The 129,886-nt window shown below is 42.3% G+C and overlaps 4 protein-coding genes and 1 pseudogene across 10 annotated transcripts in view; 2 read left to right on the top strand and 3 right to left on the bottom strand.

Moving 5' to 3' along the window:
• Nucleotides 1-11,919: 11,919 nt before the first annotated feature.
• LOC120247753 lies at nucleotides 11,920-12,046 on the bottom strand (annotated as a pseudogene).
• Nucleotides 12,047-37,484: 25,438 nt separating this feature from the next.
• On the top strand, nucleotides 37,485-43,697 carry SAP18 (Sin3A associated protein 18). 3 transcript variants are annotated; one of them, XM_039255739.1, is made up of 4 exons: nucleotides 37,485-37,735; nucleotides 37,910-38,019; nucleotides 42,919-43,041; nucleotides 43,306-43,697. In XM_039255739.1, exons 1-4 carry the CDS (start codon nucleotides 37,508-37,510, stop codon nucleotides 43,460-43,462), a joined length of 618 nt encoding a protein of 205 aa, XP_039111670.1. In that variant the 5' UTR covers nucleotides 37,485-37,507; the 3' UTR covers nucleotides 43,463-43,697. The 3 variants fall into 3 exon arrangements, with proteins under 3 accessions (XP_039111670.1, XP_039111661.1, XP_039111679.1); XM_039255730.1 differs by having other exon boundaries at nucleotides 37,485-37,753; XM_039255748.1 differs by having other exon boundaries at nucleotides 37,572-37,728.
• A 5,681-nt stretch (nucleotides 43,698-49,378) lies between these two features.
• Nucleotides 49,379-66,930, bottom strand: SKA3 (spindle and kinetochore associated complex subunit 3). The gene is made up of 10 exons (XM_039255226.1): nucleotides 66,752-66,930; nucleotides 63,616-63,677; nucleotides 63,322-63,487; nucleotides 59,482-59,893; nucleotides 56,982-57,067; nucleotides 55,171-55,256; nucleotides 52,933-53,136; nucleotides 51,131-51,261; nucleotides 50,660-50,829; nucleotides 49,379-50,434 (listed from the first exon to the last, which is right to left on the bottom strand). Exons 1-8 carry the CDS (start codon nucleotides 66,852-66,854, stop codon nucleotides 51,133-51,135), a joined length of 1,248 nt encoding a protein of 415 aa, XP_039111157.1. The 5' UTR covers nucleotides 66,855-66,930; the 3' UTR covers nucleotides 49,379-50,434; nucleotides 50,660-50,829; nucleotides 51,131-51,132.
• Nucleotides 66,931-67,015: 85 nt separating this feature from the next.
• MRPL57 (mitochondrial ribosomal protein L57) lies at nucleotides 67,016-67,823 on the top strand. Of its 2 annotated transcripts, none has more exons than XM_039255241.1 (2): nucleotides 67,016-67,093; nucleotides 67,299-67,823. In XM_039255241.1, exon 2 carries the CDS (start codon nucleotides 67,303-67,305, stop codon nucleotides 67,609-67,611), a length of 309 nt encoding a protein of 102 aa, XP_039111172.1. In that variant the 5' UTR covers nucleotides 67,016-67,093; nucleotides 67,299-67,302; the 3' UTR covers nucleotides 67,612-67,823. The 2 variants fall into 2 exon arrangements, with proteins under 2 accessions (XP_039111172.1, XP_039111169.1); XM_039255238.1 differs by having other exon boundaries at nucleotides 67,296-67,823.
• Nucleotides 67,824-89,128: 21,305 nt separating this feature from the next.
• Nucleotides 89,129-129,886, bottom strand: part of ZDHHC20 (zinc finger DHHC-type palmitoyltransferase 20) — a 68,497-nt gene continuing 27,739 nt past the window's right edge. For 2 of the 4 annotated variants that reach the window (XM_039255643.1, XM_039255662.1), the window contains exons 3-13: nucleotides 126,451-126,554; nucleotides 120,392-120,512; nucleotides 112,484-112,553; nucleotides 110,907-110,939; nucleotides 109,760-109,880; nucleotides 100,235-100,367; nucleotides 96,937-97,063; nucleotides 93,981-94,070; nucleotides 92,432-92,547; nucleotides 91,238-91,315; nucleotides 89,129-89,840 (exon numbers count right to left, since the gene is read on the bottom strand). In XM_039255643.1, coding sequence (XP_039111574.1) covers nucleotides 91,278-91,315; nucleotides 92,432-92,547; nucleotides 93,981-94,070; nucleotides 96,937-97,063; nucleotides 100,235-100,367; nucleotides 109,760-109,880; nucleotides 110,907-110,939; nucleotides 112,484-112,553; nucleotides 120,392-120,512; nucleotides 126,451-126,554 — 953 coding nt within the window. In that variant the 3' untranslated portion in view covers nucleotides 89,129-89,840; nucleotides 91,238-91,277. Of the gene's footprint in view, nucleotides 89,841-91,237; nucleotides 91,316-92,431; nucleotides 92,548-92,890; nucleotides 92,936-93,980; nucleotides 94,071-96,936; nucleotides 97,064-100,234; nucleotides 100,368-109,759; nucleotides 109,881-110,906; nucleotides 110,940-112,483; nucleotides 112,554-120,391; nucleotides 120,513-126,450; nucleotides 126,555-129,886 lie in introns of those variants that run through there. The other 2 variants (XM_039255651.1, XM_039255669.1) reach the window with 2 other exon arrangements.

Genomic DNA, 129,886 nt, shown 5'->3' with positions numbered 1-129,886 from the left:
GAATGTGAGACAGGAATCCATCAAAAGCCTAGAAGACAAATCAGGAAAAAACCTTCTTGGCCTCAACCGCAGCAATTTCTTACTTGATACATCCCCAAAGGCAAGGGAATCAAGAGCAAAAACGAACTACTGGGATCTCATCAAGATAAAATGCTTCTGCACGGGAAAGGAAACAATCCATAAAACTAATAGACAACCAACTGAATGGGAAAAGATAGTTGCAAATGACATATCAGATAAAGGGCTAGTATCCAAAATCTATAAGGAATTCACCAAACCGCACACCCGAAAAACAAATAATCCAGTGAAGAAATGGGCAGAAGACATGAACAGACACTTCTCCAAAGAGGACATCCAGATGGCCAACAGACACATAAAACGATGCTCAGCATCCCTCATCATCAGAGAAATACAAATCAAAACCACACTGAGTTATCACCTCACACCAGTCAGAGTGGCTTAAATGAGCAAATCAGGAGACTCTAGATGCTGACAAGGATGTGGAAAACCGGGCACCCTCCTACACAGTTGATGGGAATGTAAGCTGGTGCAACCCCTCTGGAAAACAGTATGGAGGTTCCTAAAAAATTAGATTTTTTGTCAAGTAAGTGTCCAGAGGAACTCCCCTATGATCCAGCAATAACACTGCTAGGAATTTACCTCAGGGATACAGGAGTGCTGATGCCTAGAAGCACATGTACCCCAATGTTCATAGCAGCACTCTCAACAATAACCAAAACGTGTAAAGAGCCCAAGTGCCCATCAATGGACAAATGGATCAAGAAGATGTGGTTTATCTATAGGATGGAATATTACATGGCAATGAAAAAGAATGAAATCTGGCCATGTGTAGCAACATGGATGGACCTTGAGGGTGTTATGCTGAGCGAAATAAGTCAAGCAGAGAAGGACAGATATCATATGTTTGCACGTATAGGAGGATTAGGAGGAACTTAATGGAGGACCATGGGGGAGAAGAAGGGGGGAAATGGTGTGGGAAAGGGAGAGAGGCAAACCATGAGAGACTCTTGAATGCTGAGAAAAAACTGAGGACTGATGGGTGGGGGAGGGGAGGGGGGAGATGGGCACAGATGGGGCACTTGTGGGGATGAGCACTGGGTGTAATATGGAAACCAACTTGACAATAAACTATTTGTAAAAAAAAAAAAAAAAAGCTAAAAAAAAAAGGATGTGATGATAATAATGTCATTGAGAGTTTAAGATGACCAAGAGGCACTAAATAATTTGAAGCAGGGGAAGCCGTGATTGGCTTTATGTATTAAAGCTCCTACATTAGAGCACCCGGGCTGTTGTGTGGGGAAAAGAATGGAGGGGCCAAGCCTGGAAACAATGAGATCAGGCAAAAGAGCTGGAGACCCAAACCAGGCAAGAAACTAGGGCAGCCTTAGATCCTATTCCCCAGACCCCAGCTTGCCCAGAATGGACCAAGGTTATGCCTGTTGTCTTCTCTTGGCATCTTTTGGAGCACCGTTCACTCTCAAACACATCCCAGTTTGGAGGCTCCAGTAGTGGTAGTCGAGGTGGAGAGAGGCCGTTTGAAAGCTCTTTGGGACATAGAACTGACCGGCTCAGCAATGGGTCCGATGTGGAGGTGAAGCAGGCTGACCCCCAGGGGCGCGGCAGGAGCAGAGGGCGCTGTTTAGGATATAAGGAGCATTGATGCAGTGGGTTTGCTGCTTCAGGGGCCTTCCCACCGGGAGGGATGAGGAGGGGGGGGGCTTTGGAGGGGGTGGTGGAGTTTCCCAGCAGGGAGGGCAAGTACAATACACAGAGGCAGGAAGCAAAATGTCACCCTTAGGGACAGTTCAAATATTTTGTTTTACAGGGGAAGCAAGTGTCCTGGTGTGAAGGGGGGAGGAAGGAACGGTCAGGGGTCTGGGGTGCGGATTTTAGCAGGGCCCTACGTGAGCAGCCGGAGACTTGCCTGTGGCTCACTGAGGCTCTGTGTGTTAGGTTCTCAGCCTGGGATTCTCACAGGTAAAAAACGTTGGGTGAAGGCTTCCTCTGTCTTTTTTTTTCTCCCTTTCTTTAGCAAGAAAACATCAACAACCAGAAACTTCACCAAACATGGGATGACAGACTGTCCCACAAGCCTGGTCTACTGTATCTAGACTAGTATATGAAAAAGAAAGGAACTTCTATATGATTTAGGGCTTTGCTTTTTAAATCTTTTTGTTATAGCAATCTAACCTGTGTACTGAAAAATGGTAGGTGTTGATAAACTTATTTAGACTTTCTAAATAGAAGTCCCTGCTATTTACTGATGTGCTGCTCTTAAATAATTCTAATCTCTTTAGTTCCCAAAGATCTGGACCCTTAGCTAAAGGCCTGGAATTTTGCCAAACAGTGCAGGGGATGAATTCTTCACTGAGGGCTCAGGGAAACCAGGAAATTAAGGGAAGAATTTAATGCTGAGAATTGGCCTGCAAGCCAGAACCAATCAAATGGGGACCACAGGGTTGGAATGAGCCAGTTTCCCTTCTAGGTGTCTGTGGAGCCACACTGAGGGCCCACAGTGGAAAAGTGCTCAAGTTTGGGCCTCTCTGTTAAGCTCATGAGACAAATAATTATTAAGTAATGAATGGTGAATGGGCATTAGGGGGCTCTGGAGAAAAGCACAGATGCCCACCTATTTGTAGGGCCCGCAGGGGAATGTCTCTCCTAAGATGATGCCCTCAGGGGATTGGGAAGTTTCTTAAGGTCCCCAACTATGTACACCCTATGTATTGGACAGTAACTGGGTGCCAGACAATGGATAAGATATGAAAAAATAAATGCAAAGCCGAATAAGATGATTCCCCCACCATCAAATAGCTAACTCTGCATCAGGGAAACAGAAAGGTCAAGAACTATAATGTGATCCCAAGGAAAGTCCGCATCTGTGGACAGCCCTATCAGTCCTCCTGATGCACTGATGGGAAGCATCTTAGGAATCCCACCCTTGCCTAGAGTGCTACCTACTGGGCTGATGACTGAATGTCTGACTTGCAGTCAACCTGAATCTTGGTGCTAAGATCCTGCCCTTTGGGGTATTGACAAGTCTAGGCACATACATAACTATAGGGAGCTACTAAAAATATAATAGACTGCTTAGACAAACACAAAGGTTTGAGAGACAACCAAGAGATGGGATATGGTTGAACAACAAGGTACATCTTCTATACAAGGCCACTCCTTTAAGACTGAGAGAGAAGTCTTAACAGCATAGAAACCAAAACAGAGAGTTAAGCAAGATGAAGAAATAGAGGAATATGTGCCAAATGGAAAAACAAGATAAAATCTAAGGGAAAAAACCTTAATGAATCAGAGATAAGAAATTTACCTGATAAGACTTCAAGTTATGGTCATAAAGATGCTCACCAAACTGGGGAGAAGAATGGATGAACACATGAAAAATTCAACAAACAGATAGAAAATATAAGAAACTATGAAATAGAAGTCACAGAGTTGAAGAACACAATAACTGAAATGAAAAGTACACTAGAGGGGTTGAACAACAGACTAGATGAAACAAAGAAAGGATCAGTGAACTCACCTGATCAGAACGGCAAATAGAAAAAATGATGGGAAAAAAAATGAAGCTAGCTCAAAGGACTTATGGGGCAACATCAAACAGACTAAATTCGTATTATAGGGCTCCTAGAAGGAGAAGAGAGAAGAAAGGGGGAAGAAACCTTGTTTGAAGAAACAGTGGCTGAAAACTTCCCTGACCTGGAGGAGGAAACAGACATCCAGAATGAGGAAGCCTAAAGGGTTCTAAATCTAAAGAGACTCACATCAAGATACATTATAATGAAAATGTCAACAATTAAACAAAAACAGAGCATCCTAAAAGCGGGAAGAGAAAAAAAATTCTTACATATACAAGGGAATCCCCACAAGACACTCAGCAGATTTTTCAGCAGAAGCTGTGAGGGCACAGGTGAGTGGCATGATATATTCAAAGTGCTGAAAGAAGAAACTTCTTACTAAAGAAAAACTTCAACCTACTCTACCTGGTGAAGTTATCATTCAGAATTGAGGAAAAGATAAATAATTTTCCAGACAAGCAATAGGTAAAGGCGTTCACCACTAAATCAGCCTTACAAGAAAGGTTAAAGGGGATTCTTTATGCTGAAAATAAAGGATGATAATTAGTGGGGCTCCTGGGTGGCTCAGTCGGTTAAGCGTCCGGCTTTGGCTCAGGTCATGATCTCACAGATCGTGGGTTCGAGCCCCGCATCAGGCTCTGTGCTGACAGCTCAGAGCCTGGAACCTGCTTCGGATTCTGTGTCTCCCTCTCTCTTTGACCCTCCCCTGCCATGCTGTCTCTCTCTCAGAAATAAATAAAACATTTTTTTAAAAAAGGATGATAATTAGTAACAAAAGAACATAGAAAAGAATAAATCTCATTGAACAGGTAAACATATAGTAAAGATAGTGTACTAATCACTTATTAAGCTTATATGAAAGTCAAAAAATGAAATAGTAAAAATAACTATGATTATAATAACTAGTTAAGAGATATACAAGATAAAAAGATGTAAATCTGACATTAAATATATAAAACGTGGGTAGGGATGGAGAGTAAAAATGCTGAGCTTTAGAATTTGATCAAATTTAAGTTGTTATCAACTTAAAATAGATTATTATAGATATAAGTTCGTATATGTAAGCCTCATCGTAACCACAAGGCCAAAACATATAGTAAATATAAAAACATAAAGAGAAAGGAATCTAAATACATCACTAAAGAAAGTCATCAAATTACAAAGAAAGAGAGCAAAAAAGAGCAGAGAGGAACTACAAAAACAACCAGAAAACAATGAACAAAATGGCAATAAATACATACCTATCAAAAAATGATATGTAAGTGGACTAAAGTCTCCAATCAAAATACATACTGTGGCTGAATGGAAAAAGAAAAAAAAGACTCTATGCTATTTACAAAAGACTCACTTTATTTTTTTTTTTAAGTTTTTATTTTTAGGAAAAGAGAGAGAGAGCACACAAGCAGGGGGAAGTGTAGAGAGAAAGGGAGAAAGAATCTCCAGCACTAACAGTGTGGAGTCTGATGCAGGCGGGGCTCGATCCCATGACTATGAGACCTGAGCCATAATCAAGAGTCAGATGCTCAACTGACTGGGCCACCCAAGCTCCCCTATAAAAGACTCACTCTAGATGTAAAGACACACACAGACTGAAAGTGAAGGAATAGAGACAAATATCTCACGCAAATGGAAACCAAAGGAAAGCTGGGTAGTTACATCAGACTTCAAAGTTGACTTTAAATATTTTTAAATGTTTATTTATTTATTTATTTTTGAGAGAGCAAGAGCAAGCGAGCATGCACAAAGCTGGGGAGAGGCAGACAGAAGGAGACACAGAATCCGAAGCAGACTCTAGACTCTGAGCCATCAGCACAGAGCCCGATGTGACTCTCGAATCCATGAGTCATGGAGATTCTGACCTGAGCTGAAGTTGGACACATAACCAACTGAGCCACCCAGGTGCCTCCAGAAAAACTGACTTTAAAACAAACACTGCAGTAAGACAAAGAAGAGCATTACATAATGAAAAGGTTGTGAACACAAGAGAATATAACATTTGTAAATATTTATGCACGCAACATAGAAGAACCTAATATACAAGGCAAATATTAACAGACTTAAAGGGAGAAATTGGTAGCAATACAATAATTGAAGGGACTTTAACACTCCACTTATACTGGATAGATTCCAGACAGAAAATCAGTATGGGAATACTGGCCTTAACACATTATACCAAATGGACTTAATAGATACATATAAAACATTCTATCAAAAAGCAACAGAATACACATTCTTTTCTAGCACAGATGGAACATTCTCCAAGATAGATCATATGGTAGGCCACAAAACAAGTTTTAATTGATTTAAGAGGATTGAAATCATATCAAGCTTGTTTTCCAACCACAATGATATGAAACAAGAAAACAATTACATAAATAAAACTGGAAAATTCACAGATATGTGGAGACTTAAAAATATAGTACTGAACAACTAAGAAGACAAAAGAGAAATTAAAAAAATACTTTGAGACACACGAGAATGGAAATATAACAAAATCAAAATTTATGTTGCAAAAGCAGTTCTAAGAGGAAAGTTCATAGGAATAAATGCCTACATCAAGAAACAAGAAAAGTCTCAAGTAAACAATGTAACTTTACATTTCAAGGAACTAGTAAAGGAAGAACAAATGAAGCTCAACGTTGGTAGAAAAAAGAAAATAACAAAGGTTAGTGCAGAAATAAGTGAAATAGAGACTAAAAAGATAATAGAAAAGATCAATGAAGTTAAGAGCGAGTTCTTCAAAAAGGTAAACAAAATCGACAAACCACTAAGTAGATTCACCAAGAAATAAAGAGAGAGGACTGAAATGAAGTCAGATATTAAAATGATGTTACAACTGACATCACAGAAATACAAAAGATTATAAGAGACTACTATGAACAATTATACACCAATCCATTGGGCAGCATAGAAAAAGTGAATAAATTCCCAGAAACATATACCCTACCAAGACTGAATTAGCATGAAATAGAAAATCTGAATAGATAGATTACTAGAAAGGAGATTGAATCAGTAATCAACAAAACAAACAAACATCCAGGACCGGATGATTTCACTGGTGAATTCTATCAGACATTCAAAGAAGAATTAATTCCAATCTTTCTTAAACTCTTTCAAAAAAACAGAAGAGGAGGAAACTCTCTCAAAGTCACTTTATGATGTCAGCATTACCCGATACCAAAACTAGACAAGGATGCCACAAGAAAAGAAAATTTCAGGCCAGTATCCCTGATGACCACAGATGCAAATATCCTCAACAAAGTATTAGTAAACCAAATTTAACAATACAGGAAAAAGATCATATAACAGGATCAAGTGGGATTTATTGCAAGTTTGGGTCAACACAAATCAATCAATGTGACACACCACATCAAAACGAAAGACAAAAATCATTTGACAAAACTGAAAATATATACGTATGTATATTAAAAATTCTCAGAGCAAGTAAAGAGGAAATGTACCTCAACATAATAAAGGCCATATATGACAAGCCCACGGCTAGCATCATACTCAATGTTGTAAAGCTAAAAGCTTTTCTACTAATATCAGGAAAAAAATAAGAACACACTGTCTCTACCTTTATTCAATGTAGTATTGGAAGTCCCAGCCAGGGTAATTAGACAAGAAAGGGAAATAAAAGGCATCTAAATTGGAAAGGAAGGAATAAAACTGTCATTAATTGCAAATGACACATTACATATAGAAAACCCAAAAGACTCCATAACAAAACGTTAGAATTAATAAATTTGGTAAAGTTGCAGGATACAAAATCAATACACAAAAATGTGTTGCATTTCTATTCACAAATAATGAACTACCACAGAGAGAAATTAAGAAAGCAATCCCATGTTCAATTGCATCAGAAAGAATCAAACACTTAGGAATAAATTTAACCAAGGATGTGGAAGATCTATACACTGAAAACTATAGGACATTAAGAAAAGACATGAAGACACAAATAAATGGAAAGATATTCCATGCTCACAGATTAGAAGACTCAATACTGTTAAAATGTCCACACTACCCAAAGCAATGTACACATTCAATGCAATCCCTATCAAAATACCAATAGTATTTTTCACAGAAATAGAACAAAGAATCCTAAAATTTGTATGGGATGATAAAAGACCTTGAATCTTGAGAAAGAAAAACAAAACTGGTGTCATCATGATCCGTGATTTTAAGTTTTATTACTTAAAATAATAGAATAGAGATCCCAGAAATAAACTCATGCACGTGTGGTCAGTTAGTCTTCAACAAAGGAGGCTAGAATATATAATGGAGAAAGGATGGTCTTATCAATGCATGGTGCTGGGAAAACTGGACAGGCACGTGGACAGAATGAAACTGGACCATTTTCTTTCACCATACTCAAAAATCAACTCAAAATGGATGAAAGACTCAGGGTACCCGGGTGGCTCAGTCAGTAGAGCATGTGACTCTGGATCTTGGGGGTCATGTCTGAGCCTCACATTGGGCATCGAGATTACTTAAAAAAAAAAAAAGAAAGAAAAGTAAAGAAATGGCTTAGAGAGTGGAAGGCACCTGGGTGGGTCAGTCGGTTGAGTGTCAAACTCTTGATTTCTATTCAGGTCATGATCTCGTGGTTCATGGGATCAAGCCCTGACTCAGGCTCCAAGCTGACAGTGTGGAGTGTGACAGAGTCTCTCTCTCTTCTTCTCTATCTGCCCCTCCCCTGCTCACATGCACTCTCTCTCAAAACAAATGAAAATTAAGAAAGAGAGAGAGAATGGAAGACTTGAAACTATAAAAGACAGTATAGGCAGTAAGCTCCTTGACACAGGTCTTAACAATGGTTTTTTGAATCTGACACCCAAAGCAAAATCAATGAAAGAGGAGCTACACCAGACCAAAAATCTTCCACACAGCAAAGGAAATAATCAACAAAATGAAAAGGCAACCTATTGAATAAGGGGAAAATATTTGCAAATAATATATTTGATGAGGGGTTAATTTCCAAAATATGCAAAGAACTCATACAACTCAACACCTAGCAATCTGATTTAAAAAATAGAGAGAGGACTAAATAGGCATTTTCCCAAAGAAAACATGCAGATGGACAACAGGTACATTAAAGTATGTTCACCCCCATAAATCATCAGGGAAATGCAAATCAAAATTACAATGAGATATCACCTCACACCTGGTAGAATGGCAGTTATCAAAAAGACAAGAAAGGGGCACCTGGGTGGCTCAGTCGGTTAAGAGTCCGACTTCAGGTCAGGTCATAATCTCACGGTTTGTGGGTTCGAGCCCTGCATCGGGCTCTATGCTGACAGCTAGCTCAGAGCCTGGAGCCTGCTTCAGGTTCTGTGTCTCCCTCTCTCTCTAACCCTCCCCTGCTCATGCTCTGTCTCTCTCTCTCAAAAATAAATAAAAATTAAAAAAAAAAAAAAGACAAGAAATACCATCTTGGAGAGGATGTCAAGAAAAGGAAGCCCTTGTACACTGTTGGAGGGAATGTAAAATGGTGCCATCACTATGAAAAACATAAAGATAAAACTGTATGATTCCACTTATATGAGGTATATAAATGGTCAGATTGGTAAGAGACAGAAAGCAGAATAGTGGTTGCCAGGGGCTGGAGGGAGGGGACAGGGGACTTGTTATTTAATGGAGTTTCAGTTTTGAAAGATGAAAAAATTCTGGAGATCTGTAGTACAACAAGGTGAATGTACTTGATACTAATGAGCTGTACCCTTAAAATAAAATGGTTAAGATGATAAATTCTTTGTGTTTTTTTACCATAATGAAAAATAACCCAGATACCTCATTTTTAATTTTTGATCCCTTGTGAACTAATTAATATCATACATGAACTACAATTAGTTCCTCTAGTGTCTCACACCCTTGATTTACATGCCCAGGTTGTTTGCAGTTTCGAGAATAGATGACGAATACAATCTAGTCACCACTGCAATGTACTCAGTGAAAGAAGTTCAGACATGTGTTAGCTTCACTCATTGTTTAGGGTTGGTAACTCTCTAGTATTAATATGAAATCTCAAATTTTGTATTATTTTAAAGATTTTATTTTTTTATTTTTTAAAAAAATATTTACTTATTTTTGAGAGAGAGAAAGAGAGACAGCATGAGTGGGAGAGGGGCAGAGAGAGAGGGGGACAGAGGATCTGAACTGGGCTCTGAGCTGACAGCAGAGAGCCTAATGTGGGGCTTGAATTCACGAATCTCAAGACCATGACCCAAGTCAAAGTCAGATGCTCAACTGACTAGCAACCCAGGTGCCCCTATAGATTTTATTTTTAAGTCGTCCCCATTCCCAGTGTCTGGCTAGAACTCACAACCTTGAGAGCAAGAGTTGCGTGCTCTACCGACTGAGCCAGCCAGGCGCCCCTCAAATTATGTGTTGTGTTTAAACAATCAAATACAGTGCAGAATTTCAAAATAATGAATTTCAGCAGTTTCAATTTAAAAAATGGTAATTTTCTTTTAGTTTTAAAGACTTTCACTTTAAATTATAGCATTGTCTTCAATTAGTGTTGCTCAGATGCATGCACATCCGGGCCGGTGGAAGCAGGTGGAAGATGGGTTGCCAACGTACAGAAATATTCCAGTGATTCGTAGTGTACATGAAAAACAGTGTTGATGTCCCGGCTTAAATAGGTAGAGCTTAGGGTGCGGGGGAACAGTGTTCTGAAAGGGCAGGAAGGAGACGAGACCACTGCACCCACATGTCCCTTCTTAAGTAAGAGTCACGTTGATTTCCTACACTTTCAGAGACTGTATTGTTTTACGTTATGGTTCAATAGCTGGAAATGCTTTTCTCTGGGGAGACTGGCTATATCTGAGTTATTGTATTGCTTTGCATGCATTTCTTCCCTATTTCTTTTATTGGTTAAGTAGAATTTGGTTAAGACAAAGAAACAGATTTCCTTGACAATTTATTTAAAAGGGAGTTGTGGAGGTCAGCTTCTGGTCAGGCTAGATCAGACATGTGTGTCAGTTAAAACCCATCAGGAAGCTAAGGATAAAACTGAACATAAATCAGCAGCTTGTCTGATGGCAAAAAATTACTCGACTCACAGTGAGGAGACTAGAATTTTCATTTCAAGTCAGTTACCAACCAACAAGACATTGGGGAAATCTTTTACGTTCCTTACGGCACATTGATTCACCTATAACATGGAGGGTGGGACTATATGATCTCTTAAGATCCTCTCCTGCTCTAAAATCTTATGATTTAATTAATCAGAGACCACTGGACCCCCCCGCCGCTGGCCCAATCACGTGTGCAGACTTCTGTGTAAGTCCCTGCAGTTTGGCTGCCCCCCCCACGACTCAAGTCACTTCCAACAGGAGTCGCCAACAGCCCTGTAACAAAGGCTCCTTCCCTCTCACCCTCACCGACACCCCCAGCGTGTAGTTTTCCGGCTTGCACTGCATATAAGGACACCAGGAGGTCAGGAGTTTCAGGCCCCACTGTTTACCCGCCAGTCCTCTGAGGGCAGAGTAATGCCTGAGGTTGCGATTCCGTGTAGTAGAGGGCAAAGAGCAGGAATGAGCAGATTCAGAATGTGGCTCCATCTTTAACCCGCTCTCAGACGTGTAAGATGAACACAGAGGACTGGGTCTGACACGTAGTAGAAATATAACCAACCACTTTCAAGTACAATATGAAAAAATGTTTTAATGTTTACTTATTTTTGAGACAGAGAGAGAGAGACAGAGCATGAGCAGGGGAAGGGCAAAGAGACAGGAAGGCACAGAATACGAAGCAGCTCCAGGCTCCGAGCTGTCAGCACAGAGCCTGATGCCGGGCTTGAACTCACGAACCACAAGATCAAGACCTGAGCTAAAGTCAGACACTTAACCGACTGAGCCACCAGGCACCCCAAGAGAGAAAATCTTAAGCAGCCCCCATGCCAGCATGGAGCCCATTGCGGAGCTCCATCCCATAACCAGGAGATCATGACCTGAACTGAAATCAAGAGTTGGACATTCAACCGAGTGAGCCGCCCAGGCGCCCCAGCGGATGTTTCTATTCCACAACATGATGTCAGAGCCAATAAAAGCTCCAAACCAAGCTCTCCAAACTGTATCCCACAAAACTGCTCTCACACAAATACAAGAAGCAGTTCCCCCACTACCCTCATGCCGAACACATATCACTTACACACGCTAAGTGCCAGAAATTGTTGTATGCGCTTTACTCATATCAAGTCATTGAATGCAGTCCTCTGGGCAACCTCACATGGCTGGTATGATTGATTCCCTTTCCATTACAGATGAGGACTCCGAGGCTTGGAGGGGCTAACTGCCCCCATGGTCACCCACCTAGCAAGTGGCTGAACCATGAGCAAATCCAGGCAGTGGGCCTCAGAGTCTCTGCTCTTCCACAGAAAATCTTTAGTAAAAGGTGAAAGATTTATACGATCTGAAGAGAAACCAGAGTATCAGAGTCTCTGCTCTTAATCACTACAGGATACTTCTTTTCATTCAAAAGTAAAAGTGGGAAGAATATCGCCAGGTAGAGATGTACGTAAAACCAAACAACGCACTGCACCCCTGGGCTGCAAAGTCAGTCCTGTGCACATCCTGAGCAACTTGCCTATGCGGCACTGGAGGAGGGTGGGTCACTGCCCAGATACAATCAGAACTGTTTACATAGAGTAGTAGCCGGCAGCCCACACTAAAGTTAGAAGCAGCTGACCAAATTCTTCCGAAAATGCCCATTGCCCGCTTGTGTAGGGGTTGGGGAGGGTGGCCGAGGGTGGTGTCCCATGTGTCACGCCAAAATCATTGTTAACAAGAGCCAAGGTTGGGGCACCAGGCTGGCTCAGTCGGTTAAGCGTCTGACTCTCGATTTTGGCTCAGGTCACGGTCTCGCGGTTCATGAGTGCAGAGCCTACTTGGGATTCTCTCTCCCTCTCTTTCTCTGTTCCTACCCCGCCCTTGCTCGTTCAAAATAAATAAATAAACTGAAAAACAAAAACAAAAACAAGAGCCAAGGTTGAGACCATGGGAAAGAGGGGAAGCATCACATTCGGAAGCCGAGGCGAGATGGGACAGCTCAGGGGTCCCACACAGCAAGTGCACGTCGGATCGTCTTCTGCAATACCACGTGCAGGGCCTGAAAGCCCCACGGGAGGGGGAGACAGGCATTCAGTTCAGGGTGCACGGGGACGGAGCCTTGCCACCTACCATGGGCAGCAGCACCAGCACCAGGGCTCCGCAAGCCTGTATGCTTTGTGACGAGAGGCCACACGTCCACATTTCCAGCTGCACCTGGAGAAGACAAGCTGAGGCCCCGGGGTGGGCTGGGGGCTACTGCAGCAGCGCCAGGGAAGGAGGCAGGCTCCCTCCACTGACTGCATGACCTACGTCGCATGGTCTGTGACAGCCATTGTCAAAAATGTCACTCCCTTTCTTCTTCCCAACAACTGTGTGAGTTTTTAGCATCCCAGTTTATAGTTGGAAAAAGTATCTTTCAAAGAGGGCAGGTAATTGGCCCAAATGTACAGAAGCAGCAAGTGCTGAAGCTACGGTTGAAAGCCAGCACTGCCGAATGCCACCTGCAGATGTTCTGTCGTGCCGTCCCGCGCGGGTGAGCCAGGGTGGAGGGGACCCGAAGTCCGCAGCGGACTTGGCAATTGTGGTGTTTTCTAACCTTCGTCACCGCTTGCCTTTTCCCACCTCACTCACCGTTGAACTGCTTCCCATTTTCACATCGTGAACACAACCAAAGGTCTCAAACGATCTTTGTACAGGAATCATAAGCAGATCTATTTTTTCGAGTTTGCTTAAGTCAACGCAAATGGTGTTGGAAGAATGAAGTCTGGGAGCAAAATTAAAATGACTGGAAATCTCGTGTTTGTAACGATCTGGATTGGACAGCAAACGTGTGGGAATTCGGCTTGAGTTTTATTCAGAGACTAAGGCTCTGAAAAGTGCCACGTCAGCATTTCCTGTCACTGCCATGTCACTCAACTCAGCCCTGACCTGCTGGGACTGACCCCCCACCCCGGGAGTGGAGATCATTCCCTCAGCCTCCTGTGGGGGGGGACAGTGCCCCACACCCCGCAGCTGCTCCTTGGGGGCTGAGCCACCCCCACATTCTCAGCAAGCGAATTCCAGCTTTGCCTTCACTCCGTGGCCAGCCACCCGGAGCCTCACTGGACTAAAGTCAAGATACGGTCTAAGGATACCGAGTATCTATAATTACTGCCTGTCCCTTTTACTTCCCCTTTTAAGCACTGTCCAAGAGACTAGTATATCTTTTGTAGTGAATTCAAAACTAAAGTATAACCTCTTGGAATTTCCCATTAGAGGCCGTTCAGTTTAATTATTTTTTAAGGTTTATTTATTTTTGAGAGAGAGAGAGGGAGAGGGAGAGAGAGACAGACAAAGCATGAGTGGGGGAGGGATGGCAGAGAAAGAGGGAGACACAGAATCCGAAGCAGGTTCCAGGGTCTGGGCTGTCAGCACAGAGCCCAATGTGGGGCTCGAACTCATGAACCACGATATCTTGACCTGAGCCAAAGTCGGCAGCTTAACCAACTGAGCCACCCAGGCGCCCCAAGGCAGTTCTGTTTATAAGGTTCTGATGACATTGGGGCCTTAGCAATGACAGGTCCTGTGCACGTGAAATTTGGAATGTGGACCAAGTTTTGGGGATTTTCTACTTTGCTCCCAGTACAAGACTAACTCAAGATGCACCTAAAATAGCCACCTTGGTTTTTTATTTATTTTCCCATATGTTCTAAAATGTATTGGACAGGGCCAATTTGTCATCACTCATTCATTCATTCACACACAGTTTCAACCAACACTTGTTGAGTGTTAGACTCAGGCATAAGCTGGGGCTTGGGACACAAGGGAAAAAACACACACCCCACTGTCTTGAAGAAAGAAAGACAAGAAATAACACTGGTTAAGTGTGAGTCAACTTTATTCGCTGAGATACAAAGACAGATGAGGTAACAAATAATTGAAATAGAATTAGAATAGAATATAATTTCGGAGAATGGAAACTCAAGATCCTACGGGCGCCTGGGAAGGGGAAATGAAGTGACCTTCAGATGGAGGCCCCCAGCTGGGCTCCTGCCAGTGTAGACAATTCGCTCTCTTTTCTAACTTTGCTCTTCCTCCTTGTGCCCTGGTACTGTTCTTTCCTCTGCTACACAGATGCCTCTCAGGTGTGAGGTGACTATTAGCACAGATGATAAACAATTGAGCTAACTCCTGAGTAGAGTCGCAGTTTACTCAGTGAGCCTTGTTTGGCCTGTTTATCTAAAATTTTATTTATTTCTTGAGTGGTTAATATACTTACATGATTCATGTTAGCAGGGGTTTGGAAGAAGTCGATTCTCACCCTGCGGGATGACTTTGGGGGGTCGAGGACGTCTGTGGAGGCGGCCACTGCGGATGTGGTGGACATAACGAGAGAAGCAGAACCAAAATGCGGGCCTGACGGTGGACGGCGTGGCCGTGATCTCGTGATGGAACGTGATCGGGTGAGGACCGCATCTCACGGCTGAGCAAAGAAGGGAATCTGCTCCTGGGAAGGTGCTGGAAAATTGTTGAAATGACGATGAAGGGTTTGGAATATTACACAAACTTAGTAGTTAAAGAAGGCACAGGGGTTGAAACGATGGACTCCAAGTTTGAAAGAAGTTCTACTATGGGTGAAATGCTCTCAAACAGCATCGCGTGCACAGAGAAATCGTTCATGAAAGGAAGAGTCAGTGGATGCAGCAAACTTGATTGTTGTCTTATTTCAAGAAATTGCCACAACACCCCAGCCTTCAGCACCCACCGCCCTGACCAGTCAGCAGCCATCGACATCGAGGCAGGACTCTCTGGCAGCAAAAAGATGTCAGCCTGCTGAAAGCTCAGATGATGATTAGCATTTCCTAGTGATACAGTTTTGTTTTTTTTTTCTAGGAGAGAGAGAGAGAGAGAGACAGCGTGAGCAGCAGAGGGTCAGAGAGAGAGGGAGTCACAGACTCTGAAACAGGCTCCAGGCTCTGAGCTGGCAGTCAGCACAGAGCCCGATGCGGGGCTCGAACCCACGAACTGCGCGGGGCTCGAACCCATGAACCGCGAGATCATGACCTAAGTGAAAGTCGGACGCTCAACTGACTAGGCCACCCAGGCGCCCCGTGATATAGTATTTTTAAGTTACGGTACAGGGTGCCTGGCTGGCTCAGTGGAAAGAATATGTGTTTCTTGATCTCGGGGTCGTGAGTTCAAGCTCCATGCTGGGTGTAGAGATTACTCAAATAATAAATTTAAAAATTAAATTAAATTAGGGGTGCCTGGGTGGCTCAGTTCTTTAAGTGTCTGGCTTTGGCTCAGGTTGTGATCTCAGTTTGTGGGTTTGACCCCTGCGTCGGGCTGTGTGCTGACAGCCCGGAGCCAGGAGTCTGCTTCAGATTCTGTGTCTCCCTCTCTCTCTGCCCTTCCCCTGCTCATATTCTGTCTCTCTCTCTCTCAAAAATAAATAAACATTAAAAAATTAAATTAATTTAAGATACGTTTATGTTTTTTTAGATATGATGATACAGCAGTTAAGACTACAGTAAACATAACTTGTATATGCCCTGAGAAACCAAAAAATAAATTAACTTGCTTTTTTGTGATATTCGCTTTTTTATAGTGGTCTGGAACTGAACCTGTAATATCTCTGAGGTATGGTTCTATATTTGCTGGTTCATCACTACTTCTTCCTTCAAAAGACTATACCCTTCACTGGGTCAGATTTTTTTTCTGGTTTATTGAACAACCTCAGCTGTACAGAGCCTGAAACACAGTAAATGTTCATTAATATTTATTGAATAGACGAACTAAGTTTTTGTTTTCTTTTTCTGTAAGAATTTTCATCTTAATGAATTCTTCACATAGTTATTAACCCTTTATGAATATGCCGTAAATATTTTCTTAGATTTGTCTTCTCTTCATGAATTTTCTTACACTATTTTGCATACTATATTATCGACTTTTCCAGCTTGTGATCATGGACATTTTCCCATATCTTTAAAAAATCCTTTGAAATCAGGGTTAGCAGTTGGTAGAAGCAGAATCTGCTACGTCTGGGCAAGTCCTGTGGCCTGGCAGAATGTACTAGATTATTTGTATGAGAGAGATGGTCTCTTCTGGGAAACAGGGAACCCTGGGTGTGCCTGGCTGGCTCAATCTGTAGAGCATGCAACTCTTGATCGTGAGTTTGAGCCCTATGTTGGGCATAGAGATGACTTAAGTAAATAAGGCTTCAAAACAAAACAAAACAAAACAAAACAAAACAAGGAATTCTGAGGAAAGGAGCCAGGTCCAAGCAGCTCGGCTTACTATTTCCCACCCATTCTAAGGCATGCTTTTTTTTTTTCTTTTCACATTTAACACTCTGGATCAGGATGTATGTTATAATTGACGGCATCTTCCAATTACAGTTGGCAGTGATTTTCCTCGTTTAATGGCACATAGAATAACAACGTGTCTCACAACTGGTAAGTCTGAGGTTTGGGGAGTTACAAAAGGAAGTCTGGTCACCTCAGGAGCGTGCGATTGACACCAGAGCTGCAATCCGTCCCTCCCAGCTGTCTCTAGCTAGTCTGCCTGGACTCATTTTTCATTCAGTGGAGAGCGAGAGATGTTAAAAGGTAAAAATGAAGGAAGTATTGCAAGTACGAGGGAATGACTGGTGCACGAGAGGGACTGGATTCCCTTATCCTGTGACATGACACTCCGGGGCAGGCCGCGCCTTGGCCTGGAACCTCCCTACACGGTGGCCTACTGGTGTTCAGGGGCATAGGTAGTGCATGGCCAAGCAGACCTGGTCTTGGGAGTGCTGGAGACCTTCTCTGGAAAGACTTGGGAGATTGTAAACGGTCCCAGGTTCCCACCAACGTCTTGTGGTCCCCTCGGTGAGTAGATCTCTCTCCCTCCCTGGGTCAGGAGCGCGGGGGGCGGGGGGTGTTGCTGACTTTGATTACAGTGTGGGAAAAAATGAAGAGATGGGTTAGAGCTCGAGGAGAATCAAATTCTCTTAAAATGTCTTCATTTGCAAAGAGATTTTTCAGGGCTTGAGGCGAGGTGGGGTGAGTCTCCTCAGACATGTAAGGGAGGCTGCCTCTGCTGGGAAGAAATAATCGGCGGGGGTTAGAAGCTCAGAACATTCACAACCATCCAAATGCACCCAAATGCCCTCATTACAGTGCCTGGGGTACCTCCCTTTTCCCATCAGGTCCTTCAAATTTGCAGATCATCTGGCAAGACTATGGATGTTATGTATGTTGTAATTCTGCAATCCACAGGTTTGACCTTTGGGTCTTTTGGGGCACAGTTTACTGGCCCTGCAGCCCTAAAAAACAGGAGCTTCTTTTAAAGAGCAGTTATTGACTCTGGTTCTCTGACTATGCCTTGATTGAAAATGATAAGGGGGCACCTGGGTGGCTTAGTTGGTTAAGCGTCCGACTTTCGCTTAGGTCATGATCTCACGGTTCGTGGGTTCGAGCCCCGCGTCGGGCTCTGTGTTGACTGCCAGCTCAGAGCCTGGAGCCTGTTTCAGAGTCTGTAACTCCCTCTCTCTCTGACCTTCCCCTGCTCACGCTGTCTCTCTCTCTCTCTCTCCTAGAAATAAATAAAACATTAAAAAAAATTTAAAAAAAAAAAGAAAATGATAAGCCCTAAGCATGAGGTTGGAAATTTTCTTTTTATCAGCATTCGACGCAGCCACTATGCTGGCCTCGTGAGCATCACCTTCATCGCTGCCACCCACAGATCTGGACTCAAGTTACCCTGTGGGCCGGTGTTCTGCACGTGCATGAGCCCTTTTCCACTGCCTTCCAACCCATTCATCTTGGACAATGAATCCCAGGCCCCCACCTTTGAGGGTCATTTTCTGAAGCCACCTCTGGCACCTAGTACTTCATCAGTCAATGTTCTATCGAAAAAACAGAAACCATTCCAGATATTTTTGGCAGAAAGGGATTTAATGTGTGGAATCAGACAGTGTCTGATGAAGTTCTAAAAGAACAGAAGTCAAGGGAATCAGGCATCAGTTTCCAAATTCATCACGCGAGCCGTGGGGCAGAGACTTAGGAATCTGTTGCGATCTGTTTCCTGATCGAGAACCTCCACCAACGGTCAGACACCTGGCAGCCAGGGGGCCTCACAAAGGAGCCTGGTGACCGTGCAGAGCCGTGGCTCTTCCAACAGGCCTCTGCTTCTGTGCCTTTCGCTTTTCAAATGATGTGCGAGTGCCTGTCGTGGGCAGAAGGTAAACTCTGGAACCCCGAAGGCAAGGGTTTGGGGGAATCATGGCTCCTTCCATGGAAGGCGGTAGTGATGAAGGAGGGTTGAAGATAAAAAATGAGGGAGAGAAAGCCTCGCTATGTCTAGTACACCCCCCCCATTCCTTTTTTATAATCAGGAATTCAGCTGTCTTAATTAGACTCCCTTCCTGCGGAAAGCTCCTGCCCTGCCCACGACCAGTGTTTCTCAATGACTGGCCCATAAGCCAACTGCATCAGGCCAACCAGAGAGTTCCCTGGGCCCCACCCCAAATCTTCTCTCTGGAGGTGAACTTTCCAGAACACTAAGTACATTTATTTACTACTAACACGAGAGGTGGTCCATATTGCCCTCCGAGAGGCTTTTCTTTTCTTCCTAGCCGTGACATTAGCTAACTTGTAGAAAGCCCACAGAACGCACTGACCACGTGTGTGTCCAGGGCCCAAGAGTGGGCCCTGGCTCTGCCCAGAGGGCAGCTTGTGTTGTCAGAAGCAGGTGGGGACGTTCCACCCGCTGGAGGCAGCTGAGATCAGCCCAGCCTCCTGGTAAGCCTCAGTTCATGTGTCCAAATACAAAACAGGAAGTTCCCTTTGTCCTGAAGAATGACAAGTAGGCCACTGTAGGGTTCCATGTAGTCCCTAATCATCCGCAATCCATACTCTCAGTAGAAATTACACATTTACAGTTCCGTACCTTTATACCTTGGCAGAGAATAAAATTATGCTGAGTTACAAATAAGATGGATATTAAAATTCTAAAGATGATGGATATGAAGACAAATATTTCATTATGATTGCTCAAGACTTAACTATCTTTTCTTTTTAAGTACAGGCAATTAAAAAATTAATTTTGTAAAGAACAACAATAAAAAACAGAGGCAAGTTATCTTGCCTACCAAAATAGTTAGGGCAAAAACTAGATCAGGTACTGTCTTAAAAATTCTTTGAACTTAGGGGCACCTGGGTGGCTCAGTCAGTTAAGTGTCCGACTTCAGCTTGGGTCATGATCTCACGGTTCGTAAGTTTGAGCCCTGCATCAGGCTCTGTGCTGACAGCTCAGAGCCTGGACTTGCTTCAGATTGTGTGTTTCCCTCTCTCTCTGCCCCTCTCCCACTTGCACTCTGTCTCTCTCTCAAAAATTAATAAACATTAAAAAAATTTAAAAATCTTTGGACTTAGAACTGTATACATAATAAAGGAGGTGTCCGAGCCATTGGTAACTGTGCACAGAAATTCCGCAGCCTCTTGAATTTCAAAGCTCATGCTTTTTCTTTGTTTGTTTGTTTCCCAAGTGGCTCTAATGTGTAGCCAAGATTAGAAGCTTCCGGTTTAGAATACCACCGAAATGTAACACACCAGTCACCATTGTTGAGATGATATGGACGTCTCAATTGTTTTCACAGCACGTCTCCTCTATTACAACACTGCCAAAAACATTCCGCTATTTCCTGTCCCTCAACGGTATGGCCCTGGACGCACGCCAGGGAAAGTTGTCTTCACCTAGCCGGTAGCTGCCTCCCTGGTTGCCTCCTTACAGAAGCCTGGGATCATGGCTGATCCTTGCTCCTGAAAGGCGGTGACTCTGCCTTGGCAAAACCACGTGTGCCCACTAGCTACTGTCTTCTCTCTTGGGCAGCCATTTTGAAATTCTGACAAGCCTACCCGTTTGCTCTTTCTCTCTTTTCCTTGCTCAGAACTTAGTATTTTGATAGAAACTGATTAAAATATAGATTCTCAGGAACTCGAAATGTTTGCCAAGAATGTGAGTCACAAGCCAGAGGAGGAGGATTTTCAGCAGTAAAAAAAAATGTGCTTTCATGCGACTTCCTTTACCAGAAAGCGTTACCATTGCAGTAGGTAAGCAAATGCTTCTATTTTGAGTAAGTCACGCCTCAGTTCCGAACCACCTACTATTTGAAAACATGTCGTCACATTTAGTCTTGGAACAAGATGACGTCATAACCATCAGTGTGATATTTGTGATGCGGGAAGGAACAAGAACCCCCAAAGCTATTTTCCTTCTTGTTTAGAACAAAAAATACCGACTGGATAAATGGCTCAGGCGGCCAGTGAGCAACCGCTGGCTTAGTGCGGTTGTTGCTGCCCTTACAGTGCCCCAGGGGCGCACTGAGTGCAGACACTGCATTTTTGGCAGTCTTGTGTTTGAAGAGTCTTTTCTATATTTCTCTCCATCAAAGGCTCCCAGGATCCATTAGCGGCTCTACCCTGGACGCCGGTCTGGGCCTGCAGGTGGTGTGGACGCCGCACCAGCTCTGGGACATGGTCCTGCGTCTTCTGCCCACTGCCCGCCTCACTGGGCAGTTGCCCATTTTCCAGACCTGACTCATCAGGCTTCTTGGTGGTCCTGTGAGTTTTCCAGCTTCTTTTCGGTCAATTCCTTTTCTTAAATTGGCCGGAGTCTTTTCTGACTCGCCTAAGACTCCCAACCACTACAGTTTCCTATTCCAATTAAAATAAGATTCAAACTTCCGCCGTGGCGTCCAGCAAGCGACGTGGTTCCCTGCCCACCTCCTCAGCCTCATCTGATTCCTTTTTCTGCTCTGTCCTCCCTACCCCCGCCGCCCTGGCTTCTTTTCGGTGGCCAGTAACACCGCGTGAGGCACCTCGGCCCCGTCCCACAGCTCACCTGCCTGCAACTCTTGTTTTCCAGATCTGCTCACTTTGCCTCAAATCAGTAGCGTTTCAGAGCACATCGCCCCATGTGTTTTTCTGTGAAGGCACCATGATCTGAAGTTCCGTGTGTGTGCGCGCGTGTGCGTGTACTTGTGGTGTGTTTTTTTGGTTACTCATTTATTTTCTGTTTGCTCTACTGTAAGGTCCCTGGGGACAGGGAATTCGTCCTTCTTCACTCCTTTATGCTCAGCACCTATGACAGTAGTAGGTATGTCATGGGGGAAGTGTTTGGTAAACAGTTGTTTATATAAGTCAGTTTCTAGTGTCACAGCACTTTTCTTTCATCTTCACAATAATCTCGTCAGGTATATGTGTGCCTTAGCATCTCCATTTCTCAGGGAGGCCATGAGGCTTGCCTTCAGTCGGCAACTAAAAAGGGGAAGAACCTGGCTCATATTAGTTTTGATTTCATTACTTTTAATACCCTTATGGAAAAAATCTGATATTCTTTACACCATACCATACTTTATAAACATTTTTTAAAAAGCCTAGTAAAAAGATATTACTCTTTCCCTCAAAATAGAAACTTCTTAGCAAAATACCTAAGCACCAGATCCACTCTTCACAATGTCTATAAAAACAATGCCAATTGTTTGAGCCATATGTTTTGGGACCCGCCCATTCATTAGATTAAAATAACAGCAGCAGATATGGAAAGAAGGAAAGTGATTTGAAAATGAAGGGAAGGACCAGCATGGCTCTCTGATAGGTTGGATACAGAAAAGGAAAGACAGGCATCCAGACTATACTAACTTGGTCGCCTGTTTCTTGACAGTAATTTGGGACAGTTCTCTGGTCAGAGCCTGGCCTACTCCCGATCTTCGCTTGTTTGTTCGTGCCAGTAGATAAATTCTGAAGACCATCAAAACTCTCTGCTCTGCCTTTGTGATCCTAATATTTGTAGTGTAGGAGAGATCTTATATCAAATATTTTATTGGTAAAACAGATAAATGGAGGTTTTATATTGAAGCAAAGGAATATTTTTCCCTGACAACTTCAGATTTTAATGGCTCTGGTAGTATTGACCTAATTTTTAAACTGAGTGTCATTTAATAAAATGCAGATACTGAGGTGCCTGGGTGGCCCAGTTGGTTGAGTGGCCAGCTTCGACTCAGGTCATGATCTCGTGGTTCATGGGTTCAAGCCCCACATCGGGCTCTGTGATGACAGCTCAGAGCCTGGGGCCTGCTTCGGATTCTGTGTTTCCCTCTCTCTCTGCCCCTCCCCTGCTCATGCTCTGTCTCTCTCTGTTTCTCAAAAACGAATAGACATTTAAAAAATTTAAAAAAAATAAAATGCATATACTGGCATTATGATTATATAGGATAGAAAATAAATTCTGAGCTACTTACAAAATTTTTTAAATACAATAAAACCTTGGTTTGCCAATGAAACATGTTTGTGATCCAAAGCACTTGTATATCAAAGCGAATTTCCCCATAAGAAATAATGGAAACTCAGAGGATTCGTTCCACAACCCAAAATATTCATATAAAAATAATTATAATACTGTAATGTAATACAAAATAATAAAGTACGAAATATAAAGAAAAATAAACAAATTGACCTGCATTTACCTTTGAAAACCTTCGTGGCTGGTGTGAAGGAGACAAGAGAGAGGTGGGTTATTGTGAAGGACGACTTTCACCATCACTAACAGAATCACTGCAATCTATTGGCTCAATGGAATCTTTCTCCTTTCCTACAACCTAACAGGAAACCTATCCAATATCACTTGCTTTTCCTCCTTTGGAGGTTTTCGCGGGAATGTGACACTGCATTGTTGTGAAACAGATTTACCGCTCGCACTGCTACAGCTTTATTCAGGTGGTGCTTGTCTACAAAATTTTGCACTATTTCCCACATTTTACACATCTCCCTAATCTCATTTGAAGTGAAGGATTCCTCTGCCGCTTCCCCTTCTCCTCTGCAGATGAGATTCAGATGTAGACTTCCTGTAAAATCTTGCAATTTCATACAAATCAAAACCACACCTGTCAGAATGGCTGAAATGAACAGCTCAGGCAACAGCAGATGTTGGCGAGGATGTGGAGAAAGAGGAATCCTTTTAAACTGCCGGTGGGAATGCAAACTGACGCAGCCACTCTAGAAAACAGTGTGGAGGCTCCTCAAAAAATTAAAAATAGAACTACCCTAGGCCCAACAATTGCCCAGTATTTATCCAAAGGATACAAAAATACTGATTTGAAGTGGCACATGCCAATGTTTATAGCAGCACTATTGACAATAACCAAAGTATGGAAGGAGCCCGACATTTGGATAAATAGATAAAGAAGATGTGACATGCATATATACAATGGAATATTACTTGGCAATAAAAAATAATGAAATCTTGCTATCTGCAACAACGTGGATGGAACTAGAGTGTATTTGCTAAGCAAAATAAGTCAGAGAAAGACAAATATATATGATTTTGCTCACATGTGGAATCTAAGAAACAAAAGAGATGAACATAAGGGAAGAGAAGCAAAAATAAGAAAAAAACAGAGAGGAAGACAAACCATAAGAGACTCTTAAATGCAGAGAACAAACCGAGGGTTGCTGGCGGGTGTTGGGTGGGGGAATGGACTAAATAGGCAATAGACATCAAGGAGGGCGCTTGTTGGGATGAGCACTGGGTATTACACGTAAGTGAAGAATCACTAAATGTTATTCATGAAATCATTATTACACTATATGTTAACTAACTTGGATTTAAATTTAAAATTAATTAATTAATTAAGTTTTTAAAATTGAAATTTTAAAAAATCTTGCAATTTTAGCCACTCACGTACCTCATTTGTACTTCTTAATGATTTCCTTCTTAACTTCCGCCATCATCGTCTCCTTCTTCCTGCCTTTCTTTTCAACCTTTGTCTGCATGGGGGCCATTGTATATGCTCGCATAGATGTTGACTATAGTACAGTATTATTAATATGCTGTATTTAATGTAACTGGCAATAAGGCGGCAGAGGAAAGGGTCTGTATCTGCAGGCAGCCTGACCTAGAAGGAAGCAAAGCCTTCCTGAGCTCAGTCTTGTATGGAAAAGCAAAGGACTGTCCATAGGTGCTTTGAAGTGACAAAAATACACCAGTGCCAGTCGTGGGCACCTTCCAATGTTCTTAAAGATCACTGATTTCTGCCAAACACCGATGCCTGAGACCTAACATCCGAGCATGGGAGACGTCAGCAGGGGAGCGAGAGAGAACCAGTGGCTCAGTTGTGGTTATGTGATGTTCGGCGTCAGGTACTTCTCATATTGCAAGATATCGCTTAAGTATCAAGTTAAAGTTTATTAGATATGTTTGTTCACCTTGTGAAACACTCGCAGAGCAAGTTACTCGCAATCTAAGGTTTTACTGTACATGTAAATCATAGTAAACGTGCATAATTTTCTTACTGTACAGCTCCTGTCTGAAAACCAAAAGTGGAATTGTGATAAGTCCTAGGAGTTAAATTTCACAATTATTTAATGAAATCCATAATACAAATTATACTTCATGAAATATTTAGTAATTTGTGTCAGCCCGTGTGCTGGTGAATAACCTGAATAATGTTTATGATTTCATACCCCTTATAAGACTGAAACTGCTTGTAAAGATCTAAAACAAGGAGTTTCTATTTCATTACTTTTTATAGGCTTCATACAAAAATTTCTTAAGAGACTTTTGCCCTTGGGGCACCCGGCTGCCTCTGTCAGTAGGGCATGTGACTCCTGATCTCTGGTTGTGAGTTTGAGCCCCATGTTGGGTGTAGAGATTATGTATAACTAAAATCTTAAAAGAAAAGTAATGTTTTTTTGTCCAAAATGAAATGACTTTAAGGAATTATTCCATTGTAACTTGTAATATTTCATTTGGTAGAAGAAAATTGTATTTACTGAGGAAAATAATATAATGATCAAACCTATGTGATTTAACACTAAAAATGAGAAACACAATATCTATATATTTATTTTTTCATTCATTCCTTTTTAAATTTTAATTTCAATATAGTTAGCATACAGTGTTATATCAGTTTCAGGCATACAGTATAGTGATTAAACAATTCTACACATTTACTCAGTGCTCATCATGATAAGTGTGCTCTTAATTCCCTTCACCTATTTCATCCATCCTTACACCCACCTCCCCTCTGGTAACCATCAGTTTGTTCTTCATAGTTAAGACTCTGTTATTTTCTTTGTCTCTTTTTTTTCTTTGTTCATTTGGTTTTTTTCTTACACTCCACATATGAGTGAAATCATATGGTTCTGATCTTTCTCTGATAGACTTATCTCCATTTAGCATTATACTCATTAGATCCACCCATGTTGTTGCAAATGGCAAGATTTCACTCTTAATGGCTGAGTAATATTCCATTGTGTATATTTATCACTTCTTTACCCATTCATCTATCAATGGACACTTGGGTTGCTTCCTAAGTTGGCTATTGTAAATAATATGCTGCAGTAAACATAGAGGTGCATATATGTTTTTGAATTAGCATTTTTGTATCATTGGGGTAGATATCTAGTAGTGGAATTACTGGATCATATGGTAATTCTAGTTTTAATTCTTTGAGGAACCTCCACACTATTTTCCTCAGTGGCCACACCAGTTGGCCTTCCCATCAGCAGTACAAGAGGGACCCCTTTCTCCACATCCTCACCAATACTTGTTTTTTGTGTTTTTGAATTTAGTCATTCTGACAGCTGTGAAGTGATATTTTCATATGTGATATCACTCATATGTTGAACTTGAGAAAGTTAACAGAAGACCATGGGGGAAGGAAAGGGAGAAAATAGTTTCAAACAGAGAGGGAGGCAAACCTGTAAGAGACTCTTAAATACAGAGAACAAACTGAGGGTGGATGGGGAGTGGGGGAGAGGGGAAAGTGGGTGATGAGCAACGAGGAAGGCACTTGTTGGGATTAGGGCTGGGTGTTGTACGTAAGCGATGAATCCTGGGAATCTACTCCCAAAGTCAAGAGCACACTGTGTACACTGCATGTTAGCTAACCTGACAATAAATTATATTAAAAAAAAAAGAAACAAACAAACAAACAAACAATTAGTGACTGGGGTGCAGGGGCATCTCAGTTGGTTAAGCATCAGACCCTTGGTTTCAGCTTAGGTCATGATCTCAGTTTGTGAGTTCAGGTCCTGTGTTGTCGGCGTGGAGCCTGCTTGGGATTCTCTCTCTCCCTCTCTGCCCCTTCCCCACTCACTCTCTCTGTCTCTTTCTCAAAATAAATAAATAAACGTAAAAAAAAAGGAAACACTTCATGATCAATTATACCATTTCATACAAATAGCCCACACCAATTTGTAGGCCATTTAAAAAACTCTTTTATTTATTTTGAGATACAGAGAGAGACAGAGTGTGAACAGGGGAGGGGCAGAGAGAGGAGACACAGAATCTGAAATAGGCTCCAGGCTCTGAGCCTGATGTGGGGCTCAGACTCATGAGCCACGAGATCATGACCTGAGCCAAAGTCAGACACTTAACCGACTGAGCCACCCGGGCACCCTGACCATTTTTTATCAAACTTACTATTAGTGAAATTATCAGGGTAAGATCTAGACATCACACATTAGAATGGTGAAAATGGAAAAAAATATTATGATATGAAAATTATCAGATACACACAATGATGAAAATATAAATGAGAATAAAACTTCAAGGGAATAATGTAAATACTTTTTATCCAATGATGAGACTCATGATTTTGAAAATATTTAGTATATTTTTAATAGACTATTTTTTGGAGCAGTTCTAGGTTCACTGCAAAGTTGAGCAGAAAATACAAAGTTTCCACATATGTCCTGCTCCCACCTATGCACCAGGACCTCCACTGTCAACATCCCCACCAGACTGGTCCATTTGTTACAACTGACGAATCTACATTGACATAATATTATCACCCAAATTCTGTACTTTACGTTAAGGTTCACTCTTGGGTGTTGTACATTCTATGGGTTCAGACAAATGTGTCATGGAATGTATCTACCATTATGGCATCATACAGAACAGTTTCACTGGCCTAAATATCCCTTGTGATCTGCCTATTCCTCACTTCCTCCTCCCAATCCTTGGCAACCATTGACGTTTCTCTGTCTCCATAGTTTTGCATTTTCTAGAATTTCATATGGATGATTTAATATAATATGGAGTTTTTCAAATTGTTTCACTTTCTAATGCACATTTAAGTTTCCTCCTTAGCTTTTTCATGGCTTGATAGCTCTTTTTTTTTTTTTTTTTTTTTTTAGCAGAATTGTCTGGATTTACCCATTCTTCTACTGAAGGACACCATGAGAACCATTCCAAGCTTTGGCAATTATGAATAAAACCGCTATCAATATTCATGTGTATGTTTTTGTGTGGACATAAGTTTAAACTCCTTTGACTAAATACCTGTGAGTATGATTGCTACATCTTATGGAAAGAATATCTTTCATTTTGTAAGAAGCTTCCAAACTATGTTTCAAAGGGGCCGGACCGTTTTGCATTCCCACCAGCAGTGAATGGGAGTTCTTGTTGTTCCACATCCTCACCAGCATTTGGTGTTGTCAGTATTTTGGATTTATCTACATAGTCAATTTTGTCATCTACAAACTCAAAAAGTTCTGTTTCTTCCTTCCCAATCTGTATTTCTACAATTTCCTTTTCTTGTCTTATTACATTAGCTAGGACTTCCAGTATGAAATTGAATAAGAGTCGTGAAAGGGGACAAACTTAACTTATTTTTGATCTTAGTAAGCAAGCTTTGAGTTTTTCATCATTAAGTATGATATTAGCTGTAGGTTTTTTATAGATGTTCTTTATCAAATTTAGAATTTCCCCTTTACTGTAGTTTGCTAAGTGTTTTATCATAAATGGGTATTAGCTTTTGACAAAAGCTTTTATTGGATCTATTGATATGATCATATAATACTTCTTTAGCCTGTTGATGTGATGGCTTACATTAGTTTTCAAATGTTAAACCAGCCTTGCTTGCCTGGAATAATCCCCACTTGGTCATAGTGTATAACTCTTTTTAACATTGTTGGATTTGATTTGCTAATACTTGTTGAGGATTTTTATACCTATGTACATGAGAAATATCAGTTGGTAGTTTTCTGTTCTTGTAATGCCTTTATCTGGTTGGGGTATTAGGGTAATGCTGACCTCAGAGAGTGAGCTGAGAAATATTCTATTTTTTTTTTATGAATTATAAATGTTTTTTAAGTATAATTTATTGTCAGACTGGCTTACATACAACACTCAGTGCTCATCCCAACAAGTACCCTCCTTGGTGCCCATCACCCATTTTCCCCTCTCCCCTTATCCCGCCCCGCCCCGATCCACCATCAGTTTGCTCTTTGTATTTAATAGTCTCTTGCGATTTGCCTCCCTCCCTCTCTGTAACTATTTTTTCCCCTTCCCTTCCCCCATGGTCTTCTGTTAAGTTTCTCAAGATCCACATATGAATGAAAACATATGATATCTTCCCTTTTCTGACTGACTTATTTCACTCAGCATAATACCTTCCAGTTCCATCCATGTTGCTGCATATGGCCTGATTTCATTCTTTCTCATTGCCAAATAGTATTCCATTGTATATACAAAACCACATCGTCTTTATCCATTCATCAGTTGATGGACATTTAGGCTGTTTCCATAATTTGGCTATTGTTGAGAGTGCTGCTATAAACATTGGGGTACATGTGCCTCAATGCATCAGCACTCTTGTATCCCTTGGGTAAATTCCTAGCAGTGCTAAGAAGTATTCTTTCTGCTTCTACTTTCTGGAAGATACTGTAGAGAATTCATATAATTTCTACCTTAAACATTTGGTAGAATTCACCAGTGAACCCATGTGGGCTTGGTGCTTCTCTTTCAGGTGGTTGTTAATTATTGAGTCTACTCCTTTAATAGATATCGGTGTATTAAGAAAATCTCTCTCTTCTTGTGTGGCTTTTGCTGGAAATTTACTTTTAAAAATAGTACTTTTAACTTCTAAAAGCAAGTATATGCTGATTATGAAAAATGAGTAAAATACAAGAGAGTAGAGTGTCTTAGCTGCAACTCCGACCCAGAAGTGAAGTCTATTTCTCTATTTCCTTCATTCTTGGCCTGATCTTGTGACTCACTTTGACCAAGAGAATGTGGCAAAAGTAAAGTTGTGTAGCTAATGAGCCAAGTCTTCAAGATGCTCTACTCTATTGGAATCTTGAGACTCTGATGTGAAGAAGCCTGAATTATCCTAGTAAAGACACATGACCCAGTACTATTACCTACATGGGAGACGAAGTCCTTTAGACCATCTTAACCCCCTAGCTGAGAGATCAGATAACTACAGTTGCATGTGGGAAGCCAGATGAAACAAGAAAAACTGCCCAGCTGAGCCTGGCCCAAATCAAATGGCTGTTGTCCTAAGCTTCTATGTTTTCAGGTGGTTGTTACATAGCATTGAAAAGATCATTGATACAGTGATCAATAAATATGAACTGATATAATTATTACCATATAAATCTTAAAGATGAGGAATTGACACTGAGATAGTTACTTAAGCACTTTAAAATGTCTTTCATCATTTTTTTTTTAGTTTCTTTATTTTGAGAGAGAGAGAGAGAGAGAGAGGGAGGGAGGGAGAGAGAGCACAAGCGAGGGAGGGGTACAGAGAAGGAGAGACAGAATCCCAAGCAGGCTCTGCACCATCAGCACAGAGCCCAATATAGGACTTAAATTCACAAACAAACCTTGAGATCATGACCTGAGTCTAGATCAAGAGCCAGTAGCTCAACCAACTGTACCACCGAGGCGCCCCTGTCTTTAATCATTTAATACATATTTTAGTGTCGGGTATATATAAAGGACTGCCTTAAATTTTAATTATGGTATTATGGTATTGATACCATGAAGACGTCTATCACATGCATTTCCTAATCTCAAAGAACTGATACGTTATTGGAGATCTTTCTTCATGCGCAACCTTAGAATCAAGGCCAGAAGAGTTACCCAAGTCTCCCAAAGTACCACTCCTTTTAGATTTGATATTTAAGTACCTAAACCAAATACCTTCCATAGCTTCCCATCCCCCCCCCCCCGCAGTTGAATAATGCTGTCAGTATTTTGCACCGATTAAAGATGAGTCCATATGTGGGGCACCTGGCTGGCTCGGTCAGATAAGCATCTGACTCTTGATTTTGGCTTAGGGCATGATTTTGTGGTTCGTGAGATCAAGTACTGCCTTGGGCTTTGTGCTGACAGTGCTTGGGATTTTCTCTCCGTCTCTGTCTGCCCCTCCTCTGCTCACACTCTCAAAATAAATAAACTTAAAAAAAGATTAGCACATATCTATTTGAATGTACATGATAATGAGTTGGCAAAGACTTATGATTAAGTAATCATGACAGCAATGCTATTTTCTTCACAAGATTTTCATGGAATCAGCTACCCTTTGGCAATAGAAGGAATTGACAGGGAATTAGCCTCTTAATTTGCCCCACTTTCCTCTCTGCAGAAGAAGATGCAGTCTACATAATGATGATTATAATGGCTCACATTTGTTGAGCGTTTAGTTTATAGCAGACACTGTGCCAACTATTTTAGATGCATTTAATCCTCATTAAGGGGCTGTCTGGTATTTTATTATCCTAATTTATGGATCAGGAATCTCTGACTCAGAACAGTTAAGTGATTCGAGATTAACCAGCTAGCAAGTGACTAAGTTCAAATTTAAATTAAGATCTATCTAAATTCAAGGGCTAAGATTTTTAACCATTAATTAAGCTTTTTAAAACTATTTGAAAAAATTTTAAAATTCATTTTGAGAGAAAGGGAGCGAGCAGGGGAGGGGCAGAGAGAGAGGGAGAAAGAGAATGAATCCCAAGCACACTCTGTGCTATCAGCATAGAGCCCAATGCAGGACTTGATCCTGCGAGTCGTGAGATCATGCCCTGAACCAAGATCAAGAGTCTGACATTTAACCGACTGAACCAGCCAGGCGCCCCACCATTAATTACGTTGTTTAGTTGCTGCCTGAATTTGCTTCTGGTGATTATGTTGTTGACACTCTGCAGATGCTTGAGGAAGAGGATGTCTGTTTAAAAACTATCATCAATCTAATCACTCAAATGCTTAAAACAGGGGGTAAAGTGAGAGACATTTCAACTCTCTGAAATGCCAGTGTGCCCTCATTCTGTTGGCTTAAAATAGACTGTAAATGAGATGCTTTTCAGAACAACTCGAGAAGCTAGTTAAAAAGTGGATGCAGAGGCTCCTGGCTGGCTCTGTCAGTGTAGTGTGCACTCTTGATCTCAGGGTTGTGAGTTCAATCCCCACGTTGGGTGATTACTGAAAAATAATAGCCTTTAGGGGCGCCTGGGTGACTTAGTCAGTTAAGCGTCCGACTTTCACTTAGGTCATGATCTCGCGGTTCGTAGGATGGAGCCCCGCGTCGGGCTCTGTGCTGACTGCCAGTTCGGAGCCTGGAGCCTATTTCAGAGTCTGTGTCTCCCTCTCTCTCTGACCCTCCCCTGCTCACGCTGTCTCTGTCTCTCCTAGAAATAAATAAAAATATTAAAAAAAATAATAGCCTTTAATTAAAAAAAAAAAAGTGGATTTCCCAAACCATATCTCAGAGCACATTTTACTGGGAATAGCCTTTAGAAACACTGCTTCTCTGGCTGTAGTGTGAGGGACGGCTGCAGGGGTGACACAGAGAGACCAGTCAGGAGCATCGTGGCAGCATTGCCTTTAGGGCTAATGCCAAGCAGGCACGTATGCTTATTTGTAAAAATACAGTTTTTAGGGAAACATAAAACAATGTATCTTCTACAGAGTGATTATACTGCCTCTAGGCTTAATTTTTCTAGGAATGGTTATGGAAATTCACATATTTTTGCTACTCTTGGTAGCAAGGAGATGCTTCACTGAGAGTATTTACATACACTGCGTTTCGGAAAAAGAACCCATAAATACTGTGCTTATAAATGCCACACACCTCGTCTCCCGCAGATGCACCTGAAGAAATTTTTAAAAGGTTTTATAACTCCCTGGAAATACCCAGATTTATAATCCACAGCGTTTGCAAAAAGAGTCAGAAAATTTTATGAAAAATATATTCCATTAAATCTGTTTTCCTGCCAAGCAGACAGCTGTTCTTCTGAAACTCAATAGCAGAAAAAGCCATGGCGTTGCAGGGACTGACTGAGGCATATTCTGTAAAACTTCACATCACATATTTCTGATTTTAATTAGGGCAATCTACTTGCCCCCTGACTGAAAATGCCAAAGCACATTAAAGAAAGAAAGAGAAGAGGAAAGGTGGAGAAAGTTTGATGACTGTATTCGCAGTACACATGCTCCAAATGTTCATTCTTTTTAAAAATTTTTTAATGTTTTAATTTATTTCTGAGAGAGAGATAGACAGCGTGAACAGCGGAGGGTCAGAGAGAGAGGGAGACACAGAATCTGAAGCAGGCTCCAGGCTCTGAGCTGTCAGCACAGAGCTCGATGCGGTCTTGAATCCGCGAACCATGAGATCGTGACCTGAGCCAAAGTTGGAGGCTTAACCGACTGAGCCACCCAGGCGCTCCCAAATGTTCATTCTTTAAAAAAATTTTTTTGTTGTCGTAAAATATATATAACATGAAATGTATAATGTTAACCATTTTTAGGTGTACAATCCAGTGGCATTATGTATATTCACAATGCTGTGCAATTATCACCATTATTCATTTCTAGAACTTTTCATTGTCCCAAAGAGAAACTCTTATCATTAAATAGTAATTCCCCATTCTCCCCTCTCCCAGGCCTAGGTAACATTTATTCCACTTTCTGTCTCTCTGAATTTCCCTACTATAAGTGCCTCATATATGTGGAATCACACAAGGTTTGCTCTGTTGTGTCTGACTTATTTCAGCTTGCATAATGTTTTCAAGCTTTATCTTTGTTGGCGTCTATCAGTACGTCATTCATTTTTTAAGGCTGAATAATATTCCGTTATATGTATATCAATTCATTGGTTGAGAGATACTTGGTTGTTTTCACTTTTTGACTATTGTGACTAATGCTGTTATGAACAAAGATATTAAAAAACCGACTAGAGTTCATACTTTCAATTCTTTGAGGCATATACCTAGAAGTGTAATGCTTGTGTGTGTAAATTCTAAAGAAAAAGGACGCATATACTTAAATATTATAATCTGCATTCAGAGCTGCATCTAGAAACTCAAGTAGGTGGCTTGAGGGATGCTGAAAATCTACCTTAACTTCTAAACTCCACCATTGCTTCAGGATACTGGGAAATTCTGTTTTGATGAGGGCTTGTTTGGAAAGGTCCAAATGAGAGCTTATGTCTAAGAATAATAATGCCAATAACACGTGAGCTTCTTTATTTCTCCTGTTTCATTGTTGTTCCTTTAGCTGATTGATTAGAGTGCCCTCATGTGTCTGTATTTTTATGCTATGGAATTTTTGAAAAAGATTTGATATTAGAATCATAGAAGGCGAGGGTATGGGTGAAACAGGTGATGGGAGAAAGGGGCGTATTTGTGATGCCCACTGGGTGATGTATGGAAGGGTTGAATCACTACATTGTACACCTGAAATTAGCATTACACCGTATGTTAACTGGGACTAAAATAAAAACTTAAGTAAAAAAATACAATTAAATTTAAAAAACAGAATCATAGAACTGGGGAGAAAATTTAAAGATCTTTTTATTGATTTTTAAATGTTTATTTATTTTGAGAGAGAGAGAGAGACAGAGCGCAAGTGGGGGAGGGGCAGAGAGAGGGAGACACACAAAGAATCTGAAGAGGCTCCAGGCTCTGAGCTGTCAGCACAGAGCCCGATGTGGGGCTCGAACTCATGAATAGGGCTGAGCTGAAGTTGGATGCTTAACCAACTGAGCCACCCAGCTGCCCCTTAATGATCTTTTTAACAAACGGAATATTCACTGCATGCAAGGACCCATCTCTAAGCAGTTAAAAATACTTTTTAACAGAAAGCTAAATTGCACACACCAGAGTATTTAAAATGGATAGCCACAATGTGACCAATGAACTGCCCCCCTCCAAAACCCTCCAGGGAGAACATACTAGCTAGTTCATTAGAAGCTCCCTAGATGCCCTTCATAAACTGTGTTACCCTAGCTTACACTCAGAAGTAACACTATCCTGAATTTAGTGTTAATCACTGACTTGCTTCTCTTTACAGTTTTACCACTTACTGTTTGTTTTCCTAAACAGAATTTGGGGGAAGGAGGAAAGAAAAATCCTGTTTTTTAACTTTCCATAAGTTGAATCCCGTTGTATGTATTATTCTGTGACTTGCTTTTTTAAAAAATATTTTTAAATATTTTTATTTATTTCTAGGAGAGAAAGAGAGACAGCGTGAGCAGGGGAGGGTCAGAGAGAGAGGGGGATACAGAATCTGAAGCAGGCTCCAGGCTCTGAGCTGGCAGTCAGCACAGAGCCCGACGCGGGGCTCGAACCCACGAACCGCGAGATCATGACCTAAGCGAAAGTCAGACGTTCAACTGACTAAGCCACCCAGGCGCCCCTAAAAAATATTTTTAAAAATTTATTTATTTTTGAGAGACAGAGTAAGACAGTGCGTGAGTGGGAGAGGAGCAGAAAGAGGAGACAGAATCCAAAGCAGGCTCCAGGCTCTGAGCTGTCAGCACAGAGCCCGAGGCGGGGCTCGAACCCACAAACCATGAGATCATGACCTGAGCTGAAATCAGATGGTCAACCGACTGAGCCCCCAGGCACCCTGTGACTTGCTTTTTTGGCCTACTTTTTAAAAAAGCATGCTGATTCACTCATTAATTTTCAAATCTTTATGAAATTTTAATTTGTGAATATAGTCTTGGTAGACTTTCAAATTTTTCTAGTTATTAAGAATAAATGTTTCAGCGTTGTTCAACATGTTGCCTGGTGTTCATGTGTAACTATTTCTCTGGGTATTCAGACACAAGTGGAATACCTGGGTCTTAAGGTGTGCATACATCCAATCTTTCTAGGAAACACCAGTATTTCCACAGTGGATGAGCGTGGTCTATAACAGTTCCATTTTCTCCATGTCCTTGCCAGAACTTGGGTGTCAGATTTTTACATTTTGGCCAATCTGAGTGAAATGTTATCTAGTTGTGGCTTAAATGTGCATTTCTATGTTTATTCATGAGGTTGGGCATCTTTTCATATGTTTACATGTAATTTGTGTTTCTTCTTTCCTATGAAATGCCTATCATGACTTGTGTCCAGTTTTCTATTGGATTGTAATTTTTTTAAATCAATTGATAGGCATTCTTTTGGGGTGGGATTTTTTTATTAGCAAGATATACTATTCATACAGAAGAGTGTAAAACATAAACATACTGCCTAAAGAATAATTTATAATCTAACGGCTGGGTAATCATCACAAAAAGAATGTAAAAAAACAAAATGTTGCCAACACCTCAGAAGCACCTCTTTTGCACGCACCCCCCATCACAGTCTCCTTTTCTCAGAGGTAATTACCATTCTGATTTCTGTGGCAATTAGTTCATTGCTTTTCTTTTTATAGTTTTATCACCTGGGGATGCATCCTGAACAGTATAGTTTAGTATTGTGCTTTTGAATGTTATAAAAATGGATTCACACAGTGGATATTCCTTTATTTTTGATACCATACAGCCACTATCATGTTTGTGAAATTCATATTGTTTCACGTAGTCATAGTTTCGTGTAGCTGTGATTTGTTCATTCTTGTTGCCGTATACTATTCCACTGCTGCTTGGTACTTTTGCTGTGGTATGGTATACCGTGATGCACTGAACTCAGGATTCACCGTGCTCGCGATGGATATTCTTGTAATATCTCTGGATACTTCAGCACGATCTCCTCCAGGATATATAGCAAGGAGTGGAATTACAGATCCAAAGTATACATCTATTCAACTTTACTAAACAACCCTAAGCCAGTTTCCACAGTAGGTATACCAGTTTACACATTCACCACCAGTATTGGAGAATTCCCATTAGTCTACCGACAAATGTCTGAGTTTCTAATTTTTGCCAAGCTAGTGAGTGTATTTTTTCCCAAACCAATCAATTAAAGCCAGTTACTATGGTTTTATGTATCCTCTGAATAATTATTCCTGAGCACCTTATATTTTATTGGCTATTTGGAATTCTTCATTTTAAAAGCATCTGTTCAGTTATTTTACCCACTTTCTATTGAGATGTCTGTCCTATTCTTTATATATCCTGGACACTAGTTTTTGTCAATCACATGCATTATAGGTATTTTCCCCACTCTGTGGTTTATGTTTTTCTTTCTTTATGATGAATTTTGAAGGTCAGGTTTTGTTTTTCCAATGTAGTCAAATTTATCAATCTTTTCTGGTTAGTGCTTTTTGTATCATGTATCCCAACCCATTGGTCACGAAGATGGTTTATGATGTCATATCCAAAAAGTTCTAGTTTTGCTGCTCGTTTGAAGGTCTTTGATCCATCCGCAATCGTGTTACTGTGGTGTGGGAAGAGTCCACTTCACTTTCCCCCAATACAGACCATTAACTATTTCGTGAGCATTTACTGCAAGGCATTCTCTCTTCCCCTCAGCTTTTCAAACCCTCTTCTGTCTTCGCTCAGGGGTCCACCTACAAGGGTGTGTTACACAACTTGTTACTTCTTTACTGAAGAGTTCGATACTTTGCTAATAAAGTCATGTTTTTTCTTATTTACCTCCTGTACACTCCTAAGAGCTCTGCGTTCGTTAACTTATTCATTACCTGGGAAAGGTGCCCCGCAGGCTTGTTTGGTCTATGAATACTTGGGTAGTAAATCCCTAGGCTACTAACGACCCATTCACAAGCGCATCCCTTAGACGCTCCGCCCCGCGGCCGCCAACGCCCGCCTTTTTCCTGGGGACGCAACACGCAGGCGCGTCCGGACCCGGGCTCACGGGCCGCACAATGAGTTGCGCCTGCGCCAGCAAACGCCCCGCCCCTCCTCCCCCGGTCCTCTATAAAGCCTCGAGCTTCTCCTCGCGAGAGGCTTCGTTCTCATGCTCGCTGCAGGGGTCGGAGGTCAGAGCGAGCGTCTCGCGGGCCGTAGGAGGAAGATGGCGGTGGAGTCGCGCGTTACCCAGGAGGAAATTAAGAAAGAGCCGGAGAAGCCGATCGATCGGGAGAAAGTATGGGGTCCGGAAAGAGGTGGAGGTGGGCCTGGCGGGGGGAGAGCGCGGCCTGTGCGCGAAGCCGGCGGTATTCCTGCTCCCCGGGCGGCTCGGAGGCCGCGACGCCTCCGGAGGGGAAGGGAGCCCTGGACCCGCAGCCGCTTTCTTTAACTTCTGCCCTTCCTCCTTTGGCTCCCAGACGTGCCCGCTGCTGCTGCGTGTTTTCACCACCAATAACGGCCGCCACCACCGAATGGACGAATTCTCCCGCGGGAACGTCCCGTCCAGCGAACTGCAGATCTACACTTGGTGAGAGTGCGGGTCGGGGGGCGCGGCCCTGGGGTGGTCGGACATGAAGTAACACCCCGCGCTAGTGAAGAAGTGCTCTCCTTGTTTCCGCCTTTCCTCCTCCACTCGGGGCCTTTGGGCCCAGCTCTCAGAAAGTTAGAGATGTCACCTGTTAGGTGAAAGGGGCCCATCTTGTAACACGTTTGAGGTTCAGACTTTTGAGGTGCGGAGAATGGACGGACCCAAGATTGCCGTCACTTGTTGTGGCTGCTTGGTACGAAAATACTGGATGCAGAAAGTGCGGCGGCCTTCCCCGAGGGGCTCGGAGGCAAATAAATGGTACTGGAATAACAGTAAAGGGAAGTCCTGGGATATTTCTCCTCGAGAGCATTTGTGTGTGAAAGTGATCCTGAGGTGCCACGCATTAAAAACACAAAAAACAGGCTGATTTTTGATCCTGGGGCTTAGTGGAAAAGGTTGTGACGTATGTTCGGAGAAGACATACGTGCCCCTGAATGTTTCTCTCACGGGCACCTTCATGCCCTCCGTCTGCCCGGGGCCCTTGCTTACTGCAGACTTCTCTTTAGTGCTGCGAGTAGTTTTAGTTGACATCATGATGGCTGTTTAGTAGCAGTAAAAGGTTAATAACTCTTAAAACTATGCCTTTCTTGTGATAAAGATATAGATAGCGTTACATTTGCCGCTGTAAGGATTCCCATTGTGCAGCTAACCTGTTAGCAAAGCTTTGTCGTTTCCCCCAAGTTCTACGCCTAGTAAGCGGCGACTCCCCATGCCTCCCTTCGCCCTGGTGTCTCTGTACAGTTGCCTTTTCTCGATGTTTTAACAAGTGGACTCCTACAGTGTGCGTTGTGTTCGGCTTACTTGGCCTGATCTTTTCAAGGTTAGTGCACGTTGTAGCAGGGACAGAACCGCCATCTCTTTCTATGGCTGAATAATATTGCTCTGTAAGAGACACCACATTTTGTTTGTCCTCTCACCTGCGGGCAGGCGCTTGAGTTTCCATTTTCTGGCTTTTGTGAATAATGCAGCTATGCACCTGGGTCTGTTTAGTCCCTGCTTTCAGTTCCTTTAAGTGTGTATCTAAAAGTGTACCGAGAGATGGGGTGGCGGGGTGGCGGGGCCCGGTAGTTACTGGAGGTGGGGTGGGGGGTCCCGGTAGGTACTGGAGGTGGGGGGGCGGGGTCTTACAGTTGTCCTATGTTTCACTCTCTGAGGAACCACCAGACTCTTTGACAGCAGCTGCAGCATTTTATGTTCCCAGAAGGGTGTGTAATTTTTAACTGTGAGCCCAGTACAGTGCAATTTGATTCTTTAAAGATTGAGACCTTACTTGTCTTTTTGGAGGTGGTTGTTAAATCACACCCTGTAGTGTGATGGTAGTTCAGCATCATTCGGGGGTACAAGTACCAGGAAGACTGATTAACTTGCAGGGAAGAACTATTACTGGTGGACTGATGAAAATCTCTATTCAGAGATTAAAGTGTATGCTGCTTCTAACAAATAGCAGTTCCTGCTTGCCAGGTGCCATGCTTAGATTCTGAGGGTATGAAGTGAAGAAGGTGTCACAGCTTCGTAGAGTAAGCTCGTCCAGTGGAGAAAGCACATGAATAAAGACTAAGTACACTTCAGGGCGAGGATGGCAGAGGGAGATCTTACCAAAGACCTTCTACTCCTGATCCAGAAAAGAAGTTACAAATTCTGCCCGAGGCCGACCTGTCCTTACCGTACGGCCAAGTAAGGAAAGACCGCCTGCGTGACAGCTCACAGTGGTGGCCAGAGACCGGGACTTAGAAAGGCTGAGTGGCTGTGTGGTAGTAGCGCAGAGCCCTGCCCTCTTCCTAGGAGCAGTGCGGAGGGAAGGTGACGTAACAGGCCCTGTGACGTCTCGGTCTGTACAAGTAGACTGAGGCACCAAACAGGCAGCCCTAGGGGAAGTCCCGGAAGGGAGAGTGTGGTCCAGAGGACCCTGCCAGAAGCAGACTGAGTTTTCCACTTGGGGTGACAAGCCGGACACCACGGGAGTGGGGAGCCTCCTTGTGCTCGGATGGTCCTTGAGCAGGCTGTTGAAAGGGCCGTACCCAGGTAAGTCGTCTCGGGTTCCGTCAGAAGAACCGAGCCCGCAGGGGACCCGTATGAAGAGACTGACTGCATACAATCGGCTGCCATACTTAGGAGGCCTGCCTGCGTCCCTAGGTCCCTGGTCTACAGGGCAAGCTGCCAGGAAGGGCCAGGCCACAACTTGAGCAAGAGCTAAAACTGCCCACGGCTGCCCGAGCTGCTTGTTCAGGGAAGCCTCCACTCTGTTCGCGAGGCCTTTCAACGGATTGAATCGCGCCTACTCAGGTGGAGTGCACGAGGCTTACTCAGATTATCTGAGATCAGCGCCTTAATTGAAAGCCAGCTGGTTATAGACCTTAATCACATACACAGAATGCCTTATAGTAACATCTACGTCAGCATTTGATTGAATAACGGGCTGTAGCTTTGCCAAATTGACGCATAAAACTGACCCTCACAGTCACGCAGCAAAGACTTCAGCCCCAGGAGAGCCCTTTCTTCATCCGTGCACGCACGCTTCGGCCCGGTGGTCGGAAAGCCGCACTTGGTACTCCTGACTGTCTACGGAGACGGTCCTCAGCAGGTTGGAAGCTTGTAGGAGATTTACTGTCAGAACTGGTAACAGATGGAAACCAAATCCCCTGAGTTCATTAGAACAAGGGGAAACAGTGTGGGAAATAATTTCTAGAAAGGAAGAAAGAACTTTTTCTGGTGCACGTCGCTAGTATGTAAGGTGTGCCAGGGAATAGTTAACGTCAGAATATCAAGTGGGGTAAAAAAGGTCACTTCCAAGACATTAAAAAGAAATCAGCTTCGTCTCATACTTCATGGGGACAGAGTTAAAATAGGAACTCTGGTACTCTAACGGAGGTAAGAAAAAAAGCTACAAAATTAGGAGGTGCTAGGAGGGGTAAGAGAGTGCATCTGTGTCTGGAAGTTTGTAATTCCTTCTATTCTCCTTGTTCTTTTTTCTGTTAAATTCAAAAATGAATTTTATTAAAAATATGTTTAATACTTGAAGAATGAATCACATTTTTGTGTTATAACTTTATTATCCATATCAAGTATAATATGCTTGATAATCTCAAGATTTATTTCCCGGTATCGTCGGGTCCGTGCACAAGGAGGTGGCCGCGGTGATGTTGGCGTTGCTGGGTGTCCTGGTTCTTTCTGGTTGGTGGGATTTGGGATGTAATTTCCTGCACGCTTGCACACGGCTTTCTCTCCTCTAAATAACACGAGTGTCAGGTGGAGAAAGGGAGCCACGCACAACTCCGCACCCCATCCTTGCATGGCCGCCTAAGAGTGACCTGGAGCCCCCCTCCCCCCCCCGAAAGATAAAGCGCGCTCACAGCCTGCGCGGGGCCATGTCTCTTTGGGAGGATCTCTCCCTGGTCTGGGTGTGACATGTTCCTTGTTCTGCCTCAGTGTGCGCTGTCGTGTGGCACCTGGCCGGCCCCGCTGCAGGGCCTGTCCCCAGGGCTCCTGTAGCTGCGGCACAGGAGGGGTGCGGGAGCCTGTCGGGGCCTCGGCTCCAGGGCGACCCTGCTGGCCGTGGGGACCCCCGCTCTCAGGAAGCCAGTCTTGTGCTGTCTTTTCTCTGTGCAAGCAAAGCGTCGTTCCCTCTGTGCTCTGTGTGAGCCGTGTCTGCTGGGCAACCCCGGTACCCACACAGCGTGCAGTAGGTGGGCCCCTGGCCCCCCGGGCCTGCTGCTCCTGGAGGAAGGCGTGCGTGTGCCGCTCGCCGCCGTCCATGTGATTGCACTCCTCCCCTGGAGACGGGAACGGCTGTCACTTGTGGGACAAAAGCTGTGTACAGGAACTTAAAAACTGAGGTGGAGAGGAGTTGAAGGCAACATACAGAGTTGAGTAATGAGGTGGAAATAAAGCGGTGGGGCTGGGGGGGGGGGCGGGGGACACAAGTTGGTCTGTGTTGAGGAGGCAGAAACAACAGAGATGGGAAGAACTGAACGGTGCTTGTAGGGTTAGGACCCAAGCAACTACGTGGCTCTTGGTCGTTTTAATGGTGAGACGGGCACACGTGTGTGTAGGGCCCTTGTTTCATCTTACAGCACCTTATAGGCAGGGTCGTTTCAGTTCCGCATCGTCCGTACGTTCAGATGGTTGCAGGGTAAGAGTGTGTATCGTGAGAGGAGCTGTGCGTAGTCTAGAGAAAATGTCATGTTTTGTTGGCTTTCGGGCTCCCTCTTCTATAAAACTCTTTAAGATTCTACCATAGAAAGAAAAAACACCACATTTTTATAAAAATACTCTCCTGTCCTTGAGTCTAGGATGCACTTCAACTTGATGACATGATGAAATGTGGAAAAATATATACATGCTTTAGAAATAAGGAAGTAACAATTGTTTTAAGTATTTGGGTTAATTTGGATTAGTTATTTTTAAAGAGGTAAGTCATTAGGCCAGTGAGCTGTTACATAGCAACAAAAGAGCAAGTGTAATCCCTGAAGGCCTCTTTTTGTACAAATAGTCTGACTTTAATTCATCAGAATTTTAATCATTGAAGCTGGTAAGGGGAGTTTGTGGGGGCAAATAGTGTTATTAACTGCTTTAAAATTAAGTATGGGGGGCCTGGCTGTCTCCAGGTAGGGCATGTGACTCCTGATCTCGGGCTTCCGAGTTCGAGCCCTGCATTGTGTGTTTTGAGAATACTTAAAAATAAAATCCTAAAAAAGTACAATTAAGACTTTGACAGCCTCAGTTCTAACAGGTCACAATTCAGATACACATAATTAACTCCTTGTATGTCAATATCCTTGCTCTATTATTGTTACATTGTTCATTAATCAAATGTAATTTTTTTTTTTTTTTTTAATTCAGGATGGATGCAACTTTGAAAGAACTGACTAGTTTAGTAAAAGAAGTCTACCCAGAAGCTAGGAAGAAGGGCACACACTTCAATTTTGCAATTGTTTTTACAGATCCTAAAAGGCCTGGCTATCGGTAGGTAACTTTTAATTTTTAATTCCTGTAATCGTTTTGGTTTTGATGTGTTTTAATTGATAGGGATAACCCCTTTTAATGAACCCCTTTTGTGGGCAGAATATACATTTATATTATCTTAACATCTGGTTTAGCTTAACGTGGTAATTAATTTTTAACTGTGCGGTAAGATAATGGAGCAAACACCGTCCCGCATTTACTTTGCGGTGCACATTTAGCTTCATCGATTTGTGATCCGTTAACAGTCGGTCCCCTTTTCTGCAGAGTAAAGGAGATCGGCAGCACCATGTCTGGGAGGAAGGGGACTGATGACTCCATGACCCTGCAGTCGCAGAAGTTCCAAATAGGAGACTATCTGGACATAGCAATCACCCCTCCAAATCGGGCACCGCCTTCTTCAGGGCGCATGAGACCGTATTAAATTTTATTTACTATTTCTTGAATTATTTTTCATTCAGTTATGTAAAATAAACTTTTTCCTCCCCTCATCATTGCCATTAAGCCTTTAAACTCCAAACAAATTGTAACGCGTCTGTTTAGGAATTAGATTTGGCTGTGTTGGATATTAGTAGAAATCGACATGTTTCTGGTCTTGCCATAAAATACGAAGAAAAGTGCTCTTAGCATCCTAGGTGTTAAATACATGTGTGCAATCAGCCGGAGTGTGCAAGTCCATGGAGATGGGAACGGGGTTTAATTAGGACTTGGGGTTTCTGCCGAGTAGCGGAGGGCGGCGCGTGTAAGCCCAGGTGGGGCGCAGTGAGGAGGCCGCGGCATCGTGGTCAGCGGAGCTCGAGCTTGTGGCCGGGGCTGTTCCGTGCGGTCGGAGCGAGGACGTGGTGGCAGAGGCGCTTGGGAATAGCAGGAGGCGAAGCAAGTCGAAGAAGCCGTGTGTGCTTGAAGAGACTGGCCCGTGTGAACCGAGGCGCCGCGAGTTAGAGCCGCGGGGCTTGTTCTGTTGCAGACGCGGGCGGCGCGGGCGCCCGGGACACAGGAAGCACTCCAGAGGAGGGAAGGGGTAGAACTCGGGGTAGGGGCGGGGCGGTTTACCTGAAGACCCGAAAATGGAGGGAGGGATGAAAGAGCAACCTTAAGACCTGGGAATGGAGCGCAGGGTGAGGTCAAGTTGAAGGAGTACGAGGTTTTCGCGCATCCCGTGAGCGGGGGCTGTGGGGGCCGTGTGGGGTGGGTGGGGGACTGGCTGGTATTTGTCTGATTTGAGAGCCTGCCTCGTGCTGACGACCGGCTGGGTTCAACATGTCCTGGCCGCACCCGGGGCTCTGCGGCCCTAGACGAGTTACTTGGATCTTTGTGTCTGTCTGTAAAATAGAGGGGCGCCTGGGGGGCTTTGTCGGTGAAGTGTCTGACTTCGGCTCAGGTCACGGTCTCACAGTCCGTGGGTTCGAGCCCCGCGTTGGGCCCCGTGCTGACAGCTCAGAGACGAGCTTGTTGCGGATTCTGTGTCTCCCTCTCTCTGCTCCTCGCCAGCTCGTGCTCTGTCTCTCTTCTTTCTCAAAAATAAGGGTTAAAAAATAGAGATAATGGCACACAGGCTTGTGCCAGTGACGTGTCTGCAGAGGCCTGCCTGGTGAGAAGCCGTAAATCTACCCGTTCTCCAGGGGGTAGAGTTGAGTCACAGCTGGAGCCGTATCTTCCGCAGCGGCACCCCCGTTCCCATCTTCTTCTCATCTCGAAGTGTGTAGATCATGTGGCCTGCATGGAGGAAGCCTAACACCCCTTGGTGTGTCACAGCAGGAAATTAAAACGTGTATTCCGAAGTGAAAGACGAGGTGCTGGCGGCGGTGGCCCGAGTCCGCGTGCGGGCGATTATCTTGCACACTCAGAAGCAGCCTTTTAAAGGCAGTGGTTCTGTGGAAGTGTGACGGGTCCCCGTGCGAACCCCGTCACCGGGCGGCTGAGACCAGCCGGGAGCCCCTTCTACTGTGAATCTTCTCTCAAATGCTTAGATTTTGTATTCATTCAGACTAGACGGACCTGAGTTCTGGAAGTCACAAAAGTAATTTCCGTGGCTCCCTTCCTGTTTGTGGGGAAGAAGCCCATTTACTGTGCAGATGACAAAAGCAGGATCTAAATTCAGGGCCTTCGTAAGAGTTTGTCCTTTGATGGCAACTGCAGTGAGGGCTCTCCTGTAACTCCAGGTTATTCTCCCAGTGGTTTCAAAGTGGTTTATTTGCTTGGTTCCGACGTGGAGTTTTCCCTTTCAAGACTGTGGTCTTCCACCCGGAGTATGGTAGGACTGCCGCATGGCTCTTATTATTGCCTGTAGCGCTCAGAGTCAGACGACTGGTACTTGGCCCTTATCTACTTCTGGCTTTGCCAGGTATGGCTCTGGGTAAGGAACGGAGCCGTTTCCTTAAATATAAACTAGAAACAGTGGTCACCATGACAGCGCCGTGCTCAGTGCCAAGCACCCCGACTGCCTCGCCTGCTCGTAGGGTATTTTGGAGTTACAATTTTCCCTTTGGAGTATGTGTTCTAATTCATGTGTGGCCTGTAATGACTCTGCAGTTTCCTCACAGTGTACGTGAACTTGGTATTTTGAGTTACTTACCAGATGTTCAATAGGGAGTCTCGCCATTACATTAGATTTTACAAAACATGACTGGGATCGTCGTATCCAGTCATATCCTGGCTCAGGTGATGTTCGAGACCGTTGCGTGCACGTGTGTGTGAGCACGCGCGTGCGTGTGAAGGGGCGAGAGCTATTAAGCTGTTAGCTTAGGTTTAAAATTCGAAAATTTAAACTCTGTTATTCTTAAATAAAGAGCTGAACCCAGCCTGCCTCTCTTATTCAATCAGACACAAATTCCAAACTTGGGTTTTAGGGAAACAGAGAAGGCAACACCCTGAAGCAGCTCATCAGGATCCCGGTCTGAGCGCTGGGCTGTGCCGGCCCCAGGAACTCGATGGCACGTTTCGTCACTGCACCAGCACTGCACCGGCACAGCCTGCCCGCGGGGGCCGTGGTCCCATCTGCGGGGGAGACGAGGCCTGTTCACCGAACTGGGGCGCCCGGCAAAGGTCGACACGTACGTTTCCAAAAGTAGGGTTCTTCGGGGAGTTCTTTTATTCTCCACTCTGCCGCCCGGCTCCCACCCACGTTACGGGCTCCCGTTCCTGGGGCCGCTTCCTCGCCACCACTGGCTTCTGCCGTGGGGCAGCCGTCTGCAGCGTGTAGACCTGTGTCCGTTTTTATACAGACCAGAACACCTGTCGTAAATGATCTAGAGCCTCCAGCCGGGAGGGTCAGGGCAGCCGAACGGGGCCCGTGTTCTGATGTACATTTTATTGCTTAGGTACAGTAGTATCTTGCCAATAGCTGTAGTTGCCTGGCGCCCGCACGGGAGCACAACCTGAAGTATGTTTACTCCTGCATTTGCTTCCTCCTCTCATCCCTAGGCGGCAAGTACGCCAAAGCCTAAACAGCAATTTTAATACGAAATACTGAAAAAATAATTTTATCAGGCAGCAATCGTAAGCCAGGGAATGTTAGGCAGAATTTACTGTAGAAAGGTGTTACTGTTACACAGCAACCTCGAGTGTGTGCTGGGAAGAGCCAGTGAAGCGGTGCTGAGTGTGCCTCGTGGTGGGGAAGTTACAGCGCGGTTTACAAAGGTAGAAGAAGGCACTTGTGACCCCTGTGCTGTGTGCCCTCCGTTGTCAGGACCCCCGTCCAGGCCAGCAGCTCCTGAGGAAAGTGCAGATAGGAGGTGGTGCAATGAAAGCAACTTCAGTTGTGAATGAGGCATTTTTAAGCTCTGCGAACTGGAGAGCACCTACTGGGAATTGTCGGAGTCGGTGCTGTTCCTGGTGACGTTCATCCTCGCGGCGTCCCCGTACTTTGCCAGGGACAGAATACAGGGAACGAGTGCCCCTCAGATAGCAGGTGCCGTGGGCCTGCCGTGGGGCCCGAGAAATCTGACCCAGATGCAGATCCTGAGAAAGTCTGGCAGTCTAGGGGCGCCTGGGTGGCTCAGGCAGTTGAGCGTCTGACTTCGGCTCAGGTCATGATGTCACCGCTCGGTTTGGGAGTTCAAGCTCTGCGTCGGGCTCTGTGCTGACGGCTTGGAGCCTGGAGCCTGCATCAGGTCCTGTGTCTCTCTCTGCCCCTCTCCCGCTCACACGGTCTCTCTCTAAAATAAACATTATAAAGAGTAAACAGAGTCTTAACAGTCTTGTCACGGAAGCGGAACCATGGTTAACTGGTGGGTCGGCAGGTGTCATGACAGACCGTTGCTCCTGAAAACGGCATTTGAGCTTGTCCAACTCCTAACTGACAGCAGTTGGGCTGGATTTATAGTCCACGTCCAGCGTCTCGCATGTGCAAAGGCAATGACGTGAGGAAGGAAGCACTGACTTACGTGTTGGCTGGAGCTTATGATCTAAAGGAAATGTCTGATGCTACTGCGATAATTTAGGTGAGAATCACAGTAGTGGCAGAGGGGAAAGGGGAAGGAACGTGTCCCGGACACGTCAGGCCATCCGTAAGATTCGGAAGCAAGATGTGGGGTGGAGAATGGGAGCTGGAAAAGGAGAGGCAGTCATTAAAGCCACAGTTTACTCATCTGAAAGTCGGGATGGTAGTGCTTCTAACTTCCTCAGAGCTGATCTAAGAGCCGGCTAACGTATTTAGAACCGTGCGGAGCGGGGTGGGACGTTACCACGAATTCTCTCAGTAACTCAGTTGCTGGGTATCTGCAGGACGAACAAAAGCAAACAAGGTCTTACTGAGCTCACGGTCCACTAGTAGCGACGAAAACGTACACCCGAGTATCTTACCACACATGCTACAGCTGCTGCTGTGACGGACGGGCCCGGGGCGCAGAAGTGAGGGAGGAGCCCCCTGGGACGGGGGGAAATAAGGACGTTCACCCTGAGACCCGAGGAGCGTCACCCAAAACTCCTTTGAAACGAGGCAGCTCCAGCTAGCGTGGCAGAGGAGCTGATGGCGCATTTCACTGAACGGCCGCAGCTGTTGGCGGCAGGCCCAGCCGGGTGAATGGGCCCGGTTGTCCGACCTCAACCCACACGGTCTCCAGCTGGGGCTCCGGTCCCGTCGTGGCGAGAAGATGGCGGCCGGCAGCGCCGGGTGTGCATCTCTGCACAGCAAGGAGTCCGGCGTGTTGTTTACCCGCAGTTCCCCAGAGACCTAGAGTTGGCCGTCGCGGACTTGACTTGGGTCATAAGCCCAGCGCCGACTGGTGTGGCCGGGGATCGCAATGTCGCCTCATTGAGCCCGGAGCTGGGCCGCGGCGGGGCCAGACTAACATGGGCGGCTCGGATGGGAGGGCCGTATGGAGAGCAGTGCGTGTGAGGAAGAGAAGGGAAGTTGGCCTGCGCGGCGGGAGCACAGGGGGCGAGAGAAGAGGGAGGAGTTCCCTAAGGTCAGGTCATACAGGGCCGTCCAGGCCGCGTTAAAGGTCTGGGATCTCATTCCGGAAGCGTAGGGAGCCGCTGGAGGGCTTTAAATGAGGCAAGAGGCTTGCAAGACGCTAACGCTGGAAGCTTGATAAGCAGGAAGCACCGTAGTTCTGAGTGACAGAACCTAGGACCACAGGAGAAACACGAGGGTCAGGGACAGAGGCTTTGGCCAAATGGCATCTGAGGGGCCATGACAAAAACAGGCAACCGGAAATGCTTACTGCAACGTTATTGCCCATCTTAAAACACTTGCTGCTTCTCACCATCTCCCTGCCCCTCCCCCGCCCCGCCGCCTTCTCTTCAGTCCACCGCGAACTTCTGCCCCTAGGTCTCCATCAGCATTAGTGCTGTCAGGGGCATCTGGGTGGCTGAGTCAGTGAAACGTCCAACTTTGGCTCAGGTCATGATCGCACGGTTCATGGGTTCGAGCCCCGTGTCAGGCTCTGCGCTGACAGCTGGGAGCCTGAAACCTGCTTTGGATTCTGTGTCTCCCTCTCTGGCCCTCCCCCACTCATGCTCTGTCTCTCTCAAAAATAAACATTTTAAAAAACAACTAGTTCTGTCAGTAACCTTAGTTTTGCCAAGCCCAGTGGTCACTCCTGTCTTCCTTTCACTTAGATTCTCAGCCGTATCGACAGAATCGATCACTCTCTCTGTGAAATAGTTTCTGCCTTCACTGGCCTCTTCTCAACCTTTGCCGGACTGCCCTGCCTCTTCCCGTCTCCCAGAGCCAGGAGAACTCCAGGGTTCAGCCCTGAGTGTGCTTTGAATCCACTCCTCTCTCCTGAAGCCACCTCCCCTGCTCTGTGGATCCCTGTGCAGGAAGCTCTAGGAAACCGCCCATAGGAGGCGGACAGCATGTGAGACGGTCACAGATAACATCAGGCAGAGCTTCTCTTCGAAAAGTAAGACTAAAACTCTTGAAAATTATGTTACTCTACATTTAACAAAAATTACATTATAACCGCATGTGATTCCTAGAACAAAGAAGTATTGTTTTGGGGATGATTTTCTAACAGAATGAAAAGAGCACAACGAGACGGGCCTTCACATTGGGCTTCCAAGGCACAATCATGAAAGGGTGATCTTTACTGCCTCAGATTGCCCAGACCTCCGCCTCTGAAGGCCAGGCTTGGGAACCGGAAGCACCTTGTCACGATACTCGCCACCTGTTTCTTCTCAAATTTTTAACCGGTGTCCACAGTAGGCCAGGCCCTTCTCTTCCCTTTGGTTGTAACCTGGAGTTCGCCAATACTTGCACGAACTTAGAACTACTTCCCGCTTACATAGAAAGGATCCTGGGCTTGGACAGGGTGGCCTGAAGCTCCAGAGACAAGGGTCTCCCGCCTCCTGGGGTCACAGGTGACAGTCCCCAGAAGGGCACCTGGCCCAGGAAGAGTCCGCAAAACCTTCCAGATAGAGGCTCGGGGGTGGCTGGGTGGCCAAGCTGGAGAGCGGGAATGTGGAAAGGTCAGCAGCCATGTGGTGGGGGGGGAGTGGATTCAGGAGGATGAAACTGACGTGTACAAATCTGTGCGTAGAAACGAAAAGCACGCGTCCTGACGGGTGGGCCCTGGTTCCGGGGGTCCGTCCTCCCGAGGCCCGAGGCCGCCTGCAGTATAGTCGCCCGGGCCTGCAGACCCCTCCCTCTTCCTAAATGAGGTCACCTGTAAACCACAGTCTCCGCGCTGCTGACAGGTGTGGGGGGCTCTGGGACCGTCCTGAGACACGAGGCCGGGCAAGGACAGAGCCAGAGCCCAGGAGGGGCCGCTCTAGCCGACGGCACGGCCACCTCGCCGCGGATCAGGACGGCCTTGTCTGAAGGACAAACAGTGATCATTTAAGAACCTGATTATTGACCTGCTTCCTGGTATCACACCTCCAGCTGGTTGGGTCAGGCAGGGTCACTGTGAAACCAGTGCAGGCGTGATGATCTTTAAAAACGGAATGACTTGGGGCGCCTGGGTGGCTTGGTCGGTTGGGCGTCCGACTTTCGCTTGGGTCATGATCTCGCGGTTCGTGGGTTCGAGCCCCGCGTCGGGCTCTGTGCTGGCTGCCAGCTCAGAGCCTGGAGCCTGTTTCAGTCTGTGACTCCCTCTCTCTCTGACCCTCCCCTGCTCACGCTCTCTCTCTCCCCTAGAAATAAATGAAACATTTAAAAAAAAAACGGAATGACTGAGGAAGACCAAGGTAAACGAAGTCAGATCTCAACAAAAAGCAGACCAGTGTCCATGTTCCTCTTTAATACGGCTGGTGTTTACAAGGGGAGAAGGTAGGCCGATGTGATCAGTCAGTCCAGCTCTGCCTCCAGCGCCTTCTGGTCAGTGTCCATACTTGCAAAACTTTCTGCAAAAAGATACAAAGTTAAAAAAAAATCCATTCAGTATAATAATAGACATCGACCACAGGACATGATGACTCCTATTTTGACACTTAGAAAACCGTGTAACGTAGGTCCCCAGGGGCGTCCTCCAGCCTGCCAGCGTGGGAACCGGAATTCCAGGGACAAGCTCGGCATCAGGAGAGAGACAGGCTGTTAACCTAAGCTGGCAAGTGTCAACTACAACGTTTTTACCGTGTTCTGAACGCTCATTTTTAAATGTCTTCCTCCAGTAACACGGGTGCTTTCTTGGCAAGGGCGCCGTACCTTCACCAGTTTTCTTTGTTGCCAAAGCTTCGGATGCTCGGTCCTCCGTGTTGGGGGGGGAGCCCTTTGCTGCGCGGCACGGCCTTCACCGCCACTGGTGTAGCGAGGTTCGAGTTGTATTTTGATAAAATCTGAAACGAAACAAATTTCTTTTTATCAAGTCATACGAACTACACAACAGACTTGGAAGGTGTTATAAAATACTCAAGAAGAGCCAAGAAGAGGAGCTAGGCTCAGTCAGTTAAGCATCTGACTCTCATGATCTCACAGTTTGTGAGTTCGAGCCCCCCACATCAAGCAAGCTCTGCGCTGAAAGTGCAGACACTGCTAGGGATTCTCTCTCCGTCTTTGCCCCTTCCCCACTTTCTCTCTGTCTCTCTCTCAAAAATAAACTTACCAAACAAAAATCTTAAAAAAAAAAGCCAAAAATGTAAAGCTATGGGTTATTTGAAACAGTACTTTTTTCAGCAGCACAGACATTCAACAGCAAAGAAAGGACGGTTAGAAACTGAACCTTAATGTGGAGGCTTGACTTCCGAAGCCTTCTAAAATGTACTCTTAAGATTAATGGAAGTAAAATAAGCACTAACATATCCCCAAGAGCAAATGAAGCCTTTACAACATTGTCAGGGAAAATAAATATAGGAAAGGACAAAATACATGCTCAAAAGAAAGATGATCAGCTACGGAAGATTATAAAAAGGAGAGTCTGAAATATCAGCTATGATTTGTTTTCATATCTGAAGAGGTGATACATTAAATAAAAGGCTCCCCCCCTTTCACGTAAAAATAAAAAGAGAAGGACTAACCCCAGCAAAGTAGAAACTCGAGATAATTCCCATAAAGACAACATGCTCGCTCAAGTGTCTAATGTCCAGGAAAACAGAAAAGACCGAGAACAAAGGGCAACAAATACTTTCTTGATATCCCAGGATGAGTCCGCTCTCCTGGCGTTTAGTTATTATTCCAGAAAGTCACAGCTAAGGAGCTTGCGAGAATGGTTCTGCACAATTCCAACTGCCTAAGCGATAGCTGCCACTCTAACTTCAGTTACGGTGGGGAGGACTGGCGGTCGCAGAGTCGAGCTGGCAGTCCTTACAGATCAGTAGGAGACTAGAGGTAGGTGACGTACTAAACAATCAGACATTCTTGGAGTGCCTGGGGGCTCTGTCGGTTAAGCATCCGACTCTTGAGTTCGGCTCAGGTCACGATCTCACAGTTCGTGGGACCGAGCCCTGAGTCGAGCTCTGCACTGACAGTGTGGAGCCTGCTTGAAATTCTCCTCCGCCCCCACCCTTATAAATACATAACCATTTAAAAAAAAAATTAGATATTCTAACATTTAAGTCAACTTTTCTTAAACTGAAGTCCAAGATGCCTCAGGTTCAAAAAAACTGATAGAAGTTATTCGTGATACCCTTCCCTGGAGAACTGTGACATAAACGGCATTTCCGATTTTGCCAGCCACACCTCCAGTGGAAACAGTCAACATAGAAATTGCAGGTGAACAATTATTAGGAAATACTATAAGAATAAATTTCAGAACAAGTAGCACGCAAAGAGAAAATGTGCCACGAGGAAATAAAAGTATGATGAAATGGTGAGTTCATGCTCAGCCAGAACAGCCTACCCGGTGCTCTCAGGAGGGACTAAGAGCCCAGAGTTTAGATTTTCTCAGGACACAATCTAGCACGTTAGCCCAATGAGAAATAAGACAGTTTTTATATAGTTTCAGGTCTTTAATGTAAACATCTGATTTTGAAAGGAATGTATCAGAAAAAGAAATAGCCTGGAAAACTAACCTGGAGAATATCCTCTGGAATGGTAGTGACTTCTGGAGGGGTAGGTGTTCTCAGCAGATTCTCGTAAGAAGAAATTACGGGAGAAGAGGGATCTGCAAAACTCTCACAACACTTCTCTGAATTTAAAACTAACGATGTACAGTCTTTCATTTCCAAATCATTTGATGAACCGTTTGTTTCTGATAATGGGTAATTTGTGGATTCCTATTGAACGAAAATAAATCATGAAATCATGATGGCATAAAACACAGTAAATAAAAATCACTAGTCAGTTTTAGTTGTGTTGCACAAAAGTGACCTGCTCTTCCTCGACCGATCACAAAGAAAATGGAGGAAACACAGAAATGGCACATGGAGCACAAAATCCCATCTTCGGTTTAACATGAGAACGAACCGGGTCTGAGACAGCTTTAGACGGACTCACCCACCCAGTTTCAGGGAACACGAAGCTGGCCCAGGTAAGAGTAACACCACGGGTGAGGAAAAGGTTACCACACGCCCTCGCTCTGTAGGCAGGCACAGCCCGTGTGAGGAGAACTTAGCATGTGATTCATGCCAACCTGACCAATCCAGTAAATCGCCTCCTCTCTCCAGGGCCAGAGTTAATAGAGTCACATCAGTAGAGGGCCTTCCACAAGCACAGGGAACACAGGAGTGGATCCATTTTAAGCGGCAAGTACTAGGAGATAACCCGATAGATCCTTCAACTGATACTAGTATTTTGTCAGTCTATCTACCTGGCCAAGACAGTGGTAACCAGCCGCACGGGTCTATTTGGATTTAGTTTTAAATTCATCACATTTTTTTTTTTTTTTTAAATCTTTAATTTTTTTTTTTTTTTTTTNTTTTTATTTATTTCTAGGAGAGAGAGAGAGACAGCGTGAGCAGGGGAGGGTCAGAGAGAGAGGGAGTCACAGACTGAAACAGGCCTCAGGCTCTGAGCTGGCAGTCAGCACAGAGCCCGACGCGGGGCTCGAACCCACGAACCGCGAGATCATGACCTAAGTGAAAGTCGGACGCTTAACCGACTAAGCCACCCAGGCGCCCCGAAATTCATCACATTTTTAAAAGTAAAACTTAGGTCCCTCAGATGCACTAGCCACATCTTAGGGATTGCCCCCCGGTCTGCAGTGCTGGTGGTTGTACATGCCCACAGCAACCTCAAAAATGGGATGAGGCATGATTCCATTAATTTGTTCATTGAGAAGTATTTGGAAAAAGCAGAAGTCACCCATAAATTTGTCACCTGGATGTAATCACACTTTGGTGTGTTTCTATCCATTCTTTTATTCTTTTTCTTTGAAACAAAGTATATTGTGTGTGTGTGCGCACATGTATACATGTGCATGCATGTCATTTTCTTCAAAATGTTTGGGGCGCCTGGGTGGCTTAGTCGGTGAAGCGTCCGACTTTCGCTCTGGTCATGATCTCGCGGTTCGTGGGTTTGAGCCCCGCGTCGGGCTCTGTGCTGACTGCCAGCTCAGAGCCTGGAGCCTGCTTCAGTCTGTGACTCCCTCTCTCTCTGACCCTCCCCTGCTCACGCTGTCTCTCTCTCCTAGAAATAAATAAAACATTAAAAATTTAAAAAAAAAATGTTCTTTTTATGTTATCTGTGCTTTAAAACATATGCTAGGGGCGCCTCGGGGGCTCAGTTCAGCATCTGACCTTTGTTTCGGCTCAGGTCATGATCTCATGGTTCGTGAGTTTGAGTCCCACATCAGGCTCTGCACTGATAGCGCGGAGCCTGCTTTGGATTCTCTCTCCCCCTGGCCCTTCGCTACTTTCTGTGTCAAAATAAATAAATGAATATTAAAAAAATAAAAACATGTGCTAGTTACAGAAAACCATACACACCTTAGTGTATTTTCCTTCTATGTGACCACTTGACATTTAGGTTTTCCCCATGCTTTGCTCTTATAAATAATGCTGCTCCTTCCTCTGTAACCTTGTTATAATTCTTTGTGCCAATGTACCTTAGAGTAAATTCTGAGACATGGTTAACGGGTATGAAAAAACTTTAAAGCTTTTGCTATATGCTGCCAAATTCCCTTAAATTCCCCTCCAGAAGTTTGTAAATATACTCGTAAAGGCTGCAGTAGTCTAAGTGGTTTTGTTTTTAAATTGAAATACAGTTGACATACAACAGTCAAGGTTTTTAAAACAGACGAAGTCTAGAAATAATAGTGTATATGAGTCATCAGGAAAAAGACTGGAGCTTTCACGGTTGTGGAAACGCACCAAAGCTGTACTATTCTTTGTAGAAGGAATTTTCAAACCAGGAGTGCAGAATGTGGGCGCCAAGGGGGAATCTGTACAGTAGCCACCTAAAAGACACAAACAATGGCATGAAATTATACATTGGAAAATAAAGTTGAGGGGCAACTGGATGGCTCAGGCAGGTGGGTGGTAGACTTTAGCTCAGGTCATGATCTCATGGCCCATGGGTTCGAGCCCCGATGCGGGCTCTGTGCTGACAGCTCGGAGCCTGGAGCCTGCTTCAGATTCTGTCTCCCTCTCTCTCTGCCCCTCCCCTGCTCGTACTCTCTCAAAAATAAACAAAATTATTTTTTTAATGTTTATTTGTGAGAGACAAAATCTGTATGAACTTTATGAAGAAAATCAAATTTCTAAAGAAGAAAAGGGGGACGGAAGAGGACAAGGAGGTCACCTACCTTCTAAGACATTAGGATTTACTCTGAAGCTGTAACTATCAGAACAAGAAAGAGATCGCAGAAGCAGACCCATGTGTTTACAGACATGTAACTCTAACCCAGAGTATGGCGAAAGCAATCTTAAAATGATCAGGCTAGCAAAATTTTATTAAGTCTAAAAATCACGTGCTGGGAAAGATGGAGAAATAGGATCATAAACACTGCTGGTGGGAATCAGAACAGCCACCCTTGGGTGGCAATTAAGCATTTTCCAGAATATGGGAAAACAATTTGAAATGGTAGCTACTGTATTCTGAGTATAGTTTATGTAAGAAAATAAGGAAGAATCTAATCAACAGGCTGAAACTTTTTTAAAAAAAGGTACTATTGATTCTGCATCAGAAGTTGGCTGAATGAATATACATTTATGTTCTAAGTTAAAATGTTAAAAACAAACAAGCTGACAAATATATATTTTTAATACTTTTTTTTTTTTTTGAGAGAGAGAGAGAGAGAGAGCAAGCGAGCGAGCGAGTGAGCAAGCATGAGCAGGGGAGGGGCAGAGAGAGGGAAACAGAATCCAAAGCAGGCTCCAGGCTCTGAGCTGTCAGCACAGAGCCCGATGCAGGGCTTGAACTCACTGACTGCGAGATCATGACCTGAGCTGAAGTCAGATGCTTACCTGACTGAGCCACCCAGGCGCCCCAGATGAATACTGACTATAATCAGTAAAGCTATGGAAAGCATACCAGGAAATTGTATCTTTCTCTAGGATGGAATCACGCTGCACCCAATAGAACGGTACTTTACATGATTCAATGTTATGAACTGACAAGATGCAGAAGTAATTGGGGCGCCTGGGTGGCTTAGTCGGTTAAGCGTCCGACTTTCGCTTAGGTCATGATCTCACGGTTCGTGGGTTCGAGCCCCGCGTCGAGCTCTGTGCTGACTGCCAGCTCAGAGCCTGGAGCCTGTTTCAGTCTGTGTCTCCCTCTCTCTCTGATCCTCCCCTGCTCACGCTGTCTCTCTCTCTGTCTCTCCTAGAAATAAATAAAAATATTTAAGAAAAAAAAAAAGATGCAGAAGGACTATGTCTAAGCTGATGCAACCTTTTTTTTTTTTTTATGTTTTTATTTATTTCTGAGACAGAGAGACAGTGTGAGCAGGGGAGGGTCAGGGAGAGAGGGAGACAGAATCTGAAACAGGCTCCAGGCTCTGAGCAGGCTGTCAGCACAGAGCCCGATGCGGGGCTCAAACCCATGAACCGTGAGATCATAACCTAAGCCAAAGTTGGATGTTTAACCGACTGAGACACCCAGGCGCCCCGATGCAACCATTTTTGTACCAAGATAATCCAGAAAGAGGATAGACGAGAAGTAATGTAGTTCTTATACTCACCATTTTTTTTCAACTTCTGGATTACGAGGCCAGGAGTAGCAAAGAAATTCTCACCGGTCACTGGTTCTGATTCTACAGCCCTCTCCCTGGTATGATTCATAGGGAAATTATAAGGTAAAAAAGTTAACATTGAACCTCTGGGGGGAAAATGCAGTCTTACCATATACTGTCAAGTCCAGACAAACGTCCAGTCCTATTCTGCGTAACACACGTACCACTGAACTTTTTTATTAACGCACACACGTGGCTCAAAAAAGGTCGTGAACCATTTTGTACTGACAGCCTTGACTGAGAAGCAGGTTAAGAAACCCTGACTTACAGGAACGCCGTAAGTTTAACTCATTTGTTCAAATACAGGGGCTACACGGCTCATGGTTTCAAAACCATACAGTGGAATTTTGCAGCCAGTTTACAGATATAAATTAAGAACCTGTCTTTGTTTTAGACTAAAAAAGACCCTGTGATCTCACTCAGGGTATTGTAGCCATTTACTCAGATGTCTGAAAATATACAGAGAAGTATCATCAAATACTACAAGATGGTTCAACTAACCAGTTGTGCTGGCATAATTCACTGAGTGATTTTTACCTCCAAAACATCTTCTTCTATAAGTTATGTAAATTGGAATCGGTTTCTGGGGTATTCTGTTCCAGTTACAAGTCTTTTCTGTGACAGTTTTACTTACTGTAGCTTTAGATATTTTACCATTAGTAGGTCGAATTCCCTCATTACTATTATTTTTATTACTATTGTAGCGACTACTTTTATTTAAGATTTTATGTTTTTAAGTAATCTTTACACCCAACACAGGGCCCAAACCCATGACCTCAAGATCAAGAGTTGCACGCTCTTCTGACTGAAACAGCCAGGCACCCCTTTTTTGGCTACATTTACTTTTCATTCTTCCAAACAAATTTTAGAGTCATTTTATCATTTACCTTTAAAAAATCCTACTGAGGCTTTGTTGTAAATGCATGACATCTATAAATTAATTTGTCGTGATTAAGCATCTTAACAACAGTCTATTAGGATGAAGTTAAAACATTATATTCCCCAATTTTTCCTTACTTAACCCAGAAATATTTTATGGTTTTTAACACGTAGATCTTCTTACACCATGACTGACATCAGTCTTTCACATTTTTGATGCAAGTCTGAATGAATTTTTTCCTACTCTGTTTAGGAACTAGTTATTAATAAAATATAGGAAAACATTATTTTAAATGGTCACCTTACCACAATATAAAACATATCTTCTATCAGCCTCTTTCTTGAAGTTTGAGATGTGACTTTCTTGGGTTGCCATGTACAAAACATGGCCTAGAAGTACTTGCTATTGGCGAAAGTATCAAGAATGATGTTAAATAATGGTGACAGACAGCTTCACTATTAAGTTGGAGATCTGTAATTTATCATGTTAATGAAGTACTCTATTTGGGGTTTGACCAAGCATTTTAAAGGAATGAGTATCAAATTTTACCAAATTCTTAGGGCGCCTAGGTGGCTCAGTCAGTTAAGCGTCTGACTCTTGATTTGGGCTCATGATCTCACAATTCATGAGACTGAGCCTCACGTCAGGTTCTGGGCTGACAGCACAGGGCCTGCTTGGGATTCTCTCTCCTTCTCTCTTTGCCCTTCCCCCACTTGCATGCGCTTTCTCTCTCCCTCTCAAAATAAACTTTAAAAAATTTTATCCAATTCCTTATTGGCATCTATTAAGATTATCCTTTTTTTTTCTTTTTTAATTAAATCATTAAATAATGTACGTTTTGAGTTTTCAAGTATTAAACTCTCTTTGCATTCCTGGGATAAGCTTAACTTGTAAGTTATCCACTAGTGATATTCTGCGAATTCAATTTTTGAGTATTTTAATTGGGATTTTACATCCGTATTTATAAGCGGGTTGGCAGTAGTTTTCTTTTGCATGCTCTGTCAATGTTATCAAGGGTGTGTCAATCTCACAAACTAACTTCAGTGTTTTCTGTCTTAGATGTTTTAGAAAAAGAACTTTCTAAAGTAGGTTTCATGTCCAGCGTCAAGCCCAGCGTGGGGCCTTCACAGGCGCCTGAACTCACAAGGCTGAGATCAAGCCCCGGGCTGAGATCAAGAGTTGTACACTTAACCAACTGAGCCACCTTGGTACCCCCAAAAAGGAACTTTTTAAATCTGTGCTCCAATAAAACTTTATTTACCAAAAAATAGGGAGCAGGCTGGCAGTGGCCTGTGGCAGTACTCTGTAGACACCTGATAATGACAATTCTTTTTAAAGCTGATTATTTTCGGGGCACCTGGGGGTTCAGTCGGTTGAGCGTCTGACTATTGACTTTGGCTCAGGTCATGATCTCACAGTTAGAGAGTTCAAGCCCCGCAGTGGGCTCTGTGCTGGCAATGCGGAGCTTGTTTGGGGTTTACCCTTACCTGCTCTATCTGCCCTTCCTCCACTCCTGCTCTCTCTCTCTCTCAAAATAAATAAATAAACATTGTTTTAAAGGCGGCTTACCTTTTATTCTCCTTCATATTTTTAAGTCCCATCGTGTAATCTTCATTTAAACATGCAGTATAGTCTGAGATACCAAAGTGTTCTAATTTAGGAGTTACACACTCAAAATCATCCATCTTTAGTGCACATTTTGGAGTTTTTAGTACTTTAACCAGGGGCTGCTTGGCAGATAGACTTAGGGCTTGGGGCTCTTCCTCATAGTCGTTTACTGCCTGTGGGGGGTTTGGTGGAAGCTGGGATATCATGTACCGCTCAAGTCCAAAATCTGAAAGTTGGGGACTCCGTGGAGACTTCTCAGAACTAGAAGTGCTCGGAACAGCAGGATCAGACAGACCGTCCTTCACATCAGGCATTTGAAAATTTTCATGCTTCGTGGACTCTGATTCAGAGTCCGTGATTTCTTGTTCATCCACTGTGAGGAAACCAAGGAGGTCATGTTCTGGTCAAACATCAAACCACAAAATCCCACATACTAAAGCCACATAAAACAGCTCCATTTGAAATGTCCCCCAAATGAGCAAAAGTCCTGATTCCCTTCTTAGTCTCTAAAGTTTTTTTCAATTGTCACTTTAGGGAAGTTCTGTACCTCTTATCTACCCATACCCCATTCTGATGACACATTAAAGAAGGAAAGTAAACTAAAGTGCTAAAAGATGACAAATCAATGCAAATAAAAGTCCAATATCCTTACTTCCCCAGTTAATGTGATCTACCAATCTTTTTAAATAAACTTTGGAACAACATTATCATTTTATGACATTAATTACAGTGTGTAATTAACTATGATCTAGATTTAACACAAAGTATAACATTAGTTTAGATTTTTCATGTACAGATGCCTAAGTTAAGAAGGAAAGATTGAGGGGCGCCTGGGTGGCTTAGTCGGTTAAGCGTCCGACTTTCGCTTAGGTCATGATCTCGCGGTTCATGGGTTCGAGCCCCGCGTCGGGCTCTGTGCTGACTGCCAGCTCAGAGCCTGGAGCCTGTTCCAGTCTGTGACTCCCTCTCTCTCTGACCCTCCCCTGCTCACGCTGTCTCTCTCTCTCTCTCCTAGGGATTAATAAAACATTAAAAAAAAAATTAAAAAAAAAAGAAGTAAAATTGATTGTCTTGATATTAGGTGACACAATCAGATGGTGAAAACTATAGATTTTTTCTCCCTGCCATGGTCATAAGACAATAAAAATCCCAGAATCTCAAAATAGNGTTCGAGCCCCGCGTCGGGCTCTGTGCTAACTGTCAGCTCAGAGCCTGGAGCCTGTTTCAGTCTGTGAGTCCCTCTCTCTCTGACCCTCCTCTGCTCACGCTCTCTCTCTCTCCTAGAAATAAATAAAACATTAAAAAAAATAAAAAGAAAAAAAAAAAAAGAAGGAAAGATTGTCCGTCAAGATAAATTTTTATCCTCAGTCTGGAACACCTGTATCAAAAGCCTGGTTGAGGAAAATAAAAGGAGAGCATTAGAAAGACATGTAGCTTCTCAACCTTGGATAGGTTATATCTGGCTCCAGACCCCATACGGTTAATCACCACACTGTACATTTCAAAATCAATAATTTACTAACAACTACGCTTTTCCCCATAATCCTTTGCCATTTCCTGCATCTGTCAATGGTTAAGGAATTTGGTGTGGGACCCAAGTTGCACTTAAAAGGTCCAGGACAGCACCCATGATGCCAAGGAACTGGAGAAGGGAAAACACTAGCTTTTAGTGTGAGAGACAACAGAAAGTCAAAAAGGACAACCAGAATGAAGATACGTGGATCTGGCCGGGATCTGGGCAGAGATTAACTTAACGAATGACAGGGCTTCAGTGAGATAGCAAGATGGGTTTGAAGGAAACGGAGGGCAACTGTGAAGTGTGTAGCATGAAGTGGAAAAGAAAAAAGAACCAGTAATGAGGGTAACAGAAAGCAAGAAAACATGGAGAGGGTGAGATGAAGGAAAAGAAATGGAAATGTGTTTAGAATCCTCCATGGGACAGGCATTTGAATGTTTCACTCAGTTTTCATATGAACTATTTCAAGCACAAAATCTCTTTGAATATTTTTTCATTTTTATACATAAACACCAGTTTGGAGAACACTCAGCTGATAAAATGTAAAGAGCCAAAACCTGACCTCACATCCTTTGATTCCAAACACTGCCATCTGTTTAAGAATAAGAATGGAGGGAGTTAATACAGAGATGTGTTTCAGACAACCTTGAATAGATATCACGGGTTGCTAAATTGGAAATATGAATTGTAACAACTGTACTTATTGATGGAAATGGGAAAAAATTTCTCTAAAATATCCTGTCCGTTGTATTCTTTTTAAGAAGAAAGTATTTGTACTTTTCTTGTTATGAATTGGAATGTATCTTTGTTGGGTCTGATAATGATCTTTTTTGTTTCTCTTCATCTTTAAAGGAAGGTCTATAGTTAAAATGGGGTCCATCAGACATTGGTATAGATCCTTATCAGAATCTTTTGGGTACAAAGGAATAGGAAGGGATTAATTTAGGCTGTACATTTAGTCGGCCAGCTAAGAGATCCAACAGATTGGAGGAATGAAGAGGTGAACAATTTTTCTTTGAAGGTAGTATTTTGTTTGTTTTGACTGGCAACAGGACATGAACTAGGATAGAGTACAGGTTTTGCACGCATGATAAACCAGGACGTGTTAAGCACGGAGTATGTACCATACCAAAAAAAAAAAAAAAAAAAAGGTTACAGACTCTGGTTTCATGGCTTTTGGCCCTTGGAAGAGCTGCTGATTCAGAGTTCTGTCTCGGCATTGTGCTTTCTGTTAATTCTGAGACATGTTATAAGGGCCACCAAAAACTTATTCTTGTATTTATCACAAGGCTGTCACTGAGAAGATTAATAAAATCATCGCTGTTTCACTGTGTCATAGGGAGTTACTATCATCCCCATTTTGCAAGGGAGAATAAAGCAATTCAGAGAAATGATCCAAGGTCACACACCCATAGTAGCTGGTGGAGCCTACATTTGAGTCCATAGCTGTTCACGCTAAAGTCAACTGAATTCTTTCCACTGTACCGTGCAGATAATACCCTCCACCCATATCCTCAATATATGTTTTTTGAATTTAACTAATGGTTTATTTATGTACAAAGATCATTCTCATAACAGAAACAAAGACACTGAAGTATATTGAAATTAGTCACTCACGGGTATGGGCATAACGATAGTTAACACCATGTGACTAACATGCCAGGCACTATTCTAAACAACTTTTATCTCATTCAATCCTTCTACAACCTCAAAGGTAGATACTAGTCAACATCTCCACTTTACAGATGAGATACTGAGGTACAAGGTTAAGTAACTGGTCAAAGATAATACAGTTAGTAAATGGCAGAGTTACAGATTTGCATTCAGATTGTTTGGCTCTAAATTCTAAAACACCATGCAATCCTACCCTTTGTTAGAATTGTACAACTTAAAAAAAAGGACTTTATCAGTTTATGTTGCCCCCAATTTCTCCTTCTACAGAAGAAAAAACTGAGAACAAGAAAACTGAAATAGCATGCCTTAAGATCAGTCTCGCAGCTACCTTTGGCAGAGCTGACTAGAAACCAACTGTCCTAAAATCATGCAGATCTGTCCTGCCTTTCACATAGCACTTTGTGCAGGAGAGGAAGGTCTGTCTTCCATTGGCACCACCAATCAGCACTGCATCCAGCAGCGTTTGCTGAATAAATGATCACATAAAACAGTCACGTAACGGCAGATCCAGGAACAGACACCATGACCAAGCCCAGAGTAACTGTACTTAATCACGCTGCCTTCCTTCTTTAATACTTAGACAAATGCCATAAAATGCCAATCATTCACACCTGCATTTTTCTTGTCACGTGGATTATATCCATACTTCTGGAAAAACTCTGTTATTTTCATGATATCCATTGAATTTTTCTTCATTAGTACTTTTGTTGCTTTTACAAAACCAATGCTTTCTTGACTTTCCAAACTTGCTTTATCAAGAAGAAGAATGACATCATCCTTTTATGAGGAAAAAAAGTACATTATAATTTTTTTATCAAAAGACTTAGCCTTAAGACTAAAAGACTAAATCTATTTATTTAAAAATTACCACACAAAGATGATAATTTATATTATAGGACTAATACCTTTAGAGTCTGGACTTCGGAATGAAGGTCATATAAAATTCTCGCTGGATAGTCTTCAAAGTCTTCAGTATGAGTAGAGAAAGGAAAAAATACAATAAGGAAGAAGTGCAATTAGGAAAAGGAGGAAAAAGAATAGAAAATATAATTTAGTATTGTTTCTTAGAATTTAAAAACCCTTGTGGATATTTATTTATGATTTGTTTCTTGTCAATTACAAAGAAAAGTATTAAGGCTTTTAAAATTAAATTATAACATACATACAAAAAAGTACAAAAATCAGAAGTATACAGCTTGATAAATTTCAAAGTGAACATGCCTACATAATTAGCACTCAGATCAAGAAGGAAAGAAGGGAGGGAGGAAGGGGAGAAGGAGGAAATGTAATCCTATCTAGCAATTTTTTTTATAATGAGCACTTTTTGGTTCCTATTTTTAAAATCTTTGGCAATAACAGTACTTATGCTTTCTTCTAAAAGAAAGAAATTGTTCTGCCTTTTGCATTTAGAGCTACAATCCTCCTGAAATGGATTTTTTTCATATGGCATGAGGTAAGGATCAATATCCATTCTTATTTTCCATGAGTGTTCAACTGACCAGGCACCATTTATTGAAAAGACACCCTTCACCCACTGTACTGTTCCCTCTCTTACCAGTCAGTTGCAATGTATGTAATACACATCACACAAAAGCAGTTTTTTAAAGAATTATGTTTTTCTTTCTAAGACCTGCCTCCTTTGAAGGTCTCCTTTCACCTGTTAGAGCTTACCCCACTTTTTATTTGGGAAATGCAAGTCAACATGCAGTGATACCTCGTACCTACTGGAATGGCTGTATTTGAAAGACAGATCATAATAAATATGAGGATGTGGAGAAACTGCATTGCTGGTAGAAATGTACAATGGTGTACCCACTTTAGAAAACGATTTGGCAGCTCTTCAAAAAGTTAAACGTAGGTTTACCATATGACCCAGCAATTCTAACTGTATACCAAAGAGAATTGAAAACATAAAGTTCACCGGAAATGTTTGCATATATTCACAATATCTAAAAAGTGGAAACAACCCAAATGTTCATCAACTGATGAATAAACACAATGTGGGATGGCCATACAATGGAATATTATTCAGCAAAATAATGGAATGAATTACTGATACATGCTACAACATGGATGAACTTGCAACATCATGCTGAAATAAGTCCGTCACAAAAGCCTACTTTCGTAGGATGCCTTTTATATGAAATACCCAGAACATGCAAATACATACAGGCAGAAAGTAGAGCAGCGGTTGCCGAGGGCTAGTGGGGCAGGTGGGATGGGGTGACGGGGAGTGGACGTTACCAGTCACGGGGGTCTCGGTTGAGGGTGATGAAAATCTAAACTTACTGCAATGGCTGCACAACTCTGTGAATCCACCAAGAACCACTGGATCGTGTCCTTTAAATGCTGAATTTTATATTATGGGAATTACACCTCAATAAAGAAGTTTAAAAAGTCAGTTTAGTGATTCATCACTGTGACCATAAAAGCTGAAATTTTTGGTGATCATTTTCTCTATCACAATTCCATCTATTCTTTAAAATTTAAAAAGTTTTTATTAATTTTTGAGAGAAACAGTGCGAGCCGGGGAGGGACAGAGAGAGAGGGAGACACAGACTCTGAAGCAGCTCCAGGCTCTGAGCTGTCAGCACGGAGTCTGATGTGGGGCTCCAACCCATGAACCCCAAGATCATGACCTGAACCAAAGTTGGACGCTTAACTGAGCCAGCCAGGCGCCCCAAATTCATATTTTCTGTAATACATATTGGCCACAAATAGAAAAATTATCCCAACTTTTTCTTATAAAACCAGAAGAAAGTGCAAAATTTGTGTACACAGCTAATATGCTGGTAAGAAGGTAAATTAGCACAAGCTTTGTGGAAAGCAATTCAGTTATCAAGAACCCAAAGGGGCACCTGGCTGGCTCAGTCTGTAGAGCATGCAACTCCTGATCTCGGGGTCATGAGATCAAGCCCTACACTAGGTGTAGAGCTTACGTTTAAAAAAACAAAAGAAAAAAGAAAGAGAAAACAAAAAATAATATAATATTAATAGTGGTGTCTTTGGATGGCTGAGTTACAGGAAATATTTATTTTCCTCTTTCTACTTTTCTGTATCTCATATTTTTTGTCATGTACATATACTGGTTTCATAGTCAAAAGAATACACATTTTTAAGTGGCTGGAACACTATTCATAATATAACAAACGTAAAAGGAGTCTGTGTCTGCAGAGCACAGTATTTTAAGGCAAATTACACTTACGACATTTATAAAATAATCTCAAAACCTGAGCTACTCTTGCAACAATTTTTTAAAAATGTCTAATACAAAGGTTAGTGGTGAAGAATTCTGCTCTATTTTTTTTTTTTTTAAAGCAGTGTTGAGGGGTGCCTGGTTGGCTCTGTCACAAGATCATGAGACTCTTGGTCCCCAGGTCGTGAGTTCCAGCCCTGCGATGGCTGTCAAGATTAGTTAAAAAATAAATAAATAAAAGCATCGAGTACCAGTGTGTGTGTTGGCAATACGATTTGCTGGGGGGAAATACAGACATTTACTGCAACTATGGACCATTCGGGTGAGGCAAAGTCACTTTACAAGCAAAGAAGCCTTCTAAAAAACTGCGTTTTTTTAAATTACACTGTATTTTTAATAATATCCATGATATGCAACTTGAAGTATATCATCTAGAAATTAGTGTGTTATGAGCTCAATCTGTCAACTTAACGTACATGTTTACTCTATCCTGTTTCTCTTCGCAACACAGCAACAGGCTACTTCAGTACTTGCGGAGGGCCGGTGTGGTTGTGCACAGACCTGAACACAGCCACGCAACGTACTCGCGGGGGCAGAAGAGTAAATAAAAAGGTGACACTTGCAGCCCCTCGGGGCTCTGCTAACGACAAACGTCGAGCATTTTCACAGGTGTACCGCCCCCATTCCGTATCTCCTTCGAGGCACCCCTCACCACGCCGAGGAGGTGACACACTTTCTGCGGGCGTGTGCGTTCCTGCTGGCCCAGGCCCTTCTGACGCGGGTCCACGCGCCCGCGCGCGTCGCAGCAGCCGCGACGCCCGCCGACGCCCGCCGACCTCACTCACCGCTCTCCTCTCCGTCCAGCGCCCGCTGCAGCCGGGCCGTCTCGCTGTCCAGGCTGACGGCCAGAGACCGCAGCTTCGCGCAGAAGCTTCGGATCAGCTCCATGGAGGAGGACTGCTCGGCCGGACGCCGACCGCAGGAAGACCGCACCCGCAGGGCCCGCCACTAGTTTGAATCTCTTCGCGCCGGAAGTGCCCCTGGCTCCGCGGGGTCGCGCGAGCCCTCTCTCGCGAGAGCTGAAGTCTCGCGCGAAGGGGTAAGGAGGTTCCGGGAGGCGGACGCGCTTCCGGGGTCGTGTCCGCAGGCGTGCTGGGAGGACGGGGGTCGTCTGAGCGACGCGGCCGGTGAGTCGTGGCCGTGTTTCGTTGCTCTGGGAGTCCCTTTCCTTCCGTCCGGAGCGTGGCTGGGCTCCCTGCTTCTTTGGGGGGCACGGCGTGCGCTCCCGGGGGTGGCTGAGCGGCAGGCGGGCCGGAGTCGCGCGCGCGCTGCCCTTCCCTGCGGCCGAGCGCGTAGCCGGTTCGTGGTGCGACTTGTGCCGTGTCTCAGCAGCGCCATGTTCCTGACCGCCCTCCTCCGCCGCAACCGCATTCCTGGCAGGCAGTGGATGGGGAAGCACCGGCGGCCGCGCTCCGTGTCCTTCCATGCGAAGCAGAACCTGGTCCGTCGCCTGGAGATAGAGGCGGAGAACCACTACTGGCTGAGCAGGCCCTTCCTCACCGCCGAGCAGGAGTTCGGCCACGCGGCGGCGCGCCGGGCGGCGGCCTTCGAGGCCATCAAGGCGGCCGGCATGTCCAAGGCCCCCCCCCACAGATTCGTGGGAGACCAGCTCGAGCATCTCAATGTCACCAAGAAGTGGTCCTGACCCGCCTTTCGGTTGGACAAGTCGCAGGGCTGCCGCCGCCGCCGTGACTCCGTACCGGAAGTGGAAAGCTAACCTCTAGGAAAACAGCCTTCGGACCAGATTCTTAACAGCAAACAGGAACCTGGTGGTGTGCATGTAGTCCCTGGGGCTCCGCCTTCTTTACTTTTTCCGAGTCTGATCCCTGCAGTATTGTTTCCTTTTTTTTTTTTTTTTATCCTGATAGGCAATACAGGAGATTTCCGGGGTCACAGAGGAAATAAAACGTATTTTGGATGGAAGCTTCAAAAAAAACCCCTACAAACTATGGTTTGGAATCTGTGCCTCAGTATCTCAGTAGGAGATAACTTTATAAAATGCAAATTACTTTGCTTACCTTTTGTGGAAAGAATCATCTCTAAACATAAATGAAAAAAGAGCTTTTTCAATTGAAAATAGCATTTTCTTCTTGGATGCTGCTAAAAGACATTTAAGGGGTTTTTTTGATGTTTATTTTTGAGCGACAGAGCAAGAGCGGGGGAGGGGCAGAGCGACAGGGAGACACAGGCCCCAGGCTCGGAGCCGTCAGCACGTGGGCTTGAACCCACGAACTGCAAGATGGTGACCTGAGCCGAAGTTGGTCACTTAACCGACTGAGCCACTCAGGTGCCCCCAAAAGTAGACTTTTAGATAAAGGTATTCATCAGAAAGGCTACATGAAGCTGTATTTTAACAACCTATTTCTGGGATATAATTGACATACTGTACAGGCCACCAGTTGAAGATGTTTGTTTTTTCAGATTCCCTTTTTCAGTATATAGCACTGTAGTGTACTATATAAATCCTTTCCGTGTGTTACCAAATCTAGGAATCCAGTAATACAAAGGGCTTGACTCTTGTATACCTTATGTATTTTACATGTGAGAAAACATTTAAGAAACTCGTCCAGAATCCATTCCCGTAATGAGTGTGACTTGGATTTAATTTCTGTATAATCTAGAAATCTTAACTGCTATGTTTATAGTTGACAGCATTTTCAAAACAGAAGAAAAAGAATTCAGTCCCATTAACCAGAGATGAAGTAACCATCTTTTATATATATTTTTCTGGTAGTCTTTTTGTATGTATGTACTTTTTGAACATGTATTGAATCTGTACGGATAAATAAAATCTTGAGTTAAAAACCAACATTTAAAGGCTATAATGCACATTGCCAGTGGCTTCCAGAAAGATTGTCAAACAGCAAGACCAGTGTGTGAGAATGCAAATCTCATTTGCCAGTGTTGAATGTTTTCTTCATTAATAAATGAGTCGTGGTTCACATTTAAGTATCTTCCATTGGGATGTGTAGGCTGCAGTGCAGAGTTTTATTCTTTTTTTTTTTTTTTGATTCATTGCACCTGAAAAATATGTGCCACCTGACAGTTTAATGTTTAGCCAGACTGAACTCTGTTTTTGATACATATTTTTGATGATGTATAAATGCTTAATGCTTTTTATAGCTCACAAAAATGTCTCTGGTTCATATGAGCAATTTGGTATCTCTGACCATTTCATATCCGGAAATGGTGGTGGCTGATGTTGTTGAGGAGAAAGATGAATAAAGGGGGCTTAGGGGACCTTAAAACCATAACTAAACATTACGCCTGGTGGTTAAGCATCTGACTCTTGATTTCAGCTCAGGTCATGATCTCGTGGTTCCTGAGATTGACCCCCACATCAGGCTTTGTGCTGACAGCACACAGCCTGCCTGGAATTTTCTCTCTCTGCCCCTCTCCCTCTCGCAGACATTCTTACTCAAACAAACAAACAAAACAGTAACAAAAACAACAAACCATTGCTTCGATCTCTGCAATTCAGAAACTTTGACTTTGGAGTTTGAAAAAGGAATGGATAACTTGAATCTCAGAGAAGGAAAGAGATGCTAGAATCTTGGGTCTGAAGAAATAGAAGGCAGTTCATGAGAAGAGAGATTTTTATGTATAGTTAGATAATTTAAGTTTTTTTTGTTAATGTTTTTTATTTATTTCTGAGAGAGAGAGGCAGCATGAGCAGGGGAGGGTCAGAGAGAGAGGGAGACACAGAATCGGAAGCAGGCTTCAGGCTCTGTGCTGACAGCTCAGAGCCTGACACGGGGCTCGAACCCGTGAACTGTGAGATCATGACCTGAGCCAAAGTTGGACGCTTAACCGATTGAACCACCCAGGCGCCCCTAGATCATTTAAGTTTTAAAACAATCTTGTGAAATAGTTATCCCCACTATACAGGTTAGAAACTAAAGCTCAGAAATGGCAGTGACATTCTCATATTTCACAAAGCTAACAAACGGTAAAAGTAGAATTCAGGACTAGGTTTATCTAAAGATCATATTCATTTTAATATAGTACGCTAGCTGCTGTAAATACAAGATTATAGCTTTGCTTTAATCCCTTCTTGGCTAAAGCAATGTTTGATTTTTTTTCCCTTGAAACTCTACAACTGTTAACACCATAAACATTATAGAGTTACTCTTAACAAAGCTCATTGCCACCCAGCTGATAGTGATACAAGTGTAATAAAGTCTGTGCAAACTGGTGCGTTCTGAACAGTCACCGGATTATATCTGTAATGCAGCCCCTAGGGTCCGGTTCATCCAGTTGTTCACCTTGCAAATATTTATTGGAAGTTTACCATGACTCATCCTGGTGCTATCGGTCATGAACCTGTCTCAGTGGATAAAATGCACAGCATAAATCATACGGCGCATGATGGACTTGGTGGATTAAGGTGTAGTAAGAGTCCAGGTGAAAGGGCCATTTATCAACCTTGTCTGAATAGTCAGGGAAAACTTGAGGTGATCTTCGAACAGATTCTTAACTTGCCTGCCAAGTTCGTGGCAGGGGTTAAAGGCAGAAGTAACAGTCTAATGATTATTCATGCAGTGGCCAGTACTTGCAGTGTAGGGTACTTGCGAGTGGGAAAGAGAAGTGAGAGACAATGAGGCAACATGTAAGCAGGACCAAAACACCGAAGTTCCTGTCTGGCACTTTTAAGAAGTTTGGCTTTTATCCTGTAGGTAATGGGGAGCCATCAAAAATCTGTAGTTAAATAATGGAGAGCATTGTGGAGAATGAGTTAATGGAAGCCATGACTAGGAATAGACCTGGTAGCTATTAAAATAATCCAGCTAAGCACTGAATTTGGATGGCGGAGGTGGAAAGCGGTTAAGAGAACTAACAGAAGTTTGTGAACATTTGTATTACTCCTAATTTTCTGCATTGGATCGCTTTGTGGAGGGTATTTCTAATTTAATTAGGGTAATTTAAAAAAAATTTTAATTTTGGGGCGCCTGGGTGGCTCAGTCGGTTAAGCATCCAACTTCGGCTCAGGTCATGACCTCGCAGTTTGTGAGTTTGAGCCCTGCTTCGGGCTCTGTGCTGACAGCTCAGAGCCTGGAACCTGCTTTGGATTCTGTGTCTCCCTCTCTCTGCCCTTCCACTGCTTTCTCTTTTCTCTCTCAAAAATAAACTTTTTTTTAAAAAAAATATGAAATAATTAGAAAAAGTCTGAAAAAATTGTACAATACCAGTACAGTGAAAACTGTAAGGTGTTTGAGGAAAATCAAAGGCATTCTAAAGAAATGGAGAGAGATTCTATGCACATTAATCAGAAGAGTCAATAAGGTAACTATGCCAATTTTACCAAAGCTAATCTATAGTTTCAAAGGACCTAGAATAGCAAAAACAATTTTGAAATAAAGTTGGAGGACTTATTACTACCTGATTTCAAGACTTAATGTAAAGCTTCAGTAATTAAGAGAGTGTGGTATTGACATAAAGATAGACAAATAGATAAATAAAATGGAAAGTCCATAAACATACGTATATAGTTTATTTTTAACAGATACAGGAAATGCAATGAAGAAAGGATAATCTTTCCTAATGAGTATTCATATGTAAAAGATGACCCTCAGTCTGTGTCTAATGCAGTATACAAAAATTACTTCAAAATGGATCATTGACTAAATATAAAACCTATGAAACTTGTCTAAAACTTCGCATAGAAAACATAAGGGGAAACTCTTTGTGACCTTGGGTTAGGCAAAGATTTCTTAAAAGTGTATGAAGATCATGCTTTATAAAACCCCAATCTGATAAATTAGAATTCATCAAAATTAAGAAATTCTGTTCTTTGAAAGACAGTCTAGTAAGAGAATGAAAAGAAAAGCCAAAGTCTGGAAGAAAAATACCTGATAAAGGACTCATATCCAGAATGTGTATCATTCTTAAAATTCAGTAACAGGAAAATAAGTTTTTTTAAAAAATATTTTTATTTATTTCTAGGAGAGAGAGAGAGACAGCATGAGCAGGGGAGGGTCAGAGAGAGAGGGAGACACAGACTCTGAAATAGGCTCCAGGCTCTGAGCTGGCAGTCAGCACAGAGCCCGAAGCGGGGCTCGAACCCACAAACCATGAGATCATGACCTAAGCGAAAGTCGGACGCTGAACCGACTAAGCCACCCAGGCGCCCCAATAAGTTTTTTGAATGGACAAAATATTTGGACAAATGCTTCATCAAAGATAATAAATGGATCGCAAAAAAAAAAAAAAAACCACATGAGTAAATGCTCAGTATTATTAGTCATTAGGGAAATGCAAATTAAAACCACCATGAGACACCACTGCGTATCCATTAGAATGTATAAAGTGTAAAACACTGACAATACCAGGGTCATCAAGGGGACGGAGCACCTAGAACACTTATATACTGAAAAGAATGTAAAATGGTGCAGCCACTTTGGAAACAGTTTGGAAATTCCTTTAAAAGTTAAACATACAATAGTCGCATGACTCAGCCACTCTACTACTGAGCACTTAAGACTAATGAAAGCATGTATCCAGAGAAAGACCTGTATCAACTCTTGTTTTAACAAAAAACTAGAAACAAGTCAATTACTTTCATCCAGTGAACGGATAAAAACATTTGTTGTGTATCCTTGTACAAATGCACACAAATGAATGATCTGATAAACACAGAATCAGATTTGAGTGAATCTCAAAATAATCATGCTGAGGGAGGAAAGACAGATGACCCCGTAAAGTACATTCCATTTATATGAAATTCTAGCAAATGCAAGTCAGGCCAGAATGATGATCAGCAGTTGCCTGGGTTTAGAGATGTGTAGGCAGGGAGGGGCAGGAGGAAGGGGGTGCTGACTGGCATAAGGAACTTTTGGGGTGATGGATGGTTTTATTATTTTGATTGTGTTGATGATTTCATGGCTGTATGTGTGTAAAGTCTTATCAAAATGCACATTTTATTCTACGTTAATTATTCCTTCACAAAGTTGTTTTTAAAAATGGTCAAATATTTCCCAAAGTGGTTTAAAAGCAGTTTACATTCCTACGAGCCATGTATGAGAGTGTTTTTAATTTGTACTTCTCTGATGACTAATAATGTTCAGCGTATTTTAACATACATCTTGGCTATCTATGTAGCTTCTTTTCTGAAATACCTATTCTTTTGCTATGTTTACATTTTTATTTTTTATTTTTATTTTTTAAGATATTTTTAACATTTACTTATTTTTGAGAGAGACAGAGGGTGAGCAGGGAAGAAGCAGAGAGAGAGAGACCACACACAGAATCCGAAGCAGGTTCCAGGCTCCAAGTGGTCAGCACAGAGCCCGACGCGGGGCTTGGACTTATGAACCATGAGGTCATGACCTGAGCTGAAGTCGGCTGCCTAACCGACTCAGCCACCCAGGTGCCCCAACATTTTTATTAATGAGTTGTAGCTGTGTCTGGATACAAGTCCTTTGTCAAAAATGTTTTGTGACTGCTTCTTCATGGCCCGAGCCTTGTCTAAATTCACTTTCTTAAGAGTTTTGGTTAGAATTTTTCAATTTTGACAAAGTCTAATTTATCAAACAATTTTTTTTGCTTATTGCTTTGTGTCTGTCTGTCTTTCTTTCTTTCCTTCTTCCTTCCTTCCTCCCTTCCTCCCTTCCTTCCTTCCTTCCTTCCTTCCTTCCTTCCTTCCTTCCTTCCTTCCTTCCTTCCTTCCCTTCTTTCCTTCTTTCTTTCAGTAAGCTCTACACCCAATGTGGGGCTTGAACTCATGATCCCGAGATCAAGAATCAAATGTTCTACCGACTGAGCCAGCCAGGCACCTCTTGTACTCTAAGAAATCTTTACTTGTGCCCAAATAATGAAGATTTTCTTGTATTTTTTCCTCTAAATGCTTTAGTTTTACCTTGAATATTTAACTTAATGCTCTCTCTCTCCTATTCCTTTGTATGTGGTATCAGATAGGAGTCAAAGTTCACTTTTGTTTTGTTCACTCTGTTGGTTCAGTATTGTTTGTTCAAAAATACTCTCCCCGCCCCTCGTCATAAATTGACTATATGAGTGTAGGTGTATTTCTGGACTCTGTTCTGTTCCATCCGTTTGTTTTTTGGCTGTCCCTGTGTCACAATGTCTCAATTATTTTTGCTTCAGGGCAAATTTTGAAGTAAAACGTCTGCAGCTTTGTTCTTTTTCAAAGTTGTTTTGGTTCCTCTAGGTCCTTTGTGTTTCCATATTCATTTTATTTATTTTTTAAAAAAATTTTTTAAATGTTTTATTTATTCCTAGGAGAGAGAGAGAGACAGCGTGAGCAGAGGAGCGTCAGAGAGAGAGGGAGTCACAGACTCTGAAACAGTCTCTAGGCTCTGAGCTGGCAGTCAGCACAGAGCCCGACGCGGGGCTCGAACCCACGAACCGCGAGATTATGACCTAAGTGAAAGTTGGACGCCCAACCGACTAAGCCACCCAGGCGCCCCTCCGTATTCATCTTAGAATCAGCTATTCAGTTTCTTAAAAAGCAAAAAAGCCTGCTGTGGTCACAAGTGGCATTGTATTGAATCCATAAGTACATCTGAAAGAAGTGACAGCTTGAAAACATTGACTCTTCCATTCCACCAGTGTGTTCTCTCTCCATGTATTTAATCCTTTCACAGCAGTTTTCAGTGTAGAAAACCTTCATTTCCTTTATTACCGCTCTATTATGCCTTTGATACTAGTGTATAGGAACACAGTTGATTTTTTATATTGACCTTGTATCCTGAGCCCTTGCTAATCCTATGAAAGCAATTTTTTTTCCATTGTTACTGACTCCTTGGAATATTCTAAGGACTTGTCATCCACAAATAGGGAGAGTTTTACTTATTTTCTCTTCTTTATGTTTTTCATTTTTCTTCTTGCCTTACCAAGTGGCACAGGGCCTCCAGAAGGACATAGGAGCCTCCAGTATTGCAGTGACTAGAAGGGGTGGGAGTGGGCACTTGCCTTGTTCCCTTGTAGTCATGGCTTCCCGAGCGTCTGTACCATTAATAACACAGAATTTTGTAAAATGCTTTCCTGCATCCACTGAGACAATCATTTGGTTTTTCTCCATTAGTCAGGTAATATGTTTGATTGTATTAGTTGACTCTAATTCTTTTTTTTTTTTTTTAAGTTTATGTATTTCGAGAGAGAGAGAGTGCATGCATGAATCGGGGAGGGGCTGAGAGAGAGGGAGAGAGAGAATCCCAAGCAGGCTCCACCCAGTCAGTGGGGCAACATGTTTGCTTTCTATGCAATATCCAGAAATTTTAGTTGTACTTAGTGGGAGTCATGGAGGGGGGATTGTTCCATCTTGTTCTAGAACTGGGGATGGGGATGCTTTATCTAGGTTATCAAATTCATTGGCATGATGTTTGTAATATTCCCTTTCTATTCTCTTGACGTCAAGTAGGATCTGACATCAACTGATCAACTTTAGTAATGCTTTCAGAGAACTTTTGGTTCTATTAATTTTTGTGCTATTTTTCATATTCTACATCGTTATTCTCTGGTCTTATTTTTACCTTTTCATTTGATTTTCATTTACTTTTTTTCTTTTGGCCTTTTAATATAGATTGATTTTGAAAGCTCTTGAAAATATAGCCATTTAAATCTGTAAATATCCTTGTATGCACTGCATTAGCTAGATAAGACAGGTTTGGAAATTTTGTATTTTCATTATCATTCAGTTCCAAATATTTTCTAATTTCCTTCCTGATTTTTTGACCTATTGATAGATTATTTTAAATTTTTTATTTATTTAAAAATGTTTTTATGTTTTATTTATTTCTGAGAGAGAGAGAGAGAGAGAGACAGCATGAACAGGGGAGGGTCAGAGAGAGAGGGAGACACAGAATCGGAAACAGGCTCCAGGCTCTGAGCTGTCAGCACAGAGCCCGATGTGGGGCTCAAACCCACGAACTGTGAGATCATGACCTGACCTGAAGTCAGACGCTTAACTGACTGAGCCACCCAGGCGCCCCGGATAGATTTTTAAAAATGTTTATGTTTGAGAGAGCAAGAGAGCACAAGTGGGGGAGGGGCAGAGAGGGGCATGGGGAGAATCCCTGTCTCTGCATTATCAGTTTGGAGCCCAATGCAGGCCTAGATCCCATGAACCGTGAGATCATGACCTGAGCTGAAATCAAGAGTTGGACGCTTAACCAACTGAGACACCCATGTGCCCTGACCCATTGATAGATTTATGTGCTATAAAAAGACAAATCTTTCCTGAATTTTTCAGTGTTCCTGCAAAGTCTTAACCTCCTGAGCTATAAAATTGATTTTAAGATGCTTACTTTGAACTTCCCCAGAAATAATAGATTTTCAAATATCACTTCTCAGCCATTTGTCCCTGAAAGGTAGAACTAATTGTTACCATCCAAAAGATAATAAATCCAAAAGATAAGAGAATTATCTCTTTGGGAGCCAAATGGTTCCATCCCAGAACAGAGACCTAGGCTAATGGAAAGGGTGACGGAATGAATAACCCGGACCTCAGGAGTGGATTTTGAACATTATCTTCCTTTTAGTCTCCCCTCCAGGGAAATATAGTTACATTTCAAAGGGTAAGGACCCAGGATCCTTCCTCCTGTCACTGGCCAGAAATTCTCTAAGTGGAAGAATTCATATTTTCAGGACTCCTGACAGTACAATCCTCCCACCACATATGTAAGTTCACACAATCTGAGCCGCATTTTCTGCCCACTGTCACTTATGGGAGACTAATAATCCTGTGACGTGACTCTGGCCGTTCTTATGTGAATTAGGGTGACCTCTGACCAGGTGACTGGGGTTTCTGCTAGTATCTACATAAATGTGTAAGAAAGGTAATCGCAGATCCTTTACTTAATCCATGTGTCTTTTAATTTCCAATAGTTTAAGCTTTTCTAGATGTTTTCTTGCCATTCATTTTATTCTGTCACAGTAATAAGACATTGAAAACGATTTCACCCTCTTAAAATTTACTGAAAATTTTTTATGGCTCACCGTGTCTTAATGAACATCCCACGAGTTAATGAAGATTGTGCATTCTAAGATTGATGGGTGAGGTGTTCTGTAAATGTCCCTTATGTCATGGTGGGCAATAGTGTCACTCAAGTCTTATATTCTTACTTTTATTCTGACTTTTGGTATAGCCATTTTATCAGTTATAAGAAAGGGGTTTAGAATATCCTAACTACGACTCCAGGTTTGTCTGTTTCTCTCTTTAGCTGTTTTCACTTCATGTATTTGAAGCTGTGTAATTAAGCACACAAAAATTTGCTAGCAAATTTCCTAAAGCCTTGATCTTTTACCATTATGAAAGTATATTTTATCCGATGACTAATGTTTGCATGATGTATATATGTTCATCCTTTTACTTTCAAGTTACTTTTGTGTTTAAAATACATTTCTTAGAGAGAGCAAATAGTCATAGAATAGGGTCTTGCATTTTTTAAAAAAAAATCCCATTTGACAATTACTGTCTTTGTAGTATTTAGTATATTTGCATTTAAGTTATGATAAAGGTCTGCCATTTTGCTATTTGTTTTCAATTAGTCTCATTTGCTTTTCTGTGCCTCACTTCCCCTCTTGACTTCTTTTGGGCTAACATTTCTTGTTACTCCATTTCGGCTCCTTTGTTCACTTTTTGACTCTGCCTCTCTGCAGTATTTTTTCCGGGAATTATGAAATACCTCTTTAATTTATCAGTCGACTTAGAGTTAATATTATACTATTTTCATTACAATTGTATAGTTTCATTTACCACCCCATCTTTTGTGCTGTTAATATTTACAAATGTCACAATTATAGCATTATAATTTGTTTTAAACAAGCACATCTTAGAAATGTTTAAGTTTAGCTTATTTTGAAAGAGAGAGAGAGAGTACAAGCGGCGCATGGGCAGAGAGAGAAGGAGACACTCCCCAGCAGGCTCTGCACCTTCAGCACAGAGCCCCATGTGGGGCTTGAACTCACGAACTCTGAGATCATGACCCGAACCAAAACAAAGAGTTGGATGCTCAACCGACTGAGCCACCCAGGTGCCCTTAAACAAGTACATCTTTTAGAGAAATTAAGATAATAAAATATAATTTTACAAATTTATCTACATACTTACCATTACTGTGATCATTTCCTACCTATAGATCTGATGCACAAAGTTTGCATTTCCTATCTAGATATCTCTTATAAGCTCCAGATTGAAGCATGCCATCATTTCACATCTGAATCTAGATGTTATCTCAAAGTTAAAATGGTCAGAACCAGGGGTGTCTGAGTGGCTCAGCTGGTTAAGTGTCCAACTCTTGATTCGGCTCAGGTCATGATCTCACGGTTCAGAGATCAAGCCTGGCATTGGGCTCTGTCTACACTGTCAGTGCAGATTGGGATTCTGCTTGGGATTCTCCTCTCTCTCTGACCCTCCCCGGCTCACGTGCATGCTCTCTCTCTCTCTCAAAATAAACATTAAAAAAAATGTTCAAAACCAAACTATTTACCCCATAGCATCTTTTCTCATTAACCTTTTCTATTATGGAAACTCACATTTTCTCATACCAGAAGCCAGAAACTTCAAAACAATGACTCCTCATATCATTATTATTTGCTGCCCTTTGTTTTTCTTTTAAAAGGGTGTTGTTAAAAATAGAAGACTTTTTGTTCCATCCATTTCTGTTCCTTCCTTATACCTTAACTTGAACATGAATAATTTGCCCACTGAGTGATCTATATGAGCAACACAATAAAGAACATATGTATTACTGCACATCGATGTTATTTCTAGCTACAATTCTAAATTACTCTTATACTATGTTCGATACATTATCCCTAATTGAAATCAAGAGAATCATTTATGGTGACAGTGCAAATCCCAAAAGCTTCGTGACACACAAGTCTGATTATCTCCATAGTCGAGGATGTTTTTGTTGATTGTACTCTTTTTATGCTGACAACTAATGTTTGTTGAAATTTCCAAGCAGATGTTACTTTGTACTTTTTATTTTTTTAATGCAAGGCTTTTATTATAAGAATTGAGATTGTAATTTATTTCCAGTAGATAAGGAAAAATTCTGTGGTGTACTGTTTTTTTCTGTCAAACCAGCTTTTAGGAAAATATTCAACATCACATTATATCCCACACTGATTCAATCAAGTTGTTTACAGGATCTTCTATTAGCTTATTCTAATACTATGGATTCCAGAAGTATGTTTATTTTCACATTTAGTTACAAGTAGCCACTTCAGTAGTCCCCTTAACTTTTCTTTTCTTTATTTTTAAAATTTACATCCAAGTTAGTCATATAGTGCAATAATGATTTCAGGAGTAGAGTCCTTAATGCCCCTCACCCATTTAGCCCCTCCCCCCTCCCATAATCCCTTCAATAACCCTCTGTTTGTTCTCCATATTTAAGAGTCTCTTATGTTTTGTCCCCCTCCCTGTTTTTATATTATTTTTGCTTTCCTTCCCTTCTGTTCATCTGTTTGGTATCTTAAAGTCCTCACATGAGTGAAGTCATATGATAATTTGTTTTTCTCTAATTTCGGTTCGCTTAATACTGTCTAGTACCATCCACATAGTTGCAAATGGCAAGATTTCATTCTTTTTGATTGCTGAGTACTACTCCATTGTATGTATACACCACATCGTCTTTATCCATTCATCCATCGATGGACATTTGTGCTCTCTCCATACTTTGGCTATTGTTGATGGCGCTGTTATAAACATTCAGGCGCATGTGCCCCTTAGAAACAGCACACCTGTATCCCTTGGATCAGTACCTAGTAGTGCAATTGCTGGGTTGTAGGGTAGTTCTATTTTTAATTTTTTGAGGAATCTCCATACTGTTTTCCAGAGTGGCTGCACCAGTTTGCATTCCCACTAGCAGTGCAAAAGAGACCCTCTTTCTCCACATCCTTGCCAACATCTGCTGTTGTCCGAGTTGTTAATGTTAGCCATTCTGACAGGTGTGAGGTGGTATCTCATTGTGGTTTTGATCTGTATTTCCCTGATGATGAGTGATGTTCAGCATTTTGGCCATCTGGATATCTTCTTTGGAGATGTGTCTATTCATGTCTTTTGCCCATTTCTTTACTGGATTTTTTTTTTTTCAGGTGTTGAGTTTGATAAGTTCTTTATAGATTTTGGATACTAACCCTTTATCTGATATGTCCTTTGCAAATATCTTCTCCCATTCTGTTGGTTGCCTTTTAGTTTTGCTGATTGTTTCCTTCTCTGTGCAGAAGCTTTTTATTTTGATGAGGTCCCAATAGTTCATTTTTGCTTTGGTTTCCTTGCCTCCAAAGACAGGTTGAGTGAGAAGTTGCTGTGGCCAAGGTCAGAGAGGTTTTTGCCTGCTTCCTCCTTAAGGATTTTGATGGCTTCCTGTCTTACGTTAGGTCTTTCATCCATTTTATTTTTGTGTATGGTGCAAGAAAGTGGTCCAGGTTCATTTTTCTGCATGTCAGTGTCTAGTTTTTCCAGTCCCACTTGCTGAAGAGACTGTCTTTATTCCATTGGATATTCTTTCCTGCTTTGTCAAAGGTTAGTTGACCATACATTGTTAGGTCCATTTCTGAGTTCTCTATTCTGTTGCATTCATCTGAGTGTCTGATTTTTGCTAACAAAAACAAAAAACAAAAAACCTTTGTATTTATTTTGATCCCATAGGAATTTCACTGAGCTGATTCCTATGATGATTGAAAAATTCATGTAGCACATAACATACAAAGCAAAACACAACGATCCCTTTACTACCACCCCACTCTCTCCTCCCCCGTTGCCAACTGTTTTGGTGCTTCCTTCCACTTTCCTTCAATGCTTTTCTATGTGATTTTCTCTTCAAATTTGAAAATAACATATGCTCATCACAGAGAACTAAAAAATAATTCAAGAGGCTCCTGGGTGGCTCGGTCAGTTAAGCGTCCAACTTCGGCTCAGGTCGTGATCTCATGGTTGGTGGGTTCGAGCCCCGCATCGGGCTCTGTGCTGACAGCTAGCTCAGAGCCTGGAGCCTGTTTCAGATTCTGTGTCTCCCTCTCTCTCTGACCCTCCCCTGCTCATGCTCTCTCTCCGTCAGAAATAAACAAAACATTAAAAAAAATTTTTTAAAAATAATTCGGTAACAGACCAGATTCACTTATAATCACAAAATCAGAGCACAGTACCCAGGCATATACACTTTATATATGACTGAGGACCATACCCGTGGTTTTGTATCTTACTTTTTCATATATCATAAATAATGTCCTGTGTCAGAGTCTGAAAGCATTAGTATTTTTATCAATATGAGTAAACATTGCCAACTCAGTCAATAATGCAAGGCAATCTAGTCTTTGGTAAGGAGAAAAATGTTTCATCTTAAAAGAGGGAAAGAACATCAGGCCTGCATTAATCTTTCAATTAGAAGAGCCCCTTTTCTCTTAATAATCATAATATATACTTAATAAGTATAAAATAAACCACTAAGCAATAAAGCACAGTATATATAACTGAGTGCTCCTAAGACTGATCGTTATTTGACCAATACTACTAGAGTATTAGCAAGAAAGCATGTTTTCCATTTAATTGCTTAACAACCTACCTATATAATTATATAAAGTGCTGATTGACATAGATTGTACTGTAGCTGTAATCTCACAAAAACCACATCTGTAGAGCCCTAACCTTGAGCTGCCTTTTCTCTCACTTGCAAACCAATGAATACGTACCGAATGTGTACTTCTCAAAGGTGGTTTGGGGCGCCTGGGTCCGTTGAGTGTCCGACTTCCACTCAGGTCAGGATCTCACGGTTTGGGAGTTTGAGTCCCGTGTCGGGCTCTGCACTGACAGGTCTGAGCCTGCTTTGGATTCTGTCTCCCTCTCTCTCTTTCTCTCTGCCCTCCCCCCCCCCAACAAATAAACAATCATTTGAAAAATAGGTGGTTTAACAATTCCATCTATAAAATATTTCTCCAATTCTACATAAAATTAAACAGAAAGATATTTAGAACATGTCACTTCACTAGCTCTACATCACGTGTCATCGCCTCAAGACATCTAAAACCGGAAGGTGTTTCCAAACGAGAACCTTGGTTTCACCCTCCACAAAGGCCTGCCGAAGGACACACGTATGGGCCTTTTGGCTTCTGGCTCACACGAGGCCACGGTGCAGTTCTCTCCAGTCTTCCTGGATCCCGGCTCATTCGACACGAGCCACCTCTCCGGTGCTGCCTACGTCAACCCCAATGAGATCAAAGTCACGTGCCCAAGGTGCACTGGTGGCGAAGTCGGTGCCACATCTGCCCCGGCTCCTAAGATCGGCCCCCTGGGTCCATCTCCAAAAAGTGTTGGTGATGACATCACCAAGGCACCGAATGACTGGAAGGGTCTGAGGGGAAAGGTCAAACTGGCCATTCATCAATGGGACAGGTCCAGATGGAAGTGGCACCTTCTGCCTCTGCCCTGATAATCAAAGCCCTCGAGGAACCGCTGAGAGACAGAAGCCGAGAAACTGGAAGCGCAGTGGAACTACCACTTTGGAGGAGACTGTCAACACTGCCTGACAGAGGCCGCACGGATCTTTAGCTGGAGAATTCTCTGGAACCACTAAACAGGTCCTGGGGACTGCCCAGTCTGCGGGCTGCAATGTTGATGGCCGCCACCCTCATGACCTCATTTGTTATATGAAATTAGAGCACACCCTTTTCTGTTATATACACCACATTCACAGCAACATTACAGCAAATGTGCATAATTCTCTCTCACTCTCCTCCATCCACTCAGTGAAATGTATACATAATTTATTTCTCAGTGATTCACTTTTTTTTTTTTAATTTCTAGGAGAGAGACAGCGTGAGCAGGGGAGGGTCAGAGAGAGAGGGAGTCACAGACTGAAACAGGCTCCAGGCTCTGAGCTGGCAGTCAGCACAGAGCCCGACGCGGGGCTCGAACCCACGAACCACGAGATCATGACCTAAGCGAAAGTCGGACGCTTAACCGACTAAGCCACCCAGGCGCCCCTCAGTGATTCACTTTCTATTACAAAGACAATCTAAGAATACTGAAATATTAACCCTATTTTTCTATATCATATCTAACATATGATGAGCACACCTAAACATGTAGAAAAGCTATATATTTTTTATATATTTTTAAAAATGTTTTATTTATTTTTGAAAGAGAGAGAGGGGAAGGGTCAGAGATAGAGGGAGACACAGAATCTCAAGCAGGCTCCAGGCTCAGAGCTGTCAGCACAGAGGTGGACGTGAGGCTTGAACCCAGAAACTGGGAGATCATGACCTGAGCTGAAGTGGAATGCCCAACCGACTGAGCCACCCAGGAGTCCTGAAAAGCTACATATCTCAAATAACGACTTAAGTTTAATCCCTATATATACTATATGCAGGATGCTGAAAAACCACACACATACAGACAATGGTTCTGGGGACCCCCCCCCATGTCCTCTCTCCTTCTCTTTAGCTCTGGAAACAAACATGGACCTGAATCCAAAAAGCGATGCAGAGACTGCATTTCCAAAAGTCATTTCCAGATGATGTTTCTCTCGAGTGAATTTTAACAAAAAGAGGGTTACAGAGCAAGTAGTCTTCCTAACTGGACTCTGAGATACGTTGACAGCTTCTCTGCGTCTCGAGAGGCTGCAGGTTGAAACGGGCGTGAAGCCTATTCTAAACGGCGCAGGGAAAGTGTGAGGGCGGCCTGTCCACCCGTATGCACAGGTCTGTAGTTGGTAAATCTTCCAAACAGAGGGTGGTCCCTCCTGGGCAGCCAGACGGAACCACAGACCGAGAGGCCCCGCGCGCCGCGGATGTCCCGTCGCCCTGCCTGCCGGGCCCCGCGGGTTCGGGCCTGCGAGCTTTCCTGGCCATTCAGTGTGTGGGCCCCGGGGTCCCCGCGTGTCCGCGGCAGCCAGAAGGGCAGGCCCCTGCCCCCCGTCGGCCCTGAACAACCCCCGCCCCCAGCCGGCCCTGCCCCCCCCCCGCCCCCCGCCCCAGCACTCTGCCGTCCTCCCGAGCAGGTGCTCCGCTGGGGGGCGGACTCCGCACACAACACGTCCGCTGAACCCGCTAGGTGGGATGGCCGTGTGTGTGCAGACGCTGCGGTTGGATTATTTCACGTCACGTCTTCGAGGTCCTGCCAGTGGAGGTACTTCCGTTTTCAGGAGTATAGCTATTCGTGGCTTCACTGTGGCCTCTGGAAAACAGTAACGCAATTTAGCGGATTTCCCACAACCGACGCCGGTTTTCCCGATGCGGTGCTTTTACAGGAGCCTCTCAACAGCCTCGCGCCCGTCGCTAAGTACGAAGACGATGCGCAGCGAAACCTGGGACACGTGTCGCCAAATTACCGCTTCCGTGAAGTGAGGCCACTTTATGTTCCCGCCGAAACGCTTCTCCAGCAACCTGGCTGCACCTACCGCAGGCACCATAATCCCCTTGGTCTTTCACTTGTATTTCTTTAATTAATGAAGCAAAGTATCTTTTTATATGCTGTTATTGACCCTTATTTCTTTTGTGAATTTCTTTTTGTTCTATCTCCTTTTCCTACCAGGGCTCGTTTTCTGAAGTTTGCACGACCTCAAATCTGCTTTTCTTCATGACCACCATTGTTGTGCCCGCTGAGAAATACCCTTCCTGTACCCATTTTTTTTTTTGGAGTATTTGTTTTCATTATATAACATGTAAATTCATGAGCCAACTGAAATTTGTTCTGATGTAAGATGTGAAGGATTTTTTCCCAAACGGCCAGCATGTTGGTCCAGCATCATGTATCAAACAACCCATTTCTCCCTCACGGATCTACAGAATGTCTCACCCACCATTTTTCTCTTTTAAAAGTAGCATATGCACACAATATAAAAACAAACCGGTATGAAAGCGCACACAGTGGCACTACGGAACCTCTTCCTGAGCCCCGTTCTTCTCCGGAGACGGCACTAACGGCACTAACGGCTCCTCGTCTACCCTTCAGATAGTCTCTCACACTATGTCACCACAAAATGGTGGTGGGACATGCGGCTTCCGGTCTCTTGTCGCTTTAAACAGCTCTGCTCCTGATATCCTTATGCACTGCTCATAATGCAGAAGTAAATCTATAAAGGGAACTGCCAGGTCAGAAAATATGGACATTTGAAGACTCGATATCGCCAAACTGCTCTCCAATGATGCCGCACCATAAAAGTACACTTCCGCTAAAATGTGTGAAAGGTTGACTAGTGTTTTTCAAGTTTGGGATAATTTTATAGGCTCTGATGCTCACTTTTGAGAACTCGGACACAACAGAGTAATGAACATGAAATTCTTTACTCCAGTTGTTTTCTGAACTTCAGTGTTCATTTTGTGGGTAGTTAGTAAAAAAAAAAAAAGTCCTCAAGAATTTATAATCTAGTGAGTTGACGTGCTGGTACATATGTCTAATACATGGCTGAATTAAATTAGTAGTTAGCACAGAGATGCGAACTTGGTTTGGGGCCACGGGCAAGTATGCTGAAGCGTGCTCCTGGACCGGGCGTCCTGAAGAAGAGAAGGACCTTGCGTGGAGAATGGGCTGAGAGGTGACATTCTTGCTTGAAGGCCAGCACTGGTGAGTTGAGGAGTGGGAACAGCACTTAAATCCTCTGTATCAAGTGGAGGCACTGATGTGGGGGGTTAAAGGAGATGAGGTTAGCCTCATAGGGTTCTTAAAACATTCATAAAAAACCTGTCACACAGAAAAAACTAAATGTTAGTTTTCATCCCTCTAGATTCTGGGGTACATGAGTGTAAAACAGGTAAAAGAGGCCAATGTCAGTCAACTTCTCCAGAATGGTTCCAAAAAACTAACTTATGAGAAGTGAGGAAAATAAGGCCAATGTGATATCATTACTTCTCTGGGTGTCAGAATGGCCTTTTGGCCAGTTAGTAGTCTACCCCCGTTCCTACCTCAAACACGGTGCTCTAAATTACCGCCCCCTATAAAACAAAAAATGTTGCTTCATCTCTACTGGCCTCGTCAAATGTTTTGAAATTTTGCTAGTCTAAAAGCTGGGAATCACAGCTCTCAGAGCCTTCCTGTTTTATTCAATGGCCTCACATAACAAAGCTGTTGATTGGGAAGGGAATTAGAATGCAATTGTCGAAAAGAATTCACAAGATAAAGCCCATTACTCAGCATTCTGACAACCACAATTCAACTTTTACAGGGTTTCCAAGGTACTTACAATCCTAAAGTGACTTCTGAATTGAAAGATAGCATGTTCAGAAAAAGCACACTTAATACTTTCTGAATAAAGCAATCTCTAGCCTATGTAATACTTTTGCACTCAAATAGTATGTGTCTTAGATGTGGCTACCCCAAATTATTAGCCAATTCTCTAACTAAACACTATTTTACCAAATTCCCCAAAGGATCAAAATAATATTCTCTCATTTGATATATACCACTTTATAACAACAACAAAAAACCTGTTCAAATACAAGACTTTATTTTTATTAATAAAGTAAATATTATGATTTTTGAAAAAAAAGTTTAAAAATGTTCAGCCTTCATGTTAATGTAGGTTAGGCCATCCAAAAGACAAAGCAAAGAGTTAACATTAAGTCATGGTCCAGGATTATACTTATGAGAAACAAATACAGGACTTATGGTACTTGATAAGCAAAGACAACCAAAATAAACTATTTCAAATTTGTTTCTATAAAAACATATTAAAGATCACTTTAAAATAGTGTCCATCTTTTCTTCTAAATGGGCATATAGCCTCATCTGCAATCAAGTACAAATATAATAAACTTGACTAATAGCTTTCTTAATCTTTTAATAGAAATACAATTCCCTCCTCCTTTATGCAACCCAGCAAAATAATATAAAGTGAAGTCATTAGAAAAATATGGACCTTTCTGAATCTATATTGCATTTTTAATTTAGACTGGAAAATACAGTTCAGATCATATGAAACACATGGATTTCAGGTTTACATATCACCTGTATCTTACAAGTTATCAGTATGGTCTTTATTTTGGCTGAAATGCAAAAATATGATTAATTTCTTAATAACAGATTAGTTAAAAATAGTTTCCATTGATAGCAGTGCTAGTCCTAAAACAAAATGTAAGCAAAACCTATTTGTAAGTCACTGTCTATCAGTGCCCCAAATATACAGAGCCTAAGCCCTTAATATACATTTGCTTTAAAGATTAATGAATGGACATCTCACGGCTGATAATCTTTAATTTAAACAATCTTGTAAACATAGTCAAAATCTTTCGAAAAGAAGTAAAATTCAAGTAAACATTGCATGTTTGATTTAAACTAACCTTACAGTTCAATTCACTTAGGACGCACTGGATCAAAACCATTCAATACGTAAAAAGGGCTTAAAAAATCCACACATAAAGATGGAACTAAACTCTGTAAACGTGTTCATGTTTAATAACTACTGTACTGCGGCTGCTCTTTGGTTTGGATACTGATGCTGGTCAGATGCCTCAGGTACTGAATATTCGGGTAAGTCTGGACCCAGGTAAAACCGAGACCCTGGTGGAGGTTGCTTTTAATGGCAATGGCAGGACCTGCAATTCAACTTTATTCTCCTTAAATATATCAAGGTGTTTGAAGGACCAAAGACAGGGTACTAATAAATTTCGACAGGCCTTCATTTTGACCTTTTCCCCTAAAGAGCTGATAACAAAACAATCAACACCAGTTGAAATACCAAAGAGGCAGCCTTGCCCGGACTCCCACGCCATTTGTAGGCCCTTGCCAAATGGCCGCTAATACGTATGGATAAATCCGCCAAATCCCTAGAATGTGGCAAAATGTGGGCCATAAATTAAACCAAAGGTAATGAAAGCAAAGGCTTTAAGTGAAAATTTCTGAAAAGGTGTTTGCTATACTACTAAAGATGACATTAAATAAAAGTTAAGAGAGAAAGATTACATCACCACAAAAGTGCATGAATAGGTTAAAGGGGAAAACTATGTTTCCTCAACTGTGAATCAGGTGCATGCAAATCCTCTGATCTAAATGTAGAGAATTACACAAAAACTACCGGGACAACATTTCTGAAAGTCGCCAAGCAAGTTTAAACATTCACAATCTCTTTATAATACATAAACTGCCAAAGTGAAGTGATTTTTTTTAATCCCTTAAGTCTCATACTTAAAAGTTTTCTAGAGTCAAGAGTATTAGGACTACAAAGTTCAAACAAAGGTAGAACCATTATAATAGTATAAACTGTTATTTTCAAAGTAACTCATTCCTTTGGTTCAAAGGAAAAAAACGTTACTTCCTCTTAAAAGCTAATATTAGCACAGCCAATGGAATTAGACAAATCCTATAAACTGAAGATCTGGAACAGCTGACTATACAATTTATGCTGCATTAGGAAATTACAGAGCTATCCCTATAGCATATGTTTGGCATACAGAGAAGGTATCCCCAAAATATTTGTTGGATGAATGAAATATAAGGTTACTTTTGCAAAATTAGGAATCAAAGAGAGAGGTCATCCAGTCCAACCCATGCATAATACCCCTTCCCCCAATCCTATTTTACAGACAGATAAACTGTAATGGTCAATATTTACAGACGCTGGTTAAGACCCAGCTCTATCCAATACTGGAAGCAAGCAACCATTTTGGGGCGTGTGTGTACATATGAGTAAACAGGATAAATGAGGAGTAACATTTCTATGTTGTTTCCCCTTTACAGGATACAGTATTTTCCCTTAGGATTAATGCAACAATTCCTGTCGCTTAGATTGGATTTCAAAAGGAAAAGGGGTATGTATGTTTACCAGGCAGGAAGGGGCTGCTGTTTAGGAAGTCAGCTTTCAAATTTGGCACGAAGAGTGGAACCCACTGCTCACAGACTGGAGCTGTGAGTGGACCAGTCAGGTTAGAATTTCTTTCCTGAAAGCAGAATTACGCTAAGCAGTTTCACCTTCAAACTGCATTGTAAGTCACTGGTTACCCTTTCACAGGATTACTGCTAAGAAGTTTCAAAGTAATTTTTAGTAATTACCTAAACTGACACTTGAAGGTCAAAGCACACTGTACTCTCAATACCGCAGGACTATGAATAATTTTTAACAGCTTACAATACCTGCCCATCTCCCTCTTTACTTTTCTTCTAGCCACTGCCACTATTCGATGTCCAGTATTTCTCTACAGCACATGTGCCTTTGTGTTTCCCTGCCCCTAAAAATACCCACGGAAGTTCACCCAAAAAGCAATTTGAAAGCAGAGAAAACCAAAAGTATTTCTATTTAAGCCTTGGGCACAACACTACGTTACACGGTCGTATTAATGTTTAGAACTAAGCCCTCAATGAATTATACAAATGTGTTCCATGTTTTAAATAACTGCATTTAGATACCTGAATCTTTCTGAGTGTTATTTTATAGCCAACAATAAAAAAACTTTATTAAAAATGTTGAAAAGTATAAAACAGTAATTATAAATTAGCAAACACCCAATAAAAAAAAGTTATTTTCGTTTCCTTACACAGTCAGCACAAGCCACAGTACCAGCCACCGCACTGCCCTACGCGTGCTTCACCTAAGACAACTTCTCAGCTTGTGTTTCTGGAGTGAAAACTTACATGGATACAAAGGAACAACTCTAACAATATAACTCAGGTGTCAGAAAAATACATATGCTGTGTTAACATGTGTTTTGATAGCTCACACTGTAGTATCTCATAATAGGTGTTATTTCCAAAGTAAAATCAAGTCACTTTTGTAGCAGTAAGTCGATGTAGCACAAATGGGTTTATGTAAGATTAAGGCATCTTCCTGCTCCGGAGTAGTGCTTCTGTGAATCCAGCGATCTGTACAAAGGCTTCCTTTTTGAAAAAATATATCTTCTGTTATACTTCAATTATTTCATTCCATTGATCATTTTCTTGCAAATAAAACTGAAAATATCAGTCCATAATACATTTTTATAAACCTACAAAACCAGAAACAATTGAGTTATTGGTTAAAACTTAATTTTATATTTCTGAAAATCAGATTTATTAAGTGGCTCTCTGGGCTAAGGTATAAAGCTGCTAAAATAAGACAGGAAACAAACACTTCAATACAACTAATATCGTAAGAATAACAAAGATTTTTATAAACAGTGAGTAAGGGGTAGTGCTGGCTTTCTTCCTCTGAAGCAAACCAGAGAGCATTTTAAAAGAGGTGGATTCTTCTGGGCCTCCCTTACCGCTGACTTGGACGTACCGCGCGAAGACATGTTTACGTGCGCCGCCTCAGGCCGCGGCCGGCTGCGGGGAAGCAGCCACAGCGGGATTCACAGGCTGCCCAGGACTCTCAGCAGCCACTCGCGTCAGACATTCCCCCGCCCGCGTGAAGGAGCCTGGGACCAGGTCCCCACAGGCCACACAACCCCGCATGCTCAGAGGCCAGCCCGGCGCCAGCCCGCCCCGGCCTCCGTTCGGACTCTGCCGGCTCTTCCTCGGGCCGCTGTTACTTGGGACACGGGCGCCAGGTCCTTCGTGAGGAGCTGCACGCGAACGAAAACTGCTGAGCGGGGGAAGCAGATGTTCCCTAGTTGAGACGCCGGATGCGAACTCCTTGAAACAATGAACTCCTGACACAGACAAACTGATAATAAATGGATATCGTCCTAAGTTGCTAAGTCTGTGGTCACCTGTTATGCAGGAAGACTTCAGATGCTACTGGGTCCTGAGCGAGCCGAGCCGCCAGCGAGCTCCCTGCTGTGAAGCCTCTGGACGGACGCAGTGCAGCACACCCCTCACACTTCAACTGAGTCACATCAGTCTCACTAGGTGTCCCAAGGTTTATGTTTAGTCTGTCTGGGATGCTCTCTGTTGCTTTTTAAATTAATTTCCCCTGGCTACGGTCTCCGGGCTGGCCAGACAGGACGGCTCATCAGTGTGGCCCGGCGGCGGGAAACCGCTCTTTGCTCTACCTTTGCCAACGAAATAAACCACATCAGTGAACCTCGTCAGTCTTTCCTGCAGCCTAATCAGTCACTCTTCTCTGGAGCAAAAATTTTTTAACAGTAGGCAAAAGTCATGTTGTTCTTCTCAAACGAATTAATAAGACACTGTTTACTGACAAGATTAGTTGTCCACATGCCAACCCAAAGAAGTTTCCAGTTTCTTCATTCATCTACCAATACATGTTTATTAAGATTGTGCTAGGAGTGGAAAGAAAGATGGGATTTAGGCAGCCGTTACCTTCCAATCTCTTCTCAACTACCTAATTTTGTAGATATAATTGAAAAAGTACAAAAAATTGAGTTGCAAATTTTTTTGAGATGACAAAATATGAAAACAACTGCATTTGTTCAAGGGAATTACCTTTAGACTGTCTTACCTTGCTCTTATTCAAATGGTTAGCTATGAACAAGTGGTACTCAATTTTCTACTGCCACTGTAACATGGTTATTTGTCCCTGTAAGCACATAATTATATATGACATGACCAAAAAAAAAAAAAAAGGTATTAAGTTTCTGGCTAAATGGTAAAATGGACGATCACAGTAAAGTGAGCCGTATGTCAGCACTCAGCATGCTTATGGCATCAACCACAGCCATGCGCTCCTGCAGAACCCAGAGGTGCTAAGAGCCAAAAGTCTGGCTTTATTAAAGCTTATACTTGTGAAAACCTCCACTGGCTTTGAAAGATGTTCAGCAGCAATAATTGTGAAGCCCACGAATGAATTTTCCCCTTGACCTAATGCATGGGGGTCTAACGATCCTAATGAAGACTAATCCAAGAGAATACCCTAGTGATGCTAATTAAAGAGAATAATTTAAGCACTGCTAAAAGCCAAAAACAAACAAAAAATCAGAAATTCTGATAGTAAGTTTTCAAATTTTAGGGTATTTCCTTGAGTTAGTACAAAATGATCTGAATGTCCAGACCTCTTTCCCAGAATGCAAGATGAGGAGAGTGTTATTACTATTGCTACTAAACCCCCTGCGTATAGTTTAGGCTGTAATGCTTGTTAAAGGGCCAGACTGTGGTGGGAACCTGGCCTGGTTCGAAAGCCCCCCTCTGCCTTGTCAACTGTTCTGTATGTGCCATAATTCATGACCGTAATTCACGAAATGATTAACTAATTAACTAATCAGGAAAAGGATTAAAATATATTCGGTGCACTCTTTTTATACTAAGGCAGCAAAGACTACAATGCATTTCAAAAATTGTTTTCAAATAAACAAAATTCAGGCCCTAAAGAATAATCTTGTTTAAATGTTATTCGGAATAGTGAATGCCAAAAGAACTTTCTATGTCTGAGGTCAAGAAATACGTGGCTGGGCAACAAAATTCCAATTGTGTGAACAGAACAAAACACAGCACTAACTAACTTCTTCACTCAAACCTTTTTCCTCCATAAAAGCTACCAATAAACACTGACACCCCGTATGCAAGGTATTTATTTAAAAGTCTCCTGTATCTTAGTATTTTTAAATACGATGTTATTTTGATTCTTCCACCTTTGTGAAACCTGGCTAATCTTCATTTTAACCAGAAAAAGCAATGTTTTCAAGAAGACAAGCATTACCTGATCGGACAGTGCCTTCTTCAGATTCATTCTCTGTCCACTGAGATTCACTGTCCAACAATCGGTTTTTTGATTCGCTAAGTGGTTTGATAGGAAAGGGCTGATTTGAGCCAATACTGAAAAGAGGAGGAAAATAATTTAGTAACCAGTTTAATGTTCAATTACAGATAATTAATAAGCAGCCAATTAGTATTCCTTCTCCTACATATGTGAGGGCAACTCATGAGATCTCAGCACTCTAAAAAAACCTCTAACTTCAAAAGAAAAATATGCCCCCAACCCCCAACTCAATGGCTCTCTAGACCCAAGAATCTATATTCCAACAGTGCCAATGAAAACAATTAGACAAAAGAAAAAAGCTCCAAAGGCTGGTGTGAAACTTTTAAAACATATGTTAATCAAGAGCCGTAGGGTAGCACAAGGTGAGGATCTAGGTCTGTGGCCAGGACAAAAAGTTACCTGTCATTTCCCAAGTTTTCTGCTTTCTACCTCTGCAGTTTAGATCTAAGGGGAAAAAATGATTTAGTGATTTAGTGTAGACTCACTTTTCTTGCTAAGAGAGCCGGGGAGGGAGGGAATGGAGGAGCGGGAGAAGGAAAAGGGAGCCGGAGTTCCCCGCGTACTTACTATGGGCCACACACTGTGCTAGGTGCGTTAGGCACATGTCGACCTTCACAATGACCCCTGGAGGTAGTAGGTATGATTATCCTCATTTGACAGAGCTGGACACCGAGTGTCACACAGTTTAGGTGACTTGTTCAGACCCACAGTAAGAGTTGGAGTTCTAAGGCCCAAAGACTGTAGGTTCTCAGGTCTGTGTTCTGATATTAATAGGCTGGCTTGGAATTTATAATCCATCCTCCCCCACAATTTCTTTCTGTCTTACATAAATTTCAACTGTTTCGCTTTGACAGAAGCATCTCTATCTTCTTTAAAATTTCATTTAAAAGGAACTATTTCTCTGAATTTAGGAATCAGCTTGCTTGGCATGGAAATACTGAGAAAATATCTTCTAGGATGAATGAATGAGAAAAAATTTTACATTTGTATTTGTGAAATCCTCATTAATATTTTCACACTGCAGTTAACATCTATTTATCAAAATACAATGAAGGATAGCATGACCAGTTTCTTTGAAAAAAATATAGCTGATACAAACGAACAGAATCAAATCTTGAAAGAATATCTTGGTTTCTAGGAAGATGTAGCGTATTTAAGACAGCCATGTTTCCTGGTTTGCCCCAAGATTTCTAGTTATTTGTGACTAGTCCTGGTTCAACCATTAATAGCAATAGCAAGCATTCTCTCTCTTAATATCAAAAGGGTTCTGATTCGGATGACAAACAACACGGCTGTCCTCAACATATTAGGTACACACACACGTTGACTCTCAGAAAATTTCTATATAGAATCTCTTTTTATCTATGTTGGCTCACAAATTACTACTGCATTTATGTGACTGTGACACACACACACACACACACACACACACACACACACACACACAGCGTTATAATGGATGCTGAAAACTTAATGACAAGAAGCACACCTTCTGGCATATTCATTCTGATGTGTAACAGAAGCTTGTTCTGGATCCATCCCCACAAGGCGAGTTGGAAAACTGCAGCCGTCACCCAAGCTGCATAATGAAAAATGTAGTAATAATTTAAGTCATATTAATGTAAATCAAGGTGGTCAAATTTAGTAACTATTCTTCAAAGGCATATTATAAAGAAATCAGAAGTTGTCATTATAGAGAATAATTCTTAAAATTTTCTAATTTAGAGGGTTACTAGTCTAACTGAGAAACAAGCCTCTTCTCTTCTAATTAACAGTATCTTTCATGATGACTAAGATTATGATGCCTGTTATGATACCTCAAACATAGGTATTCAAGTATCAGGGAAACTGGATAACTAAAAACTTGGGTAATAAAGACTACAATGTTTATTAAGATTATGATGATTATTAAGATTATGATATCTCAAACATAGGTAATCAAATATTTGGGTAACTGACCTGATCATCACTATCATTTAAGACATCATAAAGGCACAAAATGGAACTCAGGATGCAAGTTCCATATATTTGTTCATTTGACAAGTATTTATGAAATGCCTACAATGCTCTGGGTACTATTTTAAGGGGTAGGGATAGAGCAGTGAACAAAAGAGAAGAAAATCTCTGCCCTAAGAAGTTTACAATTTATTTATTTATTTATTTATTTTATTTTATTTTTTTTAAATTTTTTTTTAAATGTTTTTTATTTTTTTTATTTCTAGGAGAGAGAGAAAGAGAGAGAGACAGCGTGAGCAGGGGAGGGTCAGAGAGAGAGGGAGTCACAGATTGAAACAGGCTCCAGGCTCTGAGCTGGCAGTCAGCACAGAGCCCGACGCGGGGCTCGAACCCACGAACCGCGAGATCATGACCTAAGCGAAAGTCGGACGCTTAACCGACTAAGCCACCCAGGCGCCCCAGAAGTTTACAATTTAAAAAAAAGTATAGACATATCTTAATTTCACATTTTAAAAATACCAAAGTTACGTAAAACAGGGACTTTCACTTCCAGCCAAGATGGCTTAACTGATAAATGCGACCTCCTCTTACAAATAACCAGAAAACTGAAGAGGATATACAGTAACTGGCAACTGTGTAGCCAAGCAGGCAACACAGAACTGTAGTCTCTGAAAGAAGAGAAACCAATCAAGTGAGTCCCAGCTTTCTGCCAGGACCTGAGCACCACTAGGGGAAACAAGCTGAGCAAGCTTGTCTCATTGTATTGAGACTACAAAGATGCACATTTCAAGAAGCTGAGGAGCTTGAATCTACTGGACAGAGCTGAGGAAGAACAGACATGCAGAGAAAGAGCTACAGCAATGTGCACAGCATTTTCCTGGAGTCTTCTGATGAATGCTAAACTACACATGTGAATCTGGGGAAAGAACAACTGGCAAGTACAAGCTGGACAATTCATAAGGCTCCTATGGCACTGGAAGGCATTCGCATCTGACCAGCCAGACGAGAGAAATCTTACTGAACATTTTGATTCGGTAGAGAACCCAGCTGTCTCTCACCTGTGTTGCAGGGCTAAACTTTCCCTAAAGAAAATGCCACTTTAAGCCCAACATAAAGTTTAAAACAGTCTCAAAAGGACCATGCTAGAAACATAAGTAACTACCAAAGGAAGAAAGCAAAACTTAATACACAAAATTCAAAATGTCTACTATCTAATCAAAAATTACTAGCAAGAAAAGTAGCAGGAAAATGTGATCCACAAGTAAGAATAAACCAGTTAATAGAAAATAATTAGAAATAACCATGAAAATGTGAAGCAATCACTTTAAATTAGTGATTATAAATATGTCTGTGAATTAACAGGAAAAATAGACATAATGAGAAGACACATTTAAGATATTAAAAAAAGAACTAAACTGAACTTCTAGAGCTGAAAAACACAGGATCTGAAATAAAAAATTCATTAGATGAGCTTAACAGCAGAGCAGACATCACCGAAGTAAAGATCAGTGAACTCAGAGACACAGCAATAGAAACTATCCAAACCTCAGCAGATAGAGAAAAAAGATGGGGAGCAGGGAAGAACCAAGCAACTTAACATACGTGTATTTAGGAGTGTCTGAAAAACCATGGGAAGACATGATTAAAATTATTCGATTGTGATGAAAACTGTAAATTCATAGATCCAAGAAGCCTAATGAACCCCAAAGAGGATAAATACAAAGCAACCCTACATCCTATCAAACTGCTTAAAATCAGTTATAAAGATAAAACCTTAAAAGTAGCTAAAGGGCAAAAAAAAAAAAAAAAGTAATTTACAAATAGTGGAATAAAGATGAATGACGCTGATTTCTTGTAAAAAACAATGCAAGCCATAAGTTAATGGAACAACATCTTTAAAGAACGGGCGGGGGAGGGGGGAGCAACCAAACCAGTCAACATGGAAATTGCTATTTAGAGCAAATAATCTTAAAAAATACTAGTCTATGTTCTATCCAGAGTGGAAAACTTTGTAATACAGGAGACAATAAAGTACACAGAGGAGACTGATATACTTAAAAATACAGCAAAAGGATCTGCCAAATGAAACAGAAAAAAGACCGAACAAAAAATGGACAGTGTACACAATATTTAAAACACAATAGAATAATCTGCGATACAATCTTTGAGATGGAGCTAGTAAGTACAAATTCTAATCATTTTCTACTTCAAACAACTCATTTTCATTTTTAAGGAGAAAGTGACTGCTGTTTTTACGAATCACCTTTTTTGTCTATTTTCCATTCAAATATATGCCCAAACTCTCTTCTTCCCCATGTAATAAAAAACATGAAAAATAAAATATTTTTTATAATCAAGATATTTTGAGTTTTCATTCTCAAGGCTTACAGAATGTCCTACACAGTATTCTCTGAATCTTAAGATATTTAACCAGAGATAGAGACTATCACAGATTCTGTAATTTCTGAGACCTACAGTTTATAAATTACCTTGAAAATATGGGAAGTAGCCAGTATTTCTTTTCATCGCCAAAGACTTGTCTCCAATTTTTACTGCATCCAAGGGAAAAACCATTTCCATCAGGTCCATATGAAAATGTGGGTGAGCGGAATGATTCTGTTACAGGTACATATATTAAAAAAAGAATCTATTTAAAAATTATACAAGGATGGAAAGTAACAATTTTCTTGCTTACTCTCTTTGATATCAAAGTTTTATAAATATAATTTAAAACAAATATTTGTAACAATTAAAAAACTTCTCAAACTTATGTGGGGAAAATTACTGCCTCTTAGTAATTCATCACCTTTATAAAATGAGAATGTGAAAATAATTATTTAACATTACTAAAAATTTACTGAAGTGAGTTCATTGTGTCTCACTTAAAAAAAAAAAGTTTATGGGGCACCTGGATGGCTCAGTTAAGTGCCTGACTTCAGCTCAGGTCATAATATCATGGTTCATGAGTTCAAGCCCTACATTGGGCTCTGTGCTGACAGGTCAGGGCCTGGAGCCTGCTTCAGATTTCAGATTCTGTCTCCCTCTCTCTCTGCCCCTTCCCCGCTCATGCTCTGTCTCACTCGGAAGAATAAAACATAAAAAAGACATTTTAAATAAATAAATAAATAAATAAATAAATAAATAAATAAATGCATGTTTATTTACTTTGAGGCAGAGAGCATGTGAACATGCATGTGAGCGTACATGCAAGTACGGCATACATGCAAGTACGGCACTAGAACCACATGGGACTTAAACTCATGAACTGTGAGAGCGTGACCTGAGCCGAAATCAAGAGTCAGATGCTTAACTGACTGAGCCACCCAGGCACCCCTATATCTCTTTTTAAAAAAGATATGCTAACTCTTGCAACTTCGCTCATTCATTACTTATGAAATTCTTACCACATGCCTGTTGGCACAGTACCTGGTGTTTGAGATCCAAAGGTAAATTAGATGAAATCCTTAAACAGCAGACAGTCTAAAGAAGTCTAACAAAACTGCTCTGTGACACGGATACATGTGTGGATGGGGGTGGTGGCACTTGAACATAATCTTGAACAACGAATAAAAGCAGCAGCAGATGGTAATCAGAGACCATTATGTCAAAACTGGTTGTTAAGTGATGTATAGTGAGGGCTAGAGAAAGCTACATTTTTTACCAGAAAAATGTTTTTCTTCCTTTATTTAAAAATACAATGCATTTTATAGCATGTTTCTACAAGCTATGGATAAGAAGCCAGGGAGAGAGGAATTGGGAAAGGTTGATGATATAGAAAAGTAAAGTAAAAACTGATGGAAGAAAATTCTAGAAGAAATGGGACAGCCTCTAGAAGAGTTCTCAAGATTAACCTTTGATACCAGAAAAGACATTTGTCCTCAGAAGTTAGAGGCAGAGTGGTGGGTTTGAAAGGAGAAAGTATGGGTGTACTTGTGTACGTGTGGATAAAGTGGGGAGCTAGCGTAACCAGGTCGCGGATCAGCAAACGAACTATGGGAGAAAGCCAGGGCAGGTGTAATGTGAGAGCGCTGTCAAGAGTCGTTAAAGTCATTTGTTACGGGATCTAGAATGGAAAGGACGAGAAAATGAGACCGGAAAGAAGGGAATCCTTGAGAGACCAGTGCTGGGGAAGGTGGGCAGGGTCAGAGAGGAAACGCGGTGGAGCACAGGGAAGGGAGATGAAAGGGTGAAGAACGGCCAGAGAATGGGAAATTCCCACTGAAAATTCCAGGGGCTCTTCAGCTCCAAGAGATTAAAAGGTTCAATATTTAGTTTATGGGACCTGTTGGCCACCAGGATCAAAGACGGTGCCTGCCTGGGAGGGTCTGAGCTTGCAGACGCGATCTCAAGGTAGGGAGGTGACAGGAATGGAGACGGTAGCGGTGGCACCACAGAGAACAGAAGAGCAGGACTCTGCAAGGAGGGATGGAGAGCCAGCCCACGGCCCGGGGTGCGGAAGCGAGGCTGTACGAGAGGTGGCGTGTCTGGGTCAGGTCTTTCCCAGGTGTGGGTTCAAACACCTGGATGGGGGTTTTTCACACCTAATTAGGCTGTGAAATCAACTCAGTGGTTTGCGACCAGCATTTCGTTCTAATGAACTAGAACAGAAAATATTAGAGTACATTACAAATATAGATTAATGATGTTTTACAAAATTTCTGCTTATTCTATTCATACGAATCTCAATCAAGCTCCATGTGTAGCACACAGTCCAACACGGGGCTCGATCCCATGACCTGAGGCGAAATCAAGAGTTGGGCGCTCAACTGACTAAGCCACCCAGGTGCCCCAACAAATCCCTGTGTTGTATTTTGGTGCATTAGCCAATGGCTAAATATTTCAATTACAGCACGGCGACTGCTTACAGGCTGAGAGCTTAGTTTGAGCAGCGCCACGTCACCCTTATTAGGCAATGTTTGTCCTAATTATTTTAATACCTGAGTTTTCTCCCTATATTTTACTTTAAAAAATGAGCAAAACAAGGATATAAAGCCTGATATTAATGGTATAATACATAAGTTTCACTGTCAGTTGACATAAAGATGGGAATGACTAACCATGTTAAAAACACTACCCAATCATGGGACATGCCAGTCAGTGTGCAATCAACTGTGGGGGGAAAAAGTAAAGGACACATGTTTTAGCTGAAAAAAGAAGCTAAGCTGTAATGAGAATTAAAAAATTTTTTTTCGCATTCAGAGAATGAACTTGCTTATAACATATAAACCTACTGTCTACCTTTATAGGCTGATTTCTGAAAAGGCATTGTATAAATGCAGGAAACAGCTTTTATTTATTAAAATTTATACAGTCAGTTCTTTTTAATATTTTTAAAAATTTTTAAATTTATTTCTGAGAGAGAGAGAGAGAGACAGCATGAGCAGGGGAGAGTCAGAGAGAGAGGGAGACACAGAACGTGAAGCAGGCTCCAGGCTCTGAGCTGGCTGTCAGCACAGAGCCCGACGCGGGCTCGAACCCACGAACCGTGAGATCATGACCTGAGCCGAAGTCGGACGCTCAAGCGACTGAGCCACCCAGGCGCCCCAGCCAGTTCTTCTACATACAATGCACTACTGAAAAGACATATGAAAGCCAATCTCACTTCTTCAACCTTCAAAATAATGAATGTTAACATTTATTATATACCCACGGTTCTCATCCAGTCCCGGTTAACCTTAACACGGAACTGCTTTACACTTCTTTATAAAACATCTATCTGCTCACAATACTTCATGCTCATTTATGGTCATTTTCCTAAATAATTACGATTTCTGTTAACCTGCTTACCTATTGTTGTTCTGTTTCTTCCCACCAGCCAGCAGTGGTAGCTGAAAAGTGACAGGACGCTGATGAAGAACATCGTAGACACAAAGAAGAGGAAAAGAACGTGGAACTTAGCACGTGTATCAGAGAGTTCATTCTGAGGAAGGAAAAAGAAGAGTAAATTTTAGAACAGTCAGCCTCTAAAATGTATTGTTTGGTTCTTCCTAAAGACCGTGGAGTCTACCAAAAATCTTGCTAGATGTGAAGAATACACAATAAATTTAGATAACAAGTCCAAACACAACATCTCCAAAAACAGAAAATGGGCATGACCAAAGGAGATTGCTTACATAAAAGGCTGAAAGAGTGATTTTAAAAATCACTCTTAAGCATTCAAAAATTTCAGTTAATATTTTCAATAATAAAATAAAAGGATGCCGTTTTTTGCTCAACATTTCCGTTTGTACTTAATGCATATATTCATATGCCTTCCCCAAATCCAGGATAGACACGGTTTTCCTTACCTATGCTAAAATATTTGCTTATTTTAACTATACAGGCTGCTGATGAGACACTAACTGTGGTTAAGTTTATCTCTAGCTTCTATTTCTGGAACACCGCAGCAAATATCCCCAGGCCTCAGCTGTGCTGATTCCCACCTTTTTATCCTCGCTCATTTCCTACGGTCTTTTTTAGGTAATTAGCAATTTTGGTAAATACATTTACCACAAAGTATTCGTGAATGGAAACAGCTTCTCTGTTACCCATTCTTACAGCTATATTCATTTTGACAGAAACAAAATCTTAACCTAGAATTATTATCTGAGGAGAATGAGGAAGCCCGTAAGTGTTAGCTCTTAAAATAAAATCGTCTGTATGGCTTTCCAGGACAGCATGGTTTTCTGCTTGATTGACACACTGTTTACAGGGGAAATGGAAGGTTCTTAGCATTAGATGATTCTTTTATGTTTTTCTCTTCTCTCCCAGAGTAACCACAATGTGTTTTAAATACATCAAGTGATTCTTCTAACTTCCCATCTTGTGAAGCAAATGAGTGTCATATGTATTTACTAGAAATGTCACAAGAATGGAATGGCAATAATGTTCTGTTACCTTTGGACAACTCTCTGTAGATTTCCTGCGGCAAAGCTTGTACAAATAAAGATAATGTATTAAGAAACCAAATTTTATACAAAATTATCCTGAACACTAGTTTTATAGGTCTTTTGTGTTTTGAAGGAACATGGAGAGGTTGCTCCCTAAAGGTTGTTGACATTTTCTCCAAAAACACAAAAGAGAACACAGACAATATTTAGCCCTTCAAGAGCATTCAAGGTACACTTTAAATACACACTTTCACAGTTTTTAAAAGCAGAGATTTATATCTAGGAAAGAATAAATAGTTTCAGCAAATAGTTTTTATTAAAAAACTTGCTATTAGTAGGTTCTTTAAAAAAACTGTATCTGAGAATTCCTTACGACCTTCAGTGCTGCGGCCACAGCCTTCCCAGAGGTGCTGTCCTTCACCCTGCCGTCTAGTGTCAGCCTGGCTGTCAGAGTGAGGCGGCAGTGAGACCGTGTCGCTGCTCTGTGCCCATTCACCCCGCGGGGAAGACCAGGTCCTCCAACACTCTCCGGGGCCCACCCGCCGGGGCTTCTCGTGAGTCCCTCTCTCTCCTACCTCAGCCACCCCAGCCTCCTGGCTCTTGCACACACACGGTGGGGACGGGACGCTCCTACAAAATTTTGGGCCTTGCTCTGAAAAAGTCCAGATGTTTCCTCAGAAGTTTTCTCTCGGATGTCCACTAACTCCCTTCAAGTCTGTGCTCAAATCTTACCTTACTGAGATCTACCCCAGTCAAACTTTAAAAATAAAAACAAAAAAACCCAAACCTGAGATATAACTGACGTACAGCAGTGTATTAGTTTCAGTTGTAAAACATGATTTTATATATAGATATATATATATCAAAATGATCACAATACATCCATACCACAGTCACAATTTTTTCTTCCTAGTGAGATCTTTTAAGATGTACTATCTCAGCTACTTTCAAATATACTTGAGTCACTATGTTGTGCATTATACCCAGGACTTATTAATGTTATTTTGAGTATCTTCACTCACTTTGCCCACCCCCCATGTACTGTCCCTGACAATCACCAATCTGCTCGCTCTATGAGTTAAGAAAGTTTTTTTTTTTTTTTAGATTCTACATATAAGTGACAATAGTATTTTTCTTTCCCTGACTTATTTCACTTAGTGTGTCTTCTAGGCCCATCCACGTGGTCACAAATGGCAGGATTTCCTTTTTTTATGGCTGAGTAATATTCCATTGTGTGTTCCCGCGCACGCACACACACGTTTCTTTATCCATTTGTCCACTGATGGATACTTGGGTTGTTTTCATGTCTTGCTTATTATAAATAAGCTGCAATGCACACAGGGTTACCCATAATTTTTTCAAGTTAGTATTCTCATTTCCTTTGGATGAAATCCAGAAGTAGAATTGTTGGATCATACAGTAGTTCTCATTTTTTGAGGAATCTTTATATTGTTTCCATAGCAGCTAAATCAATCTACATTCCCACCAAGAGTGCATGGATTCCCTTTCCTCTACATCCTCGCCAACACCAGTTATTTCTTATCTTTTGATTAACAGCCGATCTAACAGGTAAGAGTTGATCCCTCACTGTGGTTTTGATTTGTACTTCCTTGATTAGTGAGTGACATTGAGTACTTTTTCATGCACCTGCTGGCCATCCATATGTCTTTGGAAAAATGTCTGTTCAGATCCTTTGCACATTTTTAAATTGTTTTTTTGGCTACTGGGTTATAGGAGTTCTTTGTATATTCTGCCCATTACCCCCTTGTCAGATATGACTTGCAAATATCTTCTATTCACCAGGCCGCTTTATTGATTTGTTGATGATTTCCTTTGCTGCATAGAAGCTTCTTAGTCTGATGTAGTCCTACTTGTTTACTTTTGCTTTTGTTGCTTTTGGTGTTAAATCTCAAGAAAAATGTGAAGGAGCTTACTGCCCATGTTTTAATCTAGGAGATACACGGTTTCAGGTCTTATGTTCAAGTCTTTAATCCAGTTGGAACAGATTTTTGTATGATGTGAGATAAGGATCCAGTTTCATTCTTTTGCATGTGGCTGTCCATGTTTCCCAACGTTATTTATTGCAAAGATTGCCCTTTACCCACTGTATACTCTTGGCTCCTTTGTCAAAAATTAACTGACCAAAGATTCATGGGTTTATTTCTGGCCTATTCTGTTCCACTGATCTATGTGTCTGTTTTCATGCCAATACCAGTGGTTTTGATCACTATAGCTCTGTAATACAGTTTGAAAAGAGGTGGCATGATACCTCCAGCTTTGTTCTTCTTTTTCAAGACTGCCTTAGCTTTTTGGGGTCTTCTGTGGTTCCACACTAATTTTAGGATTGTTTGCTCCATTTCTGTGAAAAATGCCAGTGGAACTTAGTTATGGGTTTCACTGAATCTGTAGATGGCTTCTGGTAGTATGGATATTTTAACAATATTAATTCTTCCAGTCCATGAACACAGATTAACTTTCCATTTATTTGTGCCTTCGATTGCTTTCATCAATCTCTTACAGTCTTCAATGTACAGTTCTTTCATCTCCTGGGTTAAAGTTATTCCCTAAGTATTTTGACCTTTTTGATGCAAGTGTAAATGGGATTCTTTTCATAATTTCTCTTATGATAGTTTGTTACTAATATAGAAATGGAACTGATTTTATACCCTGCAACTTTTCTGAATTAGTTTCTTGGTTCTAACAGTTTTGGTGAAGTCTTTTATTTTTTTCTGTTCAATTCATGTTTATTGATAGAACAGCATAAAAGGATGACTATGAAAATCATGCAGGTATCTTCATTGAGAAGATATATCCGCCCTGTACTTCTCAAATCATAAAAGATACTTTGTGAGGCTTCTAAAGCAACATAGAATAAAAGTATATTTATGTCATCCCCTATTTTTAAAATTTAAATCCAACTTCATTAGCACAATGTAATAATGATTTCAGGAACAGAATTTAGTGATTCATCACTTCCATATACCACCCAGTGGTCATCCCAACAAGTGCCCTCCTTAATGCCCATCACCCATTTAGCCAATCTCCCTGCCACCCAACACCCCTATAGTAACCCTCAGTTTGTTCTCTATAGTTATGGTTTGCCTCCCTCTGTTTTAATCTTCTTTTTCCTTCCTTTCTCCTATGTTCATCTGTTGTGTTTTTTAAATTCCACGAGTGAAATCATATATTGGTCTTTCTCGACTATTTCGGTTAGCATAATATTACTCTAGGTTCCATCCACATTGTTGTAAATGGCAAGATTTCATTCTTTTTGATTGTTGAGTAATATTCCACATACATATAAGTGTATGTGTGTATATATACACACATACACACACGCGACCAATCTTTTTTTCTTTCATAGTTTATTATCGAGTTGGTTTTGATATAACACCCTGTGCTCATCTCCACAAGTGCCCTCCTCCATGCCCGTCACCCCCCTCCCCTCCCCCACTCCCATCAGCCTCAGTTTGTTCTCAGAATTCAAGAGTCTCTCATGGTTTGCCTCCCTCCCTCTCCCCAACTATTTTTTCCACTTCTCCTCCCCCATGGTCCTCTGTGAAGTTTCTCCTGATCCACTTATAAGTAAAAACATATGGTATCCTTCTCTGCCTGACTTATTTCGCTCAGCATAACACTCTCAAGTTCCATCCACGTTGCTGCAAATGGCCAGATTTCATTCTTTCTCATTGCCATGTAGTATCCATTGTATAGATAAACCACATCTTGATCCATTCGTCAGTTGATGGACACTTAGGCTCTTTCCATGATGTGGCTATTGTTGAGAGTGCTGCTATGAACACTGGGGTCCATGTGCCCCTATGCATCAGCATTTCTATATCCCTTGGGTAAATTCCTAGCAGTGCTATTGCTGGGTCCTAGGGGAGTTCTAGTGTTAATTTTTTGAGGAGCCTCCACACTGTTTTCCAGAGGGGCTGCACCAGTTTCCATTCCCACCAACAGTGTAGGAGGGTGCCCGTTTCTCCACATCCTCGCCAGCATCTAGAGTTCTCTGATTTGTTCATTTTAGGCACTCTGAGCGGCGTGAGGTGGTATCTCAGGGCGGTTTTGATTTGTATTTCCCTGATGAGGAGGGATACTGAGCATCGTTCCATGTGTCTGTTGGCCATCTGGATGTCCTCTTTTGTGACCACATCTTCTTTATCCATTTGTCAGTCGATGGACATCTGGGCTCTCTCCACACTGTGGCTGCTGCAGATAGTGCTGCTGTGAACATTGAGGTGCGTGTGCCCCTTGGAATCAGCACTCCTTATCCTTTGGATACATTTTGGTGGAGTTTAGGGTATTCTAAACATACGCATTATGCAAACAGACAATTTTACCTCTTTCCTATTTGAATTCTTTTTCTTACCTAATTGCTGTGGATAGGACTTCCAATATATATCATGTTGAATAAAAGTAGTAAGAGTGGGAATCTCTGTCTTATTCATTTTTTTTAATGTTTATATTTGAGAGAGCGTTAAGTAGGGGGAGGGGGAGGGGGAGAGGGAGAGGGGGAGAGAGAGAGAGAGAGAGAGAGAGAGAGAGAGAGAGAGAGAGAAGAGAATCCCAAGCAAGCTCCATGCTGTCAGCATGGAGCCCAATGTGGGGCTAGATCTCACAAACTGTGAGACCATGACCTGACCAGAAATCAAGAGTCCAGTGCTTAACTGGCTGAGCCACCACCCAGGCGCCTTAATCCTTGTCTTGCTCTTAACCTTAGGGGAAAACTTTAAGCTTTTCATCACAGTATGTTAGCTGTGGGCCTGTCATAGACGGCCTTTATCGTGTTGAGGAACATACCCCTCTATACCTACTTTGTTAAGAATTTTTATCAAAAACAGTCATTGAGGGGCACCTGGGTGGCTCAGTCAGTTAAGCCTCTGACTTCAGATCAAGTCATGATCTCCTGGCTCATGAGTTTGAGCCCCGCATTGGGCTCTGTGCTGACAGCTCAGAGTCTGGAGCCTGCTTCGGATTCTGTGTCTCCATCTCTTTCTCTGACCCTTCCCTGCTCATACTCTCAAAAATAAAATAAACACTTCAAAAAATGGCCACTAAATTTTGTCAGATGCTTTTTCTGCATCTATCAAAATAATATGATTTTTCCCTTCATTTTTTAAAATGTGGTATGCATGGACTGATTTAAAGATGCTGAACCATACCTGCATCCGTGGAATAATCCCACTTGATCATGGTGTATGATCCTTTTAATGTGTTCTCTTTTTCTTAAATGTTTATTTATTTTTGAAAGTGAAAGCACAAGCAGGGGAGGGGTAGAGAGACAGGGAGACAGAGAGTCTGAAGCAGGCTCCAGGCTCCAAGCTGTCAGCACAGAGCCTGATGGGGGGCTCAAACCCACAAACTGTAAGATCATGACCTGAGCCAAAGTCAGATGCTTAACCAAAAGAGCCACCCAGGTATCTCCTCTTTTAACATATCCTTGAATTCAGTTGGCTAATATTTTTTTGAAGACTTTTATGACTTTGTTCAATAAGGATATTGGCCTATAATTTTCTTTTCTTGTAGTGTTATTGTGTAAGGGTAATACTCGTCTTATAAAATGAATTTGGAAGTATTACTTCTTCTATTTTTTTTTTTTTTTTGGAAAATTTTGAAGACTGGCATTAATTATTTAAATGTTTGGTAGAAATCACTACCAAACCATCTGGTTTCTGGACTTTTGCTTATTGGGAAGTTATTATTAATTTAATCTTGGTTACTAGCAATCTGTTCAGATTTTCTATTTCATGTCTCTAGGAATGTATCCATTTCTTCTACGCTGTCTAATTTGTTGCCGTATGATTGTTCAGAGTAGTCTGTAATGATCCTTTGCATTTCTGTGCTCTCAGCTATAATGTCTGCTTTCATTTCTAATTTTGAGTCCTCTTTCTTTCGTAGTGAGTGTAGGTAAGGGTTTGCCTATTTTATCTTTTCAAAAAACCAGCTCTTAGTTTCACTGATCTTTTCTACTGTGTTTTTAGTCTCAATTTATTTCCACTCTGATCTGTTATTTCCCTCTTTAAACTAACTTTGGCTTATATGTTCTTTTTCTAGTTCCTTGAAATGTCAAGTTAGGTTATTCGAGATCTTTCTTAGTTGTGAGTTTTCCAGTGTTCGTTTTTGTAACTGATTTCTAGTTTTATACGATTTATACTCAATCTTTCTTTTGGATCGAGTGTTCTGTATGTCTTTTAAGTCTACCTGTTGTAATACGTCATTTTAACGCCAATTCTTCCTTATATATTTTTTCTGTCTGGACAATCTATTCACTGATGTAAATGGGGTATTAAAGCCCCCACTATTACTGTATTGCTCCCTGCAGGCCTAACATTTGCTCTATATGTTCAGCTGCTCCCATGCTGGGTGCACATATTCCTTTTTCAGATATCCACTAACTCCCGTGAAATCTTTTCCCAACTCCGATCTCCTCACTGAGGTCTACCCTGATCACTCTGACACTTCTGTCTTCCCTGTCATACTCACCCCAAGAAACTTGCTGAATCCCTTACTCTGCTCTACTTTTACTTTTCTTCATAGTGTTTACTTTCTAATACACAACAGGATTTACTTCTTTATTTATTATGTTTATATGCCTTCCTCTTCTCAAAAGTAAGTTCTATAAAAACAGAACTCTGTTTTGTTCACTTATCTATAGGAAGTGCTTAGAACACTGCCTGGCACATAATAGATACTCAGTAAATGTTTGTTGAATGAAGAAAAAGATAGATTTAAGTTTACTAGGTCTTTCCTTACTCATAACGAATCTATAGAAGTCAAAACTATTCATTCTTTAGTTAACAAATCATTTTATGTAAACACTGATAAGGAAATGTGAAATTCTCTAAGTTAGACTTTATTCATCTGGCACTAAAGCCTTTACTTAAATAGGGCCACTGAATAGGGTTAAGAGGGTTGTAAACTGAACAAAGGTGCTGAGAAGTAGGGGAGCAACAGAACCCAGCACTCACTGGGCTGAGGCCACATAGCACTGGGGCACCCTTTTCTAACGCACACAGAGGCCCTTAAAGTACCGGCATCCCCTGGTTTTAAAGGCCTCAAGTTTAAAACATCCAAAAATGTTTTAATGAAAGTCCTTAGCTATCTCCTGGATAAATAACTTGATAACTTGAGGCTTTAATTAGGTTATTTCCAAAGAAGACTACGAAAAGCAACTCGCAGGGGAAAGGAGCTGCACATGCTGACACACAGAGATGTACGTTCACCCTTTGGCTAGTTTCCTACCTCCTCTCGCTGCCGTTTTCAACTCTGAAAACGGGAATAATAACAGCTCCTTCTGCATGAGCTGCCTTTTCCTATTTTCGGTATTCCTGATATGCTGGCATCTGGGGCCCTGAAGAGAGGCTGCCTCTCCCACAGCCGTCCTTTTCTCAGTGACAGCAGGGAACACCCCCTTCTGTGCACGGGTGAGCTAGCCAATCCAGAGTTCACCCTCCACCCCGCCCCCCCCCCACCCCTCCCCAGGAGACAACACTGCCCTGCCCTAACCGCAGATGTGGACTGAACTGGCTCACCCTAAATCTGCCTGCCCGGCCTGGGGCTGCGGGTATGGTCCTACACGGCCGGGCACCCCCTCCCGGGGCCACCACGAGCAACAAACCGCCTTTCCGATGGTAATCGTGTCCTGACTGGCTGGCTCCAACACACCCGAGCAGTGCAATCACTAACCCTACATCTTAAAACATCTCAACAGAATTTTTAGGAAGGGTAAATAGAAAGTACCTTTTGACCACAATAACCTCCCCGTCAAAATCAAAGATTGAAATGTGAAAACAAAAATAGTTAAAAATGCCGAAGGAAAAGGAAAACCTGGGTCACTACTGTATGAATTTACAGTGAACAGACTGAAGCCAGAAAAATACAAAGGAAAAGTATGGCTTTTAAATAAATAGGAAAATCAGAAATCACAAAAATGCTGCTTTAAAATATAAAACTTTGATTTGATAAAACCGAAAGAAAACAGGGTTATAAGATACAAACTGAGAATGTGGGGAAAAAAAACCTTTGCAACTCGTGATAGAAAAAAGATTAACATCTATAGAGGCAGGAAACAGATTAGTGGTTTTTGGGGTACTGGCAATTTCACTTTTATTACTGTAAAACTGCAATAAGTCTCTTCAACTCAGCTAAAAGCAATCACTTCCCTGAAATTGGTATGTCTATGGTTAGAATATTGGTGAAAATAGTTTGGGTCACTAAAAACACAGCTCACTACATCTTATTTAATAGCCATTTATATACAAATAAATACACACATATGAAGGTAAATTATAACCTGATCAGCTTTCTGATCCATTATAAATTCCACCTAGTAAAACTGAAATAAAGTATATCCACCTATAATAGAGAATGAAGGAATTCTTTATGAACATAGCATCTTAAAGTCTTAAATATATATTTTAGGATAGAAAAAAAGACTTACCGTCCAAAATTTTATAAAGTACTGTAAAACTGTTGTAGCCACAAAAAGGCAATATAACAAGGAATACAATAAAAACAGCAGGAAGAATTTGTAATTAGAAAATCCCACACAGTTATTCACCCTGGAAGAATAAAAAAAGTCACGGTGTAAAAATAAGACAAACCACAAACTCACAGAAACAAAGCCCAGAGTGGTGTGGCCGGGGGCTGCGGGGACAGGGACGGGCACAGGATTCGAGCTGCGCAGGCGGAGGAAGTTCTGAAGACCAGGAGCATGGCCACGGGGACAGACTTTATACTACTGAACTGTACACTTAGAAATGGTTAAGATGGTAAGTTTTATGATATTTTTTAAGCCATAATAAAAACAACAGTAATGCATATGACAGAGTAAAACCTTAATCGTTATTACTTGGAAATGAGCCATCTGGGAAGTGGGCAGCAGTGTCTTAATTGTGGATGTGTGTTTTTAATAAATTCTATGAGGAATTAGGAATTTATTTTTTTTAATTTTATTTTATTTTTGAGAGAGAGAGGGAGAGGGAGAGGACACAGTGAGAGGGAGAAAGAATCTTAAGCAGTCTCCAAGCTCAGTATAGGGCTCAACCTGGGCATGACCTAAGCCAAAATCAAGAGTCAGACACTTAAACAACTGAGCTACACAGGTGTCCTAAGAAATTTGGAATTTTGATGTTAATTCTTCTTTTTTTAAAGTTTAATGTATTTATTTTGAGAGAGAGAGAGAGAGAGCGAGCACAAGCAGGGGAGGGGCAGAGAAAAAGGGAGAGAAGAATCCCAAGCAGGGTCCATGCTGTCAGTGTGGAGCCCCGTGTGGGGCGAGACCCCACAAACTGCAGATCATGACCTGAGCTGAAATCAAGAGTAGGACACTTAACTGACTTAGCCACCCAGGTGCCCCGATGTCAACTCTTAATCTATACTTACTTAGGTTAATAACGTCAAAATATTTAAAGGACTACATTTAATATAAACATGTACATACATATATGTGCATATAAATATGACATCAATCTTGGCATCTACAAGTAAACTGACCTTCAAAATTTAGGAAGGCTGAGGAAAATTACTCTCAACTCTCCTTCCCACCTCTCCACCCCCGTGAGACCTCCTCTATCCCTCATACATACCAAGGGCAGTGATGATCCATCTTAAGAACACATCTAAAAACAAAGAAGCATAAGAAAATCATTAAAAAATTCCCCTAATGCTAACTGCTCACAATTTTCTCTTTCTTTGGCTGAAATGTTTACCTTTAGAAATAACATCTTAGAAAAACCAATCCAGTGAACATTAGGTTACAAAAAACTTCTGATATTTCCACAAGTACTTTTTACAGGTGAGAAATAATGATTTTTAATAATGGGAATTCAGTTGAGCACAGTCAACTGCCTCGAACCACATCAAATGACATTTTAATACACTGATACGGTACATATAACACCACGTAAATTAGATAGGTCCAGTTTACAGATTAGCTGAGGGAGACAAAATGAAATACAGAAATCTCTATGCTATTTTAACCACATTCAAGACATAAAAATAAAACTTTAGGAGCAAATATATTAAAATAGTAACAGTGATGGGCTCGTAGGTGGTTATTTTTTCCACATAATGCACAAAATTTTATTCCATGGATAAGCACTATTGTGCTTTCGTAATTTAAAAAACCCTTCCAGATCTGCCTCCCCACCAATACACGTAATCCAGATTGGATAAAGCGAGACCACGGAGCACCCCAAACACCGCAGCCTCCCCCAGCTTCAGTCGCTTCTCCTGGTTTCAGCAAGCAGCTGTCACCCACGGCCTGAGAGCAGACGGTCCTCCCTGACACACCATCGGGAGAGGTCAGTGTTGCCTAACTCCACGTCACAGTGTTTATGTCATTCACCTCCCTTCATCTCACCCCAGTAAGTGGGGGTGTACCATAGACACTGAGAGAGTTCACACTCACATAACCTTACTGCAGTATATTGTTCTAACTGATCTATTTTACTATTAGCTACTGTTGTTAATTTCTTACTGTGCATAATTCAGAAGTTCTATTTTATCGCAGATATGTATGTACAGAAAAGACAGAGTCTACACAGTTTCAGGCATTCACTGGGGGCCCCGGAACACATCCCCAGACTGGAAAGAGGGGCTGCTGGCTGTAACGTAAGAAACGAATAAACTAATACCCAGAATGTTAAACAACCTGTGTAACTAAAGTTCACGGACTAGCAGAGATACCTACACTGTACATCTTTCCTCCAACATGCTATCTTCTCAAAAGTGCACACAAAATTTTTCAAATTTTTCTGGGGACAATGTCACAGACAGTAATTGAAAACAGTATTTTTGTGGTTTGTTAGGTTTTAATATTAACAAGAGAAACAAGAAAAGTGTCATGATAGTCTTTTTAATCCAGGAGATAAAGTCATCTTTCTCAAAGGGGTTATTACTTGCTCATCAATATTGCATTAAGTGTAAGTATAGGAAATCTACTTAATAAAATTCTATCAACTAGTACAGGAATGAAGATTACTTCAGAGTATATTCCAGCTTACATAAGTATTTTTGTTAGCCCAGCAAACACAGCAAATAACTGGAGAGCGTGAAGTGTTTTTGCTGAGTATAAAGCATATTAAGTATTCCGTCCCCTTCTATTCTCCTGTCACCTATCTGCAGTGCTCGGGTTAAATGAAAACAAATGAGTAATACTTACACTTCACATGCTGAGCAGTGATGCGCCCGGTCAGGTTTAATCAACTGACATTTTTCACAGTATCTGATGGCTACATTTCGGAATTAAAAAGAAATTGTTGAAGGATGTACAAGCTTAATTTGACTATAACATTTGCTTTCATTCTTTTACAAATAACTGTGAAATTGACAATAATTAAAATAATTTTTTTAATGTTCATGTTTTTTTGAGAGGGAGAGAGTGTGCACATCGCTGGGGGGGGGGGGGAAGGGGGCAGCCAGGAGGGGCAGAGAATACCTCAAGCAGGCTCCACCCGATGCAGAGCTCAACTCCCAAACCTGAGAGCTGGACCTGACCCACCGAAACCAGGAGTGGGAGGCTCAGCCCACTGGGCCACCGAGGAGCCCCGCAAAAGCTACTTTTTAAACCCGTGATTAGGGATGCACACAGAGGCGGCCACAGGACACTTAGATGCTAACTGTTCTCCACCCGGCGGCCTCTGAAGCAAACACGCTTGCCGACCTGGCCGCAGGCAGGGGCCTAGGCCTCCGGGGAGCAGCTGAACGTGTTCCAGGCCCGAGCAATGAAATGCAGGCCCCACGTGCTCTCCTGGTGCAGCGGGCGTCCTCGGTGCTGCCGGGGCTACAGGCCACTGCCGCCTTCCCTGGGACCCAGGTCAGCCCACCGGTCCCCTTGCAGCTCACGCTCGCTCCGCCCGGGTTAAGCGGAGCCCAGAGCGGCTCCGGCAGCGCCGCAGCGGGGACCCCGGGGCGGCGCTGTCCGCCCTGCGAACTGGGTGAGGAATGAGAAGAACCAGCTCCCCGGCCCCAGCGCGGGCGCCCCAGACAGGAAATACCCGCCAGTCCCTGACACCATTTCCTACGTTCTGGTGGTTTTTTGGGGTGAAAGAGAGTTAAAAAGCCTGAGTTGCTGCCTGTTTCTTGCAATCCTATTTGTTTATTTGAACCTATTTTCTGTGCCATTACTGTTTGTTTCCTAGCTCAGAAAGTAGGTTAAAATAAAAATTTAAATTAATGATACCCTCTAAGTAATGCATGGGCGCTGTTACGTGTTTACAATCTTTTTGGAAGGAAATCTGGGAGTATCTATAAACACTTAAGATGTATACGTTCTTTGACCCAGGATCTCTACTTCGAGAAAATTCTATACACGTGTTCACTATAGCATTGTTTTTAATAATAAAATATTATGAAGTACTTAAATTATGTAAATAGCGAAGCATTTTATGATATATCCTTATGGTAAAATACTACACAGACTTTAACAAGAATTTTCCATACAAAATACACGTGTACACTAAACTGGAAAAATGCAAATAAAGCAGATGAAAAAAGGCAAATTCTAGAACAGTTTGAATATGCAGCATGTTTCACATCTCTATGGGAAGTAAGCATATGTATTTTTTCTCTTCACAAATCCCAACAAAATGCATCCACCTTCCAGATGTGAATTAACATGTAAAAGAGACAAAGTGCAATTTTGAGGCACGATCCAGGTAACTGAATTTGTATTGGTTAATATCCATCCACTTTAGTTGTTGAAATACATTAATTGTATGTAAGTTTTGCAATACTCTGCCAAGCATAAAAAATGTCTGCAGGGACACCCAGGGTCCCACTAGGAACAGTGCCAGGGTGGAAAGGTAAACTCATTTTTCATGTGGTGCCCTAAAATTTTTTTTTTAATCACGGCATGTGTTACTTTTATAATTTCAACAAAAGTGTCTTTAAGATGAAGAGGATGTATACAACTATCCACTTCTTCTTCTTTTTTTTTTTTTTTAATATTTTTAAATTTATTTCTAGGAGAGACAGAGAGACAGCGTGAGCAGGGAAGGGTCAGAGAGAGAGGGAGTCACAGACTGAAACAGGCTCCAGGCTCTGAGCTGGCAGTCAGCACAGAGCCCGACGCGGGGCTCGAACCCACGAACCGCGAGATCATGACCTAAGCGAAAGTTGGACGCTTAACCGACTAAGCCACCCAGGCGCCCCATACAACTATCCACTTCTTAAATGAGTAAGCCATGCTACACTCAGGGACTTCCAGAACCACCTCAGCACGGGGGAGGTAAAGCCAGACATTGTAGAAAAAGTTCAGCTTTAGGACCGTAGAAATCTCCTAGCTGATCTCTCCATTCAGCTGATGAAAAACACCCCAAAATCGCGAGAGAAAGCAATCTGTCCAAGGCCCACACAGCTGAATTAGTGCCCAGAGGAGGATCAGAGTACTCATTTTCTTTTCCTCTACACTTCCACTCAAAATTCTGAGATGGTCATTTGGCCCTGAGATGAGACTAGACAGCACAGACCTTATTTTCTTAAGTTTTTATTTATTTATTTTGAGACAGACAGAGGTAGTGTGAGTGGGAGGAGGGCAGAGAGAGAGGAACAGAGAGAGAATCCCAAGCAGGCTCTGCATTGTCAGCACAAAGCCCAACGTGGGGCCCGAACTCACGAAACCGTGAGATCATGACCTGAGCCAAAACCAAGAGTCAGATGTTTAACCGACTGAGGCACCAGGCGCCCTGCACAGACGTCTGAGGAAGACTTCTGAAGGATTTGATGAGCGAGTAGACAGAGGACCTGAGGAAAGAGAAGCCATCAGGAAAGTTCGGTTTCTGGCCCAGGCCACCTGATGGATGCTGCTGCCAACCACAGGAGTAAGCTCGCGGTGGGCGGGGGGGGGAGAGTAGGGCAGGGTGTTTTTCATTTATTCACTCTCTCATTTGTTCATGCAACCAGTAGTGTATTTAGAGAGTTTCTACCATGTGACAAATCCTGCTTGCTGGCCTTCAATTCTGAATCGAGGAATCCAGTTTTGTTTGGCTTTGGAGGTTTGGAGAACAGGTCACTCGAGGACAGTTGTCCTGGGGGAGCCTGGGAAGATGATGGAGGAGGACCCCAGATGGCCCCCCATGGGTACGCACAGACAGCAGACACACTGGTGCAAGGAACCCAGAAAATGAACCAAGCAGGGGACGCGGACTCGGAAGGCGCATGCCAAGAAGAGTGACGGCGGTGGGGGGGGGGGGGGACCTGCAGCTTTTCCCTCTGAAAGCCCAGGAAGAATGCTGCGGCCCTGGTGACACATGGCTGACAGGAGGCCCCCGGGTGGACAAGAAATCCTCCTGTGTAGCTTCAACCCCGCCCGCTCCCCCGACACGCAAGAGCGGGTCTGGAATGTGACTGCCAGGGTGACAACATCCTTGGATCTGCTCTAATTCATGTTTAGAAAAGTGAACTCATTCCTGGAAACTATCAAAGAAAACAAATGGAGACATAAGAAACTAATGATCACAACGTCATAGTGTCAGAATTCTAGAATTGAAAACAAAAGGTGAAGGAACAGCATGAAAAGAATTGGAGCAAGCCGCCCTCATGAAGCTATGAAATAGAAAAATAAGGGGCACCTGGGTGGCTCAGTTGGTTAAGCATCTGACCTTGAATTTGGCTCAGGTCATGATCCCAGGGTTGTGGGATGGAGTCCTGTATTGGGCTCTGCACTGAGCATGGAGCCTGCTTGAGATTCTCTCTCTACCACCTCCCACCTCTCCCCCCTCCATCCCCTGCTTGTGTGCTCTCTTTCTAAAAATAATAATATTAAATTAAAGAAAAAGAAAAGAAAATTAGGATGAATAATCATTCAAGGATGCAGAACAGAACTAGAATAGAAAAGCAGAAAGAAGAAAGCTTTTCAAGAAGTCAGAATGGCAGAAGCCACCGCAGTCAGGTAGGGAGAACGGAAGCCAGCTGTCTGGAATTATGCAGGAAGGAACACAGGCCCTGGGCATAGACTGCTCACAAGAAGATCTAACTCAAAGGGAAGAGAAAATATAATGGTGGTTAGAATAGCATCAGAACCAATTTTTTGTTGTTGTTGTTAAGTTTATTTATTTTGAGAGAGAGAGTCTGTGAGCCAGGGAGGGGCAGAGAGAGAGTGGGAGAGAGAGTCCCAAGCAGCCTCTACGCTGCCAGCACAGAGCCTGATGTGGGGGTTCGGACCCACGAACCGTAAGACCATGACCTGAGCTGAAGTCAAGAGTTGGATGTTTTTTTTTTTAATATTTTTATTTATTTCTAGGAGAGAGAGAGAGAGAGAGACAGCGTGAGCAGGGGAGGGTCAGAGAGAGAGGGAGACACAGACTCTGAAACAGGCTCCAGGCTCTGAGCCGGCAATCAGCACAGAGCCCGACGCGGGGCTCTAACCCATGAACCGTGAGATCATGACCTAAGCGAAAGTCGGACGCTTAACCAACTAAGCCACCCAGGCGCCCCAAGAGTTGGATGTTTAACCAACTGAGCCACCCAGGTGCCCCTAAATTGTTGTTTCTAAGAGAGATACACTTTGGTGATACTTGAAAGCAGAAGGAAGAAGTTGGTTATAATTTATTAAGTGGAGAAGCAAGAATTTTAGGAGCAAACTGGGGGAGAAGAGAAGAAAAACGTCAGCAATCTCTACGCAAATATAAGAAAGGACGAGGAGTGCCTGGGGCGCTCAGTTGGTAAGTGTCTGACTTGATTTGGGCTCAGGTCATGATCTCACGGTTCGTGAGATTAAGCCCCGCGTCAGAACCAATGCTGACAGCACGGAGCCTGCTTGGGATTCTTTCTCTCCCCCTCTTCCCCCCTTTTCTCTCTCAAAATAAGTAAAATCAACGTTAAAAAAAAAAAAAAGAAAAAAAGGACAGGAACGCAGAGACCAAGAGGACACTGATGAGCTCTGGCGAAGCCAGTCTGTGAGGCTGCTGGCAGCTCACTGTCCCGGGAGCAGCAGGGACCGGTCACCAGGCAGCTGTGAGGCCAGCTCTCCCCCTACGCAGCCTGTGGCCCTGGGTTGGTGACTCACTCTCTACGAGTCTCAGTCTCCTCTTCCGTAAGTGCAAGTAATACCAGGTGTAAAGGATATCGCGCAGCTTAAATATAAATCTTCCGGAACAGATCAGATTCTCAATAAATCAGGTGTCATTACTAGGATAATAAAAATGATTATTTCTAATAAAACAGAAATTCAGACTTGTGACGGGAAGCATCGTGAAGGAGAGAGAACCAGGAGGAAGAGGAAGGACACACGTGGCGGCTGGGGTGGGGGGAGGGGCTCATTCAACAAATACCTCCAGGAGAATTTCCTGACCGCAGAGTCTCAGAACGAGGTCGAGGGGTGAGATAAACAGAAATAACTATGACGCAGTGATCTGTGATCCACAAGGTAAGAGTGTGGGAAGTTCCGAGCAGACTTTTAAAAATCACCTCTTGTTCAAGTGAACAGAATTGGATGAGAAGAAGTAGCCTCTAAAATCGTAAACTGGATTAAAGAGGGAAAAATCATCATTCTGGGAGGAGAAGAGACGCGTAAAAAGGTGGAGAGACAGTGCACTGGCACAGAGTTGCTGCGGGCAGTCAGCGCGGGGTGAAGGCAGAGAGGGACGCTGGCTGCACGCTGTGGAGGGGGAGGGCTAGAAAGACTATATTTTGTTTGCTGAATAGATAATAGTATGTCCACGTGGTTCAAAAAGACCAAAAAGGAAGTGAGTGAAAAGCCCCCTTCAGCCCCGAGCTCCCTCCTGTGGGGGCGGCTCTGTCCCTTCACCTCTGGTCCATTACGGTCCACTGCCTATAATACGTTTCTGTAGTTTTGTTTTGTAAAGAACGAATGGCTACTACTCCTATAATAAGAAAAAGGAATAAAACTCCCCCGAAGTTTGGAATTCTAAGCAGCAGAAATGCAGTATAAAATGGCGCTCAAGAGCTAGGCCTCTGCCTGTCGTCAGAAGGTAGGCGGTAAATCCGTAAATCCCCAGGTCCTGTCGCTCGGGGGCTCTGCAGCCCTCACTGCGCCTCGTTTCGTCACCTCTCAGGTGCGGACAAGTGCGGCACCCAGCCCAGAGGTGTCCCGGGGACGGAATAACCACCAGCGGAGTGTGTGCAGCAGGATTCTGGCGTAAGGCTGCACAGCTGAAGGGTACTATTCAGATTAGAGGAAAACCATTATAATTAATGAAAAATAATAGAGCTTCAAGTGTAAAGATTTAAATCGGTGGCTATTAGCTCTTCAGGACGCATGTCCTGCTCTGAAAACCAGATGACCTTGCTATGAATGGGCTACTCTGAAAGCTACATGTACCCACAACTTTGCATGTTGTCTTGGAATTCATAAATTCTTCCAAATCTTGGACTCTACGTTAGGAACATCTAATCTACAGAACTAGAAGTACAAATAATTATCGTAAGCCACACTTTTCACCTCTGAATATAAAAGAGATTATTTTATATTAGCTATCATTTACTGAAAACTTACTACTATATGCCAAGATCTACACTAAATGCACATCTCATTTACGTATCTCACTTAGTATTTCCACTAACCCAAAGACATAGATATTTTTATCCTCATTTGAAAATAAGAAAGCAGCACTTAGAAAGTCAGTAACCTTCACTACACCAGTAACAGAAAAGCTGTGGCCTGACCTGATGTTCGTGTTTCTGTCATGTATGGCAATACGTTAGTCATGCAAAAAGAACAGTATTAAATGCATGAAAAATTTTAAAGTCAAATACCCCCTTCTAAAATCCTGTACAAACTTGGTATTTCCTTAGTCACAACCTGCATGTAACTATAGAAAGGTAAAGCTCCCCTCGGAGCTCAGCAGTGTAGTGGGTTCTAGAGCCAGAGCACCTTGATTTTATTCCAATTTTTCACATAGTATTTATATAACCTTGAAGAAGATATAAAACCTCTCTGTGACTCAGTTTCCTTCTCTGTAAAATGAAGACAACAGTATCCACCTCTCAGGGCTGCTGTGAAGTTTAAAGGAGCACGGATATAACACGCAGAACTGGGTAACTGTTAGCTATTATATTACCTGCTCTTTGAACAAACATCACTGAAAACAATGCCCCACACTGACGCGACCAGACTGGTCACGTGCAATTGCATCCCTAGCGTAAGACTCTCACCCTGAGAAAAGGAAGGTCCGGAGGAGTCACCCATCTCAATGTCGGAATTGGGACAGTGGAAATACCAATGGCTTTGGAACCAGACAAACCTGAGTTCAAACCCTGGCTCTCTGGGGCACCTGGGGGCTCGGTCAGTTAAGCGTCAGACTTCAGCGCAGGTCATGATCTCGCAATTCGTGAGTTCGAGCCCCGCGTCGGGCTCTGTGCTGACATACACTGGAGCCTGCTTTGGATTCTGTGTCTCTGTCTCTCTCTGCCCCTCCCCTGCTCATGCTCTCTCAAAAATAAATAAACGTTAAAAAAAATTTTTTTTTTTAATTCTGGCTCTCTCAATATTAGTTTTAAAAACTGAACAGGGAGCACCCAGGCGGCTCAGTCAGTTGAGCATCTGACTTTGGCTCAGGTCAAACTCATGGTGAGTTCGAGCCCCACACTGGGCTCTCTGCTGTCAGCCCAGAGCCCGCTTCAGATCCTCTGTCGTCCTCTCTCTCTGCCCCTCCCCCGCCTCAAAAATAAACATTAAAAAAAAAAAAACTTGAACAGGCTTCTTCCCTTTTGTGTCTTTTATTCCTCTCCATTCTAAGTTAGCACATTTTTGATTTAAAAAAAAATTACTCTTGTGATGACACACAATATTAAAATTCAAACCAGAATTTCCAAAAGATAGTGTGCTAAGAATAACAAGTGTAATTTTTAGCCATGATGTCGAGTTGGGACAAAAAATGCAGAGAGGCTCATAGTGAGCCCCTTAAAACATCCTTACCAATATATGTACATATCTGGACGTATATCTGAGATACCACAGAACATACAGAACACAGGAAAATCTTGTTCTTGAAGACATTATCTGCAGCAATCACAATATCTATTTAATAGTCAAACCATGCAGACATATCTCGGCAGGATTAACCATACTTTAAAAAGGAAAGGAAAATTTAAGACTGGTTTTTCTTACTCCTTGAAGCTGATGTGGTATAGATAGGTAAGTCCCGGGCTGCTCTTTTCAAAATTTCTTGCTGTCTTTCTTGGCTGAATTCCTTTTCATAACGTTCCTTTTCAGAATTGGACAAGTAGAACTATAAAAGGAAAAATAACTATTAACTCTTTTTAACCCCATGATCATGAACTATCACACTCAGAAAGAGAAAGTTTTATCCAGAACACACAAAACACATTTCCTTCCACAAAGGCAAACTTTGTTTTCAAATTTAAGAAGCTAAATCAAGTACATTTTAACAAAACTACAAACCTTTGACAGATTAAAAAATATCTGCCCTCTATTCTAATGATGGGAAAGAATATGAACTAGAAAACTTTGTTATCTTTGCTTTTCACAGACAAAATTAAACACCGCCCAACCAAAAAGGGTTAAATATATACTTTCTATTGGTAAAAACTCTGGTGTTTGAAAATTAGTGTCAAGAAATTTTTAATTTCTGGAAGGATGTCAGAAGATTCCCTTGCTTTGGGTAACCGGTTAAATCACGGGCATGGGGGCTAACTATTTTCTGGCCAAACACCTCAATGAGGACAAGTCATTCTTTCACTACTTTGTTTTAGCTTTTAAAAAGCTAACCAACAGGAGGGCCTTCTGCAAAATGAGTAAGGACATTCAAGGCGAGCACAGACTCCTTTTCTCAAGGAGCGATTCCTTCATGGAGTTATTTCCAGTTTCCATTTCTTAAGTCTGCATTCCCACAGTGTGGCCAGCCTCCAGTTCACGTCCTCAGACAGCATTTTCCCCACAGAGCACCTGCGCAGAGCTGCGCCCCTGGTCAGTGCGTCCATCCCAGCATCCCAAGGACCCTGAGTTTTATGCCTCTAATTTCATGCAAACAGACGCTTTCCGTTTCTATCCTTCTTTACTTCGCAGAATTTCTTTTTAAACTAAAAGTGGCTTGAGACTTGCTCTTGATCATGTCTTGTATTTTAATTATACGGTTTCTCAATTTTTTACTTACAGGGTTTTGCTTGAATGGAGTTTTATCTTTTTATACTCAAGTATTTGGACCTACCTGCTAAGTCACTACCAAACCTTCCATACCCCTGGTGCCCCTTCATCGTAACGGCAGTCTTAGCTTAGCGGTGCAGCCTCTCCTGTCACCAGCAAGGCAGCAGTCCGTCGGAAGGAGTTGAGGAACTTCCTAAGATCGCACGTTTACTCACAGAGCTGATGTGAAGACTCAAGTCTTTTGAGTTTTACTCCACACGGCTAATGTAAAATAAATGTTCTTGATTTTCACAGACTGTTACTCTAAGCTGACCAAACACCACAGTTCAGGATGTCGAAGTCCATTATTGAGATATCCTCACCTGGTCCCCACAATCAAATCGTGATGGCACAAAAAATCCCCAAATGACTTACAAGGCATAAGGAGTAACGCAGACAAATAAAAAGGACAGAAAGTAGTCAGCAAAGATTTCCCTAATCTTAACTTGGACTCTGGGGGGTCACTTATCCAACCTCCCAGGCAGGTAGGAATCTTCAGAAAATGTTTCTGAGATTCGCTCCCTCTTGAATCAGATACTGAAATACTTCCCTACTTTGCAAAACGGCCCATTCTCTTTTAAGAGCATTGTACCTTGCAGCTTGTTTGAATTACAAGTTCTTCCCTGACATGACGTGTGTCTGAAGCACTCACAGTGGAGTATAGGGATCATCTGGTATGAGGATAAACGTTCCTTTGGAAAGGAGACATTCTAATCAAATTTTACAGTTTCCTTGTAAAACGTGAACAGATTCCCCTGGACGGTCCTATTTCTAGCCAGGCCTCGACATCACTACTCTTCCTTAAGGACTACGGTTATAAACTATGAAACATTTAAACAAAATGAAAATCTCACGAGACACCAGAATTTTAGATGAGGAATGAACCCCCCCCGAAATTTTTTAATGGATTCGAGTTCTGAAATTATTATTATATATCTAGTTTTCATTAAGAACCGTGAATATAATCCAAACTATAAAATGCCATTATCTTAAGTTCAGTGTTCAGATGGTTCAATTTCAATATATATGAAATACCAATTAAGAAGGAGGCGTTGCTCAGGGTAACGGGAATCCACCGGTGCGTAACAATGTAGCCCTTCCCTCCGAAGTCAAATCCGTATCTATAGTCCAGCTGGAATGTTAGCCGTGCCAATAAAGAATCGGCTAAGTACCCGGTGTGATAAGGGCTCCCTCAGGGGCGGGTAGGAGCGGCCAGTGAAAGTTTCTTGGAAGAAGTGGTGCCCGTGCCGGGTGACGAGAGATGAACAGGAATCTTCCAGGAAAACAAGGCGGCAGAGAATCTGGGTAATGGAGCCGCACACAGAAAGCACAAACGTGGGAGAGCAGCAAGGTGCAGTCAGGGCAAAACACTCCTTGGCTGCTGAGGCGCAGGAAGAGGCCGTGCAGGGGGCGCTGGTGAGATTTTAGTTCGCGAGCGCCCTGCGCGCCGCGCAAACCAGCCTGGCTTTCCCCTCGGAGCTGGCGGGCGGCCTCTGCAGGATTCTCAGAGAGCGATGGGGCCACGTTTTCTTTTTAGAGAGAGGACGCTCGGGGCGGAAGATGCCTGCCACCTCCTAACATGCTCCTCCTCCTCACCACTCACTCAGTCACGCGTTTAGCAATCTGCCCATCAGAGATGAGGTCCGATTCTGGGCAATGGGGATAAAGCAATGAACAAAGAGTCTTCCTTCAAAAAGCTAATACTTCAGTAAAAGAGATACTGTACTAACTTATAAAGGTCTCAGTTTAAGTGCCACTTCCTGGGAGGTCTCCTTGGCCACACTACCTAAAGTAGCTTTTCTCCCTAGTAGCTTTTATTGTTATGCTTTCCTACATGATCATGTTCTTATTCTAAAGTTACGCAAATGTGGGGCGCCTGGGTGGCTTAGTCGGTTAAGCGTCCGACTTTCGCTTAGGTCATGATCTCGCGGTTCGTGGGTTCGAGCCCCGCGTCGGGCTCTGTGCTGACTGCCAGCTCGGAGCCTGGAGCCTGTTTCAGAGTCTGTGACTCCCTCTCTCTCTGACCCTCCCCTGCTCACGCTGTCTCTCTCTCTCTCCTAGAAATAAATAAAACATTAAAAAAAAAAGTTTAAAGTTACGCAAATGTGTCACAGTTGTCACCTGCTTACCACCTGTAAGGACGTGTCTGCCCTGCTCTTTTAACTCCCGGAGCCGGCACAGTCTGGTAAACTGTAGGTGCTAAGTTCTTGCTGACAAAGAATGAAAAATATACCCAGGGGCGCCCGGGTGGCTCAGTTGGTTCAATGCCCGATTTCGGCACAGGTCATGACCTCCTGGTCTGTGAGTTCGAGCCCCGCGTCAGGCTTGCTGCTGTCGGTGCAGAGCCCACTTCGGATCCTCTCTCCCTTTCTGCCCCTCCCCAGCCCGTGCACGCGTGTGCTTGCTCGCTCTCAAAAATAAAACCGTTAAAAAAAAAAAAAAAAAAGAAAAAATAGCCATACTTTTAACTTCCCTAAAAATGTAAAGTTTCTGCTTTTTAGATTCAAACAACCTCCCTGGGTCTGATTCCCGCGTGTTTTCCTAACCTCTCAGCTCCCTGAGTCCTTTCAATGCAGTTCCGTCAGGAGCTGCCTCACAGCTCTGTAGTCACCAGGAGGAGCGACCTTGGCGGCCGGCCCAGAGCCACAAACCCCTGCTCCTTCCTGGCTGTCACTGCAGCTGGACTGAGCTGGCCCTTGATGACTGCATAATTAACTCATTCAGTAGCAAGCACCTACTCTGTGCTACGCAGTGGGGGGAGGGAGGTAGTGCAGGACACCATAAAAATGATCTCTGCCCCCAAAAAACAGACAATAGAGTGATGCACAGCAGTCAGGAGGCAATTAGGAAGCTGGACGGTAAGTTCTATGATGGGGAGGGTGGGGGCCGCCGCCGAGCTTCTCGGGACAGGGGAGCGTGCAGAATGGGAGTGCGTGTGCAGGCTTAAGCCCTGGGCCGAATGCTACATGGATGCAACTTGACAAAACAACCACCAAAATAAGTAAATAACATTTAAGTGGCACTTACTATGTGTTGTGTAGTCTTCTGAGCCCTTTACATACACTATTAACCACATACTATTATTATAAACATTACTAACCACATATACTATTAATCTGTTCAATGTTTACAACAATCCCGTAAGGCATACACGACTATCCATCCTCCTCATTCCACAGGAGAGAGGGGGGTACAGAGAGCGGAGGCGAGATTCCGGTGCCGCGCAGCCAGGAGGGAGCAGAGGCACAGAGCTGTTGAACCCGGGTGGTCTGCAGCCAGTCTGAGTCCCTCACCTCTACACTGTACTGCTTCTCAACAGTAGTACCAACCAGGTTTCTTAATCTATTTTTTCTTTCCTATAAGGAGAACCATCTACTTCTGCACATGCTCTATTTTCAATGGGCATCACTAGCATTCAATGATCAAGTAAAATTAGTTCCTTTCCAACTCAGAGCTTAAGATGTAGATGGACGTTTGTAACGTAACTTTAAAGTAGACTAATTACTACCAAATGTCTAAAGAATGAAGAAACACTAAGTTTGAGCGATGTGTTCATTGCTAAAATAAAAGCACTCAACAGAAAAAAAAGGGCAAAAACCGTTTGGCATTTTCCTAACGCTGAATTACATACAACATAGGGCCCAGGCATCTCCCTGAAAGAACGCTATGTGTAGGTCTGTAAATACGCATGTGTGTGTGTGTGATATATACGCAGTAGAATGTTCATGGCAGCCCTAAGCTGGAAGCCCCCCACATGTCCTTGCCCACGGACAGCAGACCACTTAAATAATCTGTTATTTACCACAACTGAACACTAACCCATAATGAGAATGAATGCTTCACAACTACGTACAACAACACGGATGAATCTCGCAAACAGAATGTTAATGAAAGAAGCCAGACACACAAACACACAGAGTGTAATGACTCTGTTTACATAAAGTGCAAAACCAGGCAAAACAAACTGATGCTAACGGGGGGCAGGAGAGTGGTTTGCGTGAAGGGGTGAGTGGAAAGAGCATGAAGCGGCATAAAAGACGCCAGGAGTGTCCTGCTTCTGCGGCCGGGGTGGTGGTGACCACAGGGTGTTCGGTGTGTGACTTCAGCAACTTACACTTACGGATGTGCTTTTCTGTGTGTGCGCTCTATAAAAAGTTAAATGAAAGCTGGGATTATTTTTAAACTTATGGTCTATAATTTTTAAAGAATTTGATATGAGGGGAAATAATTATCATCATCACCTAATATCTGATTGCCGACCATGTAGCAGCTACTATGTTCAAAGCTTTACGTGAACGAAGCTCACTTAAGCCTCACAAATGTCTTACGGAAACAGGCACTATCCTTAGCTCCATTTTCCAATGAGGAAACCGAGGCTCAGAGACATTAAGTAATGTGTTAGAGCAGAAAAATCACACTCAGGAAATCCTAACACTGGAGAGCACATTCTTCGCCATCTAACTATACCGAACGTCAGTCAGCTATGTCAAGGCACGAGAAACATACTGGTCTTAAAACTTATTCTACATAAATATCTACTCCCATTATTTTCCCAGCGGAACCTCAGGTTAGAAGAAATACTAACCATACTAAAGTATAACACACGGGACCCCTACTCAAGTTGTTTCCCGCGATCAAAACTCTCTTTAGTTGCAGCACATGCGTTCAGGCCTGAGAAAATACGTTAAGGTGTCTAAAAATAAACTCCATGCCTCTAAATCAGTTCTGTCCTTTAAGATTTTTTACTCCAATAATAAAAAAAAGTATGTCTGTAAGAAAATACAGCAAGGCAGAAAAACACCAGTATAAGCAAACTTTAGCACTATCATTGATCTTAGTGTGCTATGCGGGTTGTACCTGAGCCCAGGCTGGTGACTCACGTTCACGATGTGGAGTCACCAAGCAAGTTCATGAACGGAAACAGAACAAATGCATTATGTAATAAAGTTTTAACGAAGGTAACACAGGGAAAATAATTCCATAATTAGCTACAGCATTTGGCAATTTACCAACATTAAATTTACCTCTTTGGAGGGGGAAGCGGGAGATGTGAAAATTGTCATCCAATAGGACCATACAAACATAACAAAGAACAGATGGAAAGCCACAAGGTAAACAACGGCCTTTCCTGGTAAATAAAAACAAATAACATTTCATTGAATCCAGGTGAAAACAGGAAGAAGCATTACATTAAAACACAATATTTAGGGTCAGGAGGTTTAATCTAATAAATAATTAAAATCTACTGAAGACATCAAATATGTAAACTCTGTTATCTGCATGACAAAACATTACGAATAGGTAGAATTCCTGCATTTAAGGGTTATCAGCCTCATTTATAAGTAAAGACACCTCCTCCTCACTGTATTTCAAGCTCTTTCTCAAAGTTACATTGTAGATGATTTAAAAATTATTTAAGGCAGAATCCATCATTATGAACATGAAATCCAAGGAACTATAAACCGAAAGTAATACCAGAGGTTCCCATCACAGTGAATAAAGAGTCATCTAAAAACTTAGCTCCTGGACTGTCCAGAAAAGTCATGCTGTCCATTCTCCTTTCAACATAGGGTGAACCCCAAAATTTTCAGCCACTTAAAAGTCCTGCCATAACTGTTTCCCAAGTAGATTCGTGTATCATTCTAACATCCTCATCTCCAAATCTTAACTCACAGACAAAATTCAGAGCTTTTTGTTGTGTTCTGCAGTGTTTCTATGTGACTGTAGTAGGACTGGTTTCCATAGGAAACAAGGACTATTTACCAGGTGCTTGAACTCTTTTTGCATTTGGAACGGGACACCACAAACCCATTGAACAAAACAAAGTAGACACAAGCATAAAAGTTTGCAATTCTACTCATTTTTAAAGTTCAGATCAAATATTACCTCTTCCACGTAAGCCTTCTCCATGACTCTGGGAATCTATTACGTCTTCATACTATACTCCCTCCCCCCGCCCCAAATCTGCTCAGACTTCAGTTAAAGCCCTTAATTTGTTTCATTAAAGTTAGCTGTTCAATACTGATGGCCTAATACATGCAAAACATTTAAAACAGTGCCTGGCACATAATAAATCCTTAATAAATACTGGCTATTTCTTAAAGTAATCTCTACACCCAACGTGGGGTTTGAGCTCACAACCCTGAGATCAAGAGTCGCATGCTCTACTGACTTAGCCGGCCAGGCACCCCAGTACAGGCTATTATTGATTACTATCCAAGAATCTTAATTGCCTTTCAAAATTTGGTTCTTTTTGCATGTTCCCTATTTCAGTGTTTCCCAAGTTTAAGAAGTGATAAAAGTTTTCATTGGTTGGAGTGAAGTGAGAAACACTAAGAACAATGTAGTGAAGTTTTTATAAAGCTAACATGTATTGAATTCAAAGTGCCATTCTTCCTTTGGTCTGAGGTTATTTTTTCTTTCACTCGCAGTTAAAAAAAGTTCTTTCTTTCTTTCTTTTTTTTTTTTAAACAATTAACACTCATCTGACCCAGCCTTTTCTTTTGCAGTGACATTGGTGTGTGTGTGGCTGGGGGCGCAGAGCCACCAGTCTGCAGCTCCCTGGCCCAGGAAGCCAGGGCCCAAGGAGTCCTCACGTCGCACGGGTAGTCAGCACAGAGCGCTTCAAAGTCCAGTTCCCAAAATCTCTTTCAAAGTAAACCCTCTCTGTCGGTATTTTCACTCTCGATGTCACGGCTCATAACCTGTGGCTTATCTGGTTCACCGCCAGTGCCAACGGGTCTCTGTGCCTCTGGCCCATCTCAATGGCAGGTGTGAGAAGTGTCGTTCACTGTATCACCTTGGCTGTGACCTTGCTGGGAGACAGCTCCACTGCATGGCTGATGTATGCTGTCAACCACTGGGACTTCCTAGTAACCACATTAGACCAGAGTGACTCAGGTCACCAAGTCCACATAGTGACAGCCTTCCTGAAGGTATATAATGGGCACCTTATTTCTAACTCTCCCGATAGTCGTGTAAGGTATTCTTTCAGTTTACAAATGTGAAACCTGGGGCTCAGAGAATTTAATGTCTTGCCCGATGTCACTTAGTAAACGACAAAGCCAGAATTCAAACCCATGCCTGCTTGATAAAAACCCACGGTTCTTTTCACTATGTCATACCTAGAAGTGTGTTTTCCTTCACTTTCCCCATCATCTTAGTAACATTCGATTTCAGAGCCAACATCTGATGCCCAAATGAAATCCTTCCCACAGCCTCCATCTATCTTCAAATCTGCCTTCCTCTGAATGTCCACTAAAACTGATTGTCATCCTCATTGAAAGTTCTGGTTTCTCAAAATATCTGCTCCCTTCAGGTTGAACCCCATGGACTACCTAATGTGGATACATTATCAGGCCTTCATTTGATTTTCCTTTGGAAAGTATACAGGAGCTCAGTCTCCTACAGTAGTTATACGAACACGGAGGCATTTACTGAGTCGCGGTATTAATTTCAGCTCGCTCGCTTCACCTATTTATATTTTTGCCTGGCCCCCATATTCAATCAAGTTTGTCATTCTTCATCTGTATACTACTGTATAGCTTTGAGATAACTGGTAACCTTGAGGTGCTTTAAACTTCTTAATCATTTAGTTACTTACAACTAAAGTCGGCACATAAAACAATATCCTATCAAAATATTTTTAAAGACATTTAAAATATTTTTAGAGTTTTTCTGCTCTCCACAAGAACAAAATGGTTTCTGCTTTAAAAAAATCTTAACCCTCAGTAAAAAAAACAAAACAGATAAATCTCTTAGCATAATGCCTGAAATATAATAAGCACTTAACAAATGGAAATTATCACATTATAATGTAATGAAAAACACTGCTTTTATTTAAAAAATTTTTAATGTTTATTTTTAATTTTGAGAGAGAGAGAGACAAGCAGGGGAGGGGCAGAGAGAGAGGGAGACACAGAATCCGGAGCAGGCTCCAGGCTCTCAACTGTCAGCACAGAGCCCAACCTGGGGCTCGAACTCATGAACTGTGAGATCATGTCCTGAGCCAAAGTCAGACGCTCAACTGACTGAGCCACCCAGGTGCCCTGATGAAATTACTGCTTTTAAATAAATCAGAAATAATGTGACTACTAGTAAGAAAACTGCTGGTCACATATATATGCTCTAAACCATTGGTTAGAAGTGACAAAGTAAAATGTTAATTAACTAAGCAAATTAAATCAAAACAAAAAAATCTATAAATCAAAAAGTCTGATTCAAAAATCACTTGTAAATGAATTTAAAAAAAAACAAGCAAAGAAAAAAATTCATCAAAAGAGTCTTTGAAAGACATGGCCAAAACAGACCCAAGAAATAATGAGACAAGTTAGATGTTCTTTTATAAATACTTCAGAAATCCTCTGCTTTCTGTATCTGTGCTATAAATAGGAAATAGTCTTGATTTAAAGGAAGAAAATCAAGCCTACCCAGGGTAAGTCTATATTCCTCCTCAGCCCT

The sequence above is a fragment of the Hyaena hyaena genome, unplaced genomic scaffold (assembly GCF_003009895.1).
Source record: "Hyaena hyaena isolate Hyena2069 unplaced genomic scaffold, ASM300989v1 scaffold_11, whole genome shotgun sequence".
NCBI lineage: Eukaryota > Metazoa > Chordata > Mammalia > Carnivora > Hyaenidae > Hyaena > Hyaena hyaena.
The sequence above is the reverse complement of the archived record's forward strand: the minus strand, read 5'-3'. Positions and strand labels throughout refer to the sequence as shown.

Bases quoted from the DNA above. Each gene is read 5' to 3' on its own strand.
- SAP18 (XM_039255730.1), top strand. From the start codon at position 37,508: ATGAGTTGCGCCTGCGCCAGCAAACGCCCCGCCCCTCCTCCCCCGGTC. The intron at 37,754-37,909 runs GTGGGCCTGGCG...TTTGGCTCCCAG, and splicing joins GGGTCCGGAAAGAGGTGGAG to ACGTGCCCGCTGCTGCTGCG. The intron at 38,020-42,918 runs GTGAGAGTGCGG...TTTTTAATTCAG, and splicing joins GAACTGCAGATCTACACTTG to GATGGATGCAACTTTGAAAG.
- SKA3 (XM_039255226.1), bottom strand. From the start codon at position 66,854: ATGGAGCTGATCCGAAGCTTCTGCGCGAAGCTGCGGTCTCTGGCCGTC. The intron at 57,068-59,481 runs GTAAGCCGCCTT...GAATCATACCAG, and splicing joins AATATGAAGGAGAATAAAAG to GGAGAGGGCTGTAGAATCAG. The intron at 53,137-55,170 runs GTGCGTTTCCAC...TTCGTTCAATAG, and splicing joins CAAAGAATAGTACAGCTTTG to GAATCCACAAATTACCCATT.
- MRPL57 (XM_039255241.1), top strand. From the start codon at position 67,303: ATGTTCCTGACCGCCCTCCTCCGCCGCAACCGCATTCCTGGCAGGCAG.